This window comes from Talpa occidentalis, unplaced genomic scaffold (assembly GCF_014898055.3).
Source record: "Talpa occidentalis isolate TD23 unplaced genomic scaffold, MPIMG_talOcc4v2.1 talOcc4.9, whole genome shotgun sequence".
Taxonomy (NCBI): Eukaryota; Metazoa; Chordata; class Mammalia; order Eulipotyphla; family Talpidae; genus Talpa; species Talpa occidentalis.
Window position 1 is genome coordinate 38532296 of NW_023605305.1, and position 144179 is coordinate 38676474.

General features: G+C 40.4%; 3 protein-coding genes and 1 pseudogene across 3 annotated transcripts in view; all 4 read left to right on the top strand.

Annotated features, from left to right (window-relative positions):
* Nucleotides 1–38707: 38707 nt before the first annotated feature.
* On the top strand, nt 38708–62595 carry LOC119236198 (guanylate-binding protein 4-like; annotated as a pseudogene).
* A 14071-nt stretch (nt 62596–76666) lies between these two features.
* Nucleotides 76667–99735, top strand: LOC119236768 (guanylate-binding protein 4-like). Its single transcript, XM_037500743.1, has 13 exons — nt 76667–76857; nt 78637–78764; nt 83194–83303; nt 83509–83705; nt 84426–84671; nt 86357–86637; nt 88005–88217; nt 89257–89359; nt 89694–89887; nt 90909–91137; nt 92618–92679; nt 93287–93451; nt 99553–99735. The coding sequence occupies exons 1-13, from the start codon at nt 76668–76670 to the stop codon at nt 99733–99735; spliced, it is 2301 nt and encodes a 766-aa protein (XP_037356640.1). The 5' UTR covers nt 76667.
* Nucleotides 99736–103941: 4206 nt separating this feature from the next.
* On the top strand, nt 103942–128885 carry LOC119236769 (guanylate-binding protein 7-like). Its single transcript, XM_054691534.1, has 11 exons — nt 103942–104081; nt 107926–108121; nt 109930–110036; nt 119648–119757; nt 119963–120159; nt 120882–121127; nt 122301–122581; nt 125792–126004; nt 126997–127099; nt 127446–127639; nt 128637–128885. Exons 2-11 carry the CDS (start codon nt 107932–107934, stop codon nt 128883–128885), a joined length of 1890 nt encoding a protein of 629 aa, XP_054547509.1. The 5' UTR covers nt 103942–104081; nt 107926–107931.
* A 3202-nt stretch (nt 128886–132087) lies between these two features.
* Nucleotides 132088–144179, top strand: part of LOC119237194 (guanylate-binding protein 1-like) — a 13571-nt gene continuing 1479 nt past the window's right edge. The window contains exons 1-10 of the mRNA XM_037501277.2: nt 132088–132243; nt 135070–135278; nt 137379–137506; nt 138412–138521; nt 138787–138983; nt 140455–140697; nt 141041–141321; nt 141925–142137; nt 142914–143016; nt 143242–143435. Of these exons, the coding sequence (XP_037357174.1) occupies nt 135089–135278; nt 137379–137506; nt 138412–138521; nt 138787–138983; nt 140455–140697; nt 141041–141321; nt 141925–142137; nt 142914–143016; nt 143242–143435 (1659 nt within the window). The 5' untranslated portion in view covers nt 132088–132243; nt 135070–135088. The remainder of the gene's footprint in view (nt 132244–135069; nt 135279–137378; nt 137507–138411; nt 138522–138786; nt 138984–140454; nt 140698–141040; nt 141322–141924; nt 142138–142913; nt 143017–143241; nt 143436–144179) is intronic.

Genomic DNA, 144179 nt, shown 5'->3' on the forward strand with positions numbered 1-144179 from the left:
AGATGGGTTCCTTGGGTGTCACGTCACCCTATTTAAGGTGGACATGGCCTCCCCCTGGACAGGGATCAGCAGCAAGCGGTCCTCCAGGCACAGGGCATGTGCCGGGACCTGGAGTTCCCCACCTTCCCATTCCCAGCAGCCCACATTCTCATGGCGTAGCCTCTGGTCCTTTGGCAATTGTCTCCATAACTAACAGGTGTGCACTGACCTGGCACATATTTTAGAGTGATCTGCACCTGCTTTCGCTAGAGCCTCTGCATTTGGTTACGGATGACTTAAAGAGATTCTGCGAATTTAAGAGGCTTGCGTGCCTTTTAATTAATTTATTTATTGATTGATTTTTTGGGCAAGAAAGCTCTTTTTGGTTGTTCAACAACTAACCACATTCCTTTCTGAGAAGCTGGCTCTCACTGTCACCCAAGCTGGTACCACTGTGGTGACTGTCATGTAGTTGGGTCACACATAGGTGCCAGAATTGCCCTAAGGGACCCATGAGCACAAGGGCATTTTTCAGCACCAGAGCCTCGTCCTGCCCGAGATGCTGCTGGTCAGGCCCAAGCGCGTCCACAGTAAACACGGTGCCGCCCCCCAGGTCACGTGGTCCCTGCAAAGGCTCAGTCAGCGTTTGCCATTTACTCACCTGGTCTGGCGCGTCTCCCGCGGGGGCCACGCGGTGCCCGCAGCAGCCTTGATCCGACCCCTCGGGGAGCGGCGCCCTGGCCGCACCGCTGGCTGGTCCCGGCCTCTGTGTCCACCGTGGCCGCGAGGCCTCTGAGGCCAGGGCCTCCATCCCCCGTGCTGGGCAGATCATCCCGGTCCCCCCTCTGGCGCACAGACGCAGCAGCCAGGCTGCCAGAGCCTCCTGCTTCCTCCAGAACAGTTAGCCCGAGGCCAGCAGCTGCGCTCGGGGGCGCGGGGCTCCGGGGTCGCCCGTCCTCTGTGGCGAGGGACCAAGGGCGCGTCCCTCTGAGGCGGCTGGACCGCCACGATGCGGGTGGCGGCAACGCGGGGAAGAGCCAGCAGAGCAACGCCGAGAGCGGGCGCCGCAAGGCCAGAGCAGGTTCTCTGTGATCGGGCGGATGGGTAGAGGAGAGTCCTGGAGCCCTCAGTGGCTTTCTTAGGCTTTTCATGACCCTTCCACACCATTTGCAGTGCGGCAAGAAGGTGCAGGGAGGGCGGGGGTCAGGGGGCCTGGCGGCTGGAGGCATTTAGGCCGCGGGGGAATCTTTTCTCTCTCTAGGCTCTGGTGTTCTCTCGTGTCCTCCTTGGGTCTCCACTGCTCTCTGCCTCCCACCCCCTACTGCCCCCGCCCTATATGCTTGGCCTGCAGCTCAGGAGCGCAGCTAAGGCATGCCCACGCCAGCTCCAGAGGCGCCAGCAGGCACCATGCGCGTCAGACCACAGGTGTCCATCATGATGCTAATGGAGAGGGTGCAAGAAACCTGATTACATCCATTTTCCCTACAGAGAGAAAGCTGCTCTTCCCCTGATTCAGCATTAAAGGCCTGTAATAATCTATCAAATACTCCAGAATTCTCTTTTCGTCTGCGAGGTAGTGAAGATGAACCTCCACAGCCTGTGATGGTTGTGAAACACTGTGTCAGTGGAAGGGGAAAGGGCAGTGACAGAGGTTATCGGGCCCTGAGTGACTGTCTCTGGGGGTCCTGATTCACAGACCAGGACTGTTAATGCTCCTGCCTGGGCCCAGCCTGAGACTCAGTGCACTTCACAGGGACAGTACAGACCCCATGGAGAGGGGGAGGGGAGAATAGTCTAGAACCATGTTTGCTGTTTTCCTCCTTGCTGGGGTTCTAACCAATGTGGAGAACCCCAGTTCCTATGCTGTGAGCTGAACCAAGAAGATCAAGGACATCAGGTGCCACACCATCTCCCTTCCAGGGACCCTGAAGAAGCTGGCAACCCAACCAAACCTATTGCCCATGATCCGCCCCCCACCCCAGATAGCTGCACCTGCAGATTTCTACTTATCTTCTTCAAATTTTTTGGCACCCTTTCTAATGTAGCCTCTGAAGTTCAGGGCATGCATCAGCATCACAAATGTGCCAGAGATTCTCAGGGATCCCATTACTGGTGAATTGTTAGTCTTATTCTTGGAAGCAAAGCAAGGAACACTGTCACAACCTTGGTGACATCATCCAAACTAGCAATTACCGTATTTGGTGACTGAAAGTTGTAGGAAGATCCAAATCAAGCTCTAGAAAATGTGCCCAAACTACTAGACAATGTTGGAAAATAAAGAAGACAAACCAAGTAAATATTTGACATTTGGGATGAGGATAGGATTTGGAAGTGTAGGAGAGATAGTAGACTTTATTTACCTATGCTGGAAATTCTTCATAGGGATAATGTTGCTTGTTTCTTGCTTCTCTTTGAACAATAGAAACTTTGAATAGTGGGCATTCATAGTGCTTGGTATGAATGTTACGGAGCAGACCTAGTGCAGACCTAGTGCGCTTATGGTAACCAACGCAAGGAAAATTACTTTGGGCTGGTCAACCATGGGTGTAGCTTGGAAACCACATTGGGCGCCAAACTGTTACGGAGCAGCCCAGAGATAAAAACGGGTTGCCTGGCAGTGGGTCCTTACCCACGCACTTAAAAGGGACTTATTTATACTCCACTACAGGCACACACAAAAAGGTTAATAAAAGGTTTATTTACAAGGGAAGGGGAAATGACAAAATGTACAACTCAGGGAGAAAATAGGGAAATAAAGTCTTTAATGTGTCCTACCCGATCCGCCGACCTGGAAACCCAAAGGCACTCTCAGAGCTGGCAGACTGCTGGGAGCTGGCGGAGAGCCAGAAAAGGGAACCCCCCAAAGCCCACGTGTCTGGTTTTATACCAAATTGGCTGCTTAACCCCACCCTCAGGTTCCAGCAACCTTCCCTTCCGTGGTGATGGGATTTGTCGTTCCCAGTGTCTTTTGGCTTTGGTCTGGAGTGGGGGTGGAGTCCACAAAGCCTGTATGGAATTAGCTCAGGACATCCTTTGCCCCTAACATAAATACTTGCCTGGTTTTGATAAAAGACATTAAAAAAAAAACCCTGCTGGGGCCTCCCCGGTGGCGCAGCGGTTGAGCGCTGGGTTGCGAAGCTGCCCGCAGCCTCTGTAACACCGGTTCGATCCCTGGCTGCTCCCTGGCCACCGGAGTAGGGTCCCACATGGCACGCAGACCTCTCCTGCCGCCCGCTGCTCCCCTCAGCAGTGTACTTCGGTCCTTCTGCCTGCTCTGCTCCCTGCTCTGGCTCTGGTGAATTCTCTCACCCTCCTGTGCTTCTGACTGTACCCAGTGCTTGTATAAATAAATAAATAAATGAATAAATAAATCTTAAAAAAAGAAAAAACAAACAAACAAAAAAAAAAAAACCCTGCTGACCCGGTAATGTCAGATCAAATTTTCTTTTTTAAAGATTTATTTATTTATGCATACAAGAGCTGGGGTACAGTTCAGAAGTGTGGTGGGTGAGAGGATTCACCAGAGACAGAGTGGGGAACAGAACAGACTGACTGAAATCCATTGCTGAGGGGAGCAGTGGGCAAGTCAGGAGAGGTCTGCGTACCATGTGGGTAGCTCCCTGGCCAGGGATTGAACTAGTGATGCAGTGGCTGTGGATAGCTACCTAGGTTGCGTCTCAACCCCCTGCACCACCTGGGAGGCCCAAATACTCTTTAGGGCATAGACTTCTGTCTCTCCCACTGCTCCTTTTAGCAGTGTATCAATAAGTCCTCCTGTTCTGGCCTCCACTCAGTCTCTGATGAATTCTTTGACCCCCAATTTCTGGACTCATCCCCTGATCTTCTTCCCACTACAGTGAACACACTCCTTTTCTGTGTCTTGATCCATAACAAGACTTCTGATAAAATTTTTACCCCAAGGCCCTAGAAGCAGACACAGATCGAGATTCTGAAATTAGACCGTTACCTATAAGATAAGGATACGCAAAGTGATCACACCATGATGCCCCTTAGCATGTAGATCACATACACCTGAGCCAGTGGGAGCCAAGTAAGCCCATAGGCCAGACCTGGCCCCTGCCCACTTCTGTCGAGGGCCTGGAGGGAATGCAGCCACTCCTACTTCTCACCTGCTGCCAGTCCATGGAATCCTGAGGAGTTCAACAGACACTATGAACTGCTAATCCTAAAATATTTACTCTGTGCTCTTGGGGAAAAGTTTCCAGAGACCCCGAGGAAAGATGGTGAGGAAAATGGAGAGAAGGGGGAACAGGGGCACACTGGCCCTCACCCTCAGGCATTTCCCTCCACAGCTCTGATTGTGCACACGTTTCCTCACATGTGCACACACCAGTCACTGAGCTGACTCCAGAAATTCCTTTGCACTGGGCCAGTCGGTTCCATTTATATAGGAAAGAGGCTGTTAAGTTAGGGCAAGTGTCCATGTTTTGGGGAATTATAGGAATGAATGATGCTCAATAGTGAGCATCTCAGAATAATTATTTGGAGTTATTCATTTTTCATTTTTACTAATCTTTAATTCCCTTTACAATCATTTTATTGTAAAGGGTACTTTCACATATTTATCTAAACCAGGTAATTAAATATATATTTACAATATGCATATTATATGTCATATGATTATAATAATAAATAACTGATATATAACACAGTATATATAATCATATATCAACATATAAATGTAAGTTAAATGATCCTCTAAGTTATAGTTTGTGTATCATATAATTATGCTATGTTCTATATAACTATATATAACTATAAATAAATATGTATATCACATATTTAAAATATTAAAAACTCTTCACTAAATATGTACCCAGCAAACCCACTAAGAGATATTCTTTGAAATATTCCTCTTTATACAGCTATGATTACAATTGTGTGTGAAATTTTTTGTTTTTGTGCAAGGGAGGCTTAAGCTAATGGAGAGTGACATCTAGAAGGAGGCCGGGGATGTTTCCCAGGAGGGAGAAGAACCGTCCCTGATGGACAGAGTTTCCTCCAGGGTGATTGAAGTTCCATGGCTTTTTCTTTTTTAAAAAAGATTTATTTATTTATGCATACAAGAACTGGGGTACAGGCCAGAGGTGCAGGGGGGTGAGAAGATTCACCAGAGACAGAGTGGGCAGCAGAACAGGCAGATTGACTGAAATACACTGCTGAGGGGAGCAGCGGGTGAGACAGGAGAGGTCTTTGCACCATGTGGTAGCTCCTTGGCCAGCCAGGGATAGAACTCGTGCTGCAGAGGCTTTAGATAGCTTCACAGTGCTGTGGTTAACCCCTTGCACCACCATGGAGGCCCCCATGGCTTTTTCTAATTTCCTCTCACCCAGCACTGAACACCACAATCAGCCTCCAGTCGGCCAATGTGCGTGACTCTCCTAACTAAAAATACCAAAAATTACTTTATTTTCAATTTCAGCTTCCTTTCATCAATTTACTTGCAGCAATGGTAAACTTCCTCTTTCTCCTTTAGTTTATATATAGGGGGAACAGCAAGAAGTGAGCAGGGGCTGAGCAGAAGCAGAAAGCTGTTCTTGAACCTGAGGGGCCACAGAGCAGGTATGCCCTTCTGTGACTTGTAACTGTCTGGAACTCAAGACTTGCTTTCTGATTCAGAGACAACCAAGGGAAGGGTCGAAGGGCAGTTGCTCCTGCCTGTCCTGTAGGGGTCTGTGCTGGGGGTTTTAGTTCTGGGGATGCTCAGCTTCTCCATTTGTACCAGCAGCAGCTGCAATTTGGTAGCCAGACCCGTGGTGCTGCCCTGGGTGTGCTGTTCCTGGATGTCAGCTCAGGCAGCAGCCAGCGCAGTGGGATATCCTGGGACCTGCCTGGCCTGCTGTCAGCACTGGGTAGGCATAGCTGGTGCAGAAACCAAGGAGGTGCCTGTCGAAGCACTTCCTAGCAACTGGAATCTAAGATAGTGTTGTAGAGTCTACCCCTAGACACAGACCAGAGTCTAAATCAGATTTTAAAAAAGCCTTTATTAGCTGCCCAGCGATTGTCCCTCTTGTAGGGAGCAGCCCTGAGCAGGGGGTGATAAGGTTTTTTTTTTTTTTAATAGAGGCATGTTTTATTTATTTGTTTGTTTTGTTTATACAAGCACTGGGTACAGTCAGAAGCGCGGGAGGGTGAGAGAATTCACCAGAGCCAGAGCGGGGAGCAGAGCAGGCAGAAGGACCGAAGTACACTGCTGAGGGGAGCAGCGGGCGGCAGGAGAGGTCTGCGCGCCATGTGGGACCCTCACAGCCGGGGATCAAACCAGCGCTGCAGAGGCGTGGGCAGCTTCGCAACCCAGCACTCAACTGCTGCGCCACCGGGGAGGCCCGGGTGATAAGGGTTTTTAAAGCTGAAAACTGCACCCGGGAGCTTGCAGTTGCCACAGCAAGCAGGAAGCTTGCTGTCTGCAGCTTCTGCAGTGCCGGTTCGATTCCCAGCCGGCCAGGGAGAAGCCTACATGGCACAGCAGACCTCTACTGTCTTGCCCCGCTGCTCCCCTCAGCAGTGTATTTCAGTCCTCCTGCCTGTTCTGCACCCTGCTCTGTTTTTGGTGAATTCTCTCACCCTCCCACACCTCTGGCTTGTACCCCAGTGCTTGTATAAATAATTACATCTTTACAAAAAACACAGGGTACATACATCTTATTTTTGACGGGAACCCCGCCTCTTTGTTTTGGACTGGAATTTTCCCACAGTCCTAACTTGTCCTCCTGGGATAGCTCAACTGTAGGCCTTATGTGATCTGCTACATTTCATATTGCCCCCATTTCAATAGTTTCTTTTCAATCTTTCTTTCTGTTTGTCCTACTTAAAAGAACTTAAAGTGAGAGTTCTGTAAGTAGTCAAAACCCTCTCTCAAACTCTAGTTCTTATCTCCCTTATCCTGTCTGTCCTACTGTCTCCCTCTCTCTAGTTTGCTGGTTTGGTTTTTATAAGAATGTTGGAGTCATTCTCAACATATGTTAAAATACAGAATCTGGTTTTGCCAATTCCTCCAGATGATCCGTATACAGATCAGATTTGGGAAACTAGTCCTGAACAGGATGGAACAATTGCATTTTGTTAATTTGAAGTTAAATGATTGGCGGCTCATTCACTGCTAAGAGCTGCAGACCTGGTTTTGTAAAGTGGTTTCGAGACCACATTGGAGAGGAAAGTGCAGGTCCAGTAACGAAGGTGCAGCTGTTAGAAGCTAATTTTATTTCCATAGTCTTTGCTCCTTACACCAAAGAATCAAGCAGACAAAAGGAGGTAGCACAGGAACAGTATGTTTGAATTTGCTGTATTTGAAAAAATTTTTGTAGCGTTTATTTCTTAGTAATGCATAGTTTGTAAACTATAAGGAAATGCACAAAACAATAGACCATTGCTCACACAACTATTGTACATTAATCTCCATCAAGTTGACATGCCCACTGAACTCTTTGTATTTCATGCTAGCTAAGACATAATAGTATCTAATTTAACTCTCAAGCCATCCTTCTTTAAGACCTATCATTTCACTCACATTACCCCCATAATTAGTTTTCAAAAGTTAGTCTTGGTTAGGTGAGAATCCTTGCTTCAGGGCACACAAATGATAACTTTTGAGCTGGCATTTTTTAAAATTATTTTTTATTTTCTTGCATCATTGCTCATAGATTTCTCCCCTCAGGTGCAGTACCTGTAATACTCCCATCACCACCATGATGCCCATGAACCACTGCCAAAATCCCTTGTGCTCTTCCCTCCTGTTTTGACCACACCACCCTTCCCCTTCCTCCTCCTCTGCTGTCTGGATCAGATCTATGGTCAGATCGCAAGTTTTGTCTCCCCCGTTCCCACCTTTTTTAAGCTTCTGTACATTTTCCCTGTGAGATCATCTGAACTTTTCTTTTTTCTTCTTATTTTGCTTAGCATAATTCCTTTCAAGAGCTGGTATTTTTTATGCTATTAGATACATCTTCATTCCAGTTAAATAACAACATCAACAAATCGCAGGTGCAGGATTCCCGGGGAGTGGGACAAGCAGAGGAAAGATGGAGCCCCAGGGGGCCTGCACCTCCTCTTCGGATACGCTTTTCCTGGGGCATCACTAGAGCTGCACAGGAACCCTGCAGGGGAGGAGGGCTGTGTCTGCTCGCAACCTGCAGGGAGGAGGCTGGAGTTTTTCTAGTATTAAGGGACAAACCAGGACCCCCTGGCCAAAGCGCTGAGAACACCTGTTTTCTTACTCTTCTTCCCACCTTCCTTTCCCCTTCTCCCCTTTTCAGACATTTCCTGACTGCTCCCTGCAGGACACTGGAAAACAGACAGAAGATGGTCCTCAGCATGCAGTTCAGATATCAATTTTTTATGTATTAACCATATTTAATACTGCAAGGATTCTGTGAAGTTTTAGTAATATGAAATAATTAAAATAGTTAAAAATATCTATAATCAAGAGTTAAAAATAATAAGGTCTGTGTGGTTTTTAACTTGTAAATGCTTTTTCATATTCCTATAGAAAACTTAGAGATAACAGTTATTTTTAAAAAAATCTTTTTTTAAAGATTTAATTATTTTTTATTTTATTTATACAAGCACTGGGGTACAGGCCAGAGGTGCGGGAGGATGAGAGGATTCACCAGAGACAGAGTGGGGAGCAGAACAGGCAGAAGGACCGAAAACACTGCTGAGGGGAGCAGCCGGCGAGACAGGAGAGGTCTGCCGTGCCATGTGGGAATCTCCCTGCCCGGCCAGAAATCGAACCTGCCCTGCAGAGGCTGCGGACAGCTTCACAGCCCAGCCCTCAACCTGCTGCGCCACCAGGGAGGAGCAGAGATACAGTCATTTTGACATATGAATAATCAAACCTTTGCAAGGAGACTCATGCAATAATCACAGTTTTCATTACTTATTTCAAATTAAGCTTCCATTTTACACATTAATTCTAACAGAAAACCTGCTTACTTGCTATATATGTTTCCCAGAATAAGTACGGTGATGCTAGCTTCCCCTGTGGCTGGATGTGGTAATGCGACTAAGATCTACTGATAATCTGTCCTTCTCTCCAGAGATATATGGCACACCTGTGGGGCCTTAAACTACCCCTTTAGTTGGCTGAGCACATGATAGAAGGGTTCTGCACCTGAATCCTTTATGGGAAAAATCTGCCCTACCAATTATGGACAACTAATATTGCAATTTATACAAGAGAGTAGGAGAATTAACTGTTTACAAGCCATTTTTGTATGTGTCTCAGCTAAACCTCATACTAGCTGATAGTTACTCATATTACTTTGAAAGCAGGGCCTATTGCTTATAAATAATTTTATCCAAGGAAGCAAGCACAATTTCATGTACATAATGACACACATCCATTGTTTTTAAACAAATGAAAGACATTATTGATAGGGCTAGGTATCAAGGAATAAAATCATGAAAACATTTCATTCAGGAAATACTAGGTGAGGACCTCCCTGGTGGCGCAGGGGGTTAAGACGCAACCTATGAAGCTATCTGCAGTCACTGCAGCATGAGTTTGATTCCCAGCCGGCCAGAGAGCAATGCACATGATGCGGCAGACCTCTCCTGACTCGCCCGCTGCTCCCCTCAGCAGTGCATTTCAGCCAGTCTGCCTGTTCTGCTCCCCACGCTATCTCTAGTGAACCCTCTCACCCCCTGCACCTCTGGCGTGTACCCCTAGCTCTTGTATGCATAAAGAAATAAATCCAAAAAAAAAAAAGAAATACTTAGTGACCCGAGCCTTTGATGAGACACTGGTGATGCAGGAAAGTCTACAAGAAACTGCAGAGTGGTTTGTAGAAGGACGGCTTGAGTGCAAAAATAAAAGAAACTCATCTTGTTACGGAGCAGCCCCGATATAAAATGGGTTGCCTGGCTGTGGGTCCTCACCCGCGCGCTTAAAAGGGACTTATTAATACTCCACTACAGGCACACACAAAAGGTTAATAAAAGGTTTATTTACAAGGGAAAGGGAATTGAGGAAATGTACAACTCAGGGAGAAAATAGGGAAATAAAGTCTTTAATGCATCCTACCTGATCCGCCGACCTGGAAACCCAAAGGTACTCTCAGAGCTGACCACGCGCTGCGAGCTGGTGGGGAGCCAGAAAAGGGAAATCCCCCAAAGCCCACGTGTCTGGTTTTATACCAAACTTTGGCTGCTTAACCCCACTCTCAGGTTCCAGCAACCTTCCCTTTGGTGGTGATGGGATTTGTCGTTCCCAGTGTCTTTTGGCTTTGGTCTGGAGTGGGGGTGGAGCCCACAAAGCCTGTATGGAATTAGCTTTAGGACATCCTTTTCCCCCTAACAATCTCTTCTATTAGCTCATTAGAGAATATATTATTGTTATAGGATTGTCAATAGAAGGCCACTGTACATAAGTGATTAACAAGTTTAAGGGGTAATGAATATTGAGAAATTATTCTGCTGGATAAGGTTGCAAAGCATTATGTGGTATGTGTATATGTGGAAGAGGGAGGGTGATATGAAGACCCTCTGGTCATACTGTGTTTGCACTCTTTGTAGGGGGATCCTGGAGCATTTTTAAAAAAGATTTATTTTATTTATTTATGCATACAAGAACTGGGGTATAGGCCAGAGGTGTGGGGGGTGAGAGGATTCACCAGAGACAGAGTGGAGAACAGAACAGGTGGATCTACTGTAATACACTGTTGAGGAGAGCAGCCGGCAAGACAGGAGAGGTCTGCCACATCATGTGGTTCAGCTCCCTGCCTGGGGATCAAACTCTTTAAGCAAAAAATAAAAAATGACATGGGTGGACTTGTTTGTACAGAACAAATCTCAGTGGAAATCTGTGTTCTTTGCTTCTTGTTCCTCAGGCAAATGAGGTCCTCCAGGACTTCCAGCAGTCACAGACACCAATAGAGAAATCCATCCTGCAGGCTGACAGAGCCCTCACTGCTGGGCAGAAGGTCATTGCCGGTATGGGGTAGGGCTCTACCCACATGGTTGCGGGAGTTGGGTAGTTTCCTGCTTTGCACTTTAACAGAAAAAGCTTTCTTTCCCTCATTCATGTACACCCTGCTAATTCTGAAAATAAGAGGCAGCATTCCTATTGTACATCAGTCTTTTCCACCATATTCTCAGACCTGCTTTTGATAGTGTGGCCACTAGGGGAATTTGAGGTTTCCTATTCTCCTTTTCAAATTTGATCTCTATGTTAAGAGGGTGTAGCTTGAATGTGATCTGTAACTTTCTTCTCTTCCTAAAACCTTCATGGGGCAGAGGAACGAGCCAGGATGGAGGCTGCTGAGGAGGAACAGAAATGGCTAAGAGAGAAACTGGAGAAGAAGCAACAACAAGCAGAGCTGCAACTGAGAGACCTCAGGGAGAACATAGCCCAGCTGAGAGAGAAGCTGGAGAGGGAAAGAGAAAATGATCGGAGGGAACTGGAGAGGATACTGGAACATAATCTGAAGGTGAGTCTGACATGGTCTCCGTAGTTCTGGATGGCTGTTGCTCTGGAACATCATGGAGGAAGGGAATAAAGTTAAAGCAAAATTGAAAAAAGAGACACATTACTGTCTTTTGAGTCACTAAATGTATTGAACCCTGATTTTTCAAGAGGTCTTTGATTTCTGCTCTAGACTGAGTCCCTGGTGCGTCTGGGGGACTTTGGGCATCCATGTCCTTGAAGGATATAACTAACCTCTCCAAGGTGTGAGTTCCCTTACAGGTAGGATTCTGAGATGGTCTTAGGAGCCCAAATTAATGAGAGTCTCATGGATTATAAAGTTTATATTTCAGCCCCATGTTTTTCACATAAGCAGCAACCAGGTGCTTCACCAAGACCATTGTCAATTTTCAGGAGATCTTCCATCAAAGATCCTGATTTGTAGCTATGCTGACCTGAAACTATCACACGTGACTGCATTTAGAAATATAAGGAACTGACACTTTCTAAATTTGGTGCAGGTGTGGGTAGTGCCTTGTCACTTTAGTAGTGTGGGTAGTGCCTTGTCACTTTAGTGCCTTGTGGGTGCAGGTGTGGGTAGTGCCTTGTCACTTTAGTGCAGGTGTGTGTAGTGCCTTGGTCACTACATGGGGGCATCCTCTCTTTTCCCCTCTGAAAGTATTTATGTATTTCTCAATCAGCTTATACTTTCCCATTATCTCCTTGATATGAGAGACTGTGCCACCCCAGGTGGGAGTGAACATTTGTGCAAGTGAACTAATGGCTCCCGTGCAACCTGCACCTTTGATTGAAGCATATTACTGCACTTACCCTCATGCCTGCTGCAGCCCCCAGCAAAGCCTTAATGGTGAATGGATAAAAGTAAAGTTGAAATGATCCTCATTTCACTATCTACATGTAGCCCAGAATATATTCTTTGCTTAAATACTATCTTCTGAAGATGTGGTACATATACACAATGGAATATTACTCAGAAATCAAAAAGGTAAACTCATGCCATTTGCAGCAATATGGATGGAGCTGTAAAGGATTATGTTAAGCAAAATAAATCAAAAAGAAAAAGATAAATATCAGACGGTTTCACTTATAGGTGGAATATAAGGCAACTCAACAAAGAGTCAGGAAAAAGACAAAACTTGCCGGCTGACCATAGACCTGAGGCATCCAGCAGGGGAGGGGGAGGCAGAGGGGTCAAAACAGGGGAGGGAAGAGAGGTGATGGTGATGGACCACAGGTGCTATGGTAGCGCAGAAATCAAATGCTGTATTAAAATGGACAATGATGTAAGAAAACAAATTTAACTATATTAAATATATTATCTTCTGATTGTTTAATAAGAGAGCATAGTTTTATGTGTAAAATACCACAAATTTAGCAAAGTTCTTAAATGTAATATCTAACTCCTGAAAAATGGGGATATTCAAGAATTTCTTTCCTTTTTCTATACCCCTTTGTTTTAGAGGCAAGAAGAAAAGCTTGAAGAATTTAAAAAGAAGTCTGAGGAGTTGACTGAAGAGATAATCCGTCTGAGAAAAGAGATTGAGAAGAATAAAGAGGAAAAAGACCCGTACTGTATTTCATGGATCTTTGACATGCTTAACAATCCACAATTTGCTTCCCTGGTGACTAAATTGATGGGTTTGCGTTTGAGGGCCCTGGGAAATGTGTTTTTTTTTGTTGTTTGTTTGTTTTTGTATTTCTTTTTTTATACTTAAATATTTTATTTTGTATAATTCTTACATCTTTTTCATCTTAGCACAATGTATGCATTTTCATTTTGGTTATATTCCCCATACAATTGCACCTACCCCCTTATTTTGACTCTAGTCCTTCCTTGCCCCGCCTCTCCCCCCCACCAGTGTGTCTCTGGTTTATAGTTGCTTGTTGATTTTGACTTTTACTTTGTATTGATTAGTCTTTTTCCTGGTCTCTTATTTACGTTTTCTAAATTCCTGCTATGAGTAAGACCATCCGGTATTTCTCTTTTTCTTTCTGACTTATTTCACTGAGCATGATCCCTTGTAGCTCCATCCATGTTGCTGCAAACTGCATGGTTTATCTTTTTTGATTGCTGAGTAATATTCCTGGGCAATCTGTTTTAATAAGATTAGCATCTCTTTTAAGGAACTTATAAAATGTGGATAGAGTCTTCATCCTATTTTTAGAGTGTGTTTTCATTCAACTCAAAAAAGGTTTAAACATCAAAAGTACATAAAGACTAAAGGATATCGGGGCCTGACACATATTAGATAGATTAAATGTTGGTTTTATTAGTTTAAAAGAAAAAAAACAAGTAACTATGATAGGAGTTGACAATTTTTTCCCTCTAGGCCAGATCTGTCCTGCTGCCTGTTTTTGTTACTGTCACTAGGAGAACATCATACCTCTTCATTCATGGGTCTTTAGGCTGCATACAGTCTAAAGCAGAGCTGAGTAGCTGCAACAAAGACAGTATGGCACACAGAACCTATTTAGGTTCTATACTTCCTTATAGAAGCCTGCCATTCAAAGGTTTAGCAGAGAGAGACAAAACTTGCAATAGATGTTAAAATTACCTAGGGACAAAACCTATCGAGATTGCTACTGATATGCACAAAAAAGAATTCTGTTATATACATATATTTTTTAAGTGAATTCTGTAGTTCAATTGTAAATGTACTGTATTCTTTTTTTTTTTTTTTTTTTAAAGATTTATTTATTTATTTATACAAGACTGGGTACAGTCAGAAGCGCGGGAGGCTGAGAGAATACACCAGAGCCAGAGGGGAGAGCAGAGCAGGCAGACTGACGAAATACACTGCTGAGGAGAGCAGCGGACTTGGCAGGAGAGGTCTGTCGCGCCATGTGAGACCCTTGCCAGCAGCCGGCGATCGAACCGGCACTGCAGAGGCATGCTGGCAGCTTCGCAACCCAGCGCTCAACGCTGCGCCACCAGGGAGGCCCCAAATGTACTGTGTCCTTATTCAAAAGATGTTTTGTGGCACTGCAGAGGCTGTGGACAGCTTCATAGCACTGAGCTCAACCCACTGTGCCACCAGCCCGGCCAGGGAGATGCCCACATGGCACAGCAGACCTCTCTTGCCTTGCCTGCTACTCCCCTCAGCAGTGTCTATGTTCCATCTGCCTGTTCTGCTCCCCACTCTGTCTCTGGTGAATCCTCTCACCCCACCCCCACCTCTGGCCTGTATGCCAGTTCTTGTATAAATAAAAATAAATCTTAAAAAAAACCCAAAAGATATTTTTGTGAAGATGGGTAGGCTACCAGTTTATACAATTTTATATGGAAATACATAATTTGCTTGAAAAAATTGTCAGGTAATACAGAGAGAGAAACAAAGATGAGTATGTTTATCCTGTATGTAGAGTTTCAGTGATGAGACCAGTGCAACACAGGGTCCTAACAATACAGACGAGGCCAAAGAAGAGTTTCCATAGCGAGCGAATAAAAATATCATTTATTTATACTGCATGTTAAAGTGTTATTTCAAGTATGTGAGAAATAATAAAATGTTCAATAAATTGTCAAAGACACCTAAACACCAGAGAAAGCCAAGATTCACTCACCTATACCACATCATATATAGATATAATAGCAGAGTAAATTCCACAATTGCTCTGAATTTATTTTTTTTACAAGATTTATTTTTTTTAAAGATTTTTTTATTTATTTATACAAGCACTGGGTACAGTCAGAAGCGCGGGAGGGTGAGAGAATTCACCAGAGCCAGAGCGGGGAGCAGAACAGACTGACGAAATACACTGCTGAGGGGAGCAGTGGGTGCCGCACGAGAGGTCTGCGTGCCATGTGGGACCCTTGCCGGCAGCCGGGGATGGAACCGGCACTGCAGAGGCTGCAGGCAGCTTCACAGCCCAGTGCTTAATAGCTGCGCCACCAGGGGAGGCCCTTAAAAGATTTATTTATTTATGCATACAAGAAGTGATTCTGGAGAATTCAGAAGACTATGAGCAGCACATGATCAAGATGGATAGGGAGAAAACAATGAAATCAAGGATGGGTTCTGAGATGGGTTTTGATTTATAGTCTCGATAAATTTTTACAATCTCTAGCCTAGGTTTGAAGTAGTTTCAGACCTGGAACCTTAATTGGAAGAGAAGCTGGGTCCTCAGGAGGAAGGACTCTGGAATTTCAGGATAAGAATAATGAAAATAATTCCTCTTGCCCCCCCTCTGGGGTACGGCTAACCATTTATTCAAGCACATAGGGCTGGGAAACGAGAACACACAAACATTCAGGGACTCTTGACTCAGGATCCAACCTGACTTTGAGACCCAGCTACTGGATAGACTCTGATCTCTTGTTCAGGTAGTGACATATAGGTCCAGGTAATAACCTGACCAGATACAACTTACTGCACAGGTACAACTAGCTGGAATATAGTATTTGTTCCCAAATAAAGTTCACATAAAGACAGGGACCATTTTTTTGTGCATCCCCTCAAAGTTATTAAAGTATAGAATGTGCTAAATAAGCTTCTGCTGAATAGTCAAAACGGATGATGCAGACAAGATTGGAGTGTATTGTGGTGTGACTCTCTGGATTGATTTCTGAAGGTAGTAGTTTGTATTCCTATGGTGATTGTTACAGGCTGTGGGTCAGGGTTCTATTTTTATCTATGGTCTGGCCAGTTGTTCATTTGTCTCCTACTGATAATTCTATACCGTGTAGAAATTTTCAGATGCAAGTTCTCAGAAAATAAAGTGAACATAAAAATCATGAAGCTATTGAGACCCATAGGAACTTTCAGAGAAAATCTTACACTGTATTAATAACTTTCACAGTTAAGCACCAGGGATGTGTTTGAAATATCGTCATTCTTTGTTTGCTAATAGAATAAACCTCAGTATTTTTTTGTAAAAAGAGAGGAAGGAAACAAAAATTTAAATTTTCTCATATATGTTATATCTAATTATCACTCAATTCAGGAAGCAGAAATCATTAGAACGCCTTGCCAAATAAAGACTGATACTCTCATTCTACCTGGCTGAAGTTTACAAACAACTCTCTTCTCCCAGTAGTAGTAGACATTGCAATACACTATGGGACAAAAATAAATTAATTCCGCTTGCTGGAATCACATTTATTATTTGTCTTGCCAAATTACATTTACATAAAACTGAACAACATAGTAGTTGTAATAAGTGGTAGCAGTAAGGTCTCAAAACTTGCTGCCTTATACAACATACTTGCCTTAGAAAAATAAATTTCTCTCGGTTAATTGTCAAAGCCAAATATAATCAAATAATTTAATAAAAATGATGATGATGATAAAGATGCTGAAGATGTTAGCAACAAATAGATTTGGAATACAAATATATCTAAGTTATTTATGAGCATTCAAAGATGAATTTTCCTTAGTTTGTCATATAAGATCAAAAAGTAAGGATGCTGTGAACCAAACTCATCCTTCAAACACCAAAACAGGCACTTTTAAACATGGTTGCAATTTGTCATTCAATAAAAATGTATTGACAAGTGCACATTTCCCAGGCAGCATGGAAAACAGAGGATTCTGTAGCTAGCAAAACAAACATGGTTCCTGTGATCATGCATTTTTTCATTCAGAAATAAAACATGAATCAGAGTATCATACCAACAAATATAATATTTGAATTTCAGCTAAGCATTGTAAAGGAATAGTACAGGTGTGGTGAATAAGTGTAGAGAGGAGATCCAATTTAGACTAGTCAGTCAGTGTTCTTTCCCTGAGAAATCAAAGTAAGATGGGGCCTCCCTGGTGGCCTAGGGGTTAGGTCTCAGTGCTATCACTGCTGCGGCCTGAGTTCCATGCCGAGTCAGGGAGCTAACCCACATAGCACAGCAGACCTCTCCTGTCTCACCTGCTGCTCCTCTCAGCAGTGTATTTCAGTAAATCTGCCTGTTCTGCTCCCCTGGATCCTCTCACTCCCCACACCTCTGGCCTACACTCCAGTTCTTCTATGAAAAAAAAAAAATCAAAGTAAGATGAATTTATAAGTGCACATTTAAGAAAGAACTAAGAAAAGTAAGCTGCAGAATGAATATGCCAAATTCCTTATCGGGGAAGAAACTGCTGTATTTGGTACTGAATGCAGGTCTGTGTGGTGAAGCCGAGATCCCGAAGAGAAGAAAGCTCAAAGATTTGCTGCAGTCTGAGGGGCTTGCCAACCTCCTGGCCCCCCAACACCCTCTGCCCGCCCTGTGCCTGGTTATCCCAGGATAACCAGGGAGTGGGAGGCCAGTATTAGCAGTTGCTGTGTGTTCTGCATCATCCCATCCGGGTAGGTTCATCTTCAGTTCTCACAGACAAAAGAGAATTTTGGAGCCTTTGGTAGATTTTTACAGGTGTATAAAATGCTGAATAAGGGCACAGAGCAACTTTCTCTCTCAGCGTTTCCCTGGTTGTCTCTCCCCTGTGAAGTCACTCTCTAACTGCCTCTGAGTGATGCCACCATGAAGGCCCCTTGCCACATGTGTCCTCATTTATAGACATGCATGCCCAGGGCTCAGGGTCCAGGTGTCTATAATTACAAGTGTGTGTGCGTACAAGACCGCAGGTGCTGGTCATATGCTGATGGCGGGAGGGCATAAAAAAGCCTGATAACTGCTTTTACCCTATAATCCACCCACTCAGGGTTTTTTCACTGTACATGAGTCCTTCTTCCGCAAGTTTCCCTTGGTGACTGTGGAACACTCTAGTCATGACGCACAAGAGTAACACAAACTAACAGAATGCAACTAAATACAACAGAACACAACTACTATCACAAAGTCCACTAAGGTGTTAAGACACACCACCTAGGGGTGAAGACATAAAATTATTGGCACTAGCAGTGGGAGATCTCTCCCATCTGGACATATAAAAGCCAATTTTTTGTCAGAACAATACCGTAGCTGGCAACAGTGGCCTCCCAGGTCGCAAGTACCACTCACATTTTGCCAGCGAAGAAGCATTGGAGGGCTCTACCCGTAAGTGGCGAGCTCAGACTAGGCTACAAAGTCAACACAATGTTCCCTTTAGGATTGTCTTCTGACCTGCCACCCCAGGGTGGGTAACACCCACTCGTGGCAGCCCCTTCCCAGTCACCCATGGTGTTACTTGTAAATCGATTCCAGTCACATCCCCAGGGGGTGATCAGGGCCATCCATGCTTGCGAGGAGCCTGAACTGTTCAAGCCACAGGCAGCCCATAGTCTGTCCTGGGTCCAACCAGATCGGGGTGGCAGTAAAATGTTGCCCTGATGCCCAAGCCCATGTGAAGGCAAACCTGTCTTGACTCTGGCGCTGTAGCAGTGGAAAAGAAGGTGTTAGCCAGATCGGGGACAAAATGGTATATGCCCAGCTCACAGCTCAGAGGATCCTTCAAGACTGCCACTGAGGGCGCAGCTGCAGGCAAGGGGCACCCACTGTATTCGACTCACACTCATCCACATTCACATGCCAGGAGCCATCAGGCTTCTTCACCAGCCACACGGGTAATTGCAGGGACCGTGGGCAGCACACACTGTGCACACTCTCTCCAGCTCTGCTATTGTGCCCATAACCTCTTTGTGGCCTCCTGGCAACCGACACCATTTACCATTGGTCCCTCTCCTAGGGACTGGCTCTTGTCTGGGCAGGTGCTCAGCACATCTGTGCCACCGCCTTCACCACATGTACCCTAAGGCGAAACCCTGGGTGTGGTCTGCAGCCACCAGCCATGCAGCACTCCCACCCTGGGGTGTGTCCCGGGACTGGTGACACAAGTACTTTAAGTCCTTTGGGGGTAATCACCCAATCCCTGGGGTGATCTCCCTGCTGTCACCTTGAAGCTCCGGCCTCCATAGCTGTCAATGTGACAAGCAGAACCCTGAAATTCCTCTGGATTCCCATAATACAGAGCACACTCTGCCTCCCTATACACTAAAGCCAAAACGGCACATTGGTTGGGGACCAGTGGACAGCAAGTTCCAGGTGGGGCCTCCATTCGTCCCCACGGATGAGTTCCTTGGCTGTCAAGTCACCCTATTCAAGGTAACAGGGCCTCCCCCTGGACAGGGGTCAGCAGCAAGTGGTCCTCCAGGAGCAGGGCATGTGCCGGGGCCTGGAGTTCCCCACCTTCCCCTTTCCAGCAACCCATATTCTCATGGGCATAGCCTCTGGTCCTCTGGCAATTGTCTCCATAGCTAACAGCTGTGCACGGGCCTTGCACTTATTGTATCGTCACCTGCACCTGTTTTCGCTAGATCCTCCGCATTTGGTTAGGAGTGACTTAAAGAGGTTGTGCGACTTTAAGAGTCTGTCGTGCCTTTTTTGGTTGTTCAACAACTACCTGCATTCCCTTCTGAGAGGCTGGCTCTCACCTCTACTCAAGCTGGTACCATTGTGGTGACTGTCATGTAGTTGGGCCACACACAGGTGCCAGAATTGCCCTAAGGGAGCCATGAGGACGAGGGCATTTTTCAGCACCAGAGCCTCATCCTGCCTGAGATGCTGCTGGTCAGGCCCACGCGCGTCCACAGTAAACACGGTGCCGCCCCCCAGGTCACGCGGTCCCTGCAAAGGCTCAGTCAGCGTTTGCCATTTACTCACCTGGTCTGGCGCGTCTCCCGCGGGGGCCACGCGGTGCGCGCAGCAGCCTTGATCCGACCCTTTCAGGGAGCGGTGCCCTGGCCGCACCTCCGGCTGGTCCCGGCCTCTGTGTCCACCGTGGCCGCGAGGCCTCTGAGGCCAGGGCCTCCATCCCCCGTGCTGGGCAGATTATCCCGGGTTCCCCTCTGGCGCACAGACGCAGCAGCCAGGCTGCCAGAGTCTCCTGCTTCCTCCAGAACAGTTAGCCCGAGGCCAGCAGCTGCGCTCGGGGGCGCGGGGCTCCAGGGTCGCTCGTCCTCGGTGGCGAGGGACCAAGGGCGTGTCCCTCTGAGGCGGCTGGACCGCCACGATGCGGGTGGCGGCGACGTGGGGAAGAGCCAGCAGAGCAACGCCGAGAGCGGGCGCTGCAAGGACAGAGCAGGTTCTCTGTGATCGGGCGGATGGGTAGAGGAGAGTCCTGGAACCTCAGTGGCTTTCTCAGGCTTTTCACGACCCTTCCACACCATTTGAAGCGCGGCGAGAAGGTGCAGGGCGGGCGGGGGTCTGGGGGCCGCGGCTGGAGGCATTTAGGCCCCAGGGGAATCTTTTCTCTCTCTAGGCTCTCTGGCTTCTCTCTTGTTCTCTTGTGTCCTCCTCAGGTCTCCACTGCTCTCTGCCTCCCGCCCCCTGCTGCCCCCGCCCTATGTGCTCTTCCTCCAGCTCAGGAGCGCTGCTCACACACGCCCAAGCCAGCTCTAGGGGCCCAGCAGGCACCATGCAGGTCAGACCACAGATGTCCATCATGATGCTAATGCAGAGAGCGCAAGAAACCTGATCACATCCATTTTCCCTGAAAATGGATGAAAGGATTCACCAGAGACAGAGTGGGGAACAGAACAGGCAGACTAACTGAAATACACTGCTGAGGGGAGGATCAGGCAAGACAGGAGAGGTCTGCTGCGCCATGTGGGTTGCATTAAAGGCCTGTAAAAATCTACCAAAGGGAAAGGGCGGAGCAACATGGCGGCGAGGAGACTCTGCGAGTAAGATCTCCCATTAAAAAAAGTTAATAGGGAGGAAAAGCAGCAGGTCCCAGTGAGAACTGGGACAGGGAAGACAAACGGACGACTCCTGCAAACTACCCGAAGAAGAAAGTTGCCATAAAAGAGGACCAGAAGGGAGGAAAGCGCAGAACCCTGCTCCCCTCCCCCACCCACAGAGGCGGCACTCTCCGACCAGCAGAGAGGAGGAAAACAAACAAACTAAAACGACCAACAAGAACAAACGACGCAGCAAGCGGGACTGTGAGTGGAAAGGAACTATTTCAGCCACCACACCCCATGAACAGGAGCTGCAGAGAACCCTGCAGGATTTGCCGTGGCGGTGAGCTCCGGGCGCCATTAAACAGAGACACCCCCCCAAACCCCCCGCCCCCCCCCCCGCCCCCCCCCCTCCCCCCCACCCCCCCCTCTGCCCAGGAGGAGACAGGCACCAGCACACAGCCCTGGGCTGCCGGGTAAGCTTGCGCGGAAAAGCAGCGCGCTGGAAAAGCAAACGCGGATCAGGATCAGGATCGCGCGGAAAAGCAGTGCGGTTGAAAAGCAAACGCGGAACGGGATCGCGGCTGCCCAGGTCCCCGTGCCTGCGACCTAGGCGTGCAGGGAGACGCCCGCGAAGAATCTCACTGAGGTGAAAGTCCCTCACTGAGTAAACAGGAACCAGGCACCCAGGCACGGGAGCGGGGTGCAAAAGACTCCATTGTGTGGAAACTGAACTGGGCTACAGCCCACATCCTGGACCTAAGGGCTTTGGAACTGAGACCAGGGCACGAAATTCGGGGCATGGGTTCTCCACGACGGTGGGGCACAAGGCAGACACAGCACCCCAAAGCCGTTGAGGTTTACCTTACCATTCCCGCTCTGTTCCCTGTCCCACGGGGTGGAAAAATCAGCTCCCCAAGGGCTCCAGGAGAGATCTCTGGCGCCACCTAGCGACTTGAAACCAGCAGAGGCTCCTGGAGGAGCCAGTGGCCAGCTGGGGAGTTAGCCCACGCTGGGCCCCTTCCGACCAGTAGTCTGAGCCCACAGGGGGAGCGAGTACCCACAGTCGGGGCAGACCAGGCGCGCAGAAGAGTGTGCCTGAGACAGGACGCGCAGGGAGTGTGTCCCGCATCGCCATTCTAGAACAGGGACATTTCTTCAGTAAAGACTACCTGCAGAAGGCTCCCTCAGGAGCCAGAGGTGAGTGGAGGAAGTTCGCCCACGCCAGACCCCCTCTGGCCTGCAGTTCAAGCCCAGAGGGGGAGCAGGAACCCACCGCCAGGGCAGACCAGGCGCACAGGGGAGTGTGTCCCCACATCGGCATTTTAGAACAGGGACCTTTCTCCAATAAAGACTGCTTGAAACTGACAGATGGCTCCCGGAGGAGCCAGAGGGGAGCAGAGAAGATCACCCAAGATGCCGGCCAGTCCCAGCAACACAGTGTCCCAACACATATGGCAAATTAGAAAACAGACAGTAGGGAGTAGAAGAACCACACGCAACCTAGCAACTCCTCAGGGAAAAAGCACACCACAAAAAGAAAACCAGCCCCCAGACTGCAACAACAGTAACTTGGAAGAACTTCTGAGCCTTCCAGAAAGAGAATTTAAAATTGCCGTGATTAAAAAACTGACAGAAGTCATAAAGGAAAACAATGATAAGGGAAAAATAATCAACGATCAGAAGAATGAAATTGAGTCCCTAAAGAGGGAAGTAAAAGAAATGCAGGAGATCAAAGAATTAACGGAAGAACTAAAGAATTCTGGGAAAAGCAATGAAAGCAGAATAGATGAAATGGAAGAACGAATAAGTTCTCTTGAAGACACAGAAATAAAAAGAACCAAAACAGAAAAGGAAAGAGAAGTATGAAGGAAAAAGAATGAAGAAAGACTTCGGGAACTATCTGACTCCATGAGGAAAGGAAATATAAGAGTTATAGGAATACCAGGAGGAGAGGAGAGAGATGTAGGAACAGAGAAAATATTCAAAGAGATAATTGAAGAGAACTTCCCAAATGTGAAGAAGGAGCTGAAAATTGATATACAAGAAGCAAGAAGAACACCAAACTTCCATGATGAAAGGAAAAATACAGCAAGACACATAATAGTAAAGCTCCCAAGAATCCAGGACAAGGAAAAAATAATGAAGCTGGCAAGAGGGAAGAAACAGATAACATTCAAAGGAAAACCAATCAGGCTGACATCAGACTTCTCTGAAGAAACACTACGGGCAAGGAGAGAGTGGAAGGACATAGTCAACAGACTCCAAGAAAACAGATGCCAACCAAGAATACTCTATCCCACAAAGCTCTCCTTCCTCTATGAAGAAAGAATAAGGACCTTCCCAGACAAACAGAAACTCCGGAATTTCATTACAACTAAACCCCCACTCCAAAAAATACTACAAGGAGTCCTAAAGCCAGAACCTCAGAGGGACGAATAACAACGAAAGAAGGCCAAAAAAAAGTTATTAAAAGAATAAATAAATAAAATCAAAGGAAAGACAAACACAATGGCAAATACAGATGCTAACATATCAATATTAACTCTAAATGTAAATGAACTAAACTCTTCAATAAAAAGACACAGAGTTGCAGCCTGGATTAAGAAACAAAACCCAACCTTTTGCTGTCTCCAGCAAAAAGATAAAAATAGACTCAAAGTTAAAGGATGGAAAATAATCCTACAAGCAAATGGACCAAAAAAGAAAGCAGGAACAGCTATACTTATATCAGATAAAACAGATTTCAAACTCAAGAAGATAAAAAGAGACCCCAATGGTCACTACATTATGATCAAGGGGACAATACTTCAAGAAGAAATAACACTCATTAACATATACTCACCAAACAAAGGAGCATCAAAATATATAAGACAACTGTTGTCCTCTCTGAAAACAGACATCAGAGAAAACACATACGTAGTGGGAGACTTCAACACACCACTATCAACAATGGATAGATCAACAAGACAAAAAATAAGTAAAGAAACCAAAGCTCTAAATAAGGACCTAGAGCATTTGGGCTTAACAGACATCTATAGAACACTAAACCCCCAAAAAACGGAGTACACATTTTTCTCAAGCGCACACGGATCATTCTCCAGGATCGATCACATACTGGGGCACAAGACAAACATCAACAGATACACCAAGATTGAAATCATACCAACCATCTTTTCTGACCATGAAGGCATCAAGCTAGAAATAAACCATAAAAAGAAGGCAAGGAACTTTCCTACCTCATGGAGATTAAAAACCACACTACTGGAAGACCACTGGACTAACGAGGAGATCAAAGAAGAAATTAAAAAATTCTTTGAATTGAATGACAAGGAGGACACCAATATCCTAAATGTATGGGATGCAGCAAAAGCAGTAATAAGAGGAAAATATATAGCAATAGAAGCTCACATCAAGAAACAAGAAAGAACTCAAAGAAACATCCTAATCTCGAAGCTCAAAGATGTAGAAAAAGAACAACAAAAAAACCCCAAAACCAGTAGAAGAAAAGAAATAATAAAAACCAAAGCAGAAATAAATGAAATTGACACTAAAAATACAATCCAAAAGATCAATGAAACCAAGAGCTGGTTCTTTGAAAAAAATCAATAAAATAGACAAACCCCTAGCCAGGCTCACAAAGGAAAAAAGGGAGAAAGCACAAATAAACAGGATCATCAGCGAAAGAGGAGAAATCACAACGGACACAGCAGAAATCAAAAGAATAATCAGTAACTACTATGAACAGTTATATGGAAACAAGTTCAACAATCTAGAGGAGATGGACAGATTCCTACAACTCTACAATCACCCAAAGCTAGATAAAGAAGAAATAGAACACCTAAACAGACCAATTACAAGCAGCGAAATTGAAATGGTAATCAAAAACCTCCCCAAAAACAAAAGCCCAGGACCTGATGGATTTACAAATGAATTCTACCAAACATTCAGAGACGAATTAGTGCCTATCCTTCACAAACTCTTCCAAAAAATTGAGAAGGAAGGGACAATACCAAACACGTTCTATGAAGCCAACATTACACTAATACCAAAACCGAAAAGGACAACACAAAAAAGGAAAACTACAGGCCAATCTCCCTAATGAACACTGATGCAAAAATCCTCAATAAAATTTTAGCTATCAGAATCCAACAATGTATCCATAAGATAATTCACCACGACCAAGTAGGATTCATTCCAGGGACACAAGGATGGTTTAACATCCGAAAATCAATCAACGTTATCCAAGACATCAACAAAAAGAAATATAAAAACCATATGATAATATCAATAGATGCTGAGAAAGCTTTCGACAAAGTGCAACACCCATTCATGATAAAAGCCCTTGAAATTCTTGGGATACAAGGAACATACCTCAACATCATAAAGGCCATCTATGACAAGCCAACAGCCAGTATCATTCTCAATGGTGAAAAGCTGAAAGCAATTCCATTAAGATCTGGAACAAGACAAGGATGTCCACTCTCACCACTGCTTTTCAATATAATAGTGGAAGTCCTAGCCAGAGCAATAAGACAAGAGAAAGACATACAAGGAATCCAAATAGGAAAAGAAGAAGTCAAACTATCACTAATTGCAGATGATATGATAATATACATAGAGAACCCCAAAAACTCCACAGAAAAAACTAATTCAACTCATCAATCAGTTCAGTAAAGTGGCAGGATACAAAATCAACACGCAAAAGTCAGTAGCCTTCCTATACACAAACAATAAATCTGAAGAAGAAGAAATCAAAAAAACCATCCCTTTTATTATTGAAACAAAAAAAATCAAATATTTGGGAATAAATCTAACAAAAGAGGTAAAGAACCTATACAAAGAAAACTATAAAACACTGTTAAAAGAAATAGAAGAAGACACAAAGAAATGGAAAGACATTCCCTGCACATGGATTGGAAGAATAAACATTATTAAAATGGCCATCCTACCAAAAGCAATCTACAGATTCAATGCTATTCCAATCAAAATTTCAATGTCATTCTTCAAAGAAATAGAACAATTATTGATGAAATTCATATGGAATCACAAAAAACCCCGAATAGCCAAAGATCTCTTGAAAAAAAAAGAAGGTAATGGAGGCATCACACTCCCAGACTTCAAACTATACTACAAAGCCATAATCATCAAAACTGCATGGTATTGTAACAAGAACAGACATACAGACCAATGGAATTGAATAGAAAATCCAGAAATAAACCCACAGATTTATGGTCAACTAATCTTTGACAAAGGAGCAAAGACTATGCATTGGAGCAAAGAAAGTTTGTTCAATAAATGGTGCTGGGAAAACTGGGTCGCTACATGCAAAAGAATGAAGCTTGACCACTACCTCACACCATACACAAAAATCAACTCAAAATGGATTAAAGAACTAGACATAAGACCTGAAACCATAAAATATATAGAAGGAAATATAGGCGAAACACTACGTGATTTGCACATCAAAGATATCTTTACAGACACATCACCCAAAGCAGTGATAGTGAAGGCAAAGATAAACAGCTGGGACTACATCAAATTCAAGAGCTTCTGCACAGCAAAAGAGACAATAACAAAAACAAAGAGAAACCCCACCAACTGGGAGAACATCTTTGCACACAACACTAATGATAAAGGGTTGATCACAAAAATCTGCAAAGAGCTGATGAGACTCAACAACAACAAAGAAAATAATCCAGTCAAAAAATGGGCAGAAGAGCTAAAAAGAAACTTCTCTGAAGAGGAAATGCAAATGGCCAACAGGCATATGAAAAAATGTTCAACATCACTTGTTGTCAGGGAAATGCAAATCAAAACTACCATGAGATACCATCTTACACCAGTGAGAATGGCACATATTAAAAAAACTAGCAACAACAAATGTTGGCGAGGGTGTGGAGAAAAAGGAACTCTCCTGCACTGTTGGTGGGAGTGCAAACTGGTCCAACCAGTATGGAGAGCTGTGTGGAGATTTCTGGACCTACTAAACATAGAGCTTCCATATGATCCAGCAATTCCACTCCTAGGTATTTACCCAAAGGACACAGAAACATCAATTCCAAAGAACACCTGCACCCCTATGTTTATAGCAGCACTATTAACAATAGCTAAGCTTTGGAAACAGCCCAAATGCCCAAAAATAGATGACTGGATCAAGAAGATGTGGTACATATACACCATGGAATATTACTCAGCATTCAAAAAAGATAAACACATGCAATTTGCAGCAACATGGATGGCGCTGGAAGGGATCATGCACAGCGAAATAAGCCAGAAAGAAAAAGAAAAATACCGGATGGTCTCACTCATAGCAGTAATCTAGAAAACTTAAATAAGGGACCAGGAAAATGAATAACTATAAGAAAGTGAAAATCAAAATCAACAAAAAACTATGAACCAGAGACACTTTTTGGGGGGCGGGGGGCGGGAGGTGAGGAATTGGGGTCAGAATGGAGGGGCTGCAATTGTATGGGGAATATAAAATAAAATTTATTATTTAAAAAAAAAAAAATCTACCAAAGGCTCCAGTATTCTCTTTTCGTCTGCAAGGACTGAAGATGAACCTCCACGGCCTGTGACAGTTGTGAAACACTGTGTCAGTGGAAGGGGAAAGGGCAGTGACAGAGGTTATCTGGCCCTGAGGGACTGTCCTCCAGGGGTCCTGATTCACAGACCACTGTTAACACTCCTGCCTGGGCCCAGCCTGAGACTCAGCAGTGTGTCTGTTTTCAGTGCACTTCACAGGGGCAGTACAGACCCCCTGGAGAAGGGGAGGGGAGAATAGTCTAGAACCATGTTCTCCTTTGTCCTCCTCGCTGGGGTCCTAACCAATGTGGCGAACCCCAGTTCCTATGCTGTGAGCTTGAACCAAGATCAAGGACCTCAGCCTCCACACCATCTCAATTCTATAGGGACCCTGACGCATCTGGCAACCCCCAATCTATCCAAACCTATCCCCCCATCCTTACCCACTCCCAGATAGCTGCACCTGCACATTTCTCTCCACCTACCTTCTTCAAATGCCTTGGCACCCTGTCTAATGTAGCCTCTGAGGTTCAGGGAGTGCATCAGCATCACAAATGTGCCAGAGATTCTCAGTGGGATCCCATCACTGGTGAATTGTTAGTCTTATTCTTGGAAGCAAAGCAAGGAACACTATCACAACCTTGGTGACATCATCAAAACTAGCAATTACCATATTTGGTGACTGAAAGTTGTAGGAAGATCCAAATCAAGCTCTAGAGAATGTGCCAAAACCACTAGACAATGTTTGGAAAATGAAAAAGACAAACCAAGCAAATATTTTGACATTTAGGATGAGGATAGGATTTGGAAGTGTAGGAGAGACAGTAGACTTCATTTACCTATGCTGAAAATTCTTCATAGGGGTAATGTTGCTTGTTTCTTGCTTCTCTTTGAACAATAGTAATGTTGAATAGTGGGCATTCAAAGTGCTTGGTGTGAATATTTGCCTGGTTTTGATTAAAAGACATTGAAAAAAACATGTTGACCTGGTAATGTCAGATCAAATTTTTTTTAAAGATTTTCTTATTTATGTATACAAGAGATGGGGTACAGGCCAGAGGTGTGGAGGGTGAAAGGATTCACCAGAGACAGAGTGGGGAACAGAACAGGTAGACTGACTGAAATACACTGTTGAGGGGAGGATCGGGCAAGACAGGAGAGGTCTAATGCGCCATGTGGGTTGCTCCCTGGCCAGGGATTGAACTCATGCTGCAGTGGCTGTGGATAGCTTCATAGGTTGCGTCTCAACCCCTTGCACATCTAGGGAGGCCCCAATTCTTTATTATTATTAATTATTATTTTTTATATTTTTTATATCATTTTTCATTTTTGTACGATGCATACATTTTCATCTTGGTTATAGCCCTCTACAATTCCCACCACCCTTGTTTTGATCCTACTCCCTTTTCACACGTAAAATGCTACAATTCGTAATACATAATGCAGGTTAGCCCATGTCTGTACTACTGTGGTACACTTGCTAGACTATCGCTGTGCAGAAGATTTTTAATTTGATGTACTTCATCTGTTTATTTTTTTTGCTTTTGCTTCTCTTCCTGATTTAAATCACATCTCCAAAGACACTTTTTTCTAAGACTGATGGCAAAGATGGCACCTGTGTTCCTTCTATTTCTTTTGCAAGTTAAGGTTTTACATCCAAGCTTTTAATCCATTTTGAATTAATTTTTGTGTATGGTTAGGTAGCAGACTAGTTTCATTCTTTCCATGTGACTCTCTAGTTTTCCCAACACCATTTATTATAGAAACTTTCCCTGTTGCATGTATGCTTCTATGTCAATGGTCATTCATTAGTCATCCAATCCCTTCCTTTTGCTTTAAGTCTGTGTTGGTTATTGAAACTAAGTGAGTCTCTCGTAAGGACTATATATTTGTATCTTGTTTTTTAATGAACCTAGTCACACAGAAAATGTTGGTGAATTTAGTCTATTTGCAATCAAGATGATATTTGGTATATGAAGGCTAACTATTGCTACTCTGTCTTTTGTTTTCTGCTTCTGCCTGTATATTTAACGCACTCTTCAGTTTTTCGTTGGATTTTTAAAATTTAGAGAGGAGAATTTCTTCCAAAACATTTCCTCTAAGGGAGTTCTTTTATCTAAAAGATAGTTTTGTGAGATAGGATATTGTTGCACTATAGGTTTTTTTCTTGAGCATTTTGAATATGTAATTCCACTTTCTCTTGGCCCATATATAGTTTCTGTTGGAAAGTCTGATGATAGTCTGATGACAGTAGTTTTATAACTTACATGCTTTTTTCCCCCTGCCTATCACAAATTTCTTCATTTAATTTCTCTGTTTCCAAATTTTAACATTCCCTTTTTCCCTAATAGTCTCAATATTTATTATTTATAATTGAATTTTGATCATTTACAATTATGTGGCTTTGTATCTAGAAATGTGGTTATTCTTTTAGCTTCCTGGGCATCTATGTTTATTTTTCGTCTTAGGTTTGGGAAGTTTTGTTTTTTTTTTAAAGATTTGTTTTACTTATACAAAAGCTGGAGTACAGGCCAGAAGTGTGGGAGGGTGAGAGGATTCACCAGAGACAGAGCAGGAGCAGAACAGGCAGATGGACCTAAAGCACTGTTGAGGGAAGCAGCAGGCAAGACAGGAGAGGTCTGCCATGCCAAGTGGGTATCTTCCTGGCTGGCCAGGAATCGAACCCACGCTGCAGAGACTGAAGTTCCCAACTATTATAATTTGGAAACAATATATCAAGAAGACATAACACTAATCAATATATGCACAGCAGAGGAAGGCACATCAAAATATACAAGGTAAATATTGTCAAATCTGAAAACACACCGGGAATAACACATTCATGGCCGGGAACTTCCATATCCTACTTTTACCAATGAACAGAAACTAAATAGTGACACAATAATCTTTAACAAAGAATTAGGAACATGGGATTAATAAATCTTTTTTTTTAAGATTTATTTATTTATTTATACAAGAACTCAGGTACAGGCCAGATGCGTGGGAGGGTGAGAGGATTTATCATAGACAGAGCGGGGAAAAGAACAGGCAGGCTGACGAAATACACTGCTGAGGGGAGAAGTGGGCAAGACAGGAAAGGTCTGCCATACCGGGTGGGACCCTCACTGGCCGGCCGGGATCAAACCAGCATTGCAGAGGCTGCAGACAGCTTCACAGCACTGCGCTCAACCACCTGCGCCACCAGCGGAGGCCCAACATGGGATTAATAGATACTGGTAAGATACTGCATCCCCAGAAAGTTGTATACAAATTATTTTCAAACGCACATGGGACATTCTCCAGGATTGACCAAATATATGGTCACAGACAAGTATCAACAAATTCATGAAGACTGAAATCATACCAAACATCTTTGTCCAAATTAGAAATGGCATCAAACTAGCTAGCAGACACAGAAAGATTGGACTGTCAATTTTGCCTAGCAGTGTCACTTTGGCTGAGTTTGGCCTTAGCCCTGGAAATGGCCAGTGGGTAATGCTGTGGGTCAGGCCTACCTGTAGCCGCTGTGAGAGGTGCACTGCTACACTAAGATGCCTGATTTTTTTTTTAAAGATGTATTTATTTATGCACAGAAGAACTGAGGTGCAGACCAGATGTGTGGGGGATTGAGAGGATTCACCAGAGACAGAGTGGGGAACAGAACAGGCAGATCTACTGAAATACACTCCTGAGGGGAGCAGTGGGTGAAGCAGGAGAGGTCTGCTGCACCATGTGGGTAGCTCCCTGGCCCAGGATTGAACTCATGCTGCAGAGGCTGTGGATAGCTTCATAGTGCTGTGCTTAACCCCTTGCACCACCAGGGAGGCCCTAAGATGCCTGATTTGTTCATGTTAACTAGACCTGCAGAAGTGTGCAGAGCCAGCTGCTCGCTGTCTGCAGTGTCAATAGGACAGCTAGGTGCTTGAGGTGGTGGCCTGGGCTAGCTATCTAGGCCACCCTGCATGTGATGTGGTTTGTACTTGGGTTACTAGATATGTTAGCTGCAGTATACACCCCTAAATGTGTCTTAGACTAAGAGATAGTCCTTTTATGTACATTGGGTCTGGTGAGCATGGCTGAGGTCTTCATTTTTGCAGTCATGGGGTCTCACCAAAGGGACCTGAGGAGAGAGTGGACGGCTATAGCAGGACTTGAAGGTGTGTGTGCAGGTGTCTCTAATGAGCAGTGGTAGATGTGGGCCAGGGGCCACTGCTGAATTTGCTACAGGCCATGCTAGTCAGGAGCCGTAGCTACACCAAGGTGTGTGTAGGAAGAGCACTTGTACGGGCCAGAAGGGGCGAGGCCCTGTAGAACTTGATCTGTCAGGAGAGAACAACTGGTGGTATGGGCCACTTGCTATCTGTCTATACTTTGGGAAGTCCTTTAGGGTGGTTCTGTCCTATTTTTTTCCAGGAATGGACCCTCTTGATTGTTGATTATGAGCACCAGCTTTCGTGGCTACTTCCTGAGGGAGTGTGGAGCTCTCCTCAGGGATTCACTCTCAGGGTTTGATAGTTTTGAGACTGGGTTCCAAGGTGGCTCCCACCCATGCTGTTATTGACAGGGGAGCAAGAGATTCTTAAGGTGGTACCTGCTGGTATTTCTTACCCTGGATTATCCCTTGTGTTCCTTAATTTCTAGGCGAGTGCTGTAAGGCTGGTGTTAATACTGGGCAAAAGAGAGGGGTGCTTATGGACCCCAAAATGTTAAGAGGAAAAACCCAAATTGTCCATTGTAAGGATTTGTTTGCCACCCACAAGTATCAAAGTAAAAGTAATAAAATTCTATTGTGTTCAAAGATTTTTAAGAGTGAGAGAGAGAGAGAAGAAAAGGAGAAGAGGAGGAGGAGGAAGGATTTAAAAACACAGATTCCTGCTAAAACTCCAAAATCACCGTGTGGGCTCCAATTAAGCCACAGACAAGGCCCCAAAGCAGAGCTGCCGGGATAAAGTCCAAGGCACCTCTCAGCAGGAATAATAAGCAATAGTTTGGCCAGGGCTCAGGGGCTGGGACAGAAGGAGAGAACCAGAGCTAGATGTATCATCCAACCTAGATAATCCTCCGCAAGGTGAAGACGGTGGCCACCATGTCCCTGAGAGAGCTAGATTCAACTCATGAAAGCACAAAGACCATAAACCAAGAGGAGCCTGCTCACGTGTTCTCCGTTCCTTCTCCCCTTGCTCCCACAGCTGCCCCTGTCCTTCCTTCTCCCAGCAGTCTCCCCCCACCCCTACCCCCAAATCTCCCTCTTGAGGAAGTTGCTTCACAGCATGAAGGGAGTTGTCCTGCAGGCATTAGGATGTCAGCCCATAGGAAATGGGGTTGAGTTCAGAGACCTCCACCTCTGCTGTGAGTCTCCCTTCCTGCCTCATCAACCTGCCTCCTCTTACAGTCTCTGGGATTTCTCCATCTATGGACTGGGGGTTAGCTGGACCTGTGTTATTGCTGAGGGTCTCAGGGTACTGGATGTGTTCCTGCGCCTATTAAAGGCTGTTTCTTAGTCATAACTTTTTCCTGAAAAAACACCATTGCATGCATATGATGTGGATTTCTACTTTATTATATTCAAACTTATATAATCCTATATTGATATCAATAAAGCATTTTTCATAGGGAAATTCACTCATTCAAATTTACTGGATAAATTATAATCTTGAGAAACCACAAGGTGGCAGCACCTACGAGCCTTTCTATCTCTATCTTAGGGAAGCCTTGTGGTTTGTCTATGCAAACTGTGTTGTTCCTTAATCAGTGCTTAGGATGACCCAGCCATGGATAGCACACATGTGGGCAGATAACCCCTGACACGTCTCTATGTGTAATCTTCACAGATGCCCAGCCCGCTCAGGCTAGCTGAAGTCCCCTGGACATTGTCCCAGCTGCCAGGTTTCCTGTCACCAGCAGGGGCCTCAGATCTGGGCAAGTGCTGCCACCCCAGCCTGCCCTCCTACCTAGTCTCCTCCTCCCCACAGTGTCCATATACCATCAGCACTTTTTTCTCTTTGGCCAATCTAGGAGCTACTGGCCGTGCTGTGTTCTTAGGTCTTAGACAATTAGCTGTGCACTGTGTGGATGCATTCCAGGCTCCCAGCAAGAACTCAGGCAGGTAGAGTAAATGTTGGAATACAACTCAGTAAGGCTAAACACTAAACCCCTACTCCTGACCTAGCAGAGAGATTTGGGAGGCTGGAATAGATGAACGAATGAATAAGGGTTGGAGGAAAGGCCATAAAACTGACCACCATGACTCAGAAATGCAGACGCAGAGGCTAGAACGTGCTTCTATATCAAGGGCCAGCACCAGAGACCATACATCCCAGTAGATAACTGGTGCAAATTGCACCCCAAGTTAGAAAGCCCATGAAAACAGAGGATAAAAGAGAGTCTCAAATCCTCCTTAGGGCACAGACTTCTGTCTCACCTGCTGCTCCTCTTTGCAGTGTATTTCAATAAATCCTCCTGTTCTGGTCTCCACTCAGTCTCTGATGAATTCTTTCACCGCCCCCAGCATCTGGCCTCATCCTGTTCTCTCCCCACAACAGTAAACACACTCCTTCTGTATCTGTGCTCCAAAACAAGACTTCTGATAAAATTTTGACCCACCTGTCCCTAGAAGCACACACAGACTGAGGTTCTGAAATGAGACCATTACCTATAAGACAAGGATACACAAGGTGATCACCCCATTATGCTCCTTAGCATGCCCCTTAGTAGTAGATCACATGTACTTTAACCAGTGGGGAGCCAAGTAAGCCCACAGGCCAGACCTGGCCCCTGTCCACTTCTGTTGATGGCCTGGAGGGAATGCAGCCACTCCTACTTCTCACCTGCTGTCTACCCATGGTCCCCTCAGGAGTTCAACAGACACTACAAACTGCTAATCCTAAAATATTTACTCTCTGGCTTAGGTGAAAAGTTTCCATAGACCCCAAGGATAGATGGTGAGGAAAATGGAGCGAGAGGAGGACACTGGCCCTCACCCTCAGGCATTTCCCACCACAGCTCTGATTGTGCACACCTTTCCTCACATGCACAAACATCAGTCACTTAACTGACTCCATAAATTCCTTTGGGACTGGGCCAGTCAATTCCATTTATATAGAAAAGAGGCTATTTAGTAACGGGAAGTGTCCGGAGCCGCCTGGAGCATGCGCCATGTTGCACATGTGCTCGATGAATTAGGTTTCGATCTACTGTTTCGCCTTCGGAGAAACCCCTGCGTTCTCCTGTAAATCACACGAGGTACGATGGGAGGAGCGACCGGGGTATAAGAAGGGAACCACGAGAGAGAGGAAAGGACTGCGAGGACACTGTAAGAAGGAGATACGGTGAGGGGTACTGCGAGAGGAGCAGAGAGAAGGCCAGGGAAGTAAGAAAGACAGGGAAAAGAAAGACATGTAAAAGTAGGAAAAGGATAAAGGAAAAATAAAGAAGCAAACGCTAGCGTCAATTTGTCAAGCCCCTCGTTTCAATCCTCAGCCCTTCTCTTTTCGTGCCTCCGAATTCCGCGGGTGGGGACAGGAAGTGTCCATGTTTTGGGGAATTATAGGAATGAATGATGCTCAAGAGTATCTCAGAGTAATTATTTGGAGTTATTATTTTTTCATTTTTACTAATCTTTAATTCCCAATCATTTCATTGTAGAGGGTACTTTCACATATTATCTAATCCAGTTAATTAAATATATATTTACAATATAACATATTATGTATGTCATATATGATTATAATAATATATAATTGATATATAACACAGTATATATATAATCATATATCCACATGTAAGTTAAACCGTTCTCTAAGTTATATTTTGTGTATCATATAATTATGCTATGTTCTGTATAATTATATATAAATGTAAATATGTATATGACATATTTAAAATGCTAAAAACTCTTCACTAAAAATGTACCCAGGAAACCCACTAAGAGATATTCTTTGAAATATTCCCCTTTATACAGCTTTGCTTACATTTGTGTGTGAATTTTCTGTTTTTCTGTGCAAGGGAAGCTTAAGCCAATGGAGAGTGACATCTAGAAGGAGGCCGGGGATGTTTCCCAGGAGGGAGAAGAACCGTCCCTGATGGAGGGAGTTTCCTCCAGGCTGACTGAAGGTCCATGGCTTTTTTTTTCTTTTTTAAAAAAGATTTATTTATTTATGCATACAAGAACTGGGGTACAGGCCAGAGGTGCAGGGGTTGAGAGGATTCACCAGAGAAAGAATGGGGAGCAGAACAGTCAGATGGACGGAAATACACTGCTGAAGGGAGCAGCGGGTGAGACAGGAGAGGTCTGCTGCGCCATGTGGGTAACTCCTTGGCCTGCCAGGGATCGAACTCCTTCTGCAGAAGCTGCAGATATCTTCACAGTGCTGTGCTTAACTCTTTGTGCCACGAGGGAGGCTCCCATGGCTCTTCTAACTTCTCACCCTGCACTGAACACAACACTCAGCCTCCAGTCGGCCAATTTGCGTGACTCACCTAACTGAAAATACCAAAAATTACTTTACTTTCAATTTCAGCTTCCTCTCATCACTTTACTTGCAGCAATGGTAAACTTCCTCTTTCTGCTTTAGTTTATGGATAGGGGGAACAGCAAGAAGTAAGCAAGGGCTGAGAGGAAGCAGAGCTGTACTTGAACCTGAGGGGCTGCAGAGCAGGTATGTCCTTCTGTGACTTGTAACTGTCTGGAACTCAAGTCTTGCTTTCTGATTCAGAGACAACCAAGTGAAGGGTCGAAGGGTAGTTGCTCCTGCCTGTCCTGTCGGGGTTTTAGTTATGGGGAAGCTCAGTTTCTCCATTTGTACCAGGAGTAGCTGCAATTTGGCAGCCAGACCTGCCAAGCTGCCCTGGGTGCGTTGCTCCTGGATGTCAGCTCAGGGCAGCAGCCAGTGCAATAGGGAGAGCTTGGGGCCTGCCTGGCTTGCTGTCAGCGCTGGGCAGGCACTAGATGCTGCAGACACCAGAGAGGTGCCCGTCAAAGCACTTCTCAGCAACCGGAATCTAAGAGATAGCGTTGTAGAGTCCCCCTAGACACAGACCTGAGTCTGAATCAGAATTTAAAAAAGCCTTTATTAGCTGGCCTGAGACTGTCCCTTTTGTAGGTAGCAGGCCCGAGCTTGGGATGATAAGGGTTTTTAAAGCTGAAAACTGCACCTGGCAGTTGCAGTTGCCACAGCAAGCAGGAGTACAGAAGCCTAACTGTGCTGTTACAAGCAGCAGAACGTTTCACCACATCCCATGTTTCAGGTACAAAGGGTACGTACATCTTATTTTTGACTGGAACCCGGCCTCTATTGTTTTGGCCTGGAATTTTCCCACAGCCCTAACTTGTCCTCCTGAGATAGCTCAAGCTTATGTCTTGCGTGGTCTGCTACATTTCACATTGCCCCCATTTCAATAGTTTCTGCCCACCTGTGCCTATGCAGGTGCCTCTTTTCACCAACTCTCTCCCTCTGCAGGGCAGCAGCCTCCTGCCTGCCTGTGACCTGTCAAGGCCACCTGCCTGCAACCACGCAGGCCTCTCTCAGCAAACCCGTCCCTTCTGGGGCAGCTCTTCCTGCCCGCTTGTGTCTATGCAAGTGTCTTTAACTGTTCTATCCCTTCCCTTATAAACCTGCCCTTTAAATATAACTCATGTCTCTGTTTCGTGGAGACCTCACCTGGGAAACTCACCATGTGTCGCTGAAACAGGAGCTCTGATGAAACCTTTCCCAGAGTGAACCCAAGGACCTTGCACTCCAAACCCACAAGCTCCAAAAAAGATACAGGAACTACATTAAACTAAACACTTTTGCATAGCAAAGAAAACCATCAACAAATTGAAAGGCAATTTGTTGAACTAAACAAATATTTGTAAATCATGTAGTTGATGACTGTGAATATCCAAAATATAATTTAAAAACTCTTACAAGTCAATTAAAAAATACATCTGAGGGAAAAAAAAAGGGTAGACGATATAAATAGACATTTTTACAAAACAGACATAGAAAGGGAAATAGGACCATGCAAAGTTTATTAGCATCATTAATTTGGGGGAAATGCAAATCAAAGACACAATGGGATTTCTGTTACCTCATCCCCATTAGAATGACGATTATCAAAAAGACAAAGGACAAGTATTGACTAATGTGGAGTATGCAACAGAATAACAGTGCATGTGTTTGGGTTATAAAATAAAGGATTAGACACACACACTGGCATATTGCTGTAGGAAAGAAATCACAGTTGAAAGGGAAATTCTTTTTTAAAAAATAAAATCAACAAGTAAAATGTTTTAAATGAATATCGGTGGTAACTAAACTCAGTCCCTCAGAAAAGGACCCAGGAGAGGCAGACTGTTGAACTTTATCAACCTGTAACAGGGTGGTCCCCAGGAAAGGGGGAGGTTCCAGGTTTCCTGCCCACCTACCATTGAAGACTGTTACCATATGTGCTCTGTTATAATCACCCTCCTGCTGCTGCTGCTGCTGCTGCTGCTTTTCACCCCATACCCTTAAACCACCATGGGTCCTTGTCCCATGAATCTGCAAAAGGGAACTCAGGGACAAACTCTCAGAAAGATAAATAGAGACAAGGAAATCTTTACTTAGAAAGCAAAGAAAAGTTTACTTAGAGGAAAAAGAACAAGGGTGAAGAATCCAAGGCGGGAGCAAAAGATGCCTCTGAGGGCCCAGGTCTAGGAGATATTTTAAATTTTCTCCTCTATTCTAAAATCTCATCATCCTCAGCATCCTACTAAGTGATGGGCTTTCTCTCCCAGTGTCTATTCTCTGGGCAGATGAGCCCATTTTCCCGGCTCTTCTCTTGGAGTTTCTCCTTTAACCTCCCCTGTGCAAGGTCTTATTCTCTCAAGATTTACTGTCCTTGTTTATTTAGTCCTCCGGGATTTCTCACCCCATCTCTGGAGTATGTTTTGGTTGGCACCTCTTAGAATTTATTACCTTATCTCAGAAGCCTCTTTAACTCTCTTGAAGTCCCTGCCAGTTCTGTCCCTGAAGCTGCCTGCTTAACCCTAACTGGCCTTAGGACTCACCATTACACTCATGCCTGCTTCTCTGTATTTATCCTGGAGTCAAAGAAGCTAAGTCACATGTAAAGGAGGAAAACCCTGGAATTCAAAACCCAAGTGTGGTGGAACCTCACTTTTTCTCCCTCCTTATCACATGCCCCGCCTGGAAAAAAAAAAAAAAAGGAAACTGAAAATAAACTATCACGACCTATAAACAAGCACCTCCTTCCTTTCGGTTTCATTTCTCTGAAAGCAGAATTAATGTTAATGTCCATTAAGGGGGCTCAACAGTCTAACGTCTGGTTTGATCTTCAACTTAAAAAGAGAATCACTGCCTGAGTCCCAGGAAGGAGGAGAGGACCAAGGCAGCAAGGATAGCCGAGAAGTTGCTCCCTGGCTGCAGCGCCCACTCCCGGTAAGTTCCCCCCTGAACTTGGTCTTGTATATTTATTTTAACAACAAAGCAAATTCCCAAGTGCAAGGCCCACTCCAAAGGCAGCCAGAGGCAGCATAAGAGTCCAGACGTAGTGAGGGTGGGAGTGGGGTGTGGGAGTGGGGTGAAGTCAGGGTGGAGGGGTGAGGAGAGAGCAGCGGGGTGAGTAGGGGTGGAGGAACGGGGGTGGGGGTTGTTCCATTAGCTCAGTCTCTCCTTTTGGACTTGAAGCAGCTGTGAGGTGAAGGTGTCCTCACCCTGTCCTCAGGTGCCCTCCTTCTCCAGGATCCCATCCAGGCTGCCTCAGAGAGCCCTGCTTGGGAGGAGTGGATCCCTCAGAACCCCTCTCTGTGGAAACAGTGCTCGACCCATTTCTTAGTCCCACCCCCTCACAGAGGCACTGTGTGGGACTCCTGCTCCTCCATCTCCATCTTCTCCACCTCAGACATTTCCCGATTATGCTCTTCCCCCGCCTCAGTCCAACCTCCAGCACCACCCCAGTCAGGCATCAGAGAATGCTGTTGAACAGTCCTTAGAGAAACAGAGAGAAAAAAAAGCTTCTTCATTTACAATTGGAATCCTTAATGATTGACTACAGTTTATTTTTGTACTAGCAACATTTAATATTCTAAAGATACTACTAGACGGTGTTATATGGAATAATTCAACCTCACACTCACTAGTCCACTGTGAAAAATACCTGTAAGGTCTAATCACGTTTGTCTATCACTCGCTGTGTATACTGCAAGGTCCACACAAGAGCTGTTTCAGAACAGCCCGATACTTGCTGAGAAGACATGTTTTCGGGTATTTCTTTTTATCTGTCACTCCAGATGACTCTTGCGAACAGAAAATTTTGGAAATTATCCAACATGTGGCTCCATCTTATACAAGTGTTTCACAGGACTTGTTTGTTTGGAGTTTATAGCTGTGGGTGGGGTGTGGTGCCAGGGGTCCAGATCGGCTCGGTGGATTGTGGGAGAATCCAGAGACTGAGAGCTTAGAAGTAAAGCACAGTTTTATTCCAAGAGAGGGAAAAGCAGAATTAAATGACTGCAGAAGTGAGCAGCTGGGACATAGCTTTCACATTTGAGTTTCCTTTGCCTGTGGTTTCTTTATGCTCACTTAGCAAGAGCTGGGCTGGCAAATGCTAAGTATCTAAACTTTTTGTTAAAACTGTGACACAAGAAATACCACAGGTAGTTAGGGTGTTGATGGTTTTAATGGGGCAGCTTGCTCACAGGATGCTGCTGGTGTCTACAATACCAATAAGGGCAACTAGCTCACAGTACCCAGTTAAATTTAATTTAACCTCAACATCAGTATATTTGCTGTAAACTCAATTATCCCTTCCAATACTTTATTTTAAATTATTTTTTAAAATTGTGGTAATATTAGGATACCCCCACCATGAGTTATCACCACCATACTGCCCCCACTACCAAATCATGTGGATGACCAAGTCCACAACCATAGTTCACTGTGCTTCCTCCTTCCCTCTCTGTTCTTATGCCTCCCCCTCTGCTTTCCCTAAACTTTTAAAATATTCAACATAAGAAATAAAGTCTATCATCCTTCTGCATATAGCACAAAAGAAACAGACTCTCCATTCTGCTCACAATAACAATAGAAAAAGGAGAGAGGTTTTTTACAGAAAGCCTGTTAAATAAGTTGATGGTATTTTCTGACCAGATATTTTTGTATATCTTGTATTTCCTGGCAATTAGCAGCTCACTAAAGTAACCATACAGTTTTACACATTGTCTAACATACTCATTGTCGAATAGTACATTAATACTGGATTAAAAACATATTTAGTGCCTCTCTGTAAATAGCCTGTATAGTAATGAATCAGGAAGGAGTTATTGTTCTACCTATAACACTGATGAGAAACGGAAACTCACAGAGCATGCTCCTTTATCAAGGTCTCACAGACAAGAAGTGATTTGAACTCTGGGGATTGATCCCTGGCAGCCTGGCTCTAGCGTTTGTGCTCTGACACCCAGGACTCTGCTTCCTCTGGCCTGACTCACTCTCCCTCTAATGCACCCTCAGCTGTCACTGCTGGTCCTCTCCTGCCTGCTCCTCCTCCTCATGACAGGTGTCCTCCCCTACTTGCCGCCAGGAGAGAGGTGTCACTGTTGCAGTCCAAAGTCAATCCCTCATCTTCATTTAGAGAATCCTTCCTACTCAACTTTTTATCATTACTTGGTAGCATTTACTATGTACCAGCAATATTTGAAGAGCATTATAAAAATTATGAGACATTTGTCCACTAATAGAAAGTACAGTTTTCCAAAGAGTAACTGAGGCACAGTGACATTAATAATCTTTCCAGTGGTCACACAGCTAGGAAAAATGGGGACATGTGACTGTTTGTTTAGAATTTTCTTTGAGAACAGGAAGTGTTCAAAGCTCTTTTCTGCTCTCTGCTGATTCATGTGATCACCCCATCACTGTGATGAAAAGTTTCTGATTCATGTGATCACCCAATCACTGTTACAAAAAGTTGCCCAGATGTAGGACTGTGTCAGAGCTGGGCAGGTCCTAAATCACCTTGACCACAACCTCTCTACCTGTCACCCCATAAGTAAGAAATTTCAATCTGGCTACATTTATTAATTCCTGTACCCATTACAATCCTACCCAGAGTCCTCTATCTGGATAAGGTTGCACTTTAAGTGTGTTTCATCATAATTCCTGCACCCATAACTGTTTCCAGGTATTATGGTGATGTGTTTTGAGAGAGTTCCATTTTTCTCTGTTCTTTTGCTCAGGGTCACTCTTCTTCCCGCCTGTTCCTGCTGCCACACATTCACCAAACCTGTCCTCATCACCTTTGCTGATACATTTATTTTCTCATTCTAGGAAAGGGCTTCCATGACACACCCCATATCTCTTCAACCACCAATACCTCCTATGCCTATTACCTCATTATTTTCCTCTAGCATGTACTATATAATACGTGTGTTGCCATTTTGTTTCTTTGTTACTTGTCTATCTTTTCCCCCTGCCCCACCCCACACACTAGAATTGAGCTCCATGACCAAGTCCATAGTAGGTACTCAAAAAGTATTTCTGCATTAATGAGAAAAAATTGATCCTGGATGCTCCTTATCTCCACCTCCCTTTCTTTCTCCATTTACTCCCCAAATGTTAGTGTTTTACAACTTCATCATAAGCGCTTAGTTTTTATATTTTCGTTCCATTCACTTTATAGATCAAGTTTAAAGATTCATCAGCAATATAAAGTTTCATTAGGTCACTGCACCAATGTTGATGCAAGAGGCTATATGATGGTCTTTAGAAATACACACAAAATATACAAAATTGAGATATACATTCCGGAGAGCAGAAAGTGATATGTACATGGCTTGTGTAACCATGTGCTTTAACCTGCAGTGCTCTTGTTTTTTGGAGTTTTTCCTTTGGGTTACAGCTCACATGGCATCTAGATCCAACATGACAGCCCCCATCTGTCTAGTGGAAAATGAGAAACAGCAGCTGAGGGTAAATCGAGAAGCACTGAGGATTCTGGAGAAGATCTCGGAGCCTGTGGTGGTGGTGGCCATTGCAGGGCTGTATCGCACAGGGAAGTCCTACCTAATGAACCGCCTGGCAGGACAGAACTGTGGTGAGTGCTGTTCCGGGGCAGGGGACACATGCTGGACATCAGTGAGGACAGAGACTGATGTGGCACCTCCTTTAAGTTCATTTTAGGAAAAAATAGCACTTCCCACTGAAGAATACTAATTATCATTGCTACATTTATCACTTCAACCCATCTGCCCCAAATCTCCCTTTCCCAAACTTTAACAAATGATACCTCATTAATTTAATTTCAATTGCTCTTATCTGCTTAGTAGCTCAGGCTAGCAAGTATTCCCTTACTTGTTCCAACATAAATTTTGCCCTAAATTAGGTCATATCAAAAATTGCTCAATAGGACTTCATTTTAAAAATGGATGGATGAAGGACAGTTAGTAGAAACCCAGTATATTCCATATAAATGAGGATACATTAAAGCATTTTTGCATCATTTTATAGAAAAATTTGATCAGTTATATCCTTTTTTGTTCTCTATTTGTTGTTACCTAATGTGCAAGCTATAACATATAGAGAGGGTTGCATAAAACATATACAAATATGATAAATTTAGTAAATATAAACTGACCAGCTCTATAATCACTGTCCAGATAAAAATAAAACATCAACAAAATACTAGAGTTCATCAATGCTTATCATTTCATGGTGCATTCTCTCACTCTTCATTTTTATAATTAGTTTTATAATCTGCATATGTATTTCTCAGAAATAGCTTAAACTCTATATAAAGGGAATTATACTTCTGGTATTCCTGCTTCCATTGCTCAACAAGAAGTTTATAGTAAAGTCCTTAGAGTTTGTCATAGGTATATATTATTTATTTACCCAATTATACTACACTAGTGTCCAGAAACACCACAATTTATGTATCCAGTTGTTGTTGATGAACATTGGAATTATTCTAGTTTTTATGAATGGTGCTGTATTCTTGTATTTGTGTTTGTGATATTCCCAGAAGTAGAACTGTTGGTTCATAGAATATATATACTTTCAGCCATCCTAGATATTAACAGATAGCTTTTCAAACTTTATATGCAATTTATATGCTTATTAGATAACAGCAATTGAGAATTATGCACATCTTCAAAAAAAAAAAAACAACTGGGAAAAAAGGCTGTTTAACTATTGCTGATTTAGTGACTATTTATATGCATTATATAGTTATTGGTCTTCTACAGTTATTGGCCTCATTCTGTATAGTTTGAAATTATCCCCATATTTACCTACTACTAGCATTTCTTTCTTTTTCTTTTAAAAGATTTATTTATTTATGCATACAAGAACTGGAGTACAGGCCAGAATTTCAGGGGGTGAGAGGAATCACCAGAGACAGAGTGGGGAGCAAAACAGGCAGATTGACTGAAATACACTGCTGAGGGGAGCAGCGGGCGAGACAGGAGAGGTCTGCTGTGCCATGTGGGTAGCTCCCTGACCAGGGATCGAACTCGTGCTGCAGTAGTTGAGGATAGCTTCATAGTGTGGTGCTTAATCCCTTGTGCCACCAGGGAGGCCCTTCTAGCGTTTCTTATTTCAAGAATTCTATTCTAACTTGTTACCTCTTTTGGTACTTGCTATTTTTTAAGCTCCAAAAGAGGAGGGGTGTAGGTGGGAACAGAGCATGGAGGGACTGCACTATGGTGAGAACTATGGATGCCTTGATAGTTGTCGTGGTTAGTAACATACATCTGAAGAACTGTGTGAAATATAACCTCCAAATCATATGCGATATATGCCATGTTACCTCAACTAAAAAAAAACCCCAATTTCTAAAAATGTTTAAAATAAACTAGTTTACATAATTCACTAATGTGACATGTGAGTCAGTGATGGTGTGAGATGAACCAGGAATATAAACTCCTTCTTGAGAATTTCCTTAATAAGCTTGTCCTTGCTGAAACAGTAGCAATTTTCCTCTCAATCAGGGATCAATTATCTGCCCTTCTCTTTCTCTATTTGGTATTTTCTACTGTGCAAGCTATAACATATAGACAGGGTTGCATAAAACACACATATATAATAAATTTAGTCAATGTAACCTAAAAGCTACATATTACAAGTTTAACTAATGTAACCCATGGACATCCTGGACTATATATTACCTGATTATCTATTATCAGTAACACTTTATCCCCTTTCATTTCAGGTTTCCCTCTGGGCTCCACAGTGCAGTCTGAAACCAAGGGCATCTGGATGTGGTGTGTGCCCACCCCTCCAAGCCAAAGCACACCCTGGTCCTTCTGGACACTGAGGGCCTGGGGGATGTGGAAAAGGTAAGGCACAGAATCTTCTTTGCTCTCAATACCCTATTTATATTTCACTTTGTCACCTCAATTCAGTTTTATGACATGATATTTTGAACAATGAGGTTAAATTCTGTTTTGAATTTGTTTCCTTTAAAGATTAGTACTTTACTTATTAGGACTAGACCTTCTCATTTTTAACACTACATTGAATGATACTAGTCAAAAAGTGACCTGGTTGCTGAACTGAGGCTTTTGTGTTATGTTACTTAAGGAAGTACACTGTACTTAAGGAATTACAGTGTTAAGTACAGTGAAGGAAAGAAACACCCAGAGTCTAGTATTGGGAGAATAGAAATAAGGAGGTTATCAGTACTGGATACCATAGATATAAAAATGAAGAACAAAATGTAATGATTCAGGATATGGGAAACATCTGGAGGAAGCTAAACCTATGGGTCAATAGACATTTAAAAAAATTTTTTAAAGATTTATTTATTTTTATTTTTTAATTTAAATTTTATTTTTTATATTCAACATACAATTACAACCCCCTTATTTTGACCCCAAGCCCTCTTTTTCCCACCTCCCACCCACCATAGAATGTCTCTGGTTCATAGTTGTTTGTTGATTTTCATATTTTCTTTCTTATAGTTATTCTTTTTCCTGGTCCCTTATTTAAGTTTTCTAGATTCCTGCTATGAGTGAGACCATCCGGTATTTTCTTTTTCTTTCTGGCTTATTTCGCTGAGAATGATCCCTTCCAGCGCCATCCATGTTGCTGCAAATTGCATGTGTTTATCTTTTTTGAATGCTGAGTAATATTCCATGGTGTATATGTACCACATCTTCTTGATCCAGTCATCTATTTTGGGCATTTGGGTTGTTTCCAAAGCTTAGCTATTGTAAATAGTGCTGCTCTAAACATAGGGGTGAATGTTTCTGTGTCCTTTGGGTAAATAACTAGGAGTGGAATTGCTGGATCATATGGAAGCTCTATGTTTAGTAGGTCCAGAAATCTCCACACAGCTCTCCATAGTGGTTGGACCAGTTTGCACTCCCACCAACAGTGCAGGAGAGTTCCTTTTTCTCCACCACCTCGCCAAATTTGTTGTTGCTAGTTTTTTAATATGTGCCATTCTCACTGGTGTAAGATGGTATCTCATGGTAGTTTTGATTTGCATTTCCCTGATTACAAGTGATGTTGAACATTTTTTCATATGCCTGTTGGCCATTTGCATTTCCTCTTCAGAGAAGTTTCTTTTTATCTCTTCTGCCCATTTTTTGACTGGATTATTTTCTTTGTTGTTGTTGAGTCTCATCAGCTCTTTGCAGATTTTTGTGATCAGTCCTTTATCATTAGTGTGTGTGCAAAAATGTTAACCCAGTTGGTGGGGTTTCTCTTTGTTTTTGTTATTGTCTCTTTAGCTGTGCAGAAGCTCTTTAATTTGATGTACTCCCAGCTGTTTATCTTTGCCTTCACTATCACTGCTTTGGGTCATGTGTCTGTAAAGATGTCTTTGATGTGCATATCACGTAGTGTTTCGCCTATTCCTTCTATGTATTTTATGGTTTCAGGTCTTATGTCTAGTTCTTTAATCCATTTTGGTTTTTGTGCATGGTGTTAGGTAGTAGTCAAGCTTCATTCTGTTGCATGTAGCGACCCAGTTTCCCAGCACCATTTATTGAACAGACTTTCTTTGCTCCAATGCACATTCTTTGCTCCTTTGTCAAGATTAGTTGACCATAACTCTGTGGGTTTATTTCTGGATTTTCTATTCTATTCCATTGGTCTGTGTGTCTGTTCTTGTTCCAAACCATGCAGTTTTGATGATTATGGCTTTGTAGTATAGTTTGAAGAAGTCTGGGAGTGTGATGCATCCATTCCCTTCTTTTTTTTTTTTTCAGGAAAGCTTTGGCTATTCAAGGTTTTTGTTGATACCATTTGAATTTCATCAATAATTGTTCTATTTCTTCGAAGAATGACATTGACATTTTTATTGGAATAGCATTGAATCTGTGTATTGCTTTTGGTAGGATGGCCATTTTAATAATGTTTATTCTTCCAATCCATGAGCAAGGGATGTCTTTCCATTTCTTTGTGTCTTTTTCTATTTTCTTTTAAAAGTGTTTTATAATTTTCTTCGTATAGGTCCTTTACCTCTTTTGTTAGATTTATTCCCAAGTATTTGATTTTTTTTTTGTTTCGATAATTAAAGGGATGGTTTTTTTGATTTCTTCTTCTTCAGATTTATTGTGTATAGGAAGGCTACTGACTTTTGTGTGTTGATTTTGTATCCTGCCACTTTACTGAACTGAGTGATGAGTTGAATTAGTTTTTCTGTGGAGTTTTTGGGGTTCTCTATGTATATTATCATATCATCTGCAAATAGTGATAGTTTGACTTCTTCTTTTCCTATTTGGATTCCTTGTATGTCTTTCTCTTGTCTTATTGCTCTGGCTAGGACTTCCGGTATTATATTGAAAAGCAGTGGTGAGAGTGGACATCCTTGTCTTGTTCCAGATCTTAATGGAAATGCTTTCAGCTTTTCACCATTGAGAATGATACTGGCTGTTGGCTTGTCATATATGGCCTTTATGATGTTGAGGTATGTTCCTTGTATCCCGAGAATTTCAAGGGCTTTTATCATGAATGGGTGTTGCACTTTGTTGAAAGCTTTCTCGGCATCTATTGATATAATCATATTGTTTTTATATTTCTTTTTGTTGATATGTTGGATAACGTTGATTGATTTTCGGATGTTGAACCGTCCTTGTGTCCCTGGAATGAATCCTACTTGGTTGTGGTGATTATCTTATGGATACATTGTTGGATTCTGATAGCTAAAATTTTATTGAGGATTTTTGCATCAGTGTTCATTAGGGAGATTGGCCTGTAGTTTTCTTTTTTTGTGTTGTCCTTGTTCAGTTTTGGTATTAGTGTAATGTTGGCTTCGTAGAACGTGTTTGGTATTATCCCTTCCTTCTCAAATTTTTGGAAGAGTTTGTGAAGGATAGGCACTAATTCTTTTCTGAATGTTGGTAGAATTCATTTGTAAATCCATCAGGTCCTGGGCTTTTGTTTTTGGGGAGGTTTTTGATTACCATTTCAATTTCGCTGCTTGTAATTGGTCTGTTTAAGTGTTCTATTTCTTCTTTATCTAGCTTTGGGTGATAGAGTTGTAGGAATTTGTCCATCTCCTCTAGATTGTTGAACTTGTTTCCATATAACTGTTCATAGTAGTTACTGATTATTCTTTTGATTTCTGCTGTGTCCATTGTGATTTCTCCTCTTTCATTTATGATCCTGTTTATTTGTGCTTTCTCCTTTTTTCCCTTTGTGAGCCTGGCTAGGGTTTGTCTATTTTATTTATTTTTTTGAAGAACCAGCTCTTGGTTTCATTGATCTTTTGGATTGTTTTTTTAGTTTTGATCTCATTTATTTCTGCTTTGGTTTTTATTATTTCTTTTCTTCTACTGGTTTTGGTTTTTCTTTTTGTTGTTGTTGTTCTATTTCTATATCTCTGAGCTTCAAAATTAGGTTATTTCTTTGAATTCTTTCTTGTTTCTTGATGTGAGCCTCTATTGCTATATATTTTCCTCTTATTAGTGCTTTTGCTGCATCCCATACATTTAGGAAATTGGTGTCCTCCTTGTCATTCATTTCAAAGAATTTTTTAATTTCTTCTTTGATCTCCTCATTAGTCCAGTGGTCTTCCAGTTGTGTGGTCTTCAATCTCCATGAGGCAGGAGAGTTCTTTGCCTTCTTTTTATGTTTATTTGTAGTTTGATGCCTTCGTGGTTAGAAAAGATGGTTGGTATGATTTCAATCTTGGTGTATCTGTTGATGTTTGTCTTGTGTCCCAGTATGTGATCGATCCTGTAAGATGATGTTTGCACTTGAGAAAAATGTGTACTCAGATTTTTTTGGGGTTTAGTGTTCTATAGATGTCTGTTAAACCCAAGCACTCTAGATCCTTATTTAGAGTTTTAGTGTCTTTACTTATTTTTTGTCTCATTGATCTATCCATTGTTGATAGTGGTGTGTTGAAGTCTCCCACTACGTATGTGTTTTCTCTGATGTCTGTTTTCAAAGATGACAATAGTTGTCTGATACATTTTGATGCTCCTTTATTCGGTGAATATATGTTAGTGAGTGTTATTTCTTCTTGAAGTATTGTCCCCTTGATCATAATGTAGTGACCATTGGGGTCTCTTTTTACCTTTTTGATTTTGAAATCTGTTTTATCTGATATAAGTATAGCTGTTCCTGCTTTCCTTTTTGGTCCATTAGCTTGTAGGATTGTTTTCCATCCTTTAACTTTGAGGCTATTTTTATTTTTTGTAGCTAAATGTGTTTCCTGGAGACAAAAAAAGGTTGGGTTTTGTTTCTTAATCCAGTCTGCAACTCTGTGTCTTTCCATTGAAGAGTTTAGTCCATTTATATTTAGAGTTAATATTGATATGTTAGTATCTGTATTTGCCATTGTGTTTGTCTTTCCTTTGATTTGATTTGATTTTATTCTTTTAATAACTTTTTTTTTTGGCCTTCTTTCATTGTTATTTGTCCCTCTGAGGTTCTGGCTTTAGGACTCCTTGTAGTATTTTTTGGAGTGGGGGTTTAGTCGTAATGAAATTCCAGAGTTTTTATTTGTCTGGGAAGGTCCTTATTCTTTTTTCATAGAGGAAGGAGAGCTTTGCGGGATAGAGTATTTTTGGTTGGCATTTGTTTTCTTGGAGTCTATTGACTATGTCCCTCCACTCTCTCCTTGCCTGTAGTGTTTCTTTGTCGTGGAAGTTTGGTGTTCTTCTTGCTTCTTGTATATCAATTTTCAGCTCCTTCTTCACGTTGGGGAAGTTCTCTTCAATTATCTCCTTGAATATTTTCTCTGTTCCTACATATCTCTCCTCTCCTTCTGGGATTCCTATAACTCTTATATTTCCTTTCCTCATGGAGTCAGATAGTTCCCAAAGTCTTTCTTCGGTCTTTTTCCTTTGTACTTCTCTTTCCTTTTTTTGTTTGGTTCTTTTTACTTCTGTGTCTTCAAAGTACTTAAACGTTCTTCCATTTCATCTATTCTGCTTTCATTGCTTTTCCCAGAGTTTTTTAGCTCCTCCAATAATTCTTTGATCTCCTGCATTTCTTTTATTTCCCTCTTTAGGGACTCAATTTCATTCTTCTGATTGTTGATTATTTTTCCCTTATTATTGTTTTCCTTATGACTTCTGTCAGTTTTTTAATCATGGCAATTTTAAATTCTCTTTCTGGAAGGCTCAGAAGTTCTTCCAAGTTACTGTCATTGCAGTCTGGTGGGTGGTTTTCTTTTTGTGGTGTGCCTTTTTCCTGAGGAGTTGCTGGGTTGCGTGTAGTTTTTCTACTCCCTACTGCCTGTTTTCTAATTTGCTGTATGTCTTGGGACAGTGTGTTGCTGGTACGGGCCAGCATCTTTTTGGTTTGCTCTTTGTGGGGTTCAGGAACTGGCGGTCTAAATGAGTCAAATACTATTATGCCAGAAGTCTAATGAGGCAGTGGTACTTTGAGTATGTCAATTGTCACTGTCCCAGAATATTTCCTCCTTCTGTGTTTAATTACAAAGGTGTGTTTTGAAGTCCCACTAACTTCCCTGGAGGTGGGGCAGCTGGATTGCACTCTGGGTTCCAAATCACTGGATCCCTCTCTGGTTTCCAACTTCCTGTCAGGCTGGACCAGGCTTGTGGGGGCCTTCAGCTCACCTCTGACTGCACAGGGAACCTTTTCCCTCTGGTTCCACAGGGAGCCTTCTGCCAGTTTCAAGCAGTCTTTATTGAAGAAAGGTCCCTGTTCTAAAGTGGCTATGCAGAGACACACTCCCCTGCACACCCGGTCTGCCCTGGTGGTGGGTGCCCACTCCCCTCTGGGCTCAGACTGCTGGCCAGAAGGGGCCTGGTGTGGGTGAACTTCCCAGCTTACCTCTGGCTCCTCTGGGAGCCTTCTGCTGGTTTCAAGCAGTCTTTACTGAAGAACGGTCCCTATTCTAAAATGGCGATTCAGTGACAGGCACACTCTTCCACGCACCTGGTCTGCCCCGGCTGTGGGTGCCCGCTCCCCCTCTGGGCTCGGACTGCTGGTCAGAAGGGGCCTGGCTTGGGCGAACTTCCCACCTCACCACTGACTCCTCTGGGAACCTTCTGCCTGTTTCAAGCAATCGTTATTGAAGAAAGGTCCCTGTTCTATGGGGTGTTGGTGATTTTTTTTCCTGGTCGCTAGGTGGCACCAGAGATCTCTCCTAGTGTCCTTGGAGAGCTGGTTTTTTTTTTTACCCCGTGGGACAGGGGAACAGAGTGGGAGTGGTGGGGAAAGCCTCAACGGCTTTGGGGTGCTGTGTCTGCCTCGTGCCCCACCGTCTTGGGGATCCCACGCCCCAAATTTCGTGCCCCATGTCTCAGTTCCAAAGCCTGGACGCAGGCTGTAGCCCAGTTCAGTGTCCGCCCAAATGGCGCCTTTTGCACCTCACTCGCTCCCGTGTCCAGGCGCCTGGTTTCTGATTACTCAGTGAGGGACATTCACCTCAGTGAGGGCCTCCGCGCGTCTCCCCGTAAGCCTAGGTCGCAGGCGCGGGGACCTGGGCAGCCGTGATCCGCGTATCCTTTTCAAGCGCACCTCTTTTCTGCACAAGCATACTGGCTGGCCTGGGGCTGTGTGTAGGTCTCCAGGAGTCTCTGTTTTTCTCAATGGCACCTGGAGCCGTTCGCTCACCTCCGCGGCGAATCCTGCAGGGTTCTCCACAGCTCCAGTTCAAGGGGTGTTGTGGCTGAAATAGTTCCTTTCCACTCACAGTCCCGCTTGATGCGTAGTTTGTTCTTGTTGGTCGTCTCAGTTTGTTTTTTTTTCCTCCTTTCTGGTGGTCGGAGAGTGCCAACCCTGTGGGTGGGGGAGGGGAGCAGGGTTCTGCGCTTTCCTCCCTTCTAGTCCTCTTTTATGGCAACTTTCTCCTTCGGGTAGTTTGCTGTAGTTGCCCATTTATCTTCCGTGTCCCAGTTCTCACCGGGACCTGCTGCTTTTCCTCCCTATTAACTTTTTTTTAATGGGAGATCTTACTCGCAGCGTTTCCTCACCACCATGTTGATCTGCACCCCCAATAGACTGTTTTTAGTTAAGATGTGTGTAAGGGGTTTGGGAGTTGGGAATTAATGGGATTGAGAATAGGAACCATGAAAATAGGAGATCTTGAAATAGTCTATAAAAATAATCCCCAGAAAAGCTTCAGCTATGACAGGACTACTTATTAGGTTTTAGTACAATTCTCTGAGTTTTGAAGATGAATTCCTCACTGCTTATATAAAAACATGAATAGACCCATCAAAAATATGATAAATGGAATAATTGTGATGTTTTGTTTTTAGTCTGAGCTCCATACAATTTTTTTTTTTTCGTATTTATGTAAGTCAGATTTGGAATTGGAAGTAGCAACAGTGGCTCCTAGACTTCCATTTCTAACAAAAAAAGAGTGAGGATATAAATTTAGATATTCTGAATTTAAATATTTCAGCATAAAATACTCAATAATTACCTCAATATAAACTTACAATGATCTACTGATTCTGAAGACATTGTGGTTTCATAAACCTTCTTTGTATCTAATTGCATTTACCAATGTACCAAAACACATGGAATTGTTGTTAATAACATCAGAGCCATTGCTGTCCTTGCAACTTGCAGTGCATTTGAGAATTATCTGATTCTATGACAAGTCACACATAACAGTCCCAAATCCCACTACAGCATTTCATCTACTACCACACAAATAACCAACCACAGTCAAATAAAAACTTTGTAATACCTTATGTCTGCACTCCCACAATTCCAATTGTCTTTTATTGGTCCCTCTACCTCATGGTTCATTAATCTCCACAATTCTACATACTGTCAATGCTTAACCCATGCTGTTCCCAATGTAATGCTATCATAGTCTACTTAGACATGAACACTTCTTACTCTGGATTAACAGAATACATTTTCTAGTTTGTTGGAAGTCCCCTTTTGTCTTGAAAATGTGGTCATTATGGTTTCCTTTCCATACTGCCCTATATATCTGTTCTCCAGGAAGACACCTTCTTGAGGCAGGAATTTTATGTTCACATAAATAAATTCAGCATCTGATATTTTGTTGATATATAGTCAGAAGTGTTAACTTCATTTAATTGAAAAACTGTGTCCCAATAGAGCCAATGATTAAAAAAAATATTGCATAAGCATCATGCTTACTTCTATGTCTAGTCATTGTCTTAAATATCTGACACACACTAATAGTGTCATTCATTGCTGAAGTTAATTGCAAAAGTATCTCAGGCCATGAGAGGAAAAAATGTAAATTCCAAAATTGAGGTTTTCATTTAGGATTGATTTCAAAATTTATGATTTTTTACACCACTATTCAGCAACAATACAAATGATGTAGTAAGTGAGGAAATGATTGGTGAAAGAAGAGTAAGCTCTTACACCCCTTAATGTAATGACTTTCTAGGGTGACCCTAAGAATGACTCGTGGATCTTCACACTGGCTGTGCTTCTCAGCAGCATGTTTGTCTACAACAGCATTGGGACCATCAACCATCATGCCCTGGAGCAGCTGCAGTATCCTTCATGGAGCAAGACTACCTTGTATTATCAAGTGTGTGGAAATAGCAGTAACACTATTTTTTCTTTCCCGTAAGTCAGTTCTCCTGGAGAACTGAGAAAAGGGAGAGGAGGGCAAATAGAAATGTTTCTAAAAGTGGCTTGGGAGTGAGATCTGGAAGTTTTGTCGAAAGGCCCTTTTCTTTCCTTAGCTAAATTCCAGCTATGTGACTGAACTAGCAGACCTCATCAGGACAAAATCCTCTCCCAGCTCTGATGAAAAAAATGACTCAGCCGAGTTTGTGAGTTTCTTTCCAGACTTTGTTTGGGCTGTCCGTGATTTCACACTGGAGCTGGAGTTAGATGGTCACCCCATCACTGAAGATGAGTACCTGGAGAATGCCTTGAAGTTGATTAAAGGTATAGAGAATGTCCCGGTTGATGGAAGGTTCGGTGGAGGTAGGATGAACTATGCCGAGTCATTCAACAGTTGAGATGAATTCTTTACTTGACTTTGGATTGAAATTTATGATATTGGTTATTGGTATATGATTGGTGGGTATGGAGTCAATCATCCTGACTGGAAAAACAGCAGTGATCAGAGTTTAAGCCCAACAATGAAATTTAGAATCCATTATTGGACCAAATGATTTGAGAAAAATTGATACCTTGAAAGTTCATACTTATAATGAGTGCTCAAACTTTCTAAAGCCTACATATCTTTCTTACTTATTCAGTTTAAGTGTTCCTCCACTTCTATTTAGAGAATAAATGTCCATTATATTAGAAATAGGTAAATCCAAAAGCACAATGATATAAAATTACCAAACTTTTGAAATATATTTCATGCAGTTTATTTTATTAGCTTACATAGTTACATATAAAATAGTTTTATACACTTGAAGTTTCCCAAAAAGCATTGATCTAGCCCTCCAGTGAGACAGTCCAAACCTTTCCTTTTTGGTTTCTCATAACAACACTCTCTTTATTCTGTAGCTTCACACCTTGTGTAGTAACATTAATGTAAGTATTCATTACTAAGGTTATACGTAGCAGAGATGATACTATACGATACGTAAAATCAATATCCATTTTGATTTACTTAATCACTCATTCTTTCAACAAATATTTATTTGATAGTTGATACATATCCAGAATCCCTCTGGATGACATTATCAAGTTCAATATAATATGACATAGAGAACTGGTGAGGCCTCCAAATTGCAAGGCTTAACCTTAGTCTTTGGTGCTGTCTGCTAACAGAAATTCTATACCTATCCCTTGTTATTCAATGAGTATTTATTTGTACAGTTCTGATTTTATAATGGTTTTCTCTCCTGTTTATCAAATGTCCCTTACATGACATTTTCCCAGTTATATAGCACATACCTTAACGATGCCCATACTTTACTTTAGAAACAATATCTCAAGGCTAACAAGTATCAGAAAAATATTTCTGAAAACTTTTGCATTAAACCATCATTCAACAAACATGTGATAAAAACTCAATCACTGCATAGCATCAAGTACTAAAGAAAATGCTCATAAGTTTATTCAGTTGGGATGGAGACCTCCCTCCCAACTTCATTCTTGGTTCTGTATGAAGGAAAGATTCTCCATCCATTCTCTGGATGGATCCCTGGAATGAAAGTCTTCAGCCCCCAGCTTGAAAGCATCATTCACTGATTATTCTTTTTCTACTTATGAAGGTGAAATTCCCAAAATGCAAAATTCCAACCTGCCTAGAGAGTGTATCAGGAAGTTCTTTCCAAAACGGAAGTGCTTTGTCTTTGACCGACCTACAAGTGACAAAAAGCTGTTACACCACTTGGAGAAAGTGTTGGAAAATCAACTGGATTTGAATTTCCAAGAGCAATCCCGAAAATTCTGTTCCTATATCTTCACACATGCAGAAGCCAAGACCCTAAGGCAGGGGATCACTGTGACTGGAAATGGTGAGTCTATTGTCACAACATGTCTCTGTAGCTCAGTGTGTGTGATGAAACATTGCTCCTTAGGCTTGTTGGCACTTTTGAGTCTTGTTCTATGTAGAGTAAGGCAGATGTTAATGTTACACATAGAAATGCATGTTCCTTCATTAAAATATCTGTGGGAAAGTGTTTATTGAGCTCTCCTTTGTCTCATGAAACTAACACAGTAACCACATAAGCACTGGCTGCTGTTAAGAATAGAAATCTGCATGCAGATGAGTTGATGTGAAAGTGTTTATTGGTGAGGAGACACAAATGTTCTGTGAATTTACAGCAGTTAGGAAATAAATAAGTGGACATGAGGCTCTGAAAGCTCATTGAGTGTTTGAGAAACTGTTTAAATATGATCTTACCTCTTGAGCTGGATCATGGATAGGCCACCTGGGCAGAAACACCGTATCTTGTGTTCAGATGGACATGTGCCTGAGGGAGGAGTGTGGCACTGGCCTGAAATTCATAATGATTTTTTTTAATAAGGGTGCCCTTATTTTCATATGGAAAGAGTGCCAATAAATTATGTACTTCACTTAGCTGGAAAATAAGCTCTTTTTCATTTTATTTCTGTGGCTAAACTTTTCCTGAAAATCTTTGACTATGTAGGTTGATATAGGTTGATATCATTGACTTATGATTGGAAAATGATGAATTAGAAAACTGTAATGGAGAGAGTAAAAGATACAAAGTGACATCATAGGGTATTGATTCATTGAAGATAAAAGAAGAGAATACAATGATGAGGACAAGGTTGAAGTGAAGCAAAGATGAAAATGAAGTTGTTTCAATGAACTTTTTTTGATTTGGTCTCCAAATGTAGTAAATTCCTTTTATTCCATAAATATCATGACATTCAGGGTTGGGGACTCTAGTTGAGACCTACGTGGATGCCATCAACAGTGGAAATATACCTTGTTTGGAGAATGCAGTGACAACTCTGGCCCAGCTTAAGAACGCAGAGGCTGTACAGAAGGCAGCCGACCACTACAGACAGCAGATGGCCCAGAAAGTGCGGTTCCCCACAGACACACTCCAGGAGATGTTAGACTTGCATGCAGCTTGTGAGAAGGAGGCCATTGCAGTCTTCATGGAGCATTCCTTCAAGGATGACAAGCGGGAGTTCCAGAAAATGCTTATGGTAATAAATCTTAGCCTTCATTTGCCCTTTTTTTTTTGTTTCCAGAATGATGTCTAGATTCACCCTGCTCAGCCCTATGGTTCGTGTGCTCTCATTGAAGAACGAACTTGATACAATCCTTCCTTTTTCTAAAAGATTGTGTCTTTTTTTTCCTATTATAACAAAACTGGTTACCATGAGCTTAACATCAAAAAGATTGTATCAGCACTTCGCTCATGTAGAAGTAAAAGGCAAGTTTCAAATGGGGTTATTTACCATATGGAGGCCCTGGGAACCAACCCTCTTTTTTTAATCTACCAAGAGCACATGCCATCCTCCTTGTGTTTATAAATTTTACATGACTACCTTCTCTGCCCCAACCTACAGAAAATGCTTTTTAAGGATTTAAATGATTAGGTAATGACCATGTGGTACTCTCTTTCTCTTAAAATCCACTATCTTTACATATCCTACTAACAGGATTAATATTCACAGTCCCAGAGAACATGCAGGGTGTGCACATCAGAGAGGAGACTATTGGGGGTCAAATTAGTTCCTCTTAGCAAGGGCACCTTTACTCTCAAAGTTTGCTACTCACTTTCCCTCTGACCATTCGGCCAATCACAAATATCACTTCGTTCATATAGAAGAGGGGATTGAAATTATAACTAGACAAACAAGTTTTGTTCCTAATATTTATGCACACAAGCACTCACTGAAAGAACGTATGAGAGATTCAGAACTCTGTTCAGATACCACTTAACACACTAATGAGCAGTTGATATGCTATGTATATTATGTGTATCAAACCACTCCAAGTAGAGAAGAAAGTCTACTTCCCGTCATCCAATAACTTCCATTATTCATTGTTGATGGATGGAGCATTGTTAATTCCACAATCTAAAATGAGCCATTGATAATACTATATTGCATATTTAAAGTGCTGGGGGATAGATCATAAAAGATTTCAGTAAAAGGAAAAAATTCACAACTATGTAAGATGAAAAATGTTAACTAGAGTTATGTTGTGAACATCATGCAATGTTGGCAAATATCAAATTATTAAGTTGAAAAATGAAACTAATAAAATATTTTATATCAACTAAGAAAATAATTGGTATTGGCAGTTCATGACTTCCAACCCCATCATTTCAGAGACAATGACCTCAGCCCATAGGAAATGAGGGACTTTGAACAAGTTATGAAGAGAATTGATCAGACCCGGGGCTAATACGTCTCCTGACTCCTGGTCATTTCGTGTTTCATCCACTCTTAGGTCACAAGATTCCTTCTTCCAGAAGGATCCCTGATGGACGTTACCTCCTAACAACTTCTTTTTTTTTTTTGGATTTCTCCATTTTCCACTGGCAGGAAACCACAGAGAAAGAGAAGGAGAATTTCTTGCTGCAGAATGAAGATGCATCTCTCAAATATTGCCAGGCTGAGCTTAGGAAGATTTCAGAGTCCTTGAAGGAGAGCATTTCCAGAGGAAGATTCTCTGTGCCTGGAGGACACAGTCTCTACTTAGAAGCAAAGAACAAAATTGAGCAGGACTATGAGCTGGTGCCCAGGAAAGGAGTTAAGGTGAGGAAAAGCCAGAGCTGAGAAGAGCAAAATGGAGTGGTAGGGTCTAAGACTATAGCATTATTTGCATAGATAAAGGAAAATAGAGAGGTAGCTCATTGTAGCTTTTATATCCATATTATTTAGATTTTCTTCAATAAAATGCAAATATTTCTTCCCAAATACAAGATTTATTATCAGGAATCTAGATGAGAAAGACCATTCCTTTCACTTAGCAAACAGTGTAACTCTTTTTGAGCTGCATATGGAAAATATATAATGAAAGAAACAAAAAATGTTCTCAAGAAGTTTAGTCTTTCCAGAAAGGGACAAATACATAGTCCATAGTTGAGATAATGGTTATCACAAAGGTGTACACTGAGGGGATGATAATAGTGATTTTCGTGATGGTGACTGATGAATGACATATTTAGAGCACTCACTTCCTAAATCCAGATCTGGATTATCAGCTGAATCTTTTGATAATGTGAATTAGCTACTACTTCCAATGAACTAAGCATCCCATTACAAAATTCAGAAAAGGAATGCACTGAGAAGTTAATAGCTTGCCTGTAAATACACAGTCATCAAGTGGTGGAACTAATAGGGAAGCTCTAGTACCTGAAAGCCATTCAAATTTCAGAATGAACTTTAGGAAACTCCCCCGGAAGAAGAGGTAGGAGCTACATGTTTTAGTGTCAAAAAATGCTATCTCACAAAGAAAGCATGCACAAGCATCCCATCAGCAGGGAAAAAATGCACAGACACTACAAACAATTGACACGTTGTTTTTGTAGAACAGGATGTAAATATGGTTGTCTTTGACCTGGGAGAGGTGTGGGCGGCATGCTTGAAAGAAGAAATAAGGGGGTTGCAATTGCATGGGGAATATAAAAATAAAATTTAAAAAATAATGAAAAAAAAATAAATTGTGAGCTGCTCTAGCTGGTGTTTACTTTGTGGCAGTGAAAGAAAAGAACCAGTGTGGATCTTCAAATGGATGAAGAATTTACAGGATATTATTTATAGTTTCACTGAACAATACTTTCCCTAATAAGCGAACAGTCTGCCTGACTAAGCCTTTCTCTCTGTTATTTCCTCAGGCAAAGGAGGTCCTCCAGAGCTTCCTGAAGTCACAGGCACCAATAGAGGAATCCATCCTGCAGGCAGACAAAGCCCTAACTGATGGGGAGAAGGCCATAGCAGGTATGGGGCAGAGAGGGAAGGTCCTGCAGTGCACTGACACAGGTGAAAGCAAAACTTTCCTGAAACAACCAGCATCCTCTATTTCTATGGGGAAAATGATACCTGTGAAATAAACCAGATGTGTGTTGTTGCTCCTGCAACCAACAGTGCCTTCCCATCACATTCTGACACATTCTCCAAGTGTGACTACTAGGTGGTTTTAGAGATTTCCCTGATATTTTATAGACTATTAATATATATAGAATATATGGTAATATACTACGGAACTATTAAAGTCTATTAGCTCAGAAGGGTGCAGCTCTGCATTACTGTTATTTTCTTCCCCTGCAAAAACCATTGTGGAACAGCTGAGTGGGCCAAGAAGGAGGCAGCTGAGCAGGAACAGGAGCTCCTAAAAAAGAGAGAGAAGGAACAACAGGAAATAATAGAGGCTCAAGAGAAAACTTTCAAGGAAAACATTGAACAGCTGAAAGAGAAGATGGAGAGAGAAAAAGAAGAACAACTTAGAGAGCAGGAAAAGATGCTGGATCATAAGCTGAAGGTATGTCTTCATGGCCTGAGCAGTGACTGAGGGCATAACTATGATTCCTCAGTAGGAAGAGAACAAAAAATTGAACTAAAATCATGGCCTAGAAGTAAATCCAAGACACATTTATTACCTGAAATATCAAATAAACCTGGATCGTGTGAAGCCTTAAATGTATAAGATTCAACACCTCCAGTGGCATTTCATTTTGCAGAATACACAAAAACACATGTTGTTTAGATTATTATAAGATCAGATTCTGATCCCAAAGTCAATAGGACAGTAGTCTTAGAGCCCTTAATGATACATAAAACCACAAAGAAACATGAAATAGATCCATTTGGTCTTGAAAGTATCAGATTCATGGTTGATATAAAATAGGAGATGCTGAAAACACTAAAATTGGGTCAATTATATTCCAAATTGCCAAATTCATTTCCTAGAGATAAGAATCTATAGAATGTGCATGAATAAGCCAGGAGGGCATTCTTAGAAGCATTCTTTGTCTCCAACCTGGAATGCATTAACTGTGTTCTATAGAGAGCCAGCACTTCCCATTATTTGTTATGTCTGTTCTCATACCACCTCAGTGGAATCAAGAGATACTCAGAATTACATCTATATCCCCCTCCAAAGTGCACTCATAGGATTTGAACACATTGCTGGCATAGTGGTCAGGCCTGGCTCAGCCCCAACACATCCCACTGCAGTGATTGCTTTCAGGGGTCATAGGGAGATACAAACCATGGATACTTCCACTTTGCAGGTCCAAACATAGGGATATATTTTACAAACTCATCAAAAAGCACCTATGGTAGTCGGAAGTAGCAGGACATACTTAGCTGCTGAAATTGTTAAATAGAAAATACTGATAATTGGGTATTTTTAACAGGAGACTCTCTTCTTTTTTACAGATGCAAGAAGAACTACTTACTGAAGGATTCCAAAAGAAATATGAGGAGATGAAAAAAGAGGCAAATAATCTGAGAGAAGCTATTCAAGAAACTAGATCCAAAGGAATCCTTGATGGCCTCCTTGATGCTTGTAGTATATTGACTGCAGTAGTGCCCGGGCCTTTTAAGGTCATTGCTGCAGGCGTGTCTGCTTTGGGCACATTTATGAAATCTTGGTTGAAAAGAAAAAAGTTATTACCATAGTATATCAGGGGTTGACATCTTTAAAACAACATTCGTTTTGACTGAATTAATATAAGTTAATGGAAAACAAAATAGAATATAATGACTCAATAAGAGAAATGTTTCCCTCAAATGAAAAAGACAAATAATAAGATGAAGAAATCATCTGTAACCTACAGTATGGGCATGGAGATAATGTCTGTAAGCTATAATGAGATTATATCATCGGTGAGGAATTATTAGGAAAAAATTAAACTTTACAGATTATTAAAGATAGTCAAAGTAAAATTAGGAGTTGACTGTATCATCTGTCGAATATCACCTGGACAACTTTTCATAGTAGACCAGATTGGCACATTGGGAAACTGGCAGAGTCTCATATTTGCAGTAAGAGTGCAAATGGTAAAAATATGTATCTCAAAAATTGAAACGAAAACCTGTTGATTCAGCAAGTCTATATTGACCTTATAGATTTTATTTATCCAATTTGAAATAAGATAAATAGTAATGTATTTGTTGCAAGATTTTTGTAACTTTAAAAGATGAAACAACTTTAAAGTCCGTCTGTGAGATATTGGTAGGGTAACTCTCAGTACATACTTTAAAAAGAAGACTCTATAGTCACTAACATGAAAAAGTAAAGTTAAATTTTACTGATTTTAATTAATTTAAACACAAGTAGATGCAATTTCTAACATGTGACCAGAATCAATAATCATGGATGGGGAGTTCCCACAGCAGGAGGAATAGATGCTATGCTAGGAGTTCTGCTTAAGTCAGTTCCACAGAACACTCTAGTTACTACAGTAGGAAACAAAAAGTACAGATGAAAATCCTAATTTTAGCCTCTCAAAAAGCCTTGAAATTTTAGCCTCTCAAAAAGCCTAACCTATTTTCAGAATTAAGTCCTAAGATGTTGGCTGAAATGGTTCCCAAAGTCCAGCACCACAATTTCAAGATGGTAAATTTCCAGGAAAATTTTGTTGAAAGAAAACCCAACATGTAGGAATTCATTCCAGCTGTCTAGAGCTTAAAACTCTTGGGTTAGAATGAAATGCTTGTCATTCCATAAACTGAACCTATTCTCTTGACTCAGCCTGTGCACACAGGACCCAAATTTCCTTAAACAGTGGTCTTCCTCATTCCCTACCCTCTATTTCCTGCCCTGTTCCTCCTCACCATTTCCCAACTGCCTGAGATGGGATAAAGTGTCTTCCTGTACTAACTTTGAACTATGTTGGCTCTCCTATGGTGTCCTAACTAATTACGATTTAATATCCAATTTAAACATTTTTGTTTGGATGGTTCGAACTTAATTTTGATGACTTGTTGGCGTGAAATTGTTTTCAAAGTTGGACCTTTGGACTTTCTTAATCGCATGGACATTTGTCAGCAAAAGTGTCATGCTGCTGAGTGATTATCGACTGGGACATACAAAGAAGTACATCAGTATTAACATAACATAAGACAATGCTGGCAAAATTGTTGTCCTATCAATATGATATGCAGATGATGCTTTCATCATTAAAATTGTGAAATTGAGATGCCCTGTTTACAGCTATCTTCCTTACCTCATCATGAAAGGATATTGGATGGTTTTTGTTATCATTTATTTAACTGTTACTACCTGTCCAGCAAACAAGCACCATGTATTCCACAAGTATGTGTGAATAAATATATGGGCGACTACTGTTTGGACAGGGTCTCAAAGTACCATTTCCTTTTTATATTGGCTGCTCTCTGGGGTTCTCAAAATAAAGAACTCAACTTTATGAATTCATGAAGAAGAGACTCAGAGGTAGTAAGGGCATGAACGCCCTGCTGAATATGTCACCCTGTTTCTCTGAGAAACAGGTTTGGGTTCCTCAAGTTTCTTCTCCATGAAATTGCCTCGCCATGAACAACAGACCCTGGCTTATAGAACAATTATGGTGATTAAAATTATAAAGCAAATACTTCTATCACCCAAACCTCTATTCCCACCACAATACCTCTGTCTCACAAGGTTCTGCTGAAATAGAATACTCTTTTGATTTAAGTAACAATTTAAGAAAAAATTGTCTCCTATCAGATCTTAGAGGAAAAAACTTCATTCTTCACCTTGAATTTGACGTTAGTTGTGGCTTATATGGCCTTACTATATTGAAGCATATCCCTTGTATTCTCATCTTTTGAGATTTTTAAATCATAAATGGATGCTTAATCTTGCCAGAACTTTTCTTGCATCTATTGCTATGATCCACCATGAACATATATTGGAAATCCCCTGTAAGAACACCATATTTTCTATATCAAATACAATGCTGTAAGTAAAGAAGTTAGAGATAGTGATGAACATTGTAGTGTTCAGTTCACAGCTGGTTTCTTATCTCCATTTATACTGAAGGGTAAGAGTCAACTCACACTCACTTCTTATCTTGCATAACTATGTATTCCCTTTCAAGGTATAAATTTTTCCATCTGAAAGGGGAAAACGTAATAGGGAAAATTTATGTACATTAAAGTGAACTATAAATGTTTCCCAAAGTGTTCACTATACTAAACAGTTATTTGTTATTGATGTTTTACTGACATGCAAATTTTGAAAAAAAACCTCTATTTCACAATATATGAACTCAAAGATTTTCTCTTATTTGCCCTTACATTATACACAATCCACAAAAACAGATTCAGCTATGCCTGGAGACAACTTCTCGGTACCTTACACATAAACAATACACATCATTCAGGAACATAAGCAGCTGATTTCTTAGCATTAATCCTATTTCAAAGCAGCACTGCTCTACTTTTTCTTTCAGTTACACTAATAATAACCTTGAAAAGCTTCCAATTGGTCTGCAAAAATAAGCTAAAGCATTTTCATGAACTGTAGAGCTAACATGTTTTTAAAACGATGTGATGAATTTGAAGAAATTTGTTATAGAAAATGTGGGTAAGCTAGATGAAAATATCTCTTTAACTTCACTATGCACTTTTAAATATGTGATTACTAAATTAACAAATGAATCAAATGTTCACTTAGGCATTTATTCTAATACACTTCAAAAGTTTATATATTCAAATGATCAGAATGGAAGGTTTCTCTCATATACTAATCACTGTATGTTTAGTGACATCATCCCATTGAGCCTGTTCTCTGTGCCAAGCTCTGTTCTAGGTGCTGGGGAAGCATCTGTGGACACGGAGGTCCCTGCTCTCATATACATGAATTTCAGGTACTCATGAGGAAAAAATACAAAATATCAAGGTGATATAGTGGAGAATAACAGAGGTTTCCGGACAGACCTCAATGAGTAGATGCCATTTTGCTGAGATTATTTGGAAGAATTTCAAACTAATACAAAGTAGCATCAGCTTCAACAAAACCACTCATTACTATTTTTATTTCCTCCACGCCTTTCCCTCTCCAATTACGTAATAGTTAATTCCATATACTTTCATCCAAAGGTATCAGCATCATAAAGTTTCATCCAAAAATATTTCAGATGTCTTTAACAGTAAGAACTTGCCTCAAGTAAATAACCACAACATTATCAACTACAAAAACTAATTTCATAGAAACACCAAAAATCAAGATAGTGTTCAATTATCCCTCGCTGTCTCTTTTCCCTAAAAGAAAATGTTTAAGAGAAGTTTAGGTTTACAATAAAATAGAGAGGAAGGAAGGTAGAGAGATTCTCATAAAATCGCTGCTCTCAGACATGCATGGTCTTCCCTGTTTTTAACATTATTAACCAAAATAGTATCTTGTTTAAAAGAACTAGGCTGCACATCGTAATCACCCAAAGTCCACTGTTTACTTAAAGGTTTGCTTTTGATGTTACACATTCAGTGGGTTTGGTCAAATGTATGATAACATGTATTCTTCATCACAAAACCATAGAGAATATTTTTATTGGTTTCTTTCACTTATTAATATGTGTTTAAGCCTCCTTTATGTCTTTTCAAAGGTTGATAGCTCATTACTCTTTAGCACTGAATATTCTTCCAATGTTAGGATCTAGCAAAGTTGATCTATTCATTCATCTACCAAAGAATGTCTTGGTTGCATTCAAGTTTTGTCAGCTATGAAGAAAATGAGTTTTGTATTTTATATTATTTGCCAAAAGGAGCAAATATGGACCCTCTGTGGAGCTCTATGGATGCTCATTTCAGGAAAATAAGCCAGTCTAATGGGAAGAAGCTGTTAAAAATTACTTGAACATGTATCATGTTTGTTCACTATATACTGATTTTATTGCATGGGCCGTACAAGAACTGTATCAGGTAACTTCTGGTGCTTGCTGAGAAGACAGGGCTTGGGGTATTTTTAAACATTAGCCCAAGTGATTCTCATGAATCACAATAAAACTATTTCATTCTACTTGTTTATTTGGATTGGGCATTTCAGTGTGTTTTCAAAATGTGTTTAAAATGTTCTATTCATTCCTAAAGCTTTTTAAATGCTTAGTCTATGCATCTTTGGATGCAACCAAAATTCTACAATTCTTCTTACACATAACACACAGGCGAGGGTTCACATTTAATTCCAAACAACTCTGCTACCACTAACTATTGGAAAAGAAATAAAATTATACAAATAAATTCTGATAAACAAATGAATGCCACTTTCTGATGAAAAGATTTGCATACGTTATTACTACTTAGATACTTGCAGCTCATTAAACACATTGATAAACTTTAATATATTGTTAAATTTGCTCATTTATTAAAGTGGTGCAGTAAACAGGAAATTTTTTTTGATTATTTAGATCCAGTCTGATAGCAATCTGTACAGTAATAATTAGGCAGGATTTATTTCTTTACCTATAATACTAGGTATGAAAATGGAGGCTTATTGGGCCTCCCTGTCGGCACAAGGGTTAAGACTCAACCTAAGAAGCTGTCCGCAGCTTCCACAGCACAGTTCGATCCCGGCTGCCCAGGGAGCAACCCACATCGCACAGCAGACCTCTCCTGACTCGCCCGCTGCTCCCCTCAGCAGTGTACTTCTGTCAGTCTGCCTGTTCTGTTCCCCACTCTGGTGACCCCTCTCATCCCCCGCATCTTGACCTGTACTCCAGCTCTTGTATGCATAAATAAATATATCTTTAAAAAAAGAAAGAAAGAAAGAAAATGGAGGCTTACAGATATACATTCCAAGGTCAAAGCTGTGAAAAACAATAAACATGTTGAACGCTTGGGGTTGAATCTTGGCAGTCTGACTCCAGAATGTGATATCCCAGGGTGGCTCTGGGTTCCTTTAACCTGACCCATCCTTGCCCACCTCCAGAGGGAAATCAGTCAGTGAGTCCCCCACAGTGCTTATTTGGAAACAAAACAACAGAAGAAACAGACAGGCAGGGCGTGATCATGAAGACAGCATGTGCTCCTCCCTCTTTCCTCTTCCCACTGTCCTAGCTGACCTCTGAAAACCTCCTTCTAGCTCCCCTGGAAAAGGAAAGAGTGGGGAACGCCAGGCTTATGGGTTCTGTCATTTACTGTTTCACCCACACGCAGGTAAACTCTCTAGAGTCCTGACCTCGTTTAAATGGGTTCCGAATGTTGATTTCCACTTCCTCCACCATGTGGTCTCTCAGTCACCAAGCTGGTCCTCTCCTGCCTGCTCATCCTCCTCATGGCAAGTGTCCTCCACCTGCTTGCAACAGGGGAAAGTGTCACCGCTTTAGTCCAAAGCCAATTCTTCACCCTATTTTAGAAATCACCCTCCCTGCCTTCAGGGACACCCAATTTTTCATCAATATTGTATATGATTTACCACATATCAGCAATATTTTAGTAACACCATAAACATTATGAGATACGTGATCCTCTTAATGACTGTAACAGCAACAGTATTACTTTCTTTTTTTTTTTAATATTTATTTATACAAGCACTGAGTACAGTCAGAAGCATGGGAGGGTGAGAAAATTCACCAGAGCCAGAGCGGGGAGCAGAGCAGGCAGAAGGACAGTATTACTTTCAATGTTCCCACTCACAGAAGAAAAAAATGGAGACACAGAGAAAATACTAATCTTTCCAGAGGTCACAAAACTAGGAGAGAATGGGAACATGTGAACGCTGCTTAGTAATGTATCTGAGGAAGCAAATGCACAGCCGAAATACTGGGACTGCTCGCTGTCTGTTGCTTTCATGAAATATCACATCATTTAAAAAAAAATTAACTAATATATTTATTTTTAATCAAGGCAACACAGGGGTATTCCCACCAGGTATTCCCACCTCAGTGCACCCACCACCAAGTCACCTGCACTCCACCACCAAAGGCCATAAGCCTCCCTCTCTCCATGTTCTTTCCCCCCACCCCCCGCCACTCTCCTTCCTGTTATTTCAGTTATCAAAGGTTAGTTCTGTAATCAGTGTTTTTTTTAAAATTTATTTATCTATGCATATAAGAGCTGGAGTACAGGCCAGAGATGCGGGGGGTAAGAAGATCCACCAGAGTCAGAGTGGGGAACAGAACAGGCAGAATGACTGAAATACACTGCTCATGGGAGCAGCGGGCGTGTCAGGAGAGGTCTGCTTCGCCATGTGGGTTTCTCTGTGGCCGGCTGGGGATCAAACTCCTGCCACAAAGGCTTTGTAGTGCTTCATGGACTGCTTCGTAGTGTGGTGCTTAACCCCTTGTGCCACCAGGGAGGCCCTGTAATCAGTTTTTAAAGGGTAGATTTTCAGCTTGTCTTTATTGGAATATTAATTTATTTACTTTTTATTCCACATATAAGTGAAACCAACTAGTAATAATCTTTCTCTGATTTCCAGAGGGAAATCAGTCAGTGAGTCCCGCCACAGTGCTTATTTGGAAACAAAACAACAGAAGAAACAGACGGGCAGGGCGTGATCATGAAGACAGTATGCTTACTATTATCCTTTCAAGTTCAATCCATGTGGCTGCCAATGGCATGAGTTTTTCCTTTTCTTTTACTTTATTTTATGTATATTTTACATCATTCTTCCTTTTTGTACAATGTATTCTTTCTCAGGTGGTGTCCCTGTCAAATTCCAACCACCAGTTTACCTGTGCACTATCACCACAGTCCCTGACTCTTCCCTCCCCTGTTTTAATCCCTCTCCCTCCCCCTCCCCTGCAGAAGGTTTCTTCTTTATAGTTGCCTGTTAATTTTGTTCTTTTAATTTATTATAATTATTATTTTCCTGATCCCTTATTTGGTTCCCCTACATTCCTCCTATAAGTGAGGCCATCCGATATTTTTCTCTTTCTTTCTGTTTTAGTTCACTGAGCATAATCCCTTACAGCTCCATCCATGTTGCTGAATGGCATGAGTTTATCTTTTTTTTGATTGCTGAGTAATATTCCATTGTGTATAATTACCACATCTTCACAATCCAGTCACCTATTTTTGCATATTTCTGATATGCACAGGGCTTGTGTCACCATTAGCTCTGACCTTCAGCGCTATTATTTTTTTGCAGTTGTTCCTCTGCATTACAGTTCACTGTGGCATCTGGATCCATCATGACAGTCCCTATCTGTCTAGTGGAAAAATGAGGAAAAGATGAGGGTAAATCAAGAAGCACTGAGGATTTTGGAGATCTCAGATCCCGTGGTGGTGGTGGTCATTGCTGGGCTGTATCACACAGGAATTCCTACCTAATGAGCCGCCTGTAGGACAAAACATGGTGAGTGCTGTTTTGAGGCAGGTGACACCTGCTGGTTCAACAGTGAGGACAGAGGCTGATGGCATCTCCTTTAGGATCATTTAAGGAGAAGTCTAGCATTTTCCACTAAAGAACACTATCATTGCTACATTTATCACCTCAACCCCACCTGCCCCAAATCTCCCTTTCTGGCCCACTAATAAAAGAATTCCCCAATTTTATCAAAGGATACCTCATTAATCTTATTTGCTCTTATCTGCTCAGTAGCTCAGTTCCAGCAAGTATTCCCTTACTTGTTCCAGCATCAATTTGCCCTAAATTAGGGTCATTTCAAAAAACATACAAATATTGCTGAATAGGCCCTGTTTAAAAAAAAAAATGGGTAGATGAAGAACAGATAGTAGAAATCCAGTATATTCCATATAAGTGATACTACCTAAAGCTTTTTTTCACATTTCATAGCAAAATATGATCAATTATACCCCCTTTTTTTCTCTATTTGGCATTTTCTAATGTGAAAACTATAATATATTCAGGGGTTGGCATAAAACCTATATATATAATGAATTTAATATAAACTTACAAGCTCTGTAATCACGGTCCACATGTAGAAATAAAAAAAAACAACATATAAAAGCCAATTTCCCTCTCCTACTAGAGTTCACCAATGTTTGTTATTTTCATGGTACGTTCTTTCACTTTTCATTTTTAAATTAGTTTTATAATCAGCATATGCATTTTAAAAAATAGCTTAAACTTCATAGAAAGGGAATTATATTTCTGGTATTCCTGCTTCTATCACTCCACAAGACGTATATAGTAAAGTCCTTAGAGGTTTTTTTTTTTTTTTTTTTTTTTTTTTTTTGTGGGACCCTCGCCTGCGTCTGGGGATCGAACCGGCACTGCAGAGGCTGCGGACAGCCTCGCAGCCCAGTGCTCAACCACTGCGCCATCAGAGGAGGCCCCCTTAGAGTTTGTTGTACATATATGTTATTTATTTATATTTACCACACTATCCTATACTATACTACTGTCCCAAAGGACCACAATTGATGTATCCATTTGTTGTTGATGAACACTGGTATTATTTCTAGTTTTATGAATGGTGCTGAATTCTTTTATTTAGATTCCTTGTGTTTGTGCTATTCCCAGAAGTAGAACTGTTTGTCCAAAGAATATATATATATATATATATATATATATACTGTCAGCTACTCTAGATATTAACAGATAGCTTTTCAAACTTACATGCAATTTATATGATTATTAGATAATAGCCATTGAGAATTATCCACACTGTCAAAAAATGGTAAAATTACTAAGTACTGTTGATTTAGTGACTATTTACATGCATTATGTAGTTATTGGCCCCACTCTGTATAGTTTGAAATTTCCCCCATATTTACTTACTATTTGCATTTCTTATTTCACGAATTCTATTCTAACTTGTTGCCTCTTTTGGTATTTCCTATTTTTTAAGCTCCAAAAGAGGAGGGATGGGGTAGGGCCCAGAGCATGGAAGGCCTGAACTATGGTGAGAACTATGGATGCCTTGATAGTGGGTGTGGTTGGTAATGTACACCTGAAGAGCTGGGTGAACCTATAACCTCTGAATCATATATGCTGTTATATACCATGTTACCGCAATAAAAATAAAACAATGTCTAAACACTTTTAAAAGAAACTAGGTTCACATAATTCAGTAATTGACATAGTTTGAGTCCATAATAGTGTGAGATGAACCAGGAATACAAAGTCCTTCTTGAGAATTTTTTTTAGTGTAAAGTTGGATTGACTGTCCTTGCTGAAATAGTAGCAGTTTCCTCTCAAACAGGGACCAATTATATGCCCTCTCTTGGTATTTTTTACTATGTGCAAGCTATACCACCACATAGACAGGATTGCATAAAACATACATATATGACAAATTTAGTCAATATAAACTGTTAAGTTACAGACAACAAGTTTAACCAATGTAACCCATGGACATCCTGGACTGTCTATTATCTTATTATATATTACCAATAACATGTTGTCTCCTTCCATTTCAGGTTTCCCTCTGGGCTCACAGTGCAGTCTGAAACCAAGGCATCTGGATGTGGTGTGTGCCCCACCTCTCCAAGCCAAAGCACACCCTGGTCCTTCTGGACACTGAGGGCCTGCGGGATGTGGAAAAGGTAAGGAAGACCATCTCCTTTGCACTCCATACCCTATTTATATTTCACTTTGTCACCTCAATTCATTTTTATGACATATTACTTTGAACAATGTGGTTGCATTCTGTTTCTTGAATTCATTTCCTTTAAAGATCAGTGCTTACTAGGAATAGACCTTCTCATTTCTAATACTGCATTGAATGATACTAGTCAAAAACTTGCATGATTGCTGAATTGAGGTTTTGCATTAAGTACTATAGATATTACAGTGAAGGAAGGAAACGCCCAGAGTCTAGTTAGGGAGATAAGAAATAAGCAGGTTATCAGTACAGGGCACTATATATATATATAAAGTATGAAGTGAACGGTGTTATTCATGATAAAAAACATATGGAGGAAGCTATACACTATGGGATGAATAAACTGTTCTAGTTAATGTGTGTGGGGGTAGTGGGCTGGGGAATTACTGGAGTTGAGAGTAGGAACCGCGAAAATAGGAGTTCAGTGAAACAGTTTATAAAAATAATCCCCAGAAAAGCTTCAATTATGCCAGGACTACTTATTAATTTTTAGTACAATTCTCTGAGTTATGAAGATGAATTCTTCCTAATTATGTATAAGCATGAATAGATCCACCAAAAATATGCTAAGTGGAATAATTTTGATGTTATGTTTTTTTAGTCTAAGTCAGTCTGAATCGGAAGTAGCAGCAATGGTTCCTGGACTTCAATTACTACCAAAAGAGGGAGGGTATGAATTTAGAAATTCTGTATTTAAATATTTCGGCATAAAATACTCATAATCACCTCAATGTAACTCACAATGATCTACTGATTCTGAAGAGATTCTGCCTTTCATAAACCCCTATTGGAATGACTGTTATCAAAAAGACAAAGGACAAATATTGATGAGAATGTGGAGTATGCAACAGAATAACAGTGCATGTGTCTGGGCTATAAAATAAAGGATTAGACACACTTACTGGTCTATATATTGTTGTAGGAACAAATAAAATCAACAAGTAAATTGTTTTAAATGAGTATCTGTGGTAACTAAACCCAGTCCCTCACAAAAGTACCCAGGAGAGACAGACTGTTGAATTTTCTCAACCTACAATTGAAGACACTGTGTGCTGTTACCATAATCACCTTCCTGCTGCTGCTGCTGCTGCTGCTGCTGCTGCTTTTCACCCCATACCCTTAAATCACTATGGGTCCTTGTCCTACGAATCTACAAAAGGGAATTCAGGGAAAAACTCTCAGAAAAATAAGCAAAGTCAAGGAAATCTTTACTTAGAAAGTAAAGAAACGTTTACTTAGAGGAAAAAGAACAAGGGTGAAGAATCTAAGGCGGGAGCAAAAGATGCTTCTGAGGGCCCAGGTCTAGGGGATATTTTAAATTTTCTCCTCTATTCTAAAATCTCATCATCCTCAGCATCCTACTAAGTGATGGGCTTTCTCTCCCAGTGTCTATTCTCTGGGCAGATGAGCCCATTTTCCCAGTTCTTCTCTTAGAGTTTCTCCTTTAACCTCTCTGTCCAAAGTCTTATTCTCTCAAGATTTACTGTCCCTTTTTATTTAGTCCTCTGGAATTTCTCACCCCATCTCTAAGTATGTTTTGGTAGGAACCTCTTAGAATTTATTACCTTATCTCAGAAGCCTCTTTTACTCTCTTGATGTCCCTGCCTGTTCTGTCCCCGAAGCTGCCTACTTAACCCTAACTAGCCCTAGGACTCACCATTACACTCATGCCTGCTTCTCTGTATTTATCCTGGAGTCAAAGAAGCTAAGTCACATGTAAAGGAGGAAAACCCTGGAATTCAAAACCAAGTGTGGTGGAACCTCATTTTTTCTCCCTCGTTATCACATGCCCCGCCTGGAAAAAAAAAACAAAAAACTGAAAATAAACTGTCACTACCTAGAAAAAAGCACCTCCTTCCTTCTGGTTTCATTCTCTGAAAGCAGAATTAATGTTAATATTCATTAACAGTGCTAAACAGTCTAACATCTTGTTTGATCTTCAACTTAAAAAGAGAATCACTGCCTGAGTCCAAGGAAGGAGGAGAGGACCAGGGCAGCAAGGATAGCCGAGAAGTTGCTCCCTGGCTACAGCACCCACTCCCGGTAAGTTCTCCCCTGAACTTGGTCTTGTATATTTATTTTAACAACAAAGCAAATTCCCAAGTGCAAGGCCCACTCCAAAGGCAGCCAGAGGCAGCATAAGAGTCCAGACGTAGTGAGGGTGGGAGTGGGGTGTGGGAGTGGGGTGAAGTCAGGGTGGAGGGGTGAGGAGAGAGCAGCGGGGTGAGTAGGGGTGGAGGAACGGGGGTGGGGGTTGTTCCATTAGCTCAGTCTCTCCTTTTGGACTTGAAGCAGCTGTGAGGTGAAGGTGTCCTCACCCTGTCCTCAGGTGCCCTCCTTCTCCAGGATCCCATCCAGGCTGCCTCAGAGAGCCCTGCTTGGGAGGAGTGGATCCCTCAGAACCCCTCTCTGTGGAAACAGTGCTCGACCCATTTCTTAGTCCCACCCCCTCACAGTGGCACTGTGTGGGACTCCTGCTCCTCCATCTCCATCTGCCCCACCTCAGACATTACCCGATTAAGCCCTTCCCCCGCCTCAGTCCAACCTCCAGCACCACCCCAGTCAGGCATCAGAGAATGCTGTTGAACAGTCCTTAGAGAAACAGTGAGAAAAAAAGCTTCTTCATTTACAATTGGAATCCTTACATGGTTGACTACAGATTATTTTTGTATTAGCAACATTTAATATTCCAAAGATACTACCTGACGGTGTTATATGGAATAATTCAACCTCACACTCACTAGTCCACTGTGAAAAATACCTGTAAGGTCTAATCATGTTTGTCTATCACTCGCTGTGTATACTGCAAGGTCCACACAAGAGCTGTTTCAGAACAGCCCGATACTTGCTGAGAAGACATGTTTTCGGGTATTTCTTTTTATCTGTCACTCCAGATGACTCTCATAAACAGAAAATTTTGGAAATTATCCAACATGTGGCTCCATCTTATACAAGTGTTTCATAGGACTTTATTTGGAGTTTATAGCTGTGGGTGTTGTGTCTAAGTGGGTGCAGTGTCAGGGGTCCAGATCAGCTCGGGTGGATTGTGGGAGAATCCAGAGACTGAGAGCTTAGAAATAAAGCAAAGTCTTATTCCAAGGGAGGGAAAGGCAGAATTAAGTGACTGTCTGCAGAAGTGAGCAGCTGGAACCTAACCTTTACATTTGAGTTTCCTTTCTCTTGGTTTCTTTATGCTCACTTAGCAAGAGCTGGGCTGGCAAATGCTGAGTACCTAAACTTTTTGTTAAAACTGTGACACAAGAAATAGCACAGGTAATTAGGGTGTTTATGGTGCCAATGAGGCAGATTTCTCACAAGAAATGCTGCTGGTGTCTGGGGTACCAATAAGGGCAACTAGCTCAAGGACCCAGTTTACTTTAATTTAAACCTATCATCATCAGTATACTTGCTGTAAACACAATTATTCCTTCCAACACTTTATTTTAAATTAATTTTAAAATTGTGGTAATATTAGGATTTCCCACCATGAGTTATCACCACCATACTGCCCCCACAACCAAATCACCAGGACGACGAAGTCCACGCCCATAGTTCGCTGTGCTTCCTCCTTCCCTCTCTGTTCTTATGCCTCCCCCTCTGCTTTTGCAAAACTTTTAAAATATTCAATCTAAGAGGGCCTCCCTGGTGGCGCAGCGTTGGAGTGCTGGGTTGCGAAGCTGCCCACGGCCTCTGCAGCGCTGGTTTGATCCCCAGCTATTCCCCGGCCACCGGGTGAGGGTCCCACATGGCGCGCAGACCTCTCCTGCCGCCCGCTGCTCCCCTCAGCAGTGTACTTCGGTCCTTCTGCCTGCTCTGCTCCCTGCTCTGGCTCTGGTGAATTCTCTCACCCTCCCGCGCTTCTGACTGTACCCGGTGCTTGTATAAATAAATAAATAAATAAATAAATAAATAAATAAATAAATAAATAAATCTAAAAAAAAAATTCAATCTAAGAAATAAAGTCTATCATTCCTCCTGCATATAGCAAACACAAACAGACTTTTTCCATTCTTCTCACAATAACAATAGAAAATAGAGGTTTTTTACAGAAAACCTGTTAAACAAGTTGATGGTATTTTCTGACAAAACAGTTTTGGGTATTTTATATTTCCTGGCAATTAGCAGCTCACTAATGTAACCATATAGTTTTACATATTTCCTAACATACTCATTGTCGAAATAGTACATTAATACTGGATTAAAAAATATTTAGTGCCTGTCTGTAAATAACCTGTATAATAATGATTCAGGCAGGAATTATTGTTCTTCCTATAACACTGATGACAATCGAAGACTAATAGACGTGCTCCTTTATCAAGGTCTCACAGACAAGAAGTGATCTGAACTCTGGGGATTGATCCCTGACAGCCTGGCTCCAGCATTTGTGCTCTGACACCCCAGGACTCTGCTTCCTCTGGCCTGACTCACTCTCCCTCTAATGCACCCTCAGCTGTCACTGCTGGTTCTCTCCTGCCTGCTCCTCCTCCTCATGACAGGTGTCCTCCCCTACTTGCTGCCAGGAGAGAGGTGCCACTGTTTTAGTCCAAAGCCAATCCTTCATCTTCATTTAGAGATTCCGCCCTACTCAACTTTTTATCATTACTTGGTAGCATTTACTTTGTACCAGCAATATTTGAAGAGCATTATAAAAATTATGAGATATTTGTCCACTAATTACCTTAATTATCCTCCCCAGGGGATTATGAATAGAAAGTGCAGTTTTCCAAAGAGTAGCTGAGGCACAGTGACATTAATAATCTTTCCAGTGGTCACACAGCTAGGAAAATATGGGGACAGGTGAATGTTATTTAGAATTTTCTTTGAGAACATGAAGTATTTGTCAAAGCTCTTTTCAGCTTTGTCCTGATTCATGTGATGTCCAATCACTGTGATGAAAAGTTAAACTAGAACGTTGCCCAGATGTAGGACTGTGACAGAGCTGGGAAGCTCCTAAATCGCCTTGACCACAACCTCTCTGCCCTGTCACCCCATAAGTAAGAAATTTCAATCTGGCTACATAAATTAATTCCTGTACCCACTACAATTCCTACCCAGAGTCCTGGATAAGGTTGCACTTTAAGTGTGTTTCATCATAATTCCTGCACCCATAATGTTCCAGGTATTATGGTGATGTGTTTTGAGAGAGTTCCATGCTTTCTCTATTCTTTTGCTCAGGGTCACTCTTCTTCCAGCCTGTTCCTGCTGCCACCAATTCACCAACCTGTCCTCATCACCTTTGCTGATACATTTATTTTCTCATTCTAGGAAAGGCCTTCCATGACACACCCCATATCTCTTCAACCACCTATGCCTAGTACCTCATTGTTTTCAATCTTCCTATGCCTATTACCTCATTATTTTCCTTGAGCATATACTGTATATACATGTGTGTTTTGTAATTTTGCTTCTTTGTTACTTGTCTATCTCTCCATCCCTCCAAACACACTAGAATTCAGCTCCGTGAACAAGTCTCACAGTAGGTACTCGAAAAATATTTCTGCATTAATGTGATATTGATTCTGGACACTCCTTATCTCTAGCTCCCTTTCTTTCTTCATTAGTCCCCAAATGTTAGTGTTTTACATCTTCATCATAAGTGCTCAGTTTTTATATTTTCATTCCATTCACTTTATAGATCAAGTTTAAGGATTCATCAGTAATATAAGGTTCATTAGGCCACTGCACCAATGTTGATGCAAGAGGCTATATGATGGTCTTTAGAAATACACAAAATGTCGAAAGTTGAGATATAGATTCCAAAGCAGAAGGCTGATATGTACATGGCTTGTGAAACCGTGAGTTCTGACCTGCAGTGCTCTTATTTTTTGGAGTTCGTCATCTGGGTTACAGCTCACCATGGCCTCTGGATCCATCATGACAGCCCCCATCTGTCTAGTGGAAAATAGGAAAAAGCAGTTCACAGTAAATCCAGAAGCACTGAGGATTCTGGAGAAGATCTCGGAGCCCGTGGTGGTGGTGGCCATTGCAGGGCTGTATCGCACAGGAAAGTCCTACCTAATGAACCGCCTGGCAGGACAGAACCGTGGTGAGTGCTGTTCCGGGGCAGGGGACACATGCTGGTTCAGCAGTGAGGACAGAGGCTGATGTGGCACCTCCTTTAGGGTCATTTGAGAAAAAGTCTAGCACTTCCCACTGGAGAACACTAATTATCATTGCTACGTTTGTCACTTCAACTCCATCTACCCTAAATCTCCTTTTCCCAAACTTTAACAAAGGATACTTCATTAATTATATTTCCATGACTTATTTCTGCTCAGTAGGGCAGGCCCAGCAAGTATTTCTCTACTTGTTCCAACATCAGTTTTGTTCTAATTAGGGTCATATCAAGTAACACAAAAATATTCTCATAGGACTTCATTTTAAAAATGGATGGTTAAAGAGCAGTCAGTAGAAACCAGCATATTCCATATAACTGAGGCTATGTTAAAGCATTTTTGCATCATTTTATAGGAAAATTTGATCAGTTATATCCCCTTTTGTTCTCTATTTGGTGTTACCTAAGTGCAAGCTATAACATCGAGAGGGTTGCAAAATCACTGTCCATATGTAAAAATAAAACATCAACAAAATACTAGAGTTCATCAATGTTGATGTTTTCATGGTGCATTCTCTCACTCTTCATTTCTATAATTAGTTTTATAATCTGCACATGTATGTCTCAGAAATAGCTTAAACTCTATATAAAGGGAATTATATTTCTGCTATTCTTACTTCCATTGCTCAACAAGAGGTTTATAGTAAAGTCCTTAGACTTTGTCATAGGCATATGTTATTTATTTTTACCACATTATGCTATACTAGTGTCCAATAATAGCACAATTGATGTATCATTTGTTCTCGATGAACACAGTATTATTTCTAGTTTTTATGTATGGTGCTGCATTCTTGTATTTAGATCTTTTGTGTTTCTTTTATTCCCAGAAGTAGAACTGTTGCTTCATAGAATAGATATACTTTCAGCCATTCTAGATATTAGCAGATAGCTTTTCAAACTTTATCTGCAATTTAAATGCGTATTAGATATCAGCAATTGATATTATACACATTCTCAAAAAATAAAACTGGGAAAAAAGGCTGTTGAACTATTGCTGATTTAGTGACTATTTTTACGGAATATATAGTAATTAGTCTTCTGCAGTTATTGGCCTCACTCTGTATAGATTGAAATTATCCCCATATTTACTTACTACTAGCATTTGTTATTTCAAGAATTCTATTCTAACTTGTTGCCTCTTTTGGTACTTGCTATTTTTTGAGCTCCAAAAGAGGAGGGTGGGGGTGGGGAACAGAGCATAGAGGGCCTGCACTATGGTGAGAACTATGGATACCTTGATAATGGGTGTGGTTGGTAATGTAGACTGAGGAACTGTGTGAAATATAACCAACATATGCCATGTTACCTCAATAAAAAAAAAATTCTAAAAATGTTTAAAATAAACTATTTTACATAATTCAGTAATGTGACATAATTTGAGTCCATAATGGTGAGAGATAAACCAGGAATACAAACTCCTTCTTGAGAATTTCCTTAACAAGCAGAAATTGTTTCCTTGTCCTTGCTGAAATAGTAGTTTTCCTTGCAATCAGGGATCAAATATATGCCCTTCTCTTTCTCTATATGGTATTTTCTACTGTGCATCTATAACACATAGACAGAGTATATAAAACATACATATATTACAAATGTAATAAATGTAAACTGCTGAGCTACATACAAGTTTAAACATTGTAACCCATGGACATCCTGGACTATCTATTACCTGATTATGTATTATCAATAACACTTTCTCCCCTTCCATTTCATGTTCCCCTCTGGGCTCCACAGTGCAGTCTGAAACCAAGGGCATCTGGATGTGGTGTGTGCCCCACCCCTTCAAGCCAAAGCACACCCTGGTCCTTCTGGACACTGAGGGCCTGGGGGATGTGGAAAAGGTAAGGCACAGTGCCTTCTTTGCTCTTGATACCCTACTTATATTTCACTTTGCCACCTCAATTTATGACATAATACTTTGAACAATGAGGTTAAATTTTGTTTCTTGAATTTGTTTCCTTTAAAGATTAGTACTTTACTTATTAGCAATAGACCCTCTCATTTTTAACACCAAAGGGACCTGGTTGCTGAATTGAGGCTTTTGTGTTAAGTACTATAGATACCACAGTGAAGGAAGGAAACACCCAGAGTCTAGTTTAGGGAGGTAAGAAATAAGCAGGTTATCAGTATAGGGCACCATGGATATAAAAATGAAGAACCAAACCTAATCATTCAGAATGGGAAACATCTGGAGGAAGCTATAACCTATGGGGCCAATAGACTGTTTTAGTTAAGGTGTGTGTAGGGGGCGTGGGAGTTGGGGAATTAATGGAGTTGAGAATAGGAACCATGAAGACAGGAGATCTTGAAGTAGTCTATAAAAATAATCCCCAGAAGACCTCCCTGGTGGCCCAAGGGGTTAGGATGCAACCTATGAAGCTATCTGCAGCCACTGCAGCAGGAGTTTAAGCCTTGGCCAGGGAGCTACCCACATGGTGCAGCAGACCTCTCCTGACTTGCCCACTGCTCCCCTCAGCACTGTATTTCAGTCAATCTGTTATGTTCCCACTCTGTCTCTGTTGAATCCTCTCACCCCGCACACCTTGGCCTGTATCCCAGTTCTTGTATGCATAAACAAATAAATGTTTCTAAAAAAAATCCCCAGAAAAGCTTCAGCTGTGCCAGAACTACTTATTAGGTTTTAATACAATACTCTTATCTATGAAGAATTCTTCACTGATTATATAAAATCATGAATACACCCACCAAAAATATGATAAATGAAATAATTTTGATGTTATGTTTTTTAACTTAAAAAACTTTTTATTTTTAAAAGTTTTATATTATTTTTTAAAATTTTTTACATCATTGTTTATTTTTCAACAATATTTGCTTCCCCCCCCCTCAGGTGAAGTCCCCATAGAATTTCCTTCACCAGTGCACCCGTGCACCATCACCTCAGTCCCCTGTGCTCCTCCCTCCCTCCCTCTGATCCCTCTCCCTCCTCCTCCCCTGCAGTATGTCTGATTTATATGTGTCCGTTTTTGCTTTGTTGTGTTTTGTACTGTTGTTAATTTTTTTACACTGGTGTATTCTTGGGTTCCCCTATAGTCCTGCTATAACTGAAACCATCCGATATTTTTCTTTTTTTTTTTTTCCTGGCTTATTTTACTGAGCATAATTCCTTCTAGTTCCATCCACGTTGCTGCGAATGGCATGAGTTTATCTCTTTTGATTGCTGAATAATATCCCATTGTGTATATATGACACATCTTTTTGATCCAGTCATCTATTTTTGGACATTTGGGTTGTTTCCAGGTTTTGCCTAATGTAAATAATCTGCAATGAATATAGGGGTGCAGGTGTCCTTTTGAATCAATGTTTTTGTGTCCTTGGGGTAGATGCCTAGTAGTGGAATTGTCAGGTCATATGGTAGCTCCATTTTTAGTAGACTGAGGAACTTACAGACAGCTTTCTATAGTCATCAGAGCAGTTTGCACTCCCACCAGCAATGTAGGAGAGTCCCTTTTTCCCACATCCTTGCCAACATTTGTTGTTGCTTGTTTTTTTGATATGTATCATTCTTACTGGTGTAAGGTGGTATCTCAATGTGGTTTCAATTTGCATTTCCCTGATTATTAGGGATGGTGAACATTTTTTCATATGCCTGTTGGCCATTTGCATTTCCTCTTTGGAGAAATGTCTTTTAAGTTCTTCAGCCCAGTTCTTGACTGGATTGATCATTTTGTTTTTGTTGAGTCATGTGAGTTCTTTGTATATATTGTGATCAGACCCTTAGCAGTTGACTGGAGTCCAAAGATTTTTTTCCCAATCAGTGGGGTGCCTCTCTATTATGGTTAATGTCTCTTTTGCTGTGCAGAAGCTTTTCAGTTTGATGTAATCCCAGCTCTTTATGTTTTCCTTGACTTTCTTTGCTTTGGGTGATAAGTCTTTAAAGATGTTATTGTGATATATGTCTTATAGTGTTTTACCTATATTTTGTTCTACATATTTTATGGTTTCAGGTCTTATGTCCAGTCCTTTTATTCATTTTAAGTTGAATTTTGTGCATGGTGAAAGGTCTAGTTTCATTTTTTTGCATGAGGTGGTTCTGTTTTCCGAGCACCATTTATTGAACAAACATCCGTGTTCCATTTCATATTCATTGCTCCTTTGTCAAAGATCAGTTGTCCAATAAATGTGGCTTTATTTCTGGGCTCTCTATTCAGTTCTACTGGTCGGTGTGTCTGTTTTTGTTCCAAAACCAAACTGTTTTAATTATTATGGCTTTGTAGTATAGCTGAAGTTTGGAAGTGTGATACCTCTTTTCTCCTTTGTTTTCATCAGAAAGGATTTGGCTATTCATGGTTTTTTGTGGTTCCATATGAATTTGATCAGTATTTGTTCTATTTCTTTGAAGAATGTCATTGAGATTTTTACTGGAATAGTGTTGACTCTGTATATTGTTTTTGATAGGGTGGACATTTTAATAATGTTAGTTCTTCTAATCCATGAGCAAGGGATGTCTTTCCATTTCTTTGTATCTTCTTATATCTTTTAACAGTGTTTTATAATTTTCTTTCTATAGGTCTTGCACCTCTTGTTAGGTTTATTGCCAAGTATTTGATTTTTTTGTTTCAATTACAAAAGGGATGGTTTTCTTGATTTCTTCTTCTTCGGATTGATTGTGTATAGAAAGGCTACTGATTTTTGTGTGTTGATTTTGTTTCCTGCTACTTTACTGAACTGGTTGATTATTTTGAGTAGTTCTTCGGTGGAGTTTTTAAGGTTCTCTCTATAGATTATCATATTGTCTGCAAATAGTGATAGTATGACTGCTTCTTTCCCTATGTGGATTCCTTGTATGTCTTTCTCTTCTCTTAATGCCCTGGCTAGGACCTCCAATATTATAATGAGGAGCAGCGGTGAGAGAGGACATCCTTAACTTCTTCCTGATCTTTAAGGAAAGGACTTCAGCTTTTCGCCATTGAGAATGAGAATAATATTGGCTGTGTGTTTGTCATATATGGCTTTTATCATGTTAAGGTAAGTTCCTTCTATCCCAAGAATTTCAAGGGCCTTCATCATAAATGGATGTTGGACTTTGTTAAACGCTTTCTCAGCATCTATTGATATGATCATATGGTTTTTATTTTTCTTTTTGTTGATGTGTTGGATTATACTGATAGATTTTCTTATGTTGTCTTTAACAGCAGCAGAGCCATTGCTGTCCTTGCAACTTGCAGTGCATTTGAGTGTTATCTGATTCTATGACAAGTCACTCATAACATTCCCAAACCCCACTAAAGCCATGTCATCTACTGCCACACAAAAAACAAACCACAGTCAAATAAAACATTTGTAATACCTTATGTCTGCACTCTCACAGTTCCAATTGTCTTTTTTTGGTCCTTCTATATTTTGATTCATTAATCTTCACAATTCTACAACTGTCAATGCTTAGCCCATGCTGTTCAAAACATAATGCTATCATTCTATTTAGACATGAACACCTCTTACTCTGAATTAACAGAATACTTTTAAAAAAAATTTATTTATGCATACAAGAGCTGGGACACAGGCCAGAGGCACAGGGGGTGAGAAGATTCACCAGAGACAGAGTGGGGAACAGAACAGGCAGATTGACCAAAGTACACTGCTGAGGGGAGCAGTGGGGGGATCAGGAGAGGTCTGCTGCACGATGTGGGTTGCTCCCTGGCTGGCCGGGAATTGAACTCATTCTGCAGTGGCTGCAGATAGCTTCATAGGTTGTCTTAAGCCCTTGTGCCAACAGGGAAACCCTGAATTAACAGAATACTTTTTCTGGTTTTTTGAAAGTCTCCTTGTGTCTTGAATATGCATTCATCATGGTTTCATTTCCATGGTGCCATGTATATCTGCTCCTCTCGAAAGATATCTTCTTGGGGCAGAAATTTTATGTTCACATAAATAAATTCAGCATCTGATATTTTGTTGATGTATAGTGAGAAGTGTAAACTTCATTTAATTGAATAATTGTGCCCCCAATAGAGCCAACGATTAAAAAAATATTACATAAGCATCATTGTTTACTTCTATGTCTAGTCATTGTCTTAAATATCTGACATACACTAATAGTGTTATTCATTGCTAAAGTTAATTGCAAAAGTATCTCAGGCCATGAGAGGAATAAACGTAAATTCCAAAATTGAGGTTTTCGTTTAGGATAGTTTTCAAAATTAATGATTTATACACCACTATTTAGCAACAGTACAAATGATGTAGTAAGTAAGGAAATGATTGATGAAAGAAGAGTAAGCTCCTACATCCCTTAATGTAATGACTTTCTAGGGTGACCCTAAGAATGACTCGTGGATCTTCACACTGGCCGTGCTTCTCAGCAGCATGTTTGTCTACAACAGCATTGGGACCATTAACCACCAGGCCCTGGAGCAGCTGCAGTATCCTTCATGGAGTGAGACTACCTTGTATTACCATGTGTGTGGAAATAGCAATGACACTAATTTTTCTTTCCCGTAACTCAGTTCTCATGAATAACTGAGAAAAGGGAGAGGAGGGCAAATAGAAATGTTTCTAAAAGTGGCTTGGGAGTGAGATCTGAAAGTTTTGTTGAAAGACCCTTTTCTTTCCTTAGCTAAATCTCAGCTATGTGACTGAACTAGCAGACCTCATGAGGACAAAATCCTCTCCCAGCTCTGATGAAAGAAATGACTCAGCCGAGTTTGTGAGTTTCTTTCCAGACTTTGTTTGGGCTGTCCGTGATTTCACACTGGAGCTGGAGTTAGATGGTCACCCCGTCACTGAAGATGAGTACCTGGAGAATGCCTTGAAGTTGATTAAAGGTATAGAGAATGTCCTGGTTGATGGAAGGTTCAGTGGAGGTAGGATGAACTATGCCCAGTCATTCAACAGTTGAGATGAATTCTTTACTTGACTTTGGATTGAAATTTATGATATTGGTTATTGGTATATGATTGGTGGGTATGGAGTCAATATCCTTATTGGAAAAATGCCAGCGATCAGAGTTTAAGCTCAACAATGAAATTTAGAATCCATTATTGGACCTAATGATTTCAGAAAAATTGATACCTTGAAAGTTCATACTTACAATGAGTGCTCAAACTTTCTAAAGCCCAAATATCTTTCTTACTAATTCAGTTTAAGTGTTCCTCCATCTGTATTTAGAGAAAAAAATGTCCATTAGATTAGAAATAGGTAAATCCAAAAGCACAAAGATATCTAATTACCAAACTTTCAAAATATATTTCATGTTTTATTTTACTAAGTTACATAGTTACATATAAATAATTTTATGCACTAAAGGTTTCCCCCAAAGCACTGATCTATCTCTCCAGTGAGACTGTCCCCTTCATTCTTGGTTCTGTATAGAGATAAGATTCTCCACATATTGTGTTGAATTATATAAGGTTGATTTACATGATCATAAAAAGAAAAATTTACAGGCACAGGATCTAGATGGATCAAAGATCCCTGGAATGAAAGTCTTCAGCTCCCGGCTTGAAAGCATTCCTTCAGTGATTATTTTTTCTCCACACATAAAGGTGATAATACCCAAACGCAAATGTCCAACCTGCCTAGAGAGTGTATCAGGAAGTTCTTTCCAAAATGGAAGTGCTTTGTCTTTGACCGACCTACAAGTGACAAAAAGCTGTTACACCGCTTGGAGGAAGTGTCAGAAAATCAACTGGATTCAAGTTTCCAAGAGCAATCCCGAAAATTCTGTTCCTATATCTTCACACATGCAGAAGCCAAGACCCTGAGGCAAGGGATCACTGTGACTGGACATGGTGAGTCTATTGTCACAACATGTCTCTGTGGCTCAGTGTGTGTGATGAAGCTCATTGCTCCCTGGACTTGTTGGCACTTTTGAGTCTTGTTCTATGTAGAGTAAGGCAGATGTTAATGTCACACATAGAAATGCATGTTCCTTCATTAAAATATCCCTGTTTTTTAATTTTAACATTTATCATTTTTTACCTTTTTTTAGACAATATTTGCTTCCACCCCACCCCTTCAGTTTGAGTATTCATAGAATTTCCTTCCCCAAGGCACCCATGCACCATCACCACAGTCCCCTGTGCTACTCCCTCCCTCACTCTCATCCCTCTCCCTCCTCCTTCCCTGCAGTATGTGTCTGGTTTATAATTGTCTGTTTCACTTTGTTCTGTTTTGTACTGTTATTTTTTTTACACTGATGTCTTATATGGTTTCCCAATATTCCTGTTATAAGTGAAACCACCTGATACATTTCTTTTTCCTTCTGCCTTATTTCACTGAGCATAATTCCTTCTAGCCCCATCCATGTTGCTGTGAATGGCATGAGTTTATCTTTTTTGATTGCTTTATAATATTCCATTGTATATATATACCACATCTTCTTGATCCAGTCACCTATTTTTGGGCATTTGGGTCGTTTCCACACTGAGATTCCACATTACACTAGTAAGAATGGCACATATCAAAAAAAAAAAAAAAAAAAACAAAACAAGCAACAACAAGTGTTGGCGAGGATGCGGTGAAAAAGGAACTCTTCTACATTTCTGGCGGGAGTGCAAACTGGTCCAGCCACTGTGGAAAGCTGTCTGGAGGTTTCTCAGTCTACTAAAAATGAAGCTACCATACAATCCAGCAACTCCACTCCTAGGGATCTACCCAAAGGACACGAAAACATTGATTCAAAAGAACACCTGTACACCTATGTTTATTGCAGCACTGTTTACAATAGGAAAATATCCCTGGTAAAGTATTTATTGAGCTCTCCTTTGTCTCATGAAACTTACACAGTAATGACATAAGCACCGGATTCTGTTAAGATTAGAAATCTGCATGCAGATGAGTTGATGTGAAAGTGTTTATTGGTGAAGAGACACAAGATGTACTGTGAATTTACAGCAGTTAGGAAATAAATAAGAGGACATGAGACTCTGAAAGCTCACTGAGTGTTTGAGAAACTGCTTAAATATGACCTTACCTCTTGAGCTGGATCATGGATAGGCCACCTGGGCAGACACACTGTGTCTTGTATACAGGTGGACTCATGCCTGAGGGAGGAGTGTGGCACTGGCCTGAAATTCATAATGATTTTTTTTATAAGGGGGCCCTTATTTTCATATGGAAAGAATGCCAATAAATTATGCACTTCACTTAGCTGTAAAGTAAGTTCCTTCTCATTTTATATCTGTGAGTAAAGTTTTCCAGAAAATCCTTGACTACATATTGATATCATTGACTTATGATTGGAACATGATGAATTAGAAAACCATAAAAGAGAGGTATAAAATATACAAAGTGATGTTATTGCCAGGATGTTGATTCATAGAAGAGGAAAGAGGAGAAGGCAATGATGAGAACAAGGTTGAAGATGAAGCAAAGATGAAAATGAAGTTGTTTCAATGAACTTTTTTTGATTTTTAGAATGTTGGTCTCCAAATGTTGTAAATTCCTTTTATTCCCTAAATATCATGACATTCAGGGCTGGGGACTCTAGTTGTGACCTACGTGGATGCCATCAACAGTGGAAGTGTACCTTGTTTGGAGAATGCTGTGACAACTCTGGCCCAGCTTAAGAACTCAGAGGCTGTGCGGAAGGCAGCCGAACACTACAGCCAGCAGATGGCCCAGAGAGTGCAGTTCCCCACCAACACGCTCCAGGAGCTGTTAGACCTGCACACAGCCTGTGAGAGGGAGGCCATTGCAGTCTTCATGGAACATTCCTTCAAGGATGACCAGCGAGAGTTCCAGAAAATGCTTGTGGTAATAAGTCTCATCTTTGTTTGCCTTATTTTTGTGTTTCCAGAAAGATGCCTAGATTTACCCTGCTCAGTCCTCGGATTCATGTGCTCTCATTGTAGAAGGAACTTGATATAGTCCTTCCTTTTTCTAAAAGATTGAGTCATTTTTTCCTATTATAACAAAACTAGTTACCATGAGTGTAATATCATGGTAACTAGTTACCATGAGCGCAGTATCTGCACTCTGCTCATGTACAATTAAAAAGCAAGTTTCAAATGAGTTTATTTACTATATGGAGACCCTGGGAACCAACCTTCTTTTTTTAATCCACCAAGAGCACATGCCATCCTCCTTTTGTTCTCAAATTTTACATGACAACCTTCTCTGCCCCAACCTACAGAAAATGCTTTTAAAGGATTTAAATGATTAGGTAATGACCAAGTGGAACTCTCTCTCAAAATCCATTATCTTTACATATCCCATTAATAGGATTGATATTCACAGTCCCAGAGAAAATGCAGAGTGTAAACATCAGAGATGAGACTATTGGGGTCTATAAATTCCTCTTAGAAAGGGCTCCTTTATTCTAAGTTTGCCTTTGAGTTTCCCTTTGACTATTTGACCAATCACAAATATCATTTCATTCATATAGAAGAGAGAACTGAAATTCTAACTAGACAAACAAGTTTTGTTCCTAATATTTATGCACACAAGCACTCATTGAAAGAACTTATGAGAAATTCAGAACTCTGTTCAGATACCACTTAATTCACAATGAGCAGCTGATATGCTATGTATATTATGTGCATCATACCACTCCAAGTAGAGAAGAAAGTCTACTTCTCATCATCCAATAACTTTTCCATTATTCATTGTTGATGGATGGAGCATTGTTAATTCTACAATCTAAAGTGAACCATCGATAATACTTTATTGCATGTTTAAAGTGCTTGGGGGATAGATCATAAAAAATCTCAGTAAAAGGAAAAAATTCACAACTATGTAAGATGAAAAACGTTAACTAGAATTATGTTGTGAACATCGTGCAATGTTGACAAATATCAAATTATTAAGTTGAACAAATGAAACTAATAAAATATTTTATGTCAGATACACCTCAATGAAGAAAATAATTGGTAGTTGACAGTTCATGACTACCAACCCCATCATTTCTGAGACAGTGACCTCAGCCCACAGGAGATGAGGGACTTTGAACAGGTTATGAAGAGAATTGATCAGAACTGGGACTAATACAAGACTCCTGGCTCGTGGTCATTTTGTGTTTCATCCACTCTTAGGTCACAAGACTGCTTCTTCCAGAAGGATCCCAGATGGACTTTACCTCCTAACAACTTCTTTTTTTGGATTTCTCCATTTTCCACTGGCAGGAAACCACAGAGAAAGAGAAGGAGAATTTCTTGCTGCAGAATGAAGATGCATCTCTCAAATATTGCCAGGCTGAGCTTAGGAAGATTTCAGAGTCCTTGATGGAGAGCATTTCCAGAGGAAGATTCTCTGTGCCTGGAGGACACAGTCTCTACTTAGAAGCTAAGAACAAAATTGAGCAGGACTATGAGCTGGTGCCCAGGAAAGGAGTTAAGGTGGGAAAAAAACAGAGCTGAGAAAAGCAAAATTGAGTGGTAGGGTCCAAGACTATAGTATTATTTGCATAGATAAAGGAAAATATAGAGGTAGGTCATTTTAGCTTTTATATCCAAATAACTTAGATTTTCTTAAATAAACCAGACATATTTCTTCCCAAATGTAAGATGCATTAGCAGGAATCTAGATGAGAAAGACCATTCCTTTCACTTAGCAAACAATGTAACTCTTTTTGAGCTGCATATGGAAAATATATAATGAAAGAAACAAAAATGTTCTCAGGAAGTTTAGTGTTTCAGAAAGGGACAAATAAATAGTCCATAGTTGAGGTAACGATTATCACAAAGGTATACACTGAGGGGATGATGACAGTGATTTTCGTGATGGTTACTGATGAACGACAATATTTAGAACACTTACTTCCTAAATCCAGATCTTGATTATCAATTTAATTCTGAGATATTGTGAATTAGCTACTACTTCCAATGAACTAAGCACCCCATTATAAAATTCAGAAAAGGAATGCACTGAGAAGTTAATAGCTTGCCTGTAAAGACACAGTCATCAGGTGGTGGAGCTAATAGAGAAGCTCTGGTACACGGCAGCCACTCAAATTTCAGAATGAACTTTAGGAAACTCCCCCGGAAGAAGAGGTAGGAGCTACATGTTTTAGTGTAAAAAAAAAAAATGTTATCTCATAAAGGATATGTGCATAAATATCCCATCAGCAGGAAAAAAATGCACAGACACTGCAAACAATTGACACTCTGTGTTTGCAGAACAGGATGTAAATCTGGTTGTCTGTGACCTGGGAGAGGTGTGGGTAGTATGCTTGAAAGAAGAAACTGTAGAACTAAAATGTGAGCTGTTCTAGCTGGTGTTTACTTTGTGGCCAGTGAAGGAAAAGAACCAGTATGGATCTTCAAATGGATGAAGAATTTACAGGATATATTTTATAGTTTCACTGAACAATACTTTCCCTAATAAGAGAAGAGATGTTGCTGTCTGACTAGGCCTTGCCCCCTGTTGTTTCCTCAGGCAAAGGAGGTCCTCCAGAGCTTCCTGAAGTCACAGGCACCAACAGAGGAATCCATTCTGCAGGCAGACAAAGCCCTAACTGATGGAGACAAGGCCATAGCAGGTATGGGGCTGAGAGGGAAGGTCCTGCAGTGCACTGACACAGGTGAAAGCAAAACTTTCCTGAAATAACCAGCATCCTCTATGTCTGTGGGGAAATTGATACCTGTGAAATAAACCAGATGAGTGTTGTTGCTCCTACAACCATCACATTCTAACACATTTTCCAGGTGTGACTACTAGATGGTTTTAGAGATCTCCCTGACATTTTATAGACTATTAATATATATAGAACATATGTTAATATATTACTAGACTATTAAAGTCTATTAGCTCAGAAGGGTGCAGCTCTGCATTACTATTATTTTCCTCCCCCTGCGAAAACCATTGTGGAACAGCTGAGCGGGTCAAGAAGGAGGCAGCTGAGCAGGAACAGGAGCTCCTGAAACAGAAAGAGAAGGAACAACAGGAAATAACAGAGGCTCAAGAGAAAAGTTTCAAGGAAAACATAGTCCAACTGAAAGAGCAGATGGAGAGAGAAAAAGATGAACTACTTAGAGAGCAGGAAAAGATGCTGGATCATAAGCTGAAGGTATGTCTTCATGGCCTGAGCAGTGACTGAGGGCAAAACTATAATTCCTCAGTAGGAAGAGAATAAAAAATTGAACTAAAATCGTGGCCTAAAAGTAAATCCAAAGGCATATTATTACCTGAAATATCAAATAAACCTGGATCATGTGAAGCCTTAAATGTATCAGATTCAACACCTCCTGTGGCATTTCATTTTGCAGAATACAAAAAACACACACGACTATATTATTTATAAGATCAGATCTGACCCCAAAGTCAATAAGACAGCAGTCGTAGAGCCCTTAATGGTACGTAAAACCACTAAGAATAAGGGGGGTGGGAATTATATGGACTATAACAAAGATGAAAATGCATACATTGTGCATAAATGCATATATTTATATCAAAATGAAAAATGATATAAAGAATATTTCTAAAAAAAAACTACAAAGAAACATGAAATAGATCCATTTGGTCTTGAAAGTAAAAGATTGTGGTTGATATAAAATCGGGATGCTAAAAACACTAAAATTGGGTCTATTTTATTCCAAATTGCCTAAGTCATTCCTAGATATAAGAGTGTATAGAATGTGCATGAATAAGCCGGGAGGGCATTCTTAGAAGCATTCTTTGTCCCCAACCTGGAATGCGTTAACTGTGTTCTATAGAGAGCCAGCACTTCCCATTATTTGTTATGTCTATTCTCATACCACCTCAGTGGAATCAAGAGATAGTCAGAAATAAATCTACATCCCCCTCCAAAGTGCACTCAAAGGATTTGAACACATTGCTGGCATAGCCATCAGGCCTGGCTCAGCCCCAACACATCCCCACTGCAGTGATTGCTTTCAGGGGTCATATGGAGATACAAACCATGGATACTTCCACTTTGCAGGTCCAAACATATGGATATATTTTACAAACTCATCAAAAAGCACCTATGGTTGTGGGAAGTAGCAGGACATACTTAGCTGCTGAAATTGTTAAATAGAAAATACTGATAATTGGGTATTTTTAACAGGAGACTCTCTTCTTTTTTACAGATGCAAGAAGAACTACTTACTGAAGGATTCCAAAAGAAATATGAGGAGATGAAAAAAGAGGCAAATAATCTGAGAGAAGCTATTCAAGAAACTAGGAGCAATAGATCCACAACAATCCTTGATGGCCTCCTTGAGGCTTGTAGTGTATTAACTAGAGTACTGTCTATGCCTTTTAAGGTCATTGATACAGGCATGAAAGCTCTTGGCACAATTATGAATACTCTCTTTGGTGGCTGTTGCATTCAATAAATTCAAAAAGTAAAAAAGTTATTACCATAGTATATCAGGGGTTGACATCTTAAAAACAACATTCATTTTGACTGAATTAATATAAATTAATGGAAAAAATAGGATATAATGACTCAATCAGAGAAAAGTTTCCCACAAAGAAAAAAGACAGTGAGCTGAAGAAATCATCCGTAACCTACAGTATGGGTATGGAGATAATTTCTCTATATAATGAGATTATATAATCTGTGAGGAATTAATAGAAAAAATTTAACTTTTCTGATTATTAAAGATATTCAAAGTAAAATTAGGAGTTGACTGTATCATCTGTCAAATATCATCTGGAAAACTTTTGATAGTAGACCAGATTGGCACATTGGGAAAGTGGCAGAGTCTCATATTTGTAGCATAGTGCAAAGGGTACAAATATGTATCTCAAAAATTGAAATGAAAATGCTGTTGATTCAACAACTCTACATTGACCACATAGATTTTATTTATCCAATCTGAAATGAGATAAATAGTAATGTATTTGTTGCAAGATTTTTGTAACTTTAAAAGATGAAACAACTTTAAAGTTGCTCTGTCATCAGGCAAGGTAACTCTTAATACAGCCTTTAAAAAGAAACCTCTACAGTCAATAACTTGAAAGTAGAAAATATCTTTATAGGGCCTCCCCGGTGGCGCAGCGGTTGAGCGCTGGGTTGCGAAGCTGCGCGCGGCCTCTGCGGCGCCGGTTCGATCCCCGGCTGCTCCCCGGCCACCAGAGGAGGGTCCCACATGGCGCGCAGACCTCTCCTGCCGCCCGCTGCTCCCCTCAGCAGTGTACTTCGGTCCTTCTGCCTGCTCTGCTCCCCGCTCTGGCTCTGGTGAATTCTCTCGCCCTCCCGCACTTCTGACTGTACCCAGTGCATGTATAAACAAAACAAACAAACAAACCAGCAAACAAATAAATAAAGCATGCCTCTATAAAAAAAAAAAAAATAAAAAATAAAAAAAAATAAAAAATAAAAAAAAAAAAAAGAAAATATCTTTATACTGACATGAAAAAACTCTATGATTTTTTCATGAATCAATAAAAGATGCAGAAAATATATAAAGGTGTACCACTGAATTTACAAAATAATGAACAGATCATCTGTCTCTGGGAAGCACAACTAAATTGTTACTGTGGATACACAGTAGCAACATGGGAACATAACTTGTTTTACTTTGTATGTTCTTTGTGCCTCTTCTATCTAGTAAGAATTATAATTTATTTAAACACAAGTGGATGCAATTACTAACATGTGACCAGAAACAATAATCATGGATGGGGAGTTCCCACAGCAGGAGGAATAGGTGCTATGCTAGGAGTTCTGCTTAAGTCAGTTCCACAGAACACTCTAGTTACTACAGTAGGAAACAAAAAGTACGAGATGAAAATCCTAATTTTAGCCTCTCAAAAAGCCTTGAAATTCTAATCCCTAACCTATTTTCAGAATTAAGTACTAAGATGTTGGCTGAAGCAGTTCCCAAAGTCCAGCACCACATTTTCAAGGTGGTAAATTTCCAGGAAAATTTTGTTGAAGGAAAACCTAACATGTCGGAATTCATTCCAGCTGTCTAGAGCTTAAAACTCTTGGGTTAGAATGAAATGCTTGTCATTCCACTGGGGTACAGGCCTGAGGTGTGGGGGATAAGAGGATTCACCAGAGACAGAATGGGGAACAGAACAGGCAGACTGATTGAAATACACCGCTGAGGGGATTAGTGGGCAAGTCAGGAGAGGTCTGCTACCCCATGTGGACAGCTCCCTGGCCAGTGATCAAACTCGTGCTTCACTGGCTATGGACCACTTCATAGGTTGCATCTTAACCCACTGCACCACCAGGGAGGCCTGGGTAGCCATTTTAAAGAAAATTATAGCTCAAACATAATATTGCACTTCCTCATTCCAGGCATCTCCAACGGATGCCTAAACCTAAGATACATTCTCGTATATATCATGGACACATTCCTAAAAAAAACACGATTTCTAATACTTATAAAACCTTCCAAAAATTGAAGATTTTAGTTGAGAAAACATGTGAACCCATATAACCTCTTACTAGCACGACTTCCAGAAATCCTTTTCTGGTTGTTGACTCACTGCTTTGTCCCCTGTTCAGTTTCATGTTATTCTACATCCGTTAGAAGTTCCTTTACTTCTGACTATTCTCTCAAGGAAATCCAGAGAGCTGCGTGACATTGGAAAGATGACATATAAATCCAACTATGCAGTGACAGACACAGAAGTCACTAAATCATTCCACCTCAACAGAGGAGAGAAACAGGTAAGATCTACTACTTTCTCACCATAGCTGCTTTCTTTCCAGCTCCACAGGAGTTCTTGTCTGGGAACAGGAGCCCAGGATGAGGTTGGGACAGGACAGAAGGGATTTTTGAAAGTCAGCTTTTTTCTAAAACCTGAGCATCACCAAGATATGCCTGACATGGGCCATCAGCTTTTCTGAAGAAAATCTGGGTGTTTTGAGGTGACTGGGTATCCCAGCTGTTACTACTGTGCTGGTGAGGAGTTAGGCAGCAAGTGTGACAGGTACTGAGAGACTGAAATGCATCAGGAGTGTCTTTCTCGATGCTGATATTGTCTGTGTTGCCAGGAGACACTTACCACAATGCTCTGTGAGGGAACTTGCCATGAATGTGCCAACTCACTCCTCACCTCTTACCCTAGTTCTTGACTATATTACTTTACTAAACAGCTTCCTCTTCAAAGTATCAGTGGTGGTAGTTTTATACACATGAGCTCTCAGTGCTCCCAAGCAGTTTTGACCCTGCCTTCTGGAAAATCTTCCCTGAGTTCCCTGCTTGTCACTATCTTCATTCGTCATCTACTGTCTGACAGTTCTTTCTCTCCTTTTCAGCAACTCTTCCCCTTCCTGCTTGTCCTCTTTTCCTCCTGCCATACCTCCTCTTCTTCTCCCTGCTTCTATTTCTCTTCTATATTGTGTGTGCGTGTTTGTGTGTGTGTGTGTGTGTGTGTGTGTGTGTGAGGGGGGATAACTAACAGAAATCAGTGTGTGGCTGGAAATGTAGATATTTATTTGACTATATCCATCTCTAGCTCTCCTCTTCTGTCTTCTGATCTTTTCAACCCTATTTCATAGTCTTTTATTCACTTTCTGACACATATCTACACAAGCATGACTTTTAGGACCATTCAGTATTTGCAACAATGCAGTTGCACCCCTATTTAGCTAGAGGCTAGTTTAATATGAGACTAATGAAGTTTAACTTAAGGATAGTGTGCATATATAAGCTTGTAATAAGGCTTTGGAAGGGTATCTGATATGTGTTTCACAAAGTCATATATAATTTTGTCTAGAACTTTAAAAATGTTTTATTTGGAAGAATTTCAAACTAATACAAAATAGAGTCAGCTTCAACAAATACCACTCATTACTATTTTTATTTCCTCTACATCTTTCCCTCTCTCTCCAATTATGTAATAGTTAATTCCATATTCTTTCATCCAAAGGTATCAGCATCATATACTTTCATCCAAAAATATTTCAGGTGTCTTTAAAAGTGAGAAGTTGCCTCAAGTAACATACTCACAATGTTATCAACTACAAAAACTAATTTCATAGAAACACCAAAAATCAAGATAGTGTTCAATTATCCCTCACTGTCTCTTTTCTTTAAAAGAAAATGTTTAAGAGAAGTTTAGGTTTACAATAAAATAGAGAGGAAGGAAAGTAGAGAGATTCTCATAAAATGCCTGCTCTCAGACATGCATGGTCTTCCCTGTTTTTAACATTATTAACCAAAATAGTACCTTGTTTAAAAGAACTAGGCTGCACATTGTAATCACCCAAAGTCCACTGTTTACCTAAAGGTTTGCTCTTGATGTTGCACATTCAGTAGCTTTGGTCAAATTCATAATAACATGTATTATTCATCACAAAACCATAGAGAATATTTTCATTGGTTTCTTTCACTTATTAATATGTGTTTAAGCCTCTTTTATGTCTTTTATCAGGTTGATAGCTCATTACTGTTTAGCATTGAATATTCTTCCAATGTTAGGATCTAGCAAAGCTGATCTATTCATTCATCTACCAAAGAATGTGTTGGTTGCATCCAAGTTTTGTCAGCTTGAAGAAAGTGAGTTTTGTATTTTATATTATTTGCCAAAAGGAGCAAATATGGACCCTCTATGGAGCTCTATGGATGCTCATTTCAGGAAAATAAGCCAGTCTAATGGGAAGAAACTTAAAAATTACTTGAACATTTATCATGTTTGTTCACCACACACTGATTTTATTGTGTGGGCCTTACAAGAACTGTATCAGGTAACTTCTGGTGCTTGCTGAGAAGACAGGGCTTGGGTATTTTTAAACATTAGCCCAAGTGATTCTCATGAATCACAATAAAACTATTTCATCCTACTTGTTTATTTAGATTGGGCATTTCAGTAGGCCTGTGTTTTCAAAATCTGTTTAAAAATTTCTATTCATTCCTAAAGCTTTTAAAATGTTTAGTCTATGCATTTTTGGATGCAACCAAAGTTCTACAATTCTTCTTACACATAACACACAGGCGAGGGTTCACATTTAATTCCAACAACTCTGCTACCACTAACTATTGGAAAAGAAATAAAATTATACAAATAAATTCTGATAAATAAATGAATGTCACTTTCTGATGAAAAGATTTGCATACCACATCAAAGACACCTTTACAGATACATCACCCAAAGCGGTGATAGTGAAGGCAAAGATAAACAGCTGGGACTACATCAAATTAAAGAGCTTCTGCACAGCAAAAGACACAATAACCAAAACAAAGAGAAACCCCACCGACTGGGAGAACATTTTTGCACACAACACTAATGATAAAGGGCTGATCACAAAAATCTGCAAAGAGCTGATGAGACTCAACAACAACAAAGAAACTAATCCTGTCAAAAAATGGACAGAAGAGCTAAAAAGAAACTTCTCTGAAGAGGAAATGCAAATGGCCAACAGGCATATGAAAAAATGTTCAACATTACTTGTAATCAGGGAAATGCAAATCAAAACTACCATGAGATACCATCTTACACCAGTGAGAATGGCACATATTAAAAAAACTAGCAACAACAAATGTTGGCGAGGGTGTGGAGAAAAAGGAACTCTCCTGCACTGCTGGTGGGAGTGCAAACTGGTCCAACCACTATGGAGAGCTGTGTGGAGATTTCTTGACCTACTAAATAAACATAGAGCTTCCATATGATCCAGCAATTCCACTCCTAGGTATTTACCCAAAGGACACAGAAACATCAATTCGAAAGAGCACCTGCACCCTATGTTTATAGCAGCACTGTTTACAATAGCTAAGCTTTGGAAACAGCCCAAATGCCCAAAAATAGATGACTGGATCAAGAAGATGTGGTACATATATATCATGGAATATTACTCAGCATTCAAAAAAGATAAACACATGCAATTTGCAGCAACATGGATGGCGCTGGAAGGGATCATTCTCAGCGAAATAAGCCAGAAAGAAAAAGAAAAATATCAGATGGTCTCACTCATAGCAGGAATCTAGAAAACTTAAATAAGGGACCAGGAAAATGAATAACTATAAGAAAGTGAAAATCAAAATCAACAAACAACTATGAACCAGAGACACTCTATGGGGGATGGGGGGCAGGGAGGGGAGGGACTGGGGTCAAAATAAGGGGGTTACAATTGTATGGGGAATATAAAAATAAAATTTATTATTAAAAAAAGAAAAAAGATTTGCATACCTTATTACTACTTAGATACTTGCAGCTCATTAAACACATTGATAAACTTTAATACATTGTTAAATTTGCTCATTTTTTAAAGTGGTGCAGTAAACAGTGTATTTTTTTTTATTATTTAGATCCACTCTGATAGCAGACTGTACAGTAATAATCAGGCAGGATTTATTTGTTTACCTATAATACTAGTTAGAAAATGGAGGTTTATTGGGCCCCCCTAGTGGCACAAGGGGTTAAGACACAACCTATGAAGATGTCCGCAGCCTCCACAGCACAAGTTCGATCCCGGCTGGTCAGGGAGCAAACCACATGGCGCAGCAGACCTCTCCTGACTTGCCCACTGCTCCCCTCAGCCGTGTACTTCAGTCAGTCTGCCTGTTCTGCTCCCCTTCTGTCTCCTGTGACACGTCTAACCCCCTGCATCTCAGGCCTGTACACCAGCTCTTGTATGCAGAAAGAAAGGGGGGGGGAGAGAGAGAGAAAGAGAGAGAAAGAGAAAAAGAAAGAAAAAGAAAGAAAGAAAAAAAGAGAGAAAGAGAGAAATAAAGAAAGAAGAGGCTTACAGAAATACATTCCGAGGTCAAAACTGTGAAAACCAATAAGCATTTTGAACACTTGGGGTTGAACCTTGGCAGTCTGACTCCAGAATTTTATATCCCAGGGTGGCTCTGGGTTCCTTTAACCTGACCCATCCTTGTCCACCTCCAGAGGGAAATCAGTCAGTGAGTCCCCCACAGTGCTTATTTGGAAACAAAACAACAGAAGAAACAGACAGGCAGGGCGTGATCATGAAGACAGCATGTGCTCCTCCCTCTTTCCTCTTCCCACTGTCCTAGCTGACCTCTGAAAACCTCCTTCTAGCTCCCCTGGAAAAGGAAACAGTGGGAGAACGCCAGGCTTATGGGGTTTGTCGTTTACTGTTTCACCCACACACAGGTAAACTCTCTTGAGTCCTGACCTCGTTTAAATGGGTTCCAAATGTTGATTTCCACTTCCTCCACCATGTGGTCTCTCAGCCGCCAAGCTGGTCCTCTCCTGCCTGCTCATCCTCCTCATGGCAAGTGTCCTCCACCTGCTTGCAACAGGGGAAAGTGTCACCGCTTTAGTCCAAAGCCAATTCTTCACCCTATTTTAGAAATTACCCTCCCTGCCTTTAGGGACACTCAATTTTTCATCCATACTTTATATGATTTACCACATATCAGCAATATTTTAGTAACACCATAAACATTATGAGATACGTGATCCTCTTAATGACCAGAACAGCAACAGTATTACTTTCAATATTCCCACTTCATGGAAGAAAAAAACCGAGACACAGAGAAAAATACTAATCTTTAAAGAGGTCACAAAACTAGGAGAGAATGGGAACATGTGAACGCTGCTTAGTAATGTATCTGAGGAAGCAAATGCACAGCCGAAATACTAGGACTGCTAGCCGTCTGTTGCTTTCATGAAATATCACATCATTTTTAAAAAATTAACTAATATATTTATTTTTAATCAAGGCAACATAGGGGTATTCCCACCAGGTATTCCCACCTCAGTGCACCCACCACCAAGTCACCTGCACTCCACCACCAAAGGCCATAAGCCTCCTTCTCTCCCTGTTCTCCCCCCCCACTCTCCTTCCTGTCTGTTATCTCAGTTATCAAAGGTTAGTTCTGTAATTGTTTTTTTTTAAGATGTTTATTTACGCATATAAGAGCTGGGGTACAAGCTAGAGATGCAGGGGCTGAGATGATCCACCAGAGACAGAATGGGGAACAGAACAAGCAGACCGACTGAAATACACTGCTGAGGGGAGCAGCGGGCAAGTCAGGAGAGGTCCACTGCGCCATGTGGGTTACTCCCTGGCCAGCTGGGGATTGAAATCATGCTGCAGAGGCTGCAGACTGCTGCATAGTGTGGTGCTTAACCCCTTGTGCCACCAGGGAGGACCTGTTATCAGTTTTTAAAGGGTAGGTTTTCAGCTTGTCTTTATGGGAATATTAATTTATTTCCTTTATATTCTACATATAAGTGAAACCAACTAGTAATTACCTTTCTCTGTTTGATTTTTTTGCTTACTATTATCCTTTCAAGTTCAATCCATGTGGCTGCCAATGGCATGAGTTTTTCCTTTTCTTTTACTTTATTTTATATATATTTTACATCATTCTTCCTTTTTGTACAATGTATTCTTCTCAGGTGGTGTCCATGTCAAATTCCTACCACCACCTTACCCGTGCACTATCATCACAGTCCCTGACTCTTCCCTCCCCTGTTTTGATCCCTCTCCCTCCCCCTCCCCTGCAGAAGGTTTCTTCTTTATAGTTGCCTGTTAATTTTGTTCTTTTAATTTATTATAATTATTATTTTCCTGATCCCTTATCTGGTTCCCCTACATTCCTCCTATAAGTGAGACCATCCGATCTTTTTCTTTCTTTCTGTTTTAGCTCCCTCACAGCTCCATCTATGTTGCTGAATGGCATGAGTTTATCTTTTTTGACTGCTGAGTAATATTCCATTGTGTATAATTACCACATCTTCACGATCCAGTCATCTATTTTTGTATATTTCTGATATGCACAGGGCTTGTGTCACCAACAGCTCTGACCTACAGTGCTATTATTTTTTTGCAAATGTTCCTCTGCATTACAGTTCACCATGGCATCTGGATCCATCATGACAGCCCCCACCTGCCCAGTCGAAAATGAGGAAAAGCTGCTGAGGGTAAAATCAAGAAGCACTGAGGATTTTGGAGAAGATCTCAGAGCCCGTGATGGTGGTGCAGGGCTGTATACAGCCATTGCAGGGCTGTATCACACAGGAATTCCTACCTAATGGACTGCCTGGCAGGACAGAACCACAGTGAGTGTTGTTCCAGGGCAGGGGACACATGCTGATTCAGCAGTGAGGACAGAGGCTGATAGTATCTCCTTTAGGATCATTTGAGGAAAAGTCTAGCACTTCCCACTAAAGAAAACTAATCATCATTGCTACATTTATCACCTCAACCCCACCTACCCCAAATCTCCCTTTCTTGTCCACTAATCCCCAACTTTATCAAAGGATACTTCATTAATTTAATCTTATTTGCTCTTATCTGCTCAGTAGCTCAGTTCCAGCAAGTATTCCCTTACTTGTTCCAACATCAATTTTGCCCTAATTTATGGTCATTTCAAAAAATATACAATTATTGCTGAATAGGCCCTGTTTAAAAAAAAATGGGTAGATGAAGAACAGACAGTAGAAATTCAGTATATTCCATATAAGTGGCACTACTTAAAGCTTTTTTTCACATTTCATATCAAAATATGATCAATTATACCCCCTTTGTTTTCAATTTGGCATTTTCTAATGTAAACACTATAATATATTCAGAGGTTGGCATAAAACCTATATATGTGATGAATTTAATATAAACTTACAAGCTCTGTAATCACTGTCCACATGTAGAAATAAAAAAACAGGGCCTCCCCGGTGGCGCAGCGGTTGAACGCTGGGTTGCGAAGCTGTCCGCAGCTTCTGCAGCACCGGTTCGATCCCCGGCTGCTCCCCGGCCTCCGGAGGAGGGTCCCACATGGCGCGCAGACTTCTGACTGTGCCCAGTGCTTGTATAAATAAATAAATCTTAAAAAAAAAAAACCCAACAACATATAAAAGCCAATTTCCCTCTCCTACTAGAGTTCACCAATGTTTGTATTTCCATGGTACATTCTTTCACTCTTCATTTTTAAAATTAGTTTTATAATCAGCATATGCATTTGTAAAAAATAGTTTAAACTTTATAGAAAGGGAATTATATTTCTGGTATTCCTGCTTCTATCGCTCCACAAGAAGTTTATAGTAAAGTCCTTGAGTTTGTTGTACATGTATGTTATTTATTTTTACCACACTATCCACACTACTGTCCCAAAGGACCACAATTGTTGTATCCATTTGTTGTTGATGAACACTGGTATTAGTTCTAGTTTTATGAATGGTGCTGAATTCTTTTATTTAGATTCCTTGTGTTTGTGCTATTCCCAGAAGTAGAACTGTTTGTCCAAAGACTATATATATATATACTCTCAGCTACTCTAGATATTAACAGATAGCTTTTCAAACTTACATGCAATTTATATGATTATTAATAACAGCCATTGAGAATTATCAACACCCTCAAAAAAATGGTAAAAATACTAACTATTGTCGATTTAGTGACTATTTATATGCATTATGTAGTTATTGGCCCCACTCTGTATAGTTTGAAATTTCCCCCATATTTACTTACTATTTGCAATTCTTATTTCAAGAATTCTATTCTAACTTGTTGCCTCTTTCGGTATTTCCTATTTTTTAAGCTCCAAAAGAGGAGGGATGGGGTAGGGCAGAGAGCATGGAGGGCCTGAATTATGGTAAGAACTATGGATGCCTTGATAGTGGGTGTGGTTGGTAATGTACACCTGAAGAGCTGGGTGAACCTATAACCTCTGAATCATATATGCTGTTGTATACCATGTTACTGCAATAAAAATAAAACAATGTCTAAACACTTTTAAAAGAAACTAGTTCACATAATTCAGTAATGTGACATAGTTTGAGTCCATAATAGTGTGAGATGAACCAGGAATACAAAGTCCTTCTTGAGAATTTTCTTAAGTATAAAGTTGGATTGACTGTCCTTGCTGAAATAGTAGCAGTTTCCTCTCAAACAGGGATCAATTATATGCCCTTCTCTTTGTCTATTTGGTATTTTCTCCTGTGCAAGCTATACCACTGCATAGACAGGATTTCATAACACATACATATATGATAAATTTAGTCACTATAAACTGTTAAGTTACAGACAACAAGCTTAACCAATGTAACCCATGGACATCCTGGACTATCTATTATCTAATTGTATATTACCAATAACACGTTCTCCCCTTCCATTTCAGGTTTCCCTCTGGACTCCACAGCGCAGTCTGAAACCAAGGCATCTGGATGTGGTGTGTGCCCCACCTCTCCAAGCCAAAGCACACCCTGGTCCTTCTGGACACTGAGGGCCTGCAGGATGTGGAAAAGGTAAGGAAGACCATCTCCTTTGCACTACATACCCTATTTATATTTCACTTTGTCACCTCAATTCATTTTTATGACATATTACTTCGAACAATGTGGTTGCATTCTGTTTCTTGAATTCATTTCCTTTAAAGATCAGTGCTTACTAGGAATAGACCTTCTCATTTCTAATACTGCATTGAATGATACTAGTCAAAAACTTGCATGATTGCTGAATTGAGGTTTTGCATTAAGTACTATAGATATTATAGTGAAGGAAGGAAACTCCCAGAATCTAGTTAGGGAGATAAGAAATAAGCAGGTTATCAGTACAGGGCACCATATATATGAAAAGTATGAAGTGAACTGTGTTACATGATAAGGGACCATATGGAGGAAGCTATACCCTATGGGATGAATAAACAGTTCTAGTTAATGTGTGTGGGGGTAGGGGGCTGGGGAATTACTGGAGTTGAGAATAGGAACCGTGAAAATAGGAGTGCAGTGAAATAATTTATAAAAATAATCCCAGAAAAGCTTCTATTATGCCAGGAGCACTTATTAATTTTTAGTACAATTCTCTGAGTTATGAAGATGAATTCTTCCTAATTATGTATAAGCATGAATAGACCAACCAAAAATATGATAAGTGGAATAATTTTGATGTTATGTTTTTAGTCTGAGCTCCAAATAAATTTTTCTCCTTATTTATGTAAGTCAGAGTCCAGCAATCGTTCCTGGACTTCTATTACTACCAAAAAGAGGGAGGGTATGAATTTAGAAATTCTGTATTTAAATAATTCAGCATAAAATACTCATAATTACCTCAATATAAACTCACAATGATCTACTGATTCTGAGGAGATTCTGCCTTTCATAAACCCCTATTGGAATGACTGTTATCAAAAAGACAAAGGACAAATATTGATGAGAATGTACAGTATGCAACAGAATAACAGTGCATGTGTCTGGGTTATAAAATAAAGGATTAGACACACTTACTGGTATATATATATTGCTATAGGAAAAAAAATCACAGTTGAAAGCGAAATTCTTTTTGAACAAATAAAATCAACAAGTAAAATGTTTTAAATGAATACCCGTGGTCCCGAAACCCAGTCCCTCACAATAGCATCCATGAGAGACAGACTGTTGAATTTTCTCAACCTACAATTGAAGACAGTGTGCGCTATTACCTAATCACCCTCCTCCTCCTGCTGCTGCTGCTGCTTTTCAACCCATAAGCCTTAAATCACTATGGGTCCTTGTCCCATGAATCTCCAAAAGGGAACTCAGGGACAAACTCTCAGAAAGATAAATAGAGACAAGGAAATCTTTACTTAGAAAGCAAAGAAAAGTTTACTTAGAGGAAAAAGAACAAGGATGAAGAATCCAAGGCGGGGGCAAAAGATGCCTCTGTGGGCCCAGGTCTAGGGGATATTTTAAATGTTTTCCTCTATTCTAAAATCTCATCATCCTCAGCATCCTACCAGTGTCTATTCTCTGGACAGATGATCCCATTTACCCAGCTCTTCTCTTAGAGTTTCTCCTTTAACCTCCCCTGTCCAAAGTCTTATTCTCTCAAGTTTTACTGTCTTTGTTTATTTAGTCCTCTGGGATTTCTCACCCCATCTCTGGAGTATGTTTTGGTTGGCACCTCTTAGAATTTATTACCTTATTTCAGAAGCCTCTTTAACTCTCTTGAAGTTCCTGCCTGTTCTGTCGCTGAAGCTGCCTACTTAACCAAAGTAGCCCTAGGACTCACCATTACACTCATGCCTGCTTCTCTGTATTTATCCTGGAGTCAAAGAAGCTAAAGTCACATGTAAAGGAGGAAAACCCTAGAATTCAAAACCAAGTGTGGTGGAACCTCTTTTTTCTCCCTCCTTATCATATGCCCCACCTTTGCGAAAAAAAAAAAAAAAAAAAAGATAACTGAAAATAAACCATCACCTCCTAGAAAAGAGCACCTCCTTCCTCTGGTTTCACTTCTCTGAAAGCAGAATTAATGTTAATGTCCATTAACAGGGCTTAACAGTCTCACATCTTGTTTGATCTTCAACTTAAAAAGAGAATCACTGCCTGAGTCCCAGGAAGGAGAAGAGGACCAAGGCAGCAAGGATAGCCGAGAAGTTGCTCCCTGGCTGCAGCGCCCAATCCCGGTGAGTTCCCCCCTGAACTTGGTCTTGTATATTTATTTTAACAACAAAGCAAATTCCCAAGTGCAAGGCCCACTCCAAAGGCAGCCAGAGGCAGCATAAGAGTCCAGACGTAGTGAGGGTGGGAGTGGGGTGTGGGAGTGGGGTGAAGTCAGGGTGGAGGGGTGAGGAGAGAGCAGCGGGGTGAGTAGGGGTGGAGGAACGGGGGTGGGGGTTGTTCCATTAGCTCAGTCTCTCCTTTTGGACTTGAAGCAGCTGTGAGGTGAAGGTGTCCTCACCCTGTCCTCAGGTGCCCTCCTTCTCCTCAGGATCCCATCCAGGCTGCCTCAGAGAGCCCTGCTTGGGAGGAGTGGATCCCCTCAGAACCCCTGTCTGTGGAAACAGTGCTCGACCCATTTCTTAGTCCCACCCCCTCACAGTGGCACTGTGTGGGACTCCTGCTCCTCCATCTCCATCTGCCCCACCTCAGACATTACCCGATTAAGCCCTTCCCCCGCCTCAGTCCAACCTCCAGCACCACCCCAGTCAGGCATCAGAGAATGCTGTTGAACAGTCCTTAGAGAAACAGTGAGAAAAAAAGCTTCTTCATTTACAATTGGAATCCTTACATGGTTGACTACAGACTATTTTTGTATCAGCAACATTTAATATTCCAAAGATTCTACAAGACTGTGTAGTATCTCACATTCACTAGTCCACTGTGAAAAATACCTGTAAGGTCTAATCACGTTTGTCTATCACTCGCTGTGTATACTGCAAGGTCCACACAAGAGCTGTTTCAGAACAGCCCGATACTTGCTGAGAAGACATGTTTTCGGGTATTTCTTTTTATCTGTCACTCCAGATGACTCTTGCGAACAGAAAATTTTGGAAATTATCCAACAGGTGGCTCCATCTTCTGCAAGTGTTTCACAGGACTTGTTTGTTTGGAGTTTATAGCTGTGGGTGTTGTGTCTAAGTGGTTGCTGTGGCAGAGTCCAGATCGGCTCAGGTGGATTGTGGGAGAATCCAGAGACTGAGAGCTTAGAAGTAAAGAAAAGTCTTATTCCAAGGGAGGGAAAGGCAGAATTAAGTGACTGTCTGCAGAAGTGAGCAGCTGGAACCTAACCTTTACATTTGAGTTTCCTTTCTCTTGGTTTCTTTATGCTCACTTAGCAAGAGCTGGGCTGGCAAATGCTGAGTACCTAAATTTTTCGTTAAAACTGTGATACAAGAAATACCACAGGTAGTTAGGGTGTTGATTGGTGCCAATGAGGCAGATTTCTCACAAGAAATGCTGCTGGTGTCTGGGGTAGCAATATGGGCAACTAGATCACAGGACCCAGTTTACTTTAATTTAAACATCATCATCAGTATACTTGCTATAAACACAATTATTCCTTCTAATACTTTATTTTAAATTAATTTTTAATATTGTGGTAATTTTAATTTTTAAAATTGTGATGATAACATGAGTTATCACCATCATACTGCCCCCACTACCAGATCACGTGGACGACCAAGTCCACAACCATAGTTCACTGTGCTTCCTCCTTCCCTCTCTGTTCTTATGCCTCCCCCTCTGCTTTCCCTAAACTTTTAAAATATTCAATATAAGAAATAAAGTCTATCATTCCTCCTGCATATAGCACAACACAAACAGACTCTCTCCATTCTTCTCCCAATACCAATAGAAAATGGAGAGAGGTTTTTTACAGAAAACCTGTTAAACAAGTTGATGGTATTTTCTGACAAAACGGTTTTGGGTATTTTATATTTCCTGGCAATTAGCAGCTCACTAATGTAACCATATAGTTTTACATATTGCCTAACATACTCATTGTCAAAATAGTACATTAATACTGGATTAAAAAATATTTAGTGCCTGTCTGTAAATAACCTGTATAGTAATGATTCAGGCAGGAATTATTGTTCTTCCTATAACACTGATGACAATCGAAGACTAATAGACGTGCTCCTTTATCAAGGTCTCACAGACAAGAAGTGATTTGAACTCTGGGGATTGATCCCTGACAGCCTGGCTCCAGCATTTGTGCTCTGACACCCCAGGACTCTGCTTCCTCTGGCCTGACTCACTCTCCCTCTAATGCACCCTCAGCTGTCACCCTCAGCTGGTCCTCTCCTGCCTGCTCCTCCTCCTCATGACAGGTGTCCTCCTCTACTTGCTGCCAGGAGAGAGGTGCCACTGTTTCAATCCAAAGCCAATCCCTCATCTTTGTATAGAGATTCTTTCCTAAACACTCAACTTTTTATCATTACTTGGTAGCATTTACTATGTACCAGCAATATTTGAAGAGCATTATAAAAATTATGAGACATTTGTCCACTAATTACCTTAATTATCCTCCCCAGGGGTTTATGAATAGAAAGTGCAGTTTTCCAAAGAGTAACTGAGGCACAGTGACATTAATAATCTTTCCAGTGGTCACACAGCTAGGAAAATATGGGGACATGTGAATTTTATTTAGAATTTTCTTTGAGAACATGAAGTGTTCAAAGCTCTTTTCTGCTCTCTGCTGATTCATGTGATCACCCCATCACTGTGATGAAAAGTTAAACTAGAACGTTGCCCAGATGTAGGACTGTGACAGAGCTGGGAAGCTCCTAAACCACCTTGACCACAACCTCTCTACCTGTCACCCCATAAGTAAGAAATTTCAATCTGGCTACATAAATTAATTCCTGTACCCATTACAATTCCTACCCAGAGTCCTATATCTGGATAAGGTTGCATTTTAAGTGTGTTTCATCATAATTCCTGCACCCATAACTGTTCCAGGTATTAAGGTGATGTGTTTTGAGAGAGTTTCATGCTTTCTCTGTTCTTTTGCTCAGGTTCACTCTTCTTCCAGCCTGTTCCTGCTGCCACCAATTCACCAACCTGTTCTCATCACCTTTGCTGATACATTTATTTTCTCATTCTAGGAAAGGCCTGCCATGACACACCCCATATCTCTTCAACCACCTATGCCTAGTACCTCATTGTTTTCAACCTTCCTATGCCTATTACCTTCAACCTTCAACCTTCCTATGCCTATTACCTCATTATTTTCCTTGAGCATATACTGTATATACATGTGTGTGTGTTTTGTAATTTTGCTTCTTTGTTACTTGTCTATCTCTCCATCCCTCCAAACACACTAGAATTCAGCTCCGTGAACAAGTCTCACAGTAGGTACTCGAAAAATATTTCTGCATTAATGAGATATTGATTCTGGACACTCCTTATCTCTAGCTCCCTTTCTTTCTCCATTTAGTCCCAAAATGTTAGTGTTTTACATCTTCATCATAAGTGCTCAGTTTTTATATTTTCATTCCATTTACTTTATAGATCAGGTTTAAGGATTCATCAGTAATATAAGGTTCATTAGGCCACTGCACCAATTTTTTTTTCTTTTTTTTTTTAAAGATTTATATATTTATTTACACAAGCACTGGGTACAGTCAGAAGCACTGAGGTTAAGAGAATTCACCAGAGCCAGAGCAGGGAACAGAACAGGCAGAAGGACCGAAGTACACTGCTGAGGGGAGCAGCGGGCGGCAGGAGAGGTCTGCGAGTCATGTGGGACCCTCATCCAGTGGCCAGGGAGCAGCCGGTGATCAAGCCAGCGCTGCAGAGGCTGCGGGCAGCTTCGCAACCCAGCGCTCAATCGCTGCGCCACCAGGGAGGCCCAGACTGCACCAATGTTGATGCAAGAGGCTATATGATGGTCTTTAGAAATACACAAAATGTAGAAAATTGAGATATACATTCCAAAGCAGAAGGCTGATATGTACATGGCTTGTGAAACCGTGAGTTCTGACCTGCAGTGCTCTTATTTTTTGGAGTTCTTCCTCTGGGTTACAGCTCACCATGGCCTCTGGATCCATCATGACAGCCCCCATCTGTCTAGTGGAAAATAGGAAAAAGCAGTTCACAGTAAATCCAGAAGCACTGAGGATTCTGGAGAAGATCTCGGAGCCCGTGGTGGTGGTGGCCATTGCAGGGCTGTATCGCACAGGGAAGTCCTACCTAATGAACCGCCTGGCAGGACAGAACCGTGGTGAGTGCTGTTCCAGGGCAGGGGACACATGCTGGTTCAGCAGTGAGGACAGAGGCTGATGTGGCACCTCCTTTAGGGTCATTTGAGGAAAAGTCTAGCACTTCCCACTGGAGAACACTAATTATCATTGCTACGTTTGTCACTTCAACTCCATCTACCCTAAATCTCCTTTTCCCAAACTTTAACAAAGGATACTTCATTAATTATATTTCCATGACTTATTTCTGCTCAGTAGGGCAGGCCCAGCAAGTATTTCTCTACTTGTTCCAACATCAGTTTTGTTCTAATTAGGGTCATATCAAGTAACAAAAATACTGCTCACAGGACTTCATTTTAAAAATGGATGGATAAAGAGCAGTCAGTAGAAACCAGCATATTCCATATAACTGAGGCTATCTTAAAGCATTTTTGCATCATTTTATAGCAAAATTTGATCAGTTATAGCCCCTTTTGTTCTCTATTTGGTGTTACCTAATTGCAAGCTATAACATCGAGAGGGTTGCAAAATCATTGTCCATATGTAAAAATAAAACATCAACAAAATACTAGAGTTCATCAATGTTGATGTTTTCATGGTGCATTCTCTCACTCTTCATTTCTATAATTAGTTTTATAATCTGCATATGTATGTCTCAGAAATAGCTTAAACTCTATATAAAGGGAATTATATTTCTGCTATTCTTACTTCCATTGCTCAACAAGAAGTTTATAGTAAAGTCCTTAGACTTTGTCATAGGTATATGTTATTTATTTTTACCGACTATACTATACTAGTGTCCAATAATAGCACAATTGATGTATCCACTTGTTCTTGATGAACATCAGTATTATTTCTAGTTTTTATGTATGGTGCTGCATTCTTGTATTTAGATCTTTTGTGTTTCTTTTATTCCCAGAAGTAGAACTGTTGCTTCATAGAATAGATATACTTTCAGCCATTCTAGATATTAGCAGATAGCTTTTCAAACTTTATCTGCAATTTAAATGCGTATTAGATATCAGCAATTGATATTATACACATCCTCAAAAAATAAAACTGGGAAAAAAGGCTGTTGAACTATTGCTGATTTAGTGACTATTTTTATGGATTATATAGTTATTGGTCTTCTGCAGTTATTGGCCTCACTCTGTATAGCTTGAAATTATCCCCATATTTACTTACTACTAGCATTTGTTATTTCAAGAATTCTATTCTAACTTGTTGCCTCTTTAGGTACTTGCTATTTTTTGAGCTCCAAAAGAGGAGGGTGGTGGTCGGGAACAGAGCATAGAGTGCCTGCACTATGGTGAGAACTATGGATACCTTGATAATGGGTGTGGTTGGTAATGTAGACTGAGGAACTGTGTGAAATATAACCAACAAATCATATGCCATGTTACCTCAATAAAAAAAAAATTTTCTAAAAATGTTTAAACTAAATTAATTTATATAAATCAGTAATGTGACATAATTTGAGTCCATAATGGTGAGAGATGAACCAGGAATACAAACTCCTTCTTGAGAATTTCCTTAATAAGCATAAATTGTTTCCTTGTCCTTGCTGAAATAGTAGTTTTTCCTTGCAATCAGGGATCAAATATATGCCCTTCTCTTTCTCTATTTGGTATTTTCTACTGTGCATCTATAACACATAGACAGAGTATATAAAACATACATACATAACAAATTTAATAAATGTAAACTGCTGAGCTACATACAAGTTTAAACATTGTAACCCATGGACATCCTGGACTATCTATTACCTGATTATGTATTATCAATAACACTTTCTCCCCTTCCATTTCATGTTCCCCTCTGGGCTCCACAGTGCAGTCTGAAACCAAGGGCATCTGGATGTGGTGTGTGCCCCACCCCTCCAAGCCAAAGCACACCCTGGTCCTTCTGGACACTGAGGGCCTGGGGGATATGGAAAAGGTAAGGCACAGTGTCTTCTTTGCTCTTGATACCCTATTTATATTTCACTTTGCCACCTCAATTTATGACATAATACTTTGAACAATGAGGTTAAATTTTGTTTCTTGAATTTGTTTCCTTTAAAGATTAGTACTTTACTTATTAGCAATAGACCCTCTCATTTTTAACACTACATGGAATGATACTTGTCCAAAAGGGACCTAGTTGCTGAATTGAGACTTTTGTGTTAAGTACTATAGATACCACAGTGAAGGAAGGAAACACCCAGAGTCTAGTTTAGGGAAGTAAGAAATAAGCAGGTTATCAGTATAGGGCACCATGGATATAAAAATGAAGAACCAAACCTAATCATTCAGGATGGGAAACATCTGGAGGAAGCTATAACCTATGGGGCCAATAGACTGTTTTAGTTAAGGTTTGTGTAGGGGTTTGGGAGTTGGGGAAATAATGGGGTTGAGAATAGGAACCATGAGGACAGGCGTTCTTGAAATAGTCTACAAAAATAATCCCCAAAGGGCCTCCCTGGTGGCACAAGGGGTTAAGATGCAACCTATGAAGCATTCTGCATCCACTGCAGCAGGAGTTTGAGCCCTGGCCAGGGAGCTATGCACATGGTGCAGCAGACCTCTCCTGACCTCTTCTCTCCAGACCTCTCCGCTGCTCCCCTCAGCAGTGTATTTCAGTCAATCTGTTCTGTTCCCCACTCTGTCTCTGGTGAAACCTCTCACTGCCCACACCTTGGCCTGTACCCCAGTTCTTGTATGATAAATAAATAAACGTTTAAATAAATCCCCAGAAAAGCTTCAGCTATGCAGGACTACTTATTAGGTTTTAGTACAATACTCTGAGTTTTGAAGAATTCTTCACTGATTATATAAAACCATGAATACACCCACCAAAAATATGATAATGAAATAATTTTGATGTTATGTTTTTTATTTTAAGCATTCCTTTTCTTTATTTTTTAAAATTTTATATTTAATTTTTTAGTTTTTACATCATTGTTCATTTTTAAAAAATATTTGCTTCCCCCGCCACCCCTTCAGGTGTAGTCCCCATAGAGTTTCCTTCACCAATGCACCCCTGCACCATCACCTCAGTTCCCTGTGCTCCTCCCTCCCTCCCTCTGATCACTCTCCCTCCTCCTCCCTGCAGTATGTCTTTGATTTAAAAGTGTCTGGTTTTGCTTTGTTGTGTTTTATGCTGTTATTATTTTTTACACTGGTATATTCTTGGGTTCCCCTATATTCCTGCTATAAGTGAAACCATCCGACATTTTTCCTTTTTTTTTTTTTTCTGGCTTATTTCACTGAGCATAATTCCTTCTAGTTCCATCCATGTTGCTGCGAATGGCATGAGTTTATCTCTTTTGAATCCTGAATAATATCCCATTGTGTATATATGACACATCTTTTTGATCTAGTCATCTATTTTTGGGCATTTGGGTTGTTTCCTGGTTTTGCCTAATGTAAATAATCTGCAATGCAGGTGTCCTTTTGAATCAATTTTTTTGTGTCCTTTGGGTAGATCCCTAGTAGTGGAATTGCCAGGTCATATGGTAGCTCCATTTTTAGTAGACTGAGGAACCTACAGACAGCTTTCCATAGTGGTTGGACCAGTTTGCCCTTCCACAAGCAATGTAGGAGAGTTCCTTTTTCCCACATCCTTGCCAACATTTGTTGTTGCTTGTTTTTTTGATATGTATCATTCTTATTGGTGTGTGGTGGTATCTCAATGTGGTTTCAATTTGCATTTCCCTGATTATTAGCGACGGTGAACATTTTTTCATATGCCTGTTGGCCATTTGCATTTCCTCTTTGGAGAAATGTCTTTTAAGTTCTTCAGCCCAGTTCTTGACTGGATTGATCATTTTGTTTTCATTGCATCATGTGAGTTCTTTGTGTATCTTTGTGATCAGACCCTTAGCAGTTTACTGGAGTGCAAAGATTCTTTCCCCAATCAGTGGGGTGTCTCTTTGTTTTGGTTAATGTCTCTTTTGCCATGCAGAAGCTTTTCAGTTTGATGTAATCCCAGCTGTTTATGTTTTCCTTGACTTTCTTTGCTTTGGGTGATGTGTCTTTAAAGATATTATTGTGATATATGTCTTGTAGTGTTTTACCTATATTTTCTTCTATATATTTATGGTTTCTGGTCTTATGTCCAGTTCTTTTATCCAATTTGAGTTGATTTTTATGCATAGTGAAAGATAGTGGTCTAGTTTCATTTTTTTGCATGTGGTGGTCCAGTTTTCCCCGCACCATTTATTGAACAAACGTCCGTATTCCATTGCATATTCTTTGTTCCTTTGTCAAAGATCAGTTGTCCATATCAGTGTAGTTTTATTTCTGAGCTCTATATTTGGCTCCATTGGTCTGTGTGTCTGTTTTTGTTCTAATTCCAAACTCTTTTTTTAAAAAAAAAAGATTTATTTATTTATTTATTTATTTAGTTATTTATTTATTTATTTATTTATTTATACAAGCACTGGGTATAGTCAGAAGCACGGGAGGGTGAGAGAATTCACCAGAGCCAGAGCAGGGAACAGAACAGGCAGACTGGCAAAATACACTGCTGATGGGAGCAGTGCGTGTGGCAGGAGAGGTCTGAATGCCATGTGGGACCCTCGCCGGTGGCCAGGGATCGAACCAGTGCTGCAGAGGCTGCAGGCAGCTTCGCAGCCCAGCATTCAACCGCTGCACCACCAGGGGAGACCCCTAATACCAAACTGTTTTAATTATTATGGCTTTGTAGTATAGCTTGAAGTTTGGAAGTGTGACACTTCTTTCTCCTTTGTTTTCATCAGTAGGGCTTTGGCTACTCATGGTTTTTTGTGGTTCCATATAGATTTCATCAGTATTTGTTCTATTTCTTTGAAGAATGTCATTGAGATTTTTATTGGGATAGTGTTGAATCTGTATGTTGCTTTTGGTAGGATGGACATTTTAATAATGTTTATTCTTCTAATCCATGAACAGGGAATGTCTTTCCATTTCTTTGTGTCTCCTTTTCTTTCTTTTAACAGTGTTTTATAATTTTCTTTGTATAAGTCTTTCAGCTCTTGTTAAGTTTATTCAAAGTATTTGATTTTTTTGTTTCAATAATAAAAGGGATGGTTTTCTTGATTTCTTCTTCTTCAGATTGATTGTGTATAGCAAGGCTACTGATTTTTGTGTGTTGGTTTTGTATCCTGCTACTTTAGTGAACTGGCTGATTATTTTGAATAGTTTTTCTGTGGAGTTTTTAGGGTTCTTTATGTAGATTATCATATCATCTGTAAATGGTGATAGTTTGACTTCTTTCCCTATCTGGATTCCTTGTATGTCTTTCTCTTTTCTTAATGCCCTGGTGTGGGCCTCCAGTATTATATTGAAGAGCAGTGGTTAGAGAGAACATCCTTGTCTTGTTCCTGATCTTAAAGGAAAGGCCTTCAGCTTTTCGCCATTGAGAATAATATGGTAGTGGGTTTGTCATATATGGCTTTTATCATGTTAAGGTATGTTCCTTCTATCCTGAGAATTTCAAGGCCTTCATCATAAATGGATGTTGCACTTTGTCGAATGATTTCTCAGCATCTATTGATAAGATCATATGGTTTTTATTTTTCTTTTTGTTGATGAGTTGCATTACACTGATCCATTTTCATATGTTGAATCATCCTTGTGCTCCTGGGATGAATCCTTCTTGATCATGGTGTATTATCCCTTTGATGCATTCTTGGATTCTGTTGGCAAGGATTTTGTTGAGGATTTTTGCATTAGTGTTCATTAGGGAGATTGGCCTGTAATTTTCTTTTTTGTGCTGTCTTTGTTTGGTTTTTGTATTGGTGTAATGTTGGCTTCATAGAATGTATTTGGTAGTATTCCTTCTTTTTCAATTTTTTGAAAGAGTTTGTGTAGGATAAACTCACTGCTGAACATTTGGTAGAATTCATTTGTGAAGCCATCTGGACCTGGGCTTTTGTTTTTGGGGAGTGCATTGTTTACTGCCTCAATTTCATTGCTAGTAATTGGTCTGTTTAGGTGTTCCATTTCTTCTTTGTCTAGTTTTGGATGACTACATCATTCTAGAAATTTGTCCATCTCTCTAGGTTGTTGAATTTGTTTGCATATAAGTGTGTTCATAGTAATCTCTGATTATTCTCTTGATTTCTACTTAGTCTGTTGTGATTTCTCCTCTTTCATTTATAATCCCATTTATGTGTTTTTTCCTGTTTTAACTTTGTGAGCCTGGCTAGAGGTTTGTCTATTTTGTTTATTTTTTTCAAAGAACCAAATTTTGCTTTCATTGATCTTTTGGATTGTGTTTTTAAATTCTATTTCATTTATTTCTGCTTTGATTTTTATTATCTATTCTTCTACTGGCTTTAGGGTTTTTTGTTGTTCTTTTTCTATCTCTTTGAGATGTGAGATTAGGTTGTTTCTTTGAGTTCTTTCTTGATTCTTGGTGTGAGCCTGTATTGCTCTATATTTTCCTCTTATTACTGCTTTTGCTGCACCCCATACATTCTGGAAAGTGATGTCCTCCTTGTCGTTCAACTCAAAGTATTTTTTAATTTCTTCTTTGAAGAAGTCCAGTGGTCTAGAAGTCCAGTGGTCTTCTAGTAGTGTGGATTTCAATCTCCATGAAGAGGGAGGGTTCTTTATTTTCTTTTCATGATTTATTTCTAGCTTGATGCCTTTATGATCGGAAAAGATAGTTGGAATGATTTTTGATCTTCCTGTATCTGTTAATGTTTGTCTTGTAGCCTAGTATGTGATTGAGTCTGGAGAATGATCTGTGTGTGCTTAAGAAAAATGTATACTTGGATTTTTTGGGGTGCAGTGTCCTATAGATGTCTGGTAAGTCCATGAGTTCTATGACTTTATTTCGGGCTCTAGTGTCTTTATTTATTTTTTGTCTCATTGATCTCTCCATTAGTAAGAGTGGAGTGTTGAAGTCTCCCACTATGTATGTATTTTCTTTAATGTCTATTTTCAGAGCTGATAATTGTCTAATATATTTTGATGCTCCTTCATTTGGTGGTATATGTTGATAAGTGTTGTATCTTGTATCTTCCTGATGTATTGTTCCCTTGATCATAATGTAGTTTCCTCTATGTTTCTTTTACTTTTTTTAAATTTGAAGTCTATTTCATCTGATATAAGTATAGCTATTCCTTCCTCTTTTTTTTTTTTTGGTCCATTTGCTTGTAGGATTGTTTTCCAACCTTTTACTTTTAATCTGTGTTTATCTTTTGTTGTTAAATGTGTTTCCTGGAGACAGCAGATGGATTGATTTTGTTTTTTTAATCCTGTGTGCTACTCTGTGTATTTTTATTGATGAGTTTAAGTCATTTACATTTAGCGTTAATACTGATATGTTGGCATCTGTATTTGCCATGTTGTCTTTTTTTGTGATTTTATTCTTTGCTTTATTCTGTTCTTCATGATCATTCCTTCTGTTGGTTTTGGCTTTAGAACTTCTTGTAGTATTTTCTGGAGTGGAGGGTTAGTTGTAAGGAATTTCTGTTTGTCTGAGAAGGTCCATATTTTTTCTTCATAGAGGAAGGAGAGTTTTGCAGTGTAAAGTATTCTTGGTTGGCATTTGCTGTCTTGACATTTGTTGAATATGTTACTCCATTCTCTTCTTTCCTGTAGTGTTTCTTCAGAGAAGTCTGAGCTTAACCTGATTGATTTTCCCTTATAAGTTATCTGTTTCTTCCCCCTTGCCAGTTATTTTTTCTTTGTCTTGGACTTTTGCAAGCTTTACTATTATGTGTCTTGCTGTAGTTTTCTTTTCATTGTGGTAATTGGGTGTTCTTCTCACTTCTTGTATGTCTATATTTATCTCCTTTTTCACGTTTGGGAAGTTTTCTTCAATTATCTCCTTGAATAATTTCTCAGATCCTTTGTATCTATCCTCACCTTCTGGAATAACTATACCTCTTATATTTCCTCTCTTCATGGAGTCTGATAATTGTCTAAGGGTATTCTCATTCTTCTTACTTTGCACTTCTCTCTCTTTTTCTCTTTTCATTTGTTCTATTTCTGTATCTTCAAGAGTACTGATCCAGTACTGTTCTCAATGCTTTGACAAGAGCTCTTTGTCTCCTTCAGTAATCTTTTAGTCTCCTCCTTTTCTTTTATTTCCTTTTGTAAGGTCTCATTTTCACTCTTCATTGATTATTCATCTCATTTCATTATACTTTTTGATCATGATGATTACTAATTCTCCATCTGACAGGCAGAGAAGTTCTTCCATGTCATTGTTGAGCTCTGGAGATTTATTTTCTTTTTGTGGTGTGTCTTTCTCCTGGGGGATTGCTTGGTTATTTGTACTTTTCCTTCTCCCTGCTGTTTGCTTTCTAATTTGTTCTATGTGTTGGGACGTTGTGCCACTGGTGTTCGTGGGCTACTCTTTGGATTGCTTCTTCAGGGGTGTCAAAAATAGTTTACCAGACTGATACCAGCACTGGTAGGCCAAAACTCCACCAGGGTGTTAATGCTGTGGTTGTGTTGCTGGGCACTGTCTCTTACAGTTCCCTCCTTACGTATTTACTCAGTTCCAGCAGGGAATCACTTAGCTGGTGATTTTGCTCTGGTCACTAGGTGGCACTAGAGAAATGTACTTACTGAACTGTGGTTTTCCCCTGGAGTTTTCTCTGAAAAATGAAGGAGGGGAGGGGAGCACCTCGATACAGGGGCTGTTGTTCATGCTAGGTGCTGTGTCTTCCCCGTGTTCACCCAGTGCTGTGCCCATTGCTATGTGGATCCTGTGCCCTGTTTTCTGTGCTCTAGTTCCGAACCTCAGAGTCTCAGATCCAAAACAATGGTTGTCACCCTGTGCAGTGCCATTGTTATGGCACCTCCATGTCCCAAATACTGAGCCTAGTTCTCAGTTCCAGAATGGGGTCTTGCTCCATGCCTTTTTTTCCCTTCTTAGCCCTGTTTGCATGGCCCACCCCATTTCAGAGCCTTAAGGTGGTTTTGGAAACTCTGGCTTCCAAATATTAGGAAGTTGGTGATTTTGTTCAGATCACTAGCTGGAACCAGAGATCATTCCTAGTATCCTAGTATCCTTTGATCATTCCTAGTATCCTTGATGAGTATTCCACATCCTTTGTGCTTTTTCCCCCGTAGGTCTCCAGGGAACTGAGTGGGGATGGCGTGGAATGGCTCAATGGTGTAGAGGTGCTGTCTGCCCTGTGCCACGCGTCATGGGGATCCCATGCACTGAATTTTGTGCCCTGGATCTCACTTCCAAAGCACTAGGATCTGTGACATGGCCAGTAGCCCAGTTCAGTGTCCACAGAAATGGTGCTTTTTGCACCCCACTCCTGTGCCCGAATGCCTGGTTTTTGATTACTCAGTGAGGGTCATTTACCTCAGTGACCGTTCCCATGTTGGGCAGCAGCATCTGCATATGCTTTTTGAGTGTGCATGCTTTTTCACACAAGCTTACCGGTTGGCCTTGGGCTATATGAAGGTCTCTCCCCTGAGTCCTTATCTTCCTCTAATGGTGCATGGGGCCATTTGATCACCTCCATGGTGATTCCCCCCACAATTCTCCACAGTTCCCATTGTGGGGTGGTGCAGTGCTGGCAATAGTTCCTTTCCACTCACAGTCCCGCTTGATCTATATTTTGCTCTCATTGTTGTTTTTTCTTTCTGTTGGTTGGAGTGTGCTGGCTTTGTGAGTGGGGGAGGGCAGTGGGGATCTTAGCTTTCCTTTATTTTTGTCCTCTTTTATGGCAACTTTCCTCTCAGGCAGTTTGCCAGAGATGCCCATTTATCTTCCATGTCCTGGTTTTCGCAGGGACCTGCCGCTTTTCCTCCCTATTAACTTTTTTTTTAATGAGAGGACTTATTCACAGTGTTTCCCCACCACCATGTTGATCTCCTCAGACAATGTTATGTTTTTAGTCTGAACTCCAAACAATTTTTTCTCTTTATTTATGTAAGTCAGAGTCTGAATTGGAATTAGCAATGGTGGCCCCTCGATTTCCAATACTAACAAAAAGAGTGAGGGTATGAAATTAGAAATGCTGAATTTAAATATTAGAGCATAAAATACTCAATAATTACCTCAATATAAACTCACAATGATCTATTGATTCTGAAGAGATTGTGGCTTTCATAAACCTTCTTTGTATCTAACTGCATATATCAATGTACCAAAACATACCAGCAACAAAGCCATTGCTGTCCTTGCAACTTGCAGTGCATGTGAGTGTTATCTGATTCTATGACAAGTCAATCATAACAGTCCCAAATCCCACTATAGCCATGTCAACTACTGCCACACAAATAACCAACCACAGTCAAATAAAAACCTTTGCCATACCTTATGTCTGCACTCCCACAATTCCAATTGTCTTTTCTTGGTCCCTCTACCTTATGGTTTATTAATCTTCACAATTCTACAACTGTCAATGATTAACCCATGCAGTTCAAAACATAATGCTATCATATTCTATTTAGACATGAACGCTCTTACTCTGAATGAACAGAATACTTTTTTAAAAAAAAAATTGTTTATGCATACAAGAGCTGGGGTACAGGCCAGAGGTGCAGGGGGTGAGAGAATTCATCAGAGACAGAGTGGGGAACAGAACAGGCAGACTGGCCAAAGTACACTGCTGAGGGAAGCACTGGGTTAATCAGGAGAGATGTGCTGCCCCATGTGGGTTGCTCCCTGGCTGGCTGGGAATTGAACTTGCGCTGCAGTGGCTGCGGATAGCTTCATAGGTTGCGTCATAATGCTTGTACCACCAGGGAGACCCTGAATTAACAGACTACTTTTTCTGGTTTTTTTGAAAGTCCCCTTTAGTCTGGATTATGCAGTCATCATGATTTCCTTTCCATACTACCATATATATCTGCTCTCTGGAAAGACATCTTCTTGAGGCAGGAACTTTATGTTCACATAAATAAATGCAGCATCTGATATTTTGTAGATGTGTAGGAGGGAGAACTGTTAACTTTATTTAATTGAATAATTTGCCACCAATAGAGCACAATTATTCAATGATTATTAAATGATTAAAAAAATTTACAAAACATCATTGCTTACTTCTATGTCTAGTCACTGATTAATTATCCGATACAAAAGAATAGTGTCATTCAGGGCCTCCCGGGTGGCGCAGCGGTTGAGCGCTGGGTTGCAAAGCTGCCCGCAGCCTCTACAGCATCGGTTGGATCCCTGGCTGCTCCCCTGCCACAGGAGGAGGGTCCCACATGGCGCGCAGACCTCTCCTGTTGCCCGCTGCTCCCCTCAGCAGTGTGCTTCGGTCCTTCTGCCTCCTCTGCTCCCGCTCTGCCTCTGGTGAATTCTCTCACCCTCCTGTGTTTCTGACTGTACCCAGTGCTTGTATAAATAAATAAAAATAAATCTTCGAAAAAAAAAAAAAAGAATAGTGTTATTCATTGCTAGAGTTAATTGCAAAAGTATCTCAGGCCATGAGAGGAATAAATGTAAATTCCAAAATTGAGGTCTTTTCATTGAGAATTGTTTTCAAAACTTATGGTTATTTTACACCACTATTCAGCAACAATACAAATGACGTAGTAGTGAGGAAATGATTGGTGAAAGAAGAGTAAGCTCCTACATCCCTTAATGTAATAACTTTCTAGGGTGACCCTAAGAATGACTGCTGGATCTTCACACTGGCCGTGCTTCTCAGCAGCATGTTTGTCTACAACAGCTTTGGGACCATCAACCACCAGGCCCTGGAGCAGCTGCAGTATCCTTCGTGGAGCAAGACTACCTTGTATTACCATGTGTGTGGAAATAGCAGTGATACTATTTTTTCTTTCCTGTAACTCAGTTCTCCTGGAGAACTGAGAAAAGGGAGAGGAGGGCAAATAGAAATGTTTCTAAAAGTGGCTTGGGAGTGAGATCTGAAAGTTTTGTCGAAAGGCCCTTTTCTTTCCTTAGCTAAATCCCAGCTACGTGACTGAACTAGCAGACCTCATCAGGACAAAATCCTCTCCCAGATCTGATGAAAGAAATGACTCAGCCGAGTTTGTGAGTTTCTTTCCAGACTTTGTTTGGGCTGTCCGTGATTTCACACTGGAGCTGGAATTACATGGTCACCCCATCACTGAAGATGAGTACCTGGAGAATGCCTTGAAGTTGATTAAAGGTATAGAGAATGTCCTGGTTGATGGAAGGTTCGGTGGAGGTAGGATGAACTATGCCCAGTCATTCAACAGTTGAGATGAATCTTTACTTGACTTTGGATTGAAATTTATGATATTGGTTATTGGTATATGATTGGTGGATATGGAGTCAATATCCTTACTGGAAAAATTCCAGTGATCAGAGTTTAAGCTCAACAATGAAATTTAGAATCCATTATTGGACCTAATGATTTCAGAAAAATTGATAACTTGAAAGTTAATAGTAACAACCAGTGTTCAAACTCCCTAAGGCCCACATATCTTTCTTACTTACTCTGTTTAAGTGTTCCTCCATTTATATTTAGAGAATAAATATCCATTAGATTAGAAACAGGTAAATCCAAAATCACAAAGATATCAAATTACCAAACTTTCAAAATATATTCATGTAGTTTATTTTACTAGCTTACATAGTTACATACAAATAGTTTTATAACCAAAAGGTTTTTTCCTCCAAAACATTGATCTATTCCTCCAGTGAGACTATCCCCTTTATTCTTGGTTCTGTATAGAGAAAAGATTCTCCATATATTTTGATGAATTATACAAGTTTGATTTACATAATTATAAAAAGAAAAAATTAGAGGTACAGGATCTACATGGATCAATGATCCCTGGAATGAATGTCTTTAGCCCCCAGCTTGAAAACATTCCTTCAGTGATTATTTTTTCTCCACTCATAAAGGTGATGATACCCAAACACAAATGTCCAACCTGCCTAGAGAGTGTATCAGGAAGTTCTTTCCAAAACAGAAGTATTTTGTGTTTGACCAACCTACAAGTGACAAAAAGCTGTTACACCACATGGAGGAAGTGTCAGAAAATCAACTGGATTTGAATTTCCAAGAACAATCCCGAAAATTCTGTTCCTATATCTTCACACATGCAGAAGCCAAGACCCTAAGGGAGGGGATCACTGTCACTGGACATGGTGAGTCTATTATCACAACATGTCATTGTGGCTCAGTGTGTGTGATGAAACATTGCTCCTTAGGATTGTTGGCACTTTTGAGTCTTGTTCTATGTGGTAAAGTAAGGCAGATGCTAATGTCACACATAGAAATGCAATATCCATCATTAAAATTTCCCTGTTGAAAGGTTTATTGAGCCCCATTTTATCTCATGAAACTAACGCAATAATGACATAAACATTGGCTGCTCTTAAGAATAAAAATCTGCATTCAGATGAGTTGATGTGAAAGTGTTTATCAGTGAGGAGATGCAAGATGTACTGTAAATTGGGTTTTCCCTGGTGGCCCAGGCGGTTGAACGCAGTGCTATGAAGCTGTCCAAGGCTCTGCAGTGCTGGTCCGATCCCGGCCGGCTGGCGAGGGTCCCACATGGCGTGGCAGACCTCTCCTGTCGCGCCCACTGCTCCCTTCAGCAGTGCATTTCGTCAGTCTGCCTGTTCTGCTCCCCGCTCTGTCTCTGGTGAATCCTCTCACCCTCCCGTGGATCTGGCCTATACCTTGGTTCTTGTATAAATAAATAAATAAATCTTTAATAAAAAAAAAAGATGTACTGTGAATTTACAACAGTTAGAAAATAAATAGCAGGATATGAGGCTCTTAAAGCTCACTGAGAGTTTGAGAAACTGTTTAAATATAATCTTACTTCTTGCGCTGGATAATGGACAGGCCACCTGGGCAGACACATGTGTCTTGTATTCAAGTGGACTTGTGCCTGAGAAATATGTGTGGCACTGGCCCAAAATTCATAATGATTTTTTTATAAGGGGGCCCTTATTTTCATATGGAAAGAGTGCCAATAAATTAGGTACTTCACTTAGCTGTAAAGTAAGTTCCTTCTCATTTTATTTCTGTGAGTAAAGTTTTCCTGAAAATTCTTGACTACATAGGTTGATATTATTCACTTATGATTGGAAGATGATGAATTAGAAAACCATAAAAGAGAGGTATAAGAGATACAAAGTGACTTTATTACAAGGATATTGATTCATAGAAGAGGAAAGAGGAGAAAGCAATGATAAGGACAAGGTTGAAGATGAAAATGAAGTTGTTTCAATAAACTTCTTGGGAAATTTAGAATGTTGGTCTCTAAATGTTGTAAATTCCTTTTATTCCCTAAATATTATGACATTCAGGGCTGGGAACTCTAGTTTTGACCTACGTGGATGCCATCAACAGTGGAAGTGTACCTTGTTTGGAGAATGCTGTGACAACTCTGGCCCAGCTTAAGAACTCAGAGGCTGTGCGGAAGGCAGCTGACCACTACAGCCAGCAGATGGCCCAGAGAGTGCAGTTCCCCACCAACACTCTCCAGGAGCTGTTAGACCTGCACACAGCCTGTGAGAGGGAGGCCATTGCAGTCTTCATGGAGCATTCCTTCAAAGATGACCAGCGGGAGTTCCAGAAAAAGCTTGTGGTAATAAGTCTCAGCTTTGTTTGCCTTATTTTTGTGTTTCCAGAAAGATGCCTAGATTTACCCTGCTCAGTCCTCTGGTTCATGTGCTCTCATTGTAGAAGGAACTTGATATAGTCCTTCCTTTTTCTAAAAGATTGAGTCTTTTTTTCCTATTATAACAAAACTAGTTACCATGAGCGTAACATCATTGCAACTAGTTACCATGAACGCAGTATCTGCACTGTGCTCATGTACAAGTAAAAAGCAAGTTTCAAATGGGGTTATTTACCATATGGAGGCCCTGGGGACCAACCCTTTTTTTTTAATCCACCAAGAGCACATGCTCTTGGTGGATTGTTCTCAAATTTTACATGACTACCTTCTCTGCCCCAACCTACAGAAAATGCTTTTAAAGGATTTAAATGATTAGGTAATGACCATGTGGTACTTTCTCTCAAAATCCATTATCTTCACATATCCCACTAACAAGATTGATATTCACAGTCCCAGAGAAAACGCAGTGTGTAAACCTCAGAGATAAGACTATGGGGGTCTGTGCCTCCCCTGTGCTGCAGTGGTTGAGCGCTGGGCTGTGAAGCTGCCCAAAACCTCTGCAGCACGATTCCATCCCCACCTGCTGGGGGAGGGTCCCACATGGCGCACAGACCTCTCCTGCCACCCACTGCTCCCCTCAGCAGTGTATTTCGTCAGTCTGCCTGTTCTGCTCTCCACTCTGGCTCTGGTGAATTCTCTCACCCTCCCATGCTTCTAACTGTACCCGGTGCTTGTATAAATAAATAAATGAATCTTTTTTTTTTAAATATTAAATTTTATTTTTATATTCCCCCATACAATTGCAAACGCCCCATTCTGACCCCAATCCTTCCCCTCCCGCCCCCCACCCCCCAAAAAGTGTCTCTGGTTCATAGTTTTTTGTTGATTTTGATTTTCATTTTCTTATATTCATTTTCCTGGTCCCTTATTTAAGTTTTCTAGATTCCTGCTATGAGTGAGACCTTCCGGTATTTTTCTTTTTCTTTTTGGCTTATTTCGCTGAGCATGATCCCTTCCAGTGCCATCCATGTTGCTGCAAATTGCATGTGTTTATCTTTTTTGAATGCTGAGTAATATTCCATGGTATATATGTACCACATCTTCTTGATCCAGTCATCTATTTTTGGGCATTTGGGTTGTTTCCAAAGCTTAGCTATTGTAAACAGTGCTGCTATAAACATAGGAGTGCAGGTGCTCTTTGGAATTGATGTTTCTGTGTCCTTTGGGTAAATACCTAGGAGTGGAATTGCTGGATCATATGGAAGTTCTATGTTTAGTAGGTCCAGAAATCTCCACACAGCTCTCCATAGTGGTTGGACCAGTTTGCACTCCCACCAACAGTGCACAAGAGTTCCTTTTTCTCCACATCCTCGCCAACATTTGTTGTTGCTAGTTTTTCTGAACAGAGTTCTGAATCTCTCATAAGTTCTTTCAGTGAGTGTGTACACAATTATTAGGAACAAAACTTGTTTGTCTAGTTACAATTTCAATCCCCTCTTCTATATGATTGAAATGATAATTGTGATTGGTCAAATAGTCAAAGGGAAACTCAAAGGCAAGCTTAGAATAAAGGAGCCCTTTCTAAGAGGAATTAATAGACCCCCAATAGTCTTTTTTTTTTTAAGATTCATTTATTTAAAAAAAAAAAGACTATTGGGGGTCTATTAATTCCTCTTAGAAAGGGCTCCTTTATTCTAAGCTTGCCTTTGAGTTTCCCTTTGACTATTTGACCAATCACAATTATCATTTCTTTTTTTTTTTTTTTTTTTATAAATTTTATTGTTATATTCCCCATACAATTGCCGCCCCCCATTCTGACCCCAATCCCTCCCCTCCCGCCCCCGCCCCCCTAAAAGTGTCTCTGGTTCATAGTTTTTTGTTGATTTTGATTTTCACTTTCTTATAGTTTTTCATTTTCCTGGTCCATTATTTAAGTTTTCTAGATTCCTGCTATGAGTGAGACCATCCGGTATTTTTCTTTTTCTTTTTGGCTTATTTCGCTGAGCATGATCCCTTCCAGCGCCATCCATGTTGCAGCAAATTGCATGTGTTTATCTTTTTTGAATGCTGAGTAATATTCCATGGTATATATGTACCACATCTTCTTGATCCAGTCATCTATTTTTGGGCATTTGGGTTGTTTCCAAAGCTTAGCTATTGTAAACAGTGCTGCTATAAACATAGGGGTGCAGGTGTTCTTTGGAATTGATGTTTCTGTGTCCTTTGGGTAAATACCTAGGAGTGGAATTGCTGGGTCATATGGAAGCTCTATGTTTAGTAGGTCCAGAAATCTCCACACAGCTTTCCACAGTGGTTGGACCAGTTTGCACTCCCACCAACAGTGCAGAAGAGTTCCTTTTTCTCCACACCCTCGCCAACATTTGTTGTTGCTAGTTTTTTTAATATGTGCCATTCTCACTGGTGTAAGATGGTATCTCATGGTAGTTTTGATTTGCATTTCCCTGATGACAAGTGATGTTGAACATTTTTTCATATGCCTGTTGGCCATTTGCATTTCCTCAATTATCATTTCAATCATATAGAAGAGGGGATTGAAATTGTAACTAGACAAACAAGTTTTGTTCCTAATAATTGTGTACACACTCACTGAAAGAACTTATGAGAGATTCAGAACTCTGTTCAGATACCACTTACCACACTAATGAGCAGTTGATATGCTATGTATATTATGTGTATCAAACCACTCCAAGTAGAGAAGAAAGTCTACTTCCCGTCATCCAATAACTTCCATTATTCATTGCTGATGGATGAAGCATTGTTAATTCCACAATCTAAAGTGAACCATTGATAATACTTTATGTTGTGATCATCGTGCAATGTTGGCAAATACCAAATTATTAAGTTGAACAAATGAAACTAATAAAATATTTTATGTCAGTTACCCCTCAATTCAGAAAGTAATTGGCAGTTGGCAGTTCATGACTACCAACTCCATCATTTCTGAGACAATGACCTCAGCCCAGAGGAGATGAGGGACTTTGAACAGGTTATGAAGAGAATTGATCAGACCCGGGGCTAATACAAGTCTCCTGGCTCCTGGTCATTTTGTGTTTCATCCACTCTTAGGTCACAAGACTGATTCTTCCAGAAGGATCCCAGATGGACTTTTCTGCCTAACAACTTCTTTTTTGGAATTTCTCCATTTTCCACTGGCAGGAAACCACAGAGAAAGAGAAGGAGAATTTCTTGCTGCAGAATGAAGATGCATCTCTCAAATATTGCCAGGCTGAGCTTAGGAAGATTTCAGAGTCCTTGATGGAGAGCATTTCCAGAGGAAGATTCTCTGTGCCTGGAGGACACAGTCTCTACTTAGAAGCAAAGAACAAAATTGAGCAGGACTATGACCTGGTGCCTGGGAAAGGAGTTAAGGTGAGAAAAAAAAAGAGCTGAGAAGAGCAAAATTGAATGGCAGGGTCTAAGACTATAGCATTATTTGCATAGATAAAGGAAAATATAAAAGTAACTCATTTTAGCTTTTATATCCAAATTATTTAGATTTCTTCAATAACCAGAAACATTTCTTCCCAAATATAAGATTTATTATCAGGAATCTAGATGAGAAGACTATTCCTTTTACCTAGCAAACAGTATAACTGTTTTTGAGCTGCATATGGAGAATATATAATAAAAGGGACAAATACATAGTCCATAGTTGAGACAACAGTTATCACAAAGGTATACACTGAGGGAATGATGATAGTGATTTTCGTGATGGTGACTGATGAATGACATATTTAGAGCACTCACTTCCTAAATCCAGATCTTGACTATCAATTGAATCCTGAAATAATGTGAATTAGCTACTACTTGCAATGAACTAAGCATCCCATTATAAAATTCAGAAAAGGAATGCACTGAGAAGTTAATAGCTTGCCTGTAAAGACACAGTCATCAAGTGGTGGAGCTAATAGGGAAGCTCTAGTACCTGACAGCCATTCAAATTTCAGAATGAAATTTAGGAAACTCCTCTGGAAGAAGAGGTAGGTGGTACATGTTTTAGTGTCAAAAAATGATATCTCATAAAGAATAAGTGCACAAACATCCCATCAGCAGGAAAAAAAATGCACAGACACTGCAAACAATTGACACTTTGTGTTTGCAGAACAGGATGTAAACCTGGTTGTCTGTGACCTGGGAGAGGTTTGGGCAGCATGCTTGAAAGAAGAAACTGTAGAACTAAAATGTGAGCTGCTCTAGCTGGTGTTTACTTTGTGGCCAGTGAAAGAAAAGAACCAGTGTAGCTCTTCAAATGGATGAAGAATTTACAGGATATTATTTATAGTTTCACTGAACAATAATTTCCCTAATAAGAGAAGAGATGTTGCTGTCTGACTAGGCCTTGCTCCCTGTTGTTTCCTCAGGCAAAGGAGGTCCTCCAGAGCTTCCTGAAGTCACAGGCACCAATAGAGGAATCCATCCTGCAGGCAGACAAAGCCCTAACTGATGAGGAGAAGGCCATAGCAGGTATGGGGCAGAGAGGGAAGGTCCTATGGTGCACTGTCACAGGTGAAAGCAAAACCATCCTGAAACAATCAGCATCCTCTATTTCTGAGGGAAAAATGATATTTGTGAAATAAACCCAGGGTTGTTTTGTTGCTCCTGCCACCAGAGTGCCTTCCCATCACATTCTGACACATTTTCCTGATGTGACTACTAGTGGTTTTAGAGATCTCCCTGACATTTTAAAGACTATTAATATATATAGAATATATATTAGTATATTACTAGACTTTTAAAGTCTATTAGCTCAGAAGGGTACAGCTTTGCATTACTGTTATTTTTGTTCCCCTGCAAAAACCGTGTGGAACAGCTGAGCAGTCCAAGAAGGAGGCAGCTGAGCAGGAACAGGAGCTCCTGAAACAGAAAGAGAAGGAACAACAGGAAATAACAGAGGCTCAAGAGAAAAGTTTCAATGAAAACATACTCCAACTGAAAGAGAAGATGGAGAGAGAAAAAGATGAACTACTTAGAGAGCAGGAAAAGATGCTGGATCACAAGCTGAAGGTATGTCTTCATGGCCTGAGCAGTGACTGAGGGCAAAGCTACAATTCCTCAGTAGGAAGAGAATAAAAAATTGAACTAAAATCGTGGCCTAAAAGTAAATCCAAAGGCATATTATTACCTGAAATATCAAATAAACCTGGATCGTGTGAAGCCTTAAATGTATCAGATTCAACATCTCCTGTGGCATTTCATTTTGCAGAATACAAAAAACACACATGACTATTTATATTATTATAAGATCAGATCTGACCCAAAAGTCAATAAGACAGCAGTCGTAGAGCCCTACATAAAACCACTAAGAATAAGGGGGGTGGGAATTGTATGGGGACTATAACAAAGATGAAAATGCATACATTGTGCAAAAATGAAAAATGATATAAAGAACATTTCTAAAAAAACTACAAAGAAACATGAAATAGATCCATTTGGTCTTGAAAGTAAAAGATTGTGGTTGATATAAAATCAGGATGCTGAAAACACTAAAATTGGGTCTATTTTATTCCAAATTGCCTAAGTCATTGCTAGATATAAGAGTGTATAGAATGTGCATGAATAAGCCGGGAGGGCATTCTTAGAAGCATTCTTTGTCCCCAACCTGGAATGTGTTAACTGTGTTCTATAGAGAGCCAGCACTTCCCATTATTTGTTATGTCTATTCTCATACCACCTCAGTGGAACCAAGAGATAGTCAGAAATACATCTACATCCCCCTCCAAAGTGCATTCAAAGGATTTGAACACATTGCAGGCATAGCCGTCAGGCCTGGCTCAGCCCCAACACATTCCCACTGCAGTGATTGTGTTCAGGGGTCATAGGGAGATACAAACCATGGATACTTCCACTTTGAAGGTCCAAACATAGTGATATATTTTACAAACTCATCAAAAAGCACCTGTGGTTGTGGGAAGTAGCAGGACATACTTAGTTGCTGAAATTGTTAAACAGAAAATACTGACAATTGGGTATTTTCAACAGGATACTCTCTTCTTATTTACAGATGCAAGAAGAACTACTTACTGAAGGATTCCAAAAGAAATATGAGGAGATGAAAAAAGAGGCAAATAATCTGAGAGAAGCTATTCAACAAACTAGAAGCAAAAGATCCACAGCAATTGTTCACAGCCTCCTTGAGGCTTGTAGTGTATTAACTAGAGCACTGCCTGGGCCTTATAGTGTCATTGATACAGGCCTGACTGTTCTTGGCACAGTTATGAATACTCTCTTTGATGGCTGTTGCATTCAATAAATTTGAAAAGTAAAAACTTATTACCATAGTATATCAAGGGTTGACATCTTAAAAACATTCATTTTGATTGAATTAATATAAACTAATGGGAAAAAATAGAATATAATGACTCAATTGGAGAAAAGTTTCTCACAAAGGAAAAAGACAAATAGTGAGATGAAGAAATCATTTGTAACCTACAGTATGGATGGAGATAATTTCTCTATATAATGAGATTATATAATCAGTGAGGAATAGAAAAAAATTTAACTTTACTGATTATTAAAAATATTCAAAGTAAAATTAGGAATTGACTGTGTCATCTGTTGAATATCACCTGGAAAAGTTTTGATAGTAGACCAGATGGGCACACTGGGAAACTGGCAGAATCTCATATTTGTAGCAAGAGTGCAAAGGGTACAAATATGTATCTCAAAAATTGAAATGAAAACGCTGTTGATTCAGCAAGTCTACATTGACTGTACAGATTTTATTTAGCCAATCTGAAATGAGATAAATAGTAATGTATTTGTTGCAAGATTTTTGTAACTTTAAAGATGAAACAACTTTAAAGTCCCTTTGTCAGATATTGGCAAGGTAACTCTCAATACATACTTTAAAAAGAAGCCTCTACAGTCAATAACTTGAAAGTAGAAAATATCTTTATACGGACATGAAAAAACTCTATGATTTTTCATGAATCAATAAGAGATGCAGAAAGTATATACAGGTAACCACTGAATTTACAAAAGAACGAACAGATCATCTGTCTCTGGGAAACACAAACTAAATTGTTACTGTGGATACACAGTAGCAACATGGGAACATAACTTGTTTTACTTTGTATGTTCTTTTTGCCTCTTCTATCTAGTAAGAATTATAATTTATTTAAACACAAGTAGATGCAATTACTAACATGTGGCCAGATACAATAAACATGGATGGGGAGTTCCCACAGCAGGAGGAATAGGTGCTATGCTAGGAGTTCTGCTTAAGTCAGTTCCACAGAACACTCTAGTTACTACAGTAGGAAACAAAATGTACAGATGAAAATCCTAATTTTAGCCTCTCAAAAAGCCTTGAAATTCTAATCCCTAACCTATTTTCAGAATTAAGTACTAAGATGTAGGCTGAAGCGGTTCCCAAAGGCCAGCACCACATTTTCTTCGTTTTTTTTTTTAATTTTATCTTTCATAAATAAATAATCTTAAAAAAAAAAAGAAGACACAAAGATATGGAAAGACGTCTCCTGCTCATGGATTGGAATAATTAAAATTATTAGAATGGTCATCCTACCAAAAGCAATTTACAGATTCAATGCTATTCCAATAAAAATATCAATAACATTCTTCAAATAAATAGAACAAATACTACTAAAAGTCATATGGAACCACAAAAAACTGCAAATAGCCAAAGCCCTACCAATGAAAACAAAAAAGAAAGGAGGTATTACACTTCCAAACTTCAAGCTATACTACAAAGCCATAATAATTAAAACAGTTTGATATTGGAACAAAAACAGACACTCAGACCAATGGGACTGAATAGAGAGCCCAGAAATAAAGCCAAACTTATATGGACAACTAATTTTTGACAAAGGAGCAAAGATATGCAATGGAACATGGACAGTCTGTTCAATAAATGGTGCTGGGAAAACTGGACCACCACAGGCAAAAAAAATGAAACTAGACCACTATCTCTTACCATGCACAAAAATCAACTCAAAATGGATGAAAGAACTGGACATAAGACCTGAAACCATAAAATATATACAAGAAAATATAAGTAAAACACTACAAGACATATATCGCAATAACATCCTTAAAGACTCGTCACTCAAAGCAAAGAAAGTCAAGGAAAACATAAACAGCTAGGATTACATCAAAATGAAAAGCTTCTGCACAGCAAAAGAGACACTAACCAAAATAGAGAGACACCCCACTGACTTGGAAAAAATTTTTGCACTCCATACAACTGCTAAAGGACTGATCACAAAGATATACAAAGAACTCACGCAATACAACAAAAACAAAATAAACAACCCAGTCAAGAAATGGAAATAAGAACTTAAAAGACATTTCTCCAGAGAGGAAATTCAAATCAAAACAACATTGAGATACCACCTTATCCCAGTGAGAATGGCACATATCAAAAAAACTAGAAACAACAAATGTTGGTGAGGATGTGGTGAAAAAGGAACTCTCCTACATCACTGGTGGGAGGGCAAACTGGTCTAACCACTATGGAAAGCTGTCTGGAGGTTCCTCAATCTACTAAAATTGTAGCTACCATATGACCCAACAATTGCACACTAGGCATCTACCCAAAGGACACAAAAACGTTGATTCAAAAGAACACCTGTACTCCTATATTCATTGCAGCACTATTTAAATAGGTAAAACCTGGAAACAACCCAAATGCCGAAAAATAGATGACTAGATCAAAAAGATGTGGTATATATACACAAAGGAATATTATTCAGCAATCAAAAAGATAAACTCATGCCATTCGCAGCAATGTGGATGGAACTAGAAGGAATTATACTTAGTGAAATAAGCCAGAAGGAAAAAGAAAAATATCAGATGGTTTCACTTAAAGCAGGAATATAGGGGAACCAAATAAGACACCAGTGTAAAAAAAAATAATAGCAGTACAAAACACAACAAAGCAAAAACAGACAATTATAAATCAGAGACATCCTGCAGGGGAGGAGGAGGAGGGATCAGAGGGAAGGAGGGAGAAGCACAGGGGACTGAGGTGATGGTGCATGGGTGCATTGGTGAAGGAAATTCTATGGGGACTATACCTGAGGGGTGGGGGAAAGCAAATATTGTTTAAAAATGAGCAATGATATAAAAAATAAAAAATCAATTAATGAAAAAAGAAAAAAGAAAAACAAGAGTTGATTTGCCTTTATGGGGCAGATGGCAAAATCCCCTTAAGCATGAAGTTTGGGATCTCCCAGGTGCCCATCAGTCTGCCCACTAACACAGATTTCTTAAGCTGACCCTCAAACAGGAGATACACTCATATCATGGACATTTTCTTAAAAACAACAAATGACCTCTAATCTCTTTGGAGATCTTCAAAAAAAAATAAAGATTTCATTTGAGAAATCATGTGAGAACAATGTAACTCCCTCCTAGGAGCAAAGTCCAGAATTTCCTTTTTGGTTGTTGACTCACTGCTTTGTCCCCTGAACTTTCAGTTTCATATTACTCTACATCCGTTAAAAGTTGTTTACTTCTGATTGCTTGGTCTCTGAAGGAAATCCAGAGAGTCACACAACAGTGGAAGGGTGATAAAATAGTGCCACCATTCAGTGAGGGACACAGAAGTCACAGAAATCACTCTACCTCAACTGAGCAGAATAAAACAGGTAAGATCTACTATTCTCTCAGCAAGTTTCTTTCTCTCCAGCTCCAAAGAAGCTCTGTTCTGGGAGCTGGAGCCCAGAGTGAGGCTGGGACAAAAATGGAAAGAATTTTGATAGCCAGTTTTCCAAAACCTGAGCAGCACCAAGATAGGCAGCAGCTGAGCCTGACATGGGACAGAAGCCAGAGGAAACCCTGGAGATATGAGGTGACAGTGTGTCCCGGCCGTTACTACTATGCTGGCGACAATTTGGGCAGCAGCAGGTTTGACAGATACTGAGAGGTTGAAATGCACCAGAAGTGTCTTTCTCTTCGCTGACATTGTCTGTGTTGACTGGGGACACTAACTACAATGATTGTGATGGAACTTGTCATGATGTGCCAACTCATTCTTCACCCCTTACAACTACAACTGGCTTCACTACTTTAGTAAACAGCTTCCTCTTTAAAGACTGCTGTGGCACAAAGCAAAGGCAGTGTCTTTGGGTGAGCTCTCAATGCTCTCAAGTATTTTGATTCTGTCTTCTGGAACCTCCTCCCTGAGTTCTCTGCTTGGCACTAGCTCCATTCATCACCTACTGTCGGATAGTTCTCTCTCTCTCTCCTTTCACTTCCTCTTGCCCTTCTCTCCCTACATTCTTCCCCTTCCCCACACTTCCTCCTCCAGCTTTTCTGCTTCTACAAAATGGGGGAGGGGGGAAGAAAGAAAATAACAGAGTGTCTGGAAATGTAAGTATTTACTCAGTTCATCTCTAGTTCTCCTCATCTCTCTCCTGAATTTTTCAACCCTATTTCATAGTCTTTTATTCACTTTCTCACACATATCTACACAAGCATGATTTTAGGACCATTCACTATTTACAGTTATAATCTATGACTATGCAGTTATAAGCCCACTTAGCTGGAGGTTAATTTATATGAGATGGATGGAGTTTAAGTTCAGAACTCCTTGCTTACACAGCCCGTAACAAGGCACTGGAAGCATCTCTGGACTTGTGTTTCATACAGTCATATATATGTTTAAAAAAAACTTTAAAAATGGTGTTTGGAAGAATTTCAAATTTATACAAAATAGTGTCAGGTTCAACATACAGCACCTCATTACTAATTTTATTTCCTCCAAATATTTTTTCTCTCTCTCCAAGTGTTTTGATAAATTCCAGATACCATATTCTTTTAGCCATAAGTATTTGAGGTATCTTTAAAAGATTAGAACTTGTCTTAAAATATAAACACAATATTATCATCTATAAAAATTAATAATAATTTAAAATACTATAAAACATCAAGACAATGTTCAATTTTCCCTCATTGTCTTTTTTTAAAGAAAGAAAAAATTTAGAAGAAGTTTCAGGTTTACAATAAAATAGAGAAAAAGATAGGGAGATTTTCATATAATCCTTGATCTCACACAGATATGGTCTTCTCTATTTTCAACATTACTAACCAAAACAATACCTTTTAAAAAAAAACTAGGCTGAGCATTGTAATCACCCAAAGTCCAGGGTTTACCAAAGGGTTTGCTCTTATTGTTGCACATTTAGTGTGTTTGGATAAAAGGGGAATACTATGTATTCTATCATTACAATAAAATACAGAATTTTTTACTGCTCTAAAAATTCTCTACCACCACCCTTGCAACCACTAATCCTTTTATTGAGTCCAATTATGCCTTTTTCAGGATGCCATGCAGTTGGGATCATAGAGTATGTATGATTCTAGATTGGTTTTTGTCACCTATTTATATATGCTAAGCCTCCTTTATATCTTAAGACCATTTGATAGTTCTTCTTTTGTGCACTGAATAGTCTTCCACTGGGGAATGTAGTAAAGTTGATTTATTCATTTACCTGTTGAAGGTAGTCTTGGTTGCTTCCAAGTTTTGGCAATTACATATAAATTTGCTACAGACATTCATGTGCAGGCTTTTGTGATATTTGCAGAATGTTATATCAGTTCCATTTCTGGAATGGCAGCATGACATGTTCAAAGAACCCTATTCCAGCTAATTAGTTAGCTTGACTGATATGGGGTAGGGGAGTGAAGCATATTTAAAATCTCTGGAAGTTTTCCATAGGTGTATATCAAATGATGAAATATTTATTCCTGTGTCTTTATAGTGAGAATTAATGAATAAAAAAACAAAACTGAATTTCTGACATATAACCAGGATGTGAAATAAATATAAAGCCTACTCAATATTCTATTAACGTCTAATTGACTGTTTAAAAGAATCTAATCGGGAAGTTTTCCATGGTAAATTAAAGATGGTGCATGAAATTGGGTGTAAGTTGGTAAGTCCCTTCATACCAGTATTTTTTCCAAAGGACAACTGCTATAAACTTCCACAACTTCCTAAACTGATACAGAGCTCCCCTCATCTATCTCACAATTAATAAAAGACTTTTTTAAAAAATCTTAAGTATTTTATTTTTATTTTTTTAATTTTTTTTTTAAAGATTTATTTATTTATACAAGCACTGGGTACAGTCAGAAGCGTGGGAGGGTGAGAAAATTCACCAGAGCCAGAGCAGGGAGCAGAACAGGCAGACCGACGAAATACAGTGCTGAGGGGAGCAGTGGGCGGCAGGAGAGGTCTATTGCACCATGTGGGACACTCGCGGGTGGCCGGGGATTGAACTGGCACTGCAGAGGCTGAAGGCAGCTTTGCAACCCAGCGCTCAACCGCTATGCCACCGGGGAGGCCCAACAAAAGACTTTTGACCACACTGAAGAATGGAAAACACTATCTTCTGAACGCAAATGACCTGGTACAAATTCTTGATCTAATTAGACTGAAAATTTCATTCATCCCATCTCTTCCCACGCAGATAAGGGAACATCCTGAACATGACCTCAGAGATGCACATGCCAGACCCAGCGTGCCTCATAGAGAACACTCAAAACAAACTGGTGGTCAATCCAAAGGCTCTGGAGATCCTGTCTGCCATCACACAGCCTGTGGTCGTGGTGGCTATTGTGGGTCTCTACCGCACAGGCAAATCCTACCTGATGAACAAGCTGGCTGGCAAGAAGAGAGGTGAGTGACACCAGCAGCACTCTGTCAAGTCCCCTCTGTCCACCTACACTACCAGCATTCAGTATGGTGCTGTGAGGACAAACGTGAGAGATGGGGGAGGAAGATGGCAGATAAATTTTGATCCATAGTTATGTTTTTATCTTTATCTTCAATGTGATATCAAGTCAGCTCATCTTTCTTCCCACTTGGCCTTAGTTTCCCGTTTTAAATGAAAATGCATACATTGTGCAAAAATGAAAAATGATGTAAGAATTATATAAAATAAAATACATGGAAAAAAACCAAATTGTTCCTTTCTGAGCTAGACTAAGGCAGTAATAAAAATAATGTACTTAGTGATGAAGAGTTAGACAGTTGCTGAAATGTTCATGTAGTAAGAACAATTTTCCACTGATCTTTAAAATCTTACTTAAATCTGAAAAGGATATTCTTTTTTTTACTGTTTCAAAATGTACTTAACAAAAAAAAATACCATTGCAACTCTTTTTTAGTGTACATTTCTGTGGCATTAGGTAAACTCACATTCACCTTCGTAAGTTTTCCTCTTCTCCAATAGAAACTCTTCGCCCATTAAACAATAACTCCCCCAAGCTTAGCAACCACCTTTCAACACCATGTTTCTATGAAAATGACTGCTCTGGGTCTCTTATAATAGGAATCATATTTTTGTCCTGGTCATACTGTAATTGGCTTATTTCACAGCATAACATCTAAGTTACATCACTGTGGTAAAATGTGTCAAATTATATTCCTTTTTTAAGTCTAAATTGTTACATATGCATAGCAACATTTTATCTGTGAGTGGACAACTGGGTTGTTTCCATCTTTTGGCTATTAAAATTATATTACTAAGAAATCAGGTGTACAAATATCTGAGTTCCTACTTGCACTTCTTTTGGGTAAATACCTAAAAATGGAATGGCTGGATCAAATGGCAACTTGATATTTAATTTATTTTAAAAATCAACATATCACTTTCTATAATAATTGTTCCATTTTATATCCCCACTGGAAATGCATAAGGGTTCTAATTTCTGTACATCTTCGCCAATAATTGTTAATCTCTGCTTGTTTGTTTCTTATATTGGTCATACTGATAAATAGTAAGAAGTATGTCACTGTGGTTTTGATTTGTATTTCCTAATAATTGGTGACATTGAGCACTTGTTATTGATTATTTGCATATTTTTCTCTAGAGAATTATCTGCTCAAGTTCTTTTTTCAATTATTTACTGGTTTGCTTTTTATATCTGTTGGATATCAACCCCTTATCATATTCATGACTAGCAAATATTTTCTCCCCTTTTCAAGTTACCTTTTTCACTCTGTTGGTAATATCCATTATTTATTTATTTATTGCTTAGAAGAACTGGAGTGTAGGCTGGAGGTACAGGGGTGAGCGGATTCACCAGAGACAGAGTGGGGAGCAGAAAGGTAGAATTACTGAAATATATTGCTAACGGGACAGCAGGTGAGACAAGAGAGTTCTACTGTGCCATATGTGGGTTACCTCCCTGGCCAGGGATCAAACTCAGGCCTTAGTGGTGATAGGGCTGAGACTTAACCCCTAGGCTACCAGGGAGGCTCCAGTAATATCCTTTAATGCATCAAAGTTTTAATTTTGATGTGGTTGAACTTGTTTTTGATGTGGTTGAACTAACTTTTCTTTTGTTGCTTATTCTTTTGGGGTCATATAACATGAAATCATTGCCATCTCCAATATCTTGGAGCAGAGCTCCTATGTTTTCCACCACTAGCTTTTCAACTTTTACTCCCACATGTATGTCTTTGATACATTTGTGTACACTTTTATTGCAGGAAATTTTTCTGTCTTTCACTATTGAGTATGATTTTGGCTGTAGGTTTTTCTATTTTTAGCTTTTACCATGTTGAAGTAATTTCCTTCTATATGTTTTTGGTTGATGGTTTCTGTCATAAAAACATGTGAAATTGTTTCATGTACTGAATATTCTATTTTCCCCATTTCTGTGATACTACTGGTTGATATCAGTTTTCTCTCCTAACCCTTAATTTCCAGATCCCACTCCCATTAAAACGCCACCCTTTTTTTTTTCCTTTTATCTCAATCTTCCCCTGAAGGCTTCTCCCTGGGCTCCACAGTGCAATCTCACACCAAAGGAATCTGGATGTGGTGTGTGCCTCATCCCAAGAAGCCAGACCACACCCTGGTTCTTCTGGACACTGAAGGCTTAGGCGATGTGGAGAAGGTAAGGGTTGAGGACTCAACTTGGAAACAAGCCTCTCACCTTTGCCATATTTCATTTTTCCATAAATAAGAATGTACACTCAACCATAATATTGTTTGCCTTTCTCTTCACATGTCATGAGAACAAGTTTAGCAACCACAGGACAGGAAAATATAAGGGAGAATATTAGAAAAGCATGGTAGTCAGTACTGTATTCTAATTAAAACAATACCAGATAACACAGTTGCTTGCACACAGTAGAAGTAAAATCAGTTTCATGAGGCTTAAACAGCAGAGAACTTTAGTTAAGGAATTTGGCCCCAAATCCTACTACTTCAATTTAAACAATATCACTAACTTGATAGCTTGAGAAAATTATTGGACTTCTTTTAACATCAGTTTCCATTTGGAAAACAGACCTACTAGATCTGTATTTTTCTCATATTTGTTTCAACAGATGTAACAGATCTTTATTTGCCTGATTTGTAAAGCAGAATTAACCTGTCTAAATATTCCTCATAGTAGTAAGAGAAACAAAATACAAAATTCAGGTACAAAATAATTGCTAAATAAATAGCTATAAGTATTATTACTCTTGTATATGTCAATTTTACTACAAAAGAAAGAGAAAATTCTTGCTATTGAAGGCCTTAGAATGATCATTAACCTTGACAACTTCTTTTGCAATTATCTTCCAATATCCATAATAGGACCTAATGAGAATCAGTGTAAACCAAAAATACTTAGCAGAAAACTACTCAAAACACATGTTCTGCTAACAAGTATTTTTGTTTGAAAGTGGTCTTTAATCTTAAAAAAATACTATAAAACACCTCTAATGGAATGAGCATATTTTTGCCACTGCTGATCTGCAAAGTACCCTGAGAATGAAACCAAATCCTGCCCCAATGTGCTCTCATTTCCAGGGTGACAACCAGAATGACTCCTGGATCTTTGCCCTGGCAATCCTCCTGAGCAGCACCCTTGTGTACAATAGCATGGGCACCATCAATCAGCAGGCCATGGACCAACTGCAGTATCTTTTTGCCATTCCTAATACATCAATGTCAGGGGGGCGACCTGTACTAAAAAACAGCTTCCTAAATGTGAACACTGGTGAATCAAGCACAAAAGAGAAATCAAAATAATACTTTGAGGACAGGGGGGGAAAGTCTATGTACCTACTGAGAATTTACACTTGGGTTAAGAAGAAAGGGAAAGGAAAGTTCTACAATCTGTGGTGCTAATATGGGATGTGGGGACTGTTCTTGTTCGCCAATTTCCCTTAGTTTGCTGCTCAGCTATGTGACAGAACTGACAGATCGAATCAGGGCAAAATCCTCACCTGATACCAATGAGGTTGAGGATTCAGCTGACTTTGTGAGCTTCTTTCCAGACTTTGTGTGGACCCTGAGGGATTTCTCCCTGGACTTGGAAGCAGATGGACAACCCATCACACCAGATGAGTACCTGAAGATTTCGCTTAAGCTTAAGCAAGGTAAAGGGAACTTACAATTGGCAGATTATATGGAGGATAAAACTCGAGAAACTATCATTTCTTAGTTTACTAATAATACTTTAGTTGTCGTCAATTCTTCTCAACTAGGTAGATTATTTAAGATCTGAATTAACAAAATATATTTTAAATTATACCTACTCTGTTCAAAGAACAAGTTTCTTTTCACCTTTTCCTTGCTGTGATCAAATTAACTTTACTTCCCTGCTCTGGTTTCATGATGTAATTAGCCAAAGAGTATGACAGAATGGACATGTATGAATAAAAGTAGATTCAAGCACGAACACTGCACTATTTCAGAGACTTGCATTCTGTGGTCACTGGCAAAGGATGACTAAGCCAGCCTACCAGAAGTCCTTCAAAATAAGTCTTTATTAGAATAATGTTTTGCCCATCCACATATGACAAGATTCTACTGCTATTTAAGTTTAGCATTCCTGTGTAACTTTCTTGAATTCAGAATGTTATATAGTATAGAAGCAATTGCCATACATTTAGTGGAAAATTTTGGAATGTCCCCAAATCCAAAATCTAACCCACAAAATCATATTGAATAACACATGAAATCTAAAATAACACCAATCTATCATGAAAGCAGGAATGTGATGAGTATACCACCCTTAAATAGTAGAGATAAATTAAGTTTCATTTATCACAACTGAGAAGATAGCGAGCACCTTGAAAGGAAAAAAGATGATGTTGATGGTTTCTTAGTCTAAATCATCAGGTTGGGTGTGGGAGGTACAGGAGCTTGGCCTGCAGGACTGAGAGGAAAAGGGTCACCTGCAGATAGTCATTGTCGTTAGAATTCATTAGAGCTAGTAAGTAATCAAAGTCTACACCACCTCCTGTGTCTGTCAGCCTTGATGTTCCAAGTCAAGGCTCATCTTCTGTCGTGGCTGATGTGGCTAATGCAGAAAAGGTGAAATCGCACAGAGTGTGTGACTGCTTAGCCTTATGCATTTTTCCATCTTAGGCTTTCCTGATATCTTAGGACATGTCTTGCGAAGGGACATACAAATGATGGAGATGAAGCACACACCTTTAGAGACACAGTTTAATGCTCTGACAGGTTGAGGCTGAGATGCTGAACTAGCTTCAGGGACAGGAAATGGACAGTACCCTCAGGATGCTTGGTGGGGGTGCTTTGCCTCTGTGACAGCTCTCTAAAAGACCAACATTGAGTGCTAGTTTCACTTTTTGCCTCTTGTGATAATCGCAAACATCCTCTTCAGATCACTTTTTGTTTGTGAAAACAGGAACTATATGTAGGCCTTTGGTAAAAGTGAAGTGACTTAAGAAAACTTGTGAGAAGTGGGGGATACTTGTATTGTCGATGGCTACTTTCTGTTGTAATTGAGGATATGCAAAAACTAAAATATTTTGTGTGACCCTTTACAGTAAAAGTTTGTAGTTCCTATATCAGCCAAATACCTTTTTTGTCTTCCTCCAGGTTCCAGTAAAAAAGATAGAAATTTTAATCTGCCCCGACTCTGTATCCGGAAGTTCTTCCCAAAGAAGAAATGCTTTATCTTTGATCGGCCCACTCACCGGAAGAAACTAGGCCAGCTTGAGACTCTGCATGATGATGAACTGGACTCTGAATTTGTGCAACAAGCTGCAGTCTTCTGTGACTACATCTTCAGTAATGCCAACACTAAAACAATTTCGGGAGGCATCCAGGTCAATGGAACCCGTGAGTCCTCTTCCAGTCTTTATTTGCACTGATGACACTAAACCTGGAAGGGATAGCATCTGCCTTGCAGAATTTCTTGGGTGAGAAAAGACAGAAGCACTGAAAGAACCACACCAACACCTCTGATATGCATACATATCACCTGGGTATTGCCAGAGAGGATGGTCTAATCCAGTTGGTCTAATCTAGAGGCAGAATCTGCATTATTAGCAACAATCTCCCAGGTGATGCTGAGGACAGTGTTGCTGTGAGGCAAAAGGTGGTAATACTCATAATTACAAACTTTCATACCAGAACATTTCTTCACCCCATCTACAACAAGATTATCATTTGTTCTCTGTAGGTCTAGCCAAACTGGTGGTGACCTATGTCGATGCCATCAGCAGTGGGGATCTGCCCTGCATGGAGAACGCAGTCCTAGCCTTGGCCCAGATAGAGAACTCAGCTGCAGTGCAAAAGGCCATTGCCCGCTATGAACAACTGATGGGCCAGAAAGTTCAGCTGCCCACAGAAACTCTCCAGGAGCTGCTGGACCTGCACAGGGACTGTGAGAGAGAGGCCATTGAAGTCTTCATGAAGAGTTCCTTCAAAGATGTAGACCATTTATTTCAAAAGGAATTAGCGGTATTTTTTTTACTCAACTTTACATGGATTAGGGTCTCAGAAAGCAAAGTACTACTAGAAAATGGTTATTTAAGAACCAGTTCTTACTGGACTTTAAAGTGATAACAACCAATAGTCATTATCATTATAGGAAGAAGAAATAAGGCTATTATAATGGACCCGAAGAGCTCAGTTTTTTTGATGAATAAATTAATCATCTTCCCCATAATTTAATGAAATGCACATCTGTAACAATTAGGGCTTCCAATCAAACTGTATCTTCATGTTATGATACTGATTTAATATTCTAGCCAAAAGCAAAATAAAGGGTTCTCTCAGTGCTCTTCAGCAGCCTTATGATAAACTACATTTATTCCATATGCACTCATAGGTCTAATTTAAAAAGCAGAAGTTTATCTCAAAAAGTGTAACCTAAATCTTTGCTCTGAACCTCACCTCCAAGGAAAAATGTATTCCATAGATCAGAAGGGTGGAATGCTAATGCTGTGATAACTTTAAGTTTGTCTAGGGTCATAGTCTAATTTTTGAGAGGACTTTCCACAAATTCTGAGATCAACATAACACCTTATCTTATTTATTCCATATCTTATTTTGACATTAAAGGCCCAGCTAGAACAAAAGTGGGACAACTTCTGTAAAAAGAATTTGCAAGCATCATCAGACCGCTGCTCAGCTTTACTTCAAGATATCTTCACTCCTCTAGAAGAAGACATAAAGCAGGGGATATTTTCTAAACCAGGGGGCTATCATCTCTACATCCAGAAATTACAAGAGTTGAAGAAATCGTACTCTCAGCAACCTAGGAAAGGGATACAGGTACCCAGATCGAGCTGTTGATTCTGGGAAAGTGACATGCATCCTTCAAACACCAATGTTACCAAGTGCAACTGCACACAGATATGCAATTCAGGGCTGACAGCATTCACACTTTCATTCAATCAACATGCACAGAGAACCTGTTTTATCAGATATGTCCTATGTGCTCTCCAAGAGGGTGCATCAATTAACAACTGAGTTATAAATTGGATATCAGATTCTTGACCTACCAGGTTATTGTAATCTATCACAGCCAGATCCAAATGTGGCAAAGGCAGAAACCTAGTGACAGTTTATTGAACAAAAATATAATTTACTAATTTATGGTTCAAACTGACTTTATCGGTTGCTGTTATTCCCCCTCAAACCCACACTTCCCTCCCTCCCACTCTCCCTCCACCTTCTTTACTCTGATGTGCCTTCTGCATGATGGTTTCATTTTCTACCACGCTTATTCCATATGGAACCATAGCACTATAGCTCCAAAATTAGATTCCTTACTCTGTAAGAACAGATTCCTATGTTTTCAGTATATATAATATATATTATGATACAAGATATAAAATGTAATCATGTATTACATATAATTCTGCTTAACAGGGTTAGCAGATTGGCAGCCCAGAACATGCACCCACACTGCTGTGACAGGACTCTTGACCACCATTTCACAGGCCTAGGAGGACAAAGTCCTAGAGGAAAAGGTGGTGGACAGTCAGGCAGGAGCAAGTGCTTGCAGATATTTCCTGTCACTAACTGCTTGTTCTCTGGGTCCTAAGGCTGAAGAGATTCTTCAGAAATACTTGGTATCCAAGGAATCTGTGACTGATGCCATTCTACAGACAGACCAGATGCTCACAGGAAAGGAAAAAGAAATTGAAGGTGAGGAGCTTATCAAGAGACTAGAGAACCTGAAAATCTCTTAGTTTAACTAACTTGGCTGGGATCCTCAGCAAGAACAAAAGCAGCAAAGATGCCTCTTACTGCTGAGGTCATTTCTGACTAGGGCATCTGCAGTCAGCAGCAACGATGAAGGTCAGTGTACAAGGAACAAAGAGACAACCTGGTTATGCACATACATTTTTTTCTTCCTCTTCCTCCTGACAGTGGAACGTGTGAAAGCAGAATCTGCTCAGGCTTCAGCAAAAATGTTAGAGGAAATGCAAACAAAAAATGAACAGATGATGGAACAGAAAGAAAAGAGTTATCAGGAACATGTGAGACAATTGACTGAGAAGATGGAGAGGGACAGGGCCCAGCTGCTGGAAGAGCAAGAGAGGACTCTTGCCCTTAAACTTCAGGTATTTAATTGCATCACATTCAGGTGTCTGTCTGTCTTCTCTCTAGTCTCCCTGATCAGGCCTTAGTGTGGTGGTGAGGATATGAAGCCCAGAAGCAGGGCCTTGCTCGCCTACTTGTACTTTTCATTATCTTAAAACCAGCCTGAATGCCCTTGCCTGTGTCTGATGGTTAAGATCTTATTTGCAGTATATCAACTCAGTTCTTTACCAATGTATCCTTCAATCACAGGTAGCTATTATCTTCTAGGCATTATATATATATATATAAACTCTTTATCTCCTGCTTAATATGATATGAAACATGAACTGCAATGTCCTAGTCACTTAAGAACAGACAAGACGTTGAAAAAAGAACAAATAACTTTTATAGGATCACACAACTGGTAGGACATCTGAACTGATTTCAGTACTTAGTGGAATCCACAATGATTTTTTTTTCTGTCATGCCTGGTATTACTATAGCTGTAAGAGAACCTTTATGAGCACAAGGACTGTTAAAGTTTCACACATGTGTCAGTCTGCCACACCTTCCTGTTATGCATGGCCTCCTCCCTGTTGTTTTGAGTTGAAAGTTGAATACAAAATCCAACTTGATCCATCTGGGACTCTGATTTCCTTGATTCTATGCTGCACTTCTGGCACCAAGGTGTGGATATTTATATCTAACTCCCTGATATAAAATTTAGGGCCTCCCTGACATATCAGGGCCTCCCTGGTGGCATATGGGTTAAGTCTCAGTGCTAT

Coding starts and splice junctions, on each gene's coding strand:
- LOC119236768 (XM_037500743.1), top strand. CDS start 76,668: ATGGCCTCTGGATCCATCATGACAGCCCCCATCTGTCTAGTGGAAAAT. Junction 83,304..83,508: donor CAGGCCCTGGAGCAGCTGCA/GTATCCTTCATG, acceptor GCTAAATCTCAG/CTATGTGACTGAACTAGCAG. Junction 91,138..92,617: donor AATTATGAATACTCTCTTTG/GTGGCTGTTGCA, acceptor ACCTATTTTCAG/AATTAAGTACTAAGATGTTG.
- LOC119236769 (XM_054691534.1), top strand. CDS start 107,932: ATGGCCTCTGGATCCATCATGACAGCCCCCATCTGTCTAGTGGAAAAT. Junction 127,100..127,445: donor TGAGGAGAAGGCCATAGCAG/GTATGGGGCAGA, acceptor CGTGTGGAACAG/CTGAGCAGTCCAAGAAGGAG. Junction 127,640..128,636: donor TGCTGGATCACAAGCTGAAG/GTATGTCTTCAT, acceptor TCTTATTTACAG/ATGCAAGAAGAACTACTTAC.